Here is a 144179-nt window from a genome sequence, read left to right as displayed (position 1 = left end):
AGTTTAAAGGTAAGTATTTATGGTTAGGTATAGGTTTAGGGTTTAGGGTTAGGGTTTATGATGCATGGTTCTGCAGCTCCGGTGTCGTGGTTTAGGGGTTTAGAGGGGTTTAGGGCTCGAAGCCTCCCCAGTTTAGGGTTTAGGGTTTAGGGGAGCTACTTTTGCACCATTACACCTTGCACCACACTTTGACACATATCATAGGCCCACATGCAAGATTTGGTGGGGTTCCGGTGCTCCGGCGGTCGTTCTCCCCCTCCTCCCCCCAAAACAGCGAAACGTGTGCCCCGGCGGGTCTACCCCCCTAGATTTCTCCGCGCGAGGGTGCACCAATGTACTTTTTCATTCTTTTAGGTTTGTTTAGGACATATACACATGGAGAACCAAGATTGGGACCCTTTGGCACATACACCCGCAGCTCGAGTCATTATCACACGATCGACGGTGTGCCTGATCTACTGGTTAGGGTTAGGCGTAGGGTTAGGGCTAGGGTTTAGGGGGTAGGGCTAGGGTTTAGTTTAAAGGTAAGTATTTATGGTTAGGTATAGGTTTAGGGTTTAGGGTTAGGGTTAGGGTTTATGATGCATGGTTCTGCAGCTCCGGTGTCGTGGTTTAGGGGTTTAGAGGGGTTTAGGGCTCGAAGCCTCCCCAATTTAGGGTTTAGGGTTTAGGGGAGCTACTTTTGCACCATTACACCTTGCACCACACTTTGACACATATCATAGGCCCACATGCAAGATTTGGTGGGGTTCCGGTGCTCTGATGGTCGTTCTCCCCCTCCTCCCCCCAAAACAACGAAACGTGTGCCCCGGCGGATCTACCCCCGAGATTTCTCCGCGCGAGGGTGCACCAATGTACATTTTCATTCTTTTAGGTTTGTTTAGGACATATACACATGGAGAACCAAGATTGGGACCCTTTGGCACATACACCCGCAGCTCGAGCCATTATCACACGATCGACGGTGTGCCTGATCTACTGGTTAGGGTTCGACGCGGCGTAGGGTTAGGGCTAGGGTCTAGGGTTTAGGGGAGCTACTTTTGCACCATTACACCTTGCACCACACTTTTACACATAACATAGGCCCACATGCAAGATTTGGTGGGGTTCCAGGGCTCCGATGGTCGTTCTCCCCCTCCTCCCCCCAAAATAGCGGGATGCGTGCCCCGGCGGGTCTACCCCCCTAGATTTCTCCACGCGAGGGTGCACCAATGTACTTTTTCATTCTTTTAGGTTTGTTTAGGACATATACACATGGAGAACCAAGATTGGGACCCTTTGGCACATACACCCGCAGCTCGAGCCATTATCACACGATCGACGGTGTGCCTGATCTACTGGTTAGGGTTAGGCGTAGGGTTAGGGCTAGGGTTTAGGGGGTAGGGCTAGGGTTTAGTTTAAAGGTAAGTATTTATGGTTAGGTATAGGTTTAGGGTTTAGGGTTAGGGTTAGGGTTTATGATGCATGGTTCTCGACTCCGTGTCGTGGTTTAGGGGTTTAGAGGGGTTTAGGGCTCGAAGCCTCCCCAGTTTAGGGTTTAGGGGAGCTACTTTTGCACCATTACACCTTGCACCACACTTTGACACATATCATAGGCCCACATGCAAGATTTGGTGGGGTTCCGGTGCTCCGACGGTCGTTCTCCCCTCCTCCCCCCAAAACAATAAACGTGTGCCCTCCTGGCGGGTCTACCCCCCTAGATTTCTCCGCGCGAGGGTGCACCAATGTACTTTTTCATTCTTTTAGGTTTTTTTAGGACATATACACATGGAGAACCAAGATTGGGACCCTTTGGCACATACACCCGCAGCTCGAGTCATTATCACACGATCGACGGTGTGCCTGATCTACTGGTTAGGGTTAGGCGTAGGGTTAGGGCTAGGGTTTAGGGGGTAGGGATAGGGTTTAGTTTAAAGGTAAGTATTTATGGTTAGGTATAGGTTTAGGGTTTAGGGTTAGGGTTAGGGTTTATGATGCATGGTTCTGCAGCTCCGGTGTCGTGGTTTAGGGGTTTAGAGGGGTTTAGGGCTCGAAGCCTCCCCAGTTTGGGGTTTAGGGTTTAGGGGAGCTACTTTTGCACCATTACACCTTGCACCACACTTTGACACATATCATAGGCCCACATGCAAGATTTGGTGGGGTTCCGGTGCTCCGGCGGTCGTTCTCCCCCTCCTCCCCCCAAAACAGCGAAACGTGTGCCCCGGCGGGTCTACCCCCCGAGATTTCTCCGCGCGAGGGTGCACCAATGTACATTTTCATTCTTTTAGGTTTGTTTAGGACATATACACATGGATAACCAAGATTGGGACCCTTTGGCACATACACCCGCAGCTCGAGCCATTATCACACGATCGACGGTGTGCCTGATCTACTGGTTAGGGTTCGACGCGGCGTAGGGTTAGGGCTAGGGTCTAGGGTTTAGGGGAGCTACTTTTGCACCATTACACCTTGCACCACACTTTGACACATAGCATAGGCCCACATGCAAGATTTGGTGGGGTTCCGGTGCTCCGACGGTCGTTCTCCCCCTCCTCCCCCCAAAACAGCGGGATGCGTGCCCCGGCGGGTCTACCCCCCTAGATTTCTCCGCGCGAGGGTGCACCAATGTACTTTTTCATTCTTTTAGGTTTGTTTAGGACATATACACATGGAGAACCAAGATTGGGACCCTTTGGCACATACACCCGCAGCTCGAGCCATTATCACACGATCGACGGTGTGCCTGATCTACTGGTTAGGGTTAGGCGTAGGGTTAGGGCTAGGGTTTAGGGGGTGGGGCTAGGGTTTAGTTTAAAGGTAAGTATTTATGGTTAGGTATAGGTTTAGGGTTTAGGGTTAGGGTTAGGGTTTATGATGCATGGTTCTGCAGCTCCGGTGTCGTGGTTTAGGGGTTTAGAGGGGTTTAGGGCTCGAAGCCTCCCAGTTTAGGGTTTAGGGTTTAGGGGAGCTACTTTTCAAACATTACACCTTGCAACACACTTTGACACTTAGCATAGGCCCACATGCAAGATTTGGTGGGGTTCCGGTGCTCCGGCGGTCGTTCTCCCCCAAAATAGCGGTATGTGTGTGCACCGACAGTTAGGGTTAGGATTTAGGCGATCGAGTTTGCACCCCTATAGTTTTAACAAAACATGATAAGAACATTATTAAAAAGTACTCATGTTGGAAAAACAGGTTTAATTTAATTTGAAATAAAACTAAATTCTCATATATGACAATTGAAATGGTAAAATAATAAATAAATAAAACGTTGCCGTGCACTAGCGGACGGCAAAGCCAGAAACCGCACGGCAAAGAGCCTTTTCCGTACGGCAAAGCCGTGCCGCACGGCAAAGAGTTTTTGGCGCACGGCAAAGCTCTTGCCGCACGGCAACGAGCAATGCGCGCACGGCAAAGCTTGTTGCACGGCAAAGCTTGCGGATAAGGCAGCAAACGAGTGGCTCGACCCCCTCCCCATCCACAACGCTGTCCTGCCCCGCGCGACCTCCTCCCCACGACGCCGCCGCCGGACTCACCTCCACGCCGCCGACCACGCCACCGTCCACGCCGCCATCCACGCCCCGTCCATGCCGCCGAGCACGCCGCCGTCCACGCCGCTGCCGTCCACGCCCCGTCCACGCTGCTGCCGGTCGCCCCTTTCTCCTCCCCTACCGAGCAGCTCCGGCGGCCACCACCTACTCCCCACCTCACGCCACCGCCTCCTGCCGACGCTGCAGCCGCCCTCCTCCCTCCCCTAGCTGCTGCCTCGGCTGCTGGTGCTGCTGCTCGCGCCGCCCGAATGCGTCGCCGCGCAGCCGCTGCCACCGGGCCCTCCCCTAGCTAGGTGTTGCTGCTGCTGTGCCCGCGCCTCTCTCCGGCGCCCCGGTCCGGCGACCCTCCCTGCAGGTATGCCTCTCTTCCTCCTCCTCTCTCCGATTTCCCTATTGTGTAGGTTTTAGATGATTTTAGTGTACATTTAGATGATTTTAGTTTATAGATTGAGATGATTTATGTGTAGTTTAGGATTTTAGATGATTTATATGTATTTAGTGTATAAATTTAGATGCATTTAGTGTATAAATTTAGAGGATTTTAGTGTATAGATTTTAGTGTAGATGATTTTATTGTATAGATGATTTTAGTGTAGTATATGACTTAGGGAATTTAGTGTTCACTTGCATGACTATTTTATTTTCTCGCTATGTAGGTGATGCTTCGAGGTGGACACGGTGGACGGCGTCGCGGGGGTGTTTGACGGTGGACGGCGTCGCGGGGGTGTTTGACGGGGGGCAGCGCCGTGGGGGTGTTTGACGGGGGGCGGCGTCCCGGATCTTCTTCGGCGATTCTCTCACGCGTCTAGGGTATAAATCTCCCTCCCACCTTTACATGTACCTAGGTTTTTTTTTGTGTCTAGATCACCAAGTCTGTCGTGATACCTAGGCGTCTCTTCCCGACCGTAAGGGTTACGCGGATAAATATGCATTAGTGGTCTCGCATATTATGAACCGTAACTCTTACGGCATTTATCGGGACAGCCGGCGGATGCGTAGTTGGGTACGTTCTCCCTGCTCTACCCTGATCCGAGACAGGATTTCGGTAGCGCCTCCCCGTTGTTCTCCGGATGCACACCCCTCTCGGCTTTTTGCCGAGACGTGTATCGGGAGAGCAGCGGGGAGGTGCTACCGAAATTCTGTCTCGGATCGGGGTAGAGCTGGGAGAACGTACTCAATCTACGGATCCGGCGGCTGCTAGGAGCCCACCTAGTAGAGTTTCAGGTTGATGCACGCGTAAAAAAAAAGATATGATGCATTTATTTCCTATTTGATATATAAATGCTATGTTCGTCTGTTTTGTTGCTGATTAGAGGATGGATAATCGTGGTTGGATGTACGATGGCAGAATCGATCGGTGGAACTATCTTGATGAATGGGGAGAAAAGACCGAGCAGTTTGTGGATAGGGCGTTTGCCATCCCTAGCAGACCTATAAGAGTTTGGTGCCCTTGTAGTAAGTGCGCTAACCAAAAGGCACAGGACAAGGACACTATGAGTATGCACCTGATCAAGTTTGGGTTCACACCGTCCTACAAGATTTGGACTTACCATGGAGAAAAGGCAAAGAAACGTGCTAGGAAGGAGGTGCGGCAGATTCAACCAAGGGGGGAATATGACACTGGTTTTGATAGGTGCTTAGAAAACTTGGCTAATGGTAATGTGCCTGAAAGCTCTCATGTAGAGGTGGAGACACCTCAGGATGCAGAGACAAGTGAGGACCCGGAGGAAAATACAAAGGAGTATTATGAGGCTCTGTTTGCTTCGCAGAAACCCCTACATGAAAATACAGAGGTTACCCAACTAGATGCCATCGCTCGCCTTATGGCCTTGAAGTGCCATAGGAACTTGTGCAGAGATGGGTTCGATGAACTTCTGGTCATCGTAGGCAGCCTTCTGCCGAAAGGGCACCTCTTGCCGCAAAACTTCTACTATTCGACCAAATTGCTCAGCGACCTTAAGATGTCATCTCAGCAGATACAAGCATGTCCAAAGGGATGCATGCTATTCAGAGAGGAGCACGCTGACACAAATTATTGCATCAAATGCAATTCCTCTAGGTACTTTGAGGTAGACCGCAATGGTGATGGTCAGGAGAGGCAGACCACGATTGCCAAGAATATCCTCCGCTATCTTCCAGTTCTACCGAGGATCCAGCGGCTCTTCATGACCGAGGATACTGCCCAGCAGATGAGGTGGGCCGTGGAAGGAAACAGATACACCGACAAGATGATACATCCGTCGGATGGTACTACATGGAAGAACTTTGTCAAGAAATTTCCACTGAAAGCAGGTGACCCGAGGAGCGTAGCAGTTGCGATATCAACCGATGGGTTCAATCCATATGGTATGTTGGCTGCAGTATACAGTTGTTGGCCAGTGTTTGTTATTCCCATGAACCTCCCCCCTGGCATCTGCATGAGATCAGAGAACATGTTTGTGTCGATGATAATCCCAGGGCCCAAATACCCAGGTAAGAACATGAATGTGTACCTGGAACCGCTGGTGGATGACTTGGTTCGTGGCTGGGAAGGTCGCGGGATCCGAACATATGACGCATCAAAGAAGGAGTACTTCGATATGTATGTGTGGTACCACACGTCCACTGCATGACCTGCCAAAGACGTGCTTTGTTTTGCGGGTGGTGTACACATGGGAAGTGGCCTTGCCCACGCGTGCATGTGCCGTTACTTTCTTCTGGCTAAACAAGGGAGGCAAGTATTCATGCTTTGATGAAGCTCGACAGTTCCTTGAGCGGAGGCATGCATACAGGAGTGATGTAAAGAGTTTCAAGAAAGGCCGTGTTGTCCGTGGCCCGAAGCCAATTCTGAAGACCGGAACGGAAATCAAGGCCGAGTTAGATGCTCTTCAGCCTAGCCCTGATGGGAATGGTTTCTTGGGATATGGGGAGACACACCAATGGATTCACAAGCCGTGCTTATGGAAGCTCCCTTACTTTGAGTTTCTCGAGCTCCCGCATAACATTGATGTAATGCACACCGAGAAGAATATCAGTGAAGCCATTTGGAGCACGATTGTGGACACTGAGAAGACGAAGGATAACATAAAGGCTCGAATTGATCAAGAAATGTGGTGTGATAGGCCGGAGTTGAACATGCAGCCACCTAATGGTGCCAAAAAAAATTGGACTAAGCCACACGCTCCGTTCTGCCTCACAAAGGCCCAAAAAAGGGAGGTCTTCCAATGGATGAAGGACTCCTTGTTTTTCCCCGATGGGTTCGCAGCCAACTGGATGAGGGGCCTGAACATTGAAACGCTGCGAGTACAAGGACTGAAGAGTCATGACTACCACATATGGCTTGAGCGGATAATGCCGGTGATGATTCGAGGCTATGTCCCTGAGAAGACTTGGCGAGTGCTAGCGAGGTTGAGTTTTTCTTCCGCGCATTTGTGCTAGGGAGTTAGACACTAAAGTGATTGAGAAGCTGGATGAAGAGGCACCCGTGTTGCTTTGCGATCTAGAGAAGATCTTTCCTCCAGGGTTTTTTAATCCGATGCAACACATGATCCTGCACCTCGCGGAGGAGTGCTTAAAGGGGGGCCCGAATTGGGGCCGTTGGCAGTTTGGTCCCGAGAGAGAAACACAAAAGCTTCGTCAAATGACTGGCAATAAATGCAAGATCGAAGCATCCATAGCCGAGGCAGTCCTGAACGTGAAGGTGGCAAACTTCACCACTAAGCACTATGATCCCAACATTCCCACAAAGCACAACCCGGTCCTCTGTTACAATGCCGCCAACAATGAAGAAGTACCCAAGCTTAGCATCTTCGTGGGGCTTGGTGGCAAGTCAAGTGGCTCGAAGCCGTACAGAACGGACCTACATGAGCGGACCTTGATCCACTCGTATGTCTTAAACACCATGGTCGAAGTGAAGCCGTACATCGAGTAAGTGCGAACCATTTAATTATTCGCAAACATTCACTCGTATGTTCGTGGCTAACTCTTCCTCTTTTCATCGGTATAGGAAATTCAAGGCTATACATTGGAAGAATACCCACAGGGAGCCTACCCCGGAAGAATCTAAGCAAATTTTCGATAAGGGCGGCGGTTTCGGTTTCAGTAGCTGGTTTTGTAATTTGGTACTATTCTATCCAAATTAGCTAGCACTTCCGACATTTATCGGTCATTTCTCGTTCTAAACTTCTTGTGCTAAACTTGTAGGCAAGAACTGACAAAGAGATGAAGTCAGAGCTAAGAAAAATTGCTAGGGGCTTTGACCATTCCGTAGAAGCGTTCAACTCGTATGACGTGAACGGGTATCGCTTCCAGACCCATCAATACACAACAAGCCGGCCCAACGCGAAGACAATAAATAGCGGGGTGGTATGTCAAGGTGATGATGGGCTCCATTACTATGGAAGAGTCGAGGGTATATACGAGCTGAATTACGGGTTTCACAAAGGGCTAAATCCCGTCGTCTTCAAATGCCATTGGTTTGACCCACGTCGGGTGAGACGGGATCCTGAAATTGGGTTGGTTGAAGTTCAAAGGAACTCCGTTTATAAGGGAGAGGATGTGTACATCTTGGCTACCCAGGCCTTTCAAGTATTCTATCTCCCGTACGCGTGCAAAAACCCGACAAAACGTCTACATGGATGGGATGTTGTGATGACGGTGCCTTCACGCAATAGGCCGCCCCTGCCAAACAAGGACGATTACCGCCGCGTAGACCCCTCAGCAAGGAGTGACATAGGCATCCCAAATGGGCTTGCCGAAGATAGTACCCGGGGTTTACTGAAGGCCCACTACCCGAAGAATAAGAAGATTCGGGAGCCCAAGATATATCAAGGAAAGTCAAGAGTTGTAATAGGAAGTGTTATCTGTAATCAAGGGATGAGTTAGAAACCGTCCCGGACTCTGTAACTTGTATAGCACGAATCCCTCGGCTCCACCTCCTATATAAAGGGGGAGTCGAGGGACGAGGAGATCATCGAATCATTGTCTACAAACCCTAGTTTTCATAATCGTCGAGTACTTTTCGGCTGAAACCTTCGAGATCTACTTACCCTCTACTTCCAACTAAACCCTAGCCTACAATCCATAGGCATTGACAAGTTGATACCTTGTCAATTGGCGCCGTCTGTGGGAACTAGAGGCGTAAGGATCTGATCTCGATGGCACGCTCAAGATCTTCGACATCGTCAACCGCAAGCAACACAATGGATCGAGGTAAACAGATCGCTGCTGGTCTTGTCGATTTTGTTCCTCACCCACCCTCCCGTTTGGATGCATATGCGTATCTGGCGGAGCCCATGGAGATGACGTTCGGAAGGTTTCACTTTCGCGTCGAGAAGGAAGGATCGTATCGTGTCGAGATTCCGATTTCGTCGGGATCGTCGGTGGTCGATTCCGATTTTTCAAGCTATGCATCGTCAATCGAGTCAGGAGAAGAAGAAACCTCGGCGACACGTTACGTCAGCACCAGAACAAGAGAGAAACTCACCAAGATCTTCAACGACATGTCGTTTGAGTCATCTGCGGACTCATATATAAGCGATGGCTCAAGCGATGTCGACAGTTACGACTTCATCGACAAATCTATCACAGTGGGCAAGGTCTTCGTCAATCTCAACGATGATGTCACCAAACCCAACGTAGATCTGAGTACAAAGTATCATCAGATTTACGCCATTGAAGATCAAGAGGAGACATCTGAGGCTTTCGACGATGCGGGAAATCCATACGTCGATCCCTCCAATCTGCGACAAGGCACAGGCAACAAATACGTCGGGCCGAGCCGCGAGATAGAGTTCAACTTTCACAAGCAGCGTGGGACAGAGCCGCGAGAGCTATGAACGGCACAGAACCAATGGCTACCACAGCCACACCAGAAGAATTGCAAGCATATCAATATAGGCTCGCACGAGCTGCCAGGGAATTGGAAAAACAGACAGCTGAGTTGAATAGGAGAAAGGAGGCAGCTTCTGCATCCAGCAGGAGAAGGGCAGATCTAAGTCGACAATCTAGAACTACGGGTGATAGCCACCGGGAGGCGCGGAACAGAGCAAGATCAAGGCTGCAACACATACCCGAAGCAGAAAGAGAACACTTGGTCCAAAACCTCGACATGTCCTTCATATCCATAGATACAAGAGGAAACATCATCCCTAAGACACCAGAGGCTGGGTATATGGCGACACATGCTTTTATCCTTGCATCTAAACCACCTCCAGGTGATCCAAGGGAAACACTGTACAATATGGCGGTAGCAGGAGTTGGAGCTATGGGGACAGCGTTTGTATCAACGCCTCCCGAAGGAACGGCAAGGCAAAATAGTCCACGACTGCGGCAAGAACAGCGGCAGACTCGAAGGACCAAGTGGAGCAAGAGATACAAAGAAGACAAGCAAGGGTCGACGTAGCGCGGCAAAGCGAAGGGATCATCGGCAATCTCCGTAACTTAACGACGAAGATATGTGCGGCTTGCCATGCTTCACGAGGAGAGTCCGAAAAACTCGAGTCCCCTCAGGATTCAAGCTACCCGATAATTTCAAGAAGTTCGACGGCCTCCAAGATCCAGAGGATTGGCTAGTCGACTATCTGGAGACGGTGAAGCTGACAGGAGGAACCAGGGCAACAGCTATGCAAAGCATCCAGGTACATTTGAGTGGAGCCGCACGATCTTGGATAAAGAAACTCGCTCCAGGATCCATCGACAGCTGGGAAAGTTTCGAGGATGTGTTCGTCAAGAACTTCAGATCCACGTGCAAAAAACCCGCATCGTTAGAGGAGTTGAGAGCATGTCGACAAAAGCCAGATGAGCCAATGAGAAAGTACATCCAAAGGTGGAATATCATCAAAAACTCGGCAGAAAATATATCTGACGAGAGAGCGATAGATGCGTTTGTCGCAGGAGTCAGGCGTGGAGATTTTGTCGAGGATTTGGGAAGGACCAATCCAAAGACAGTATCCGCGTTAATGGAGATAGCAAATAAATGGGCAGATGGAGAAGACGCTGTCCACAACAAACGGCACAGTCGCCGAGAGGAGGACCGTGGTCGAAACTATCAACCGAGGCGAAGATTTCCTCGGCGATGCGTAACTACGACGCTCCAGACAAATTTCGGCAGGTTTTCGGACAAATACAGGAGGAAGCAACAGAGATGATTACCAGAGAAGCAATGAACAGCGAGGTGATAACGGGGATGATTCACGCAACAGGCAAAATAGCGGGCCTAGGTTCCCAAGGCCTTTCGTGTCCCCTGAAGAGATGATGAATGGACCGTGCCGGATGCACTTTTTCCTCGACAAAGAACGGTAAAAGACGGTCAGGGCACTTGCGTAAAGACTGTCGAAATTTTCAGGCAATGTTGCGGTATGCAGAAAACGCTAACGCGCGGGCAGCACAGAGAAATCCTCGAGAACCTAGAAGCGAGATTCACTTGCCGCCTCCTCCCGCGATCACAGACGACAATCGGCATCAGCTCAGAATAGCGGCAGCACCTGCACCATCACCTTATGTTGATCCTAACTCCAATGGAGCAAAGGTCGATGATTCGAAGGGAAGGCCGTCCAATAGAGCTCGTAAAGTAATCTCACGACAGTGTTTATGGCAGAGAAAATGCCTCCACCAATAGTTGAGTACCTTAATTGGTCGGGACAAGATATCGGCTTCACAATAGCAGATCATCCGCAGCAAGTTCCTCGACCAGGGCGATCGGCACTTATTCTCGCCGGTAGTTATCGCGGGATTTGACGTCTCTCGAGTGTTCATAGACGGCGGCGGTAGCTTAAACCTTATGTATGCAGATACATTGAGGAAGATGAACATATCCTTAGCACACTTGTAACCAACAGTCACAAGGTTCCCCGGCATCACACCGGAGAAACCAAGTTATCCATTGGGGACGAGCAATCTCGACGTTCAGTTTGGGACCCGCGAAAATTATAGAATCGAGAAGCTCGAATTTGAAGTCATAGATTTTCCGTCACAATACCACGCTCTGTTGGGACGACCAGCATATGCTAGATTTATGGCGGTGCCACACTATACATACCTGTTGTGAAGGTTGCCTGGGCCAAAGGGACCAATCACAGTCAAAGGAAGCTTTGCCTTAGCCGATAAATGCGACAAGGATTTTCACCGGCTGTCAGAAACTTTCGGGATGCAAGCTAAGTACTTGGCGTCAAAAAGCATGACTGATTACGACGTACTACCAGACGTTGGAAGGCCAAACAAAGAATCAACTTTCAGTACCGAGAAAAATTCAAAAGAAGTGCAGATTCACCCGACAGACCCGAAAAAGACGACATCTATCGCAAACGACATGGATATCGCATAGGAAAGCGCGCTCGTCGAGTTCCTCCGTGAGAACTGGAAAATCTTCGCATGGTGTCCAGCTGACATGCCAGGAGTACCCAGGGAACTTGCCGAGCACCACCTAAACTTGGATCCAGTAGCGAGACCAATCAAACAACCTTTGCGGCGTTTTTCGGAACCAAACCGCAAAGCCATGCTGTCAGAAATCAATCGACTATAAGAAGCTGGTTTTATCAAAGAGATATTCACAGAAGCCACATGGGTAGCAAATCCTGTGCTGGTGCCGAAGAATAACACTAAGGTCCTTCGCATGTGCGTCGACTTTACGTGTCTCAATAAACATTGTCCAAAGGATCACTTTCCCCTCCCGAGGATCGATCAAATTATCGACTCCACGGCTGGATGTGAACGTCTTTCCTTACTGGATGCATATTCTGTTTATAACCAGATCAGATTGAAAGAAGAAGATGAAGTAAAGACCGCGTTTATTACACCTTACGGCGTGTTTTGCTACAGAACAATGCCCTTCGGTCTAAAAAATGCGGGAGCAACATATCAGAGAATGATGCAGAAGTGTTTGGCGACACAGATCGGAAAAAAACGTACAAGTATACATCGACGATGTTGTCATAACGTCAAAAAAGGGGACAACACTGATCGAGGATCTCAAAGAAACTTTTGATAACCTCGACAAATTCTGCCTGAAGCTGAACCCGACGAAGTGTTCCTTTGGCGTCCCAGCAGGAGAACTTCTGGGGTTTCTAGTTTCAGCAAGAGGGATCGAAGCAAATCCCGATAAAATACAAGCTATCGTAACAATGAGGAAGCCAACAAAGTTGAAAGAAATACAACAGCTAATCAAGCTGAGTCGCAGCTTTGAGCAGATTCGTCGCTAGGCTGGGTGAAAAAGCGTTACCATTTTACGCTTTGATAAAGCAAGGAGATAAATTCCAGTGGAACGAAGAAGCCGACAGAGCTTTCGAGGATTTGAAGCGCACAATCTCGATACCACCAATTTTGGTGGCGCCAAAAGAAAGGGAACCTCTCCTGCTGTATATCGCAGCCACGCCCCAAGTGGTGAGCACGGTGCTAGTTGTTGAAAGGGAAGAAGAAGGAAAACTCCACGGCGTGCAGAGGCCAGTATACTTCGTCAGCGAAGTTTTATCACCCTCAAAACAAAGGTACCCTCAGTACCAAAAGATAGCATATGGAGTGTTCACAACAAAGACGAAAATTGCGCCACTATTTTTCGGCACACCCGATCATAGTGGTCAATGAAGCTCCCTTGTCAAATATATTGAACAATCCGAAGCTACGGGTCGTGTCTCCCTTTGGGGAATAGAACTTTCCCCCGGGACATCACGTATGAAAAGAAAAGCAATCAAGTCGCAAATACTGCCGGACTTCATTGCAGAGTGGATGGAGTTGCAAAATACGGGACCTCCGGACTTGTCGAGATACTGGACCTTGATCTTTGACCGGTCCAATAGTCTAGAAGGAGTGGCGCAGAGTAGTACTCATATCACCCGAAGGCGACAAGTTAAAGTACATCCTTCGGATGACGTTCCCTAACGCATCTAACAATGAAGCAGAATATGAGGCTCTCATACACGGGATGAAGATGGCGAAAGCTGCGGCGCAACTCGATTAAAATTTTTGGCGACTCACGGTTGGTGGCTCAAAGCAAGTTATGAACCAATGTGACGCGATCAATGATAGCATGATGGCATACAAGGAGGTGTACAACGAGCTCGAGAAGTTGTTCGATGGATGCGAAGTAAATCATATTAGTAGATTGAGCAACGACGAAGCCGACGTTCTTGCAAACATCGGGTCGCAATGCCTTGCAGTCCCGCCAGGTGTATTCTGGGAAGAGATAACAGAGAGATCCACCAAGTCGACAAAATCAAAAAAGAAGGAGAAGAAACCCCCGGGGGCTACCAAGGAAAAGCAAGAGGAAGAAGAAGAAGATCAGGACCTGGTCATGGTGATACAGATACCGTGGATGCAGCCGTACATATCATACATCCTCAGGAAAGAAATAACCGATGATCCAGCTTGAGGCAAGACGAGTAATTCGACGCTCCAAAGCTTTCACGGTGGTCAAAGGAGAATTGTATAAGCGAAGTATTTCAGGCGTCTTGCAAAGGTGTGTTACACCCGAAGAAGGAAGAATAATTCTGAAGGACGTACACGAAGGAATATGTGGCCACCACGCGAGTAGTCGAGCTATTGCAGCCAAGGTCTTTCGGGCAGGATTCTGCTGGTTGACAGCAATCGAGGACGCCAAGGACATAGTAAGAACTTGCGACGCGTGTCAAAGGTTTGCCGCAAAACCTCACTCTCCAAGAGAGCTAGCACCAATACCATTGTCATGGCCCTTTGCTCAATGGGGACTTGATATGGTGGGCAAGTTACACAAATCCTGGCCAGGAGGAAAGGAGTATATGCTAGTAGGCTGTCGACAAATTTACAAAGTGGATAGAAGCGAAGCCGATAAATTCACCAGACGGAGCATCCGCGATAAAATTCATAAAAGACCTCGTCTTCAGATTTGGAGTGCCCCACAAAGATCGTCACGCATACAACGGCAGTAACTTTACATCCCACGAATTCAAGGATTATTGCGAAGAGGTGGGCATCAAGTTGCACTTTGCGTCAGTTGCACATCCTCGAACCAATGGGCAAGTCGAGAAAGCCAATGGCATCATCTGCAATGGCATCAAGAAACGCTTGTTAGGACCACTGGAAAAAGCTCGGCATACCTGGCCAGAAGAACTACCAAGTGTGTTGTGGAGCATCCGAACAACACCAAACACAAGAACACAGAAACTCCGTTTTTCTTGGTTCATGGAGCGAAGCAGTACTACCAATCGAGATAGAGCACAACTCTCCACGTGTCATCGAATATGACGAAGAAGTGTCGAGAAAAGCACTAGAAGACGACGTGGACGCACTTGATGAAGCCCGAGACGAAGTATTGTCTCGGGTAACCAAATACCAACAGGACTTGAAGAATTACCACGATCGACGTTTGCGGCCAAGATCTTTTCAGGTGGGAGACCTAGTTCTTCGGCTCACGCAAAAAAGTCATGAAAAACTCGAGTCACCATGGCTTGGCCCTTACATTGTCACTAAGTAATCGGAGGAGGAGCATACGGGATAAAGGACAAGAAGACAGGGTGGATGAGCCAAACCCCTGGAACGTGGCGCAACTCGGGGCGGTTCTACGCCTAGAGTCGAAATATAGTCCTTGTAAAACTTCAATATACTGAAACGCCCGCGAGTTTTCAGACGCACTCTTTTCCTTTTTCGGGGCACCGAGTGGGGCCGGAGAAGGTTTTTAATGAGGCGGGCTCGCGGTGCTGCAATATAATAAAGATAGTGTCAATATACCTTTCTCTTTATCGACATGTTCAAAGTCTTCGCTCCGACGAATTTCAATATAGTCCATCAAAAAAGAAAAAACCTTGCCTTGGTATTAAAATACCTCGTGAGTCAGTAAAAATACAAAATAGTACTCAATAAAGAAGCTCGGGGGCTCATATTCGCCATAAACATATAAATGCCTTGGTTCAAAACCTCGCAATATATAAATACAGTAAAGAGTCACCGAAACACTCGGGGGCTAGACGAACAGAGAAATATAATGATTGCTTTACAATATAGTCATGGATTACAAAGAAGAAGTATCTACAAGAGGAAAATAACTAGTCTTGATTCAATATGTCATCAAGAGTAACTCTGTTTTCTTCAGGAGCAGCACCAAGAAAATCGGCATAATGGCCATCGGCAAAAAAGTCGGCGTCCATCCGAAGAAGGTCCTCAATCATTTCTTCGGCTATAGGCGTAACCTTCGTGTTAATCCCGTCAACACCAACTCTGCGACGTTTTACCTTTTGATGAACTTTCGCGACAACTTGGGTAAGGTCAAGATTCGAGTGGCAGATCTGGAGCATGATAAGAGCAAATCTGGCGCCAGCTACCAGTTGAGCTTTGACAAAATCATGGATACTGCGAGCATCCTTGAACCTTTCCATCAATTCAGAAAGAGTTTTTGGTTGGACGTTCCGAGGAAACATGGAGTTGTAAACCATGGATAAGGTCTTGGTACAGAAGTCAAGGAAATCGCGAGTTTGAGAGGTGCGATCTTGAAATCTGACAATTTGGCGGGTCCTCTCTGGGGTAGCCCAAAACAAAGAACCATGGTCCAGGGAAAGATTAACAAGGAGGTTTGTCCTAGCATTTACCCTCTCTTCCTCGGCAGCAGCATCAGTAAAGGCACCTATCAGAACAAAGAAGTGGAAACCGTTAAGAGACAATAGCATGAAGATGAAAGATATCAGAGGATGAAACAGGCATACCCGACATATCTGCACTGGCCTCATTCATTAATTCGAGCATGAAATTTTCTCGAGTAGTCGCCTTGTCAGCCTCGGAAGCAGCAATTTCCTTAGCAGCCACGGCCTCGCGAGCTTGCTGAAGAGCAACTTTTTCGGCTTCAGATGATTTACGAGATTGCTCCATCATCACAAGTGTTTGCTTCTTCGCATACTGAAGTTGCTGTCGAAGTTCATCCAGTTCTTGCGACAAGGTATCGTCGACAGGAGCCGTACCAGCAAAAGCTCTCCTCGCGCGAGAAGAAGAAGGCGAAACATTGGAAGGAGCGGAAGATGGAGTATAGTTATCAAATATCAACTGAAATTTAAACAAGACAACATCAAACAACAAGCAAAGATAGAAGTTTTTATTAATCTCTTGGAATAATTACAAAGGCATTACAGTGGAGCTAAGGAAGTACGTGTCGCCAAATGACTACTTTGGCGACAAGAGCAAAAGAAACAGAAGAAAAACGAGAGGCATGCAACTAGACCTCCGGCCTTGACGAGCTAGGAGTCGACGATGGCTTAATCCCGAGATAGGCCAAGATCTTCTTTGTGTTGGGCTTGGCTGCCTTAATCAGCGACTTCCACCTTGACTGCTCTATTTGCTCGGTGTCGCCAACTTTCATCCGATCAATAGTCTGTCGATCACGACAACCAACGCGATGTGTTCTCAACGGCAACCTTCATATTTTCTTGGCGCGTCTTCGGTCCAAGGTCTTCCGGTGTATTGAACATCTTGGCAAGGTTGAGGAAAGTCGCGAGCTCCTCTTTCTTCGGGAAGAAGTAGGGGAACAATGCCGACAACACTGCGCTAGCATTCGACACACCTTCACGAATCTCGGATCCATGAAGCTCCAGGATAGGAAAGTGCGTCAAGGACAGGGTCATTGACAGGATTCGTCGAGATCAAAATCCTGGTTTGTTTGGGCTGTCAAGGAAACAAAGCATTAGTGAAAAGACAAGAAACAACGATTCTCATAAAAATAGAAGGGATCAGCAAAATTACGAAAGTGCGGCGACTACGAGTTTTCAGGCGCTTGAGGATTCCTTCTTCACGAGAAGCTTGCGCAGCTTTGTGCTCATCCAAGGCAGCTGCGGCATCCTCAAGTTTTTCTCAGTTCCTCGACACCAGCAGCTTTCGCCTTGGCTTCATCAGCTTCGGCCTTGGCTTTGCTAGCAGCGAGTTCGGCTTTCTTGCGAGCCGCCTCACTTTGCTCAAGTTTTCGAGCAAGTGCGTCGGCGCGTTCGTTGGCCTCTGCAAGTTTCTCTGTCGAGATATGGAAAAGAGAGAGAAGAAAGATCAAAATCGCGAAAAGCAACAGGAGTAAAAAATCAAGGAAAAACAGCAAGTATAAAAGTCGTTACCTTCGGCTCTATTAGCATATTCACGGTATCCAATAAATTGGGAACCGATGCGGAGAAGATCTTTGGTCATAGGCTGTTCAAGGTGAACACAGCAAGAGAAACATCGGCATGAAAAAGAGAAAAGGTGTGAAAAAACAAAATAAGGAAAATATAGATGTCGACAAGCTTACATCATCTAAGAGCAGAGTCGACGAACTGCCCAACTGAGGGGCAGGTTCAACAATCTTTTCAACCCTTGTCCTTTTTGGTGAAGGAGCAAGGGGGCTTGATGGTGGAGTAGTGGTGACAATGTTTTGTTGAGGAGGCGGGGTTTCTTCTCCTTCAACTAGCGTGTCTGAAGCAAGTACAGTACGTGACGTGCTTGTCCGAGGAGCCACGTCAGTAGTTGGTACTTCTTCCTCGTCATCACTGTTGATCAAAAAATCGGCAGCATAAAAAGCAAGACAAGATAAATATTTCGAGTACAAAAAAAAAAAAGGGAGAAATAAAGACGACTTACGAGCTGACGAGGGATTCAACATAAGGATCGTAAGCTGCCTTCGGATGAGAAGGAACAACTTCTTCAGCCTTAGAGGTGCCAGAATCCTCGGCATCAGTCCTTTTCCTTTTGTTCCTTGGAGAAACAGGAGGAAGGGATTGCGTCGACTCACCGGCTTCGTACTCAACTTCTTTTTCGTGAGAAGCCGCAGATTTGTGAGAACCCGCGACTTCACTTTCAGGAATAGAAGAACCTTGAGTATCTTCGGCAACGATGGCCTGTTCTTCGACTTCTCCACCCTCCGGAAGAGGAGGAAGGGAGGTCATAGTAGGATGGTTCTGTAAAAAATAGTGACCAAAGGAAAATTAAAGAGATGACAATACAACGAGATGCAGAGAAAGTGCGGAACAAGATAAAAACTCGGGAAGACAAAATACCTCGGGGAGTGGATTGGCGGAGCTGTACGGCTCCACGCGACAAGAGGAAGGAATTGGATCTTTGCCCAGGCGAGAAAGTCTTCGAATCAACTTCTCCAAGTCCTTGGTGGAAAGATCACCAGAGATTCTGTTGGCGTCATTTTTACCAGAATACGTCCAAAGGGGATTTTTGCGAGCCTGAAGAGGCTGCACTCTAATCCTAAGGAAGTAGGCAGTGATTTGAACACCAGACAGCTCTTTGCCTCGAGTGTTTTGAAGCTGATAAATACGAGACATGAGTGCCTCTGTCGCCTTTTTCTCTTCCTCAGAAGCTTCGGCATCCCAGGAGCGGCGGCGCTGAATTCTGGCACTTCCGTCGAAAGGAACTATGTTGTGTTCAACGGAGTTGGCGCTTTCTTCGTGAATGTAGAGCCACTTTTTGCGCCATCCTTGGACAGAATCAGGAAATTTGACGTCGAAATAATCGACATCAGTACGAACACAGATAACAACGCCACCTATGTTATAAGTGACGTTGTGGGAGCCATTGCGGCGGAGGCAGAAAATGCGTTTCCACAGAGCCCAATTGGGAGGGATTCCGAGGAAGCATTCGCAAAGTGTGATGAAAATAGAAATGTGAAGGATGGAATTGGGGGTCAACTGGTGCAGTTGAATCCCATAAACGAAAAGAAGGCCGCGGAGGAAATCGTGAATTGGGGTCGAAAGACCACGGATAAGGTGATCAACAAAACTAACCCGATACTCCATTGGAGGCTTGGGGTAGCTTTCTTCGCTGGGAAAGCGGATGGCGTCCTCCTTCTTCATGAGGCCAAGCCTCTTCAGCATGTTGGTGTCTTGGTTGGAGATTTTGGATCTCTCCCACTCAAGATCCTCGGCGGCCATCTTGGATTCCGAGTACTTTGTGGCGAGTGAGTCGCGTGCGCGGTGGCATCAACGGCAATGGGCGAGCAATGCTCGTGGAGTGCGGATGATCGAGAGAGTTGGGCGCGGGGAAGCTTTTGCGAAGAGGAACAGATGAGCGGCGCAAGCGAGGGATGAACGGAGGTTGAAGAAAGGTTTATATAAGAATCGGGTGAAGCGGTGCGCCGTTGGATGAAGAAATCGTGTGGTGAAAAAAGATCTTCTAGATACAAGGGTAAAAAGGTATTTTTACCGAGATAGGCGTTGCGTACGTGCGCGAGAAAAAGCGGAGGACGTGTGTCCCCCACTTGCACGACGTGTCAACATGGTGGAAACAATGGACCCACAAGGCGAAAAATCAAGATTATAAACAGAGATGAAGCAATTTTGTTTAAGGGAAGCATGTCGACAAGAAAAATAAAAGAAGATTGGCGACGGAGGAATTATTAAATACTTCGGGAGCCTTTGAACAAAAACAAGTTTTTGCCCAAACGCTCGGGGGCTACTTCGATAAAAAGTAAAATTTCGAGTATGGCAATATAGAAATTGCGGGAGCATACAACCAAGCACAAGTCCTTGGCTGTAGACTCGGGGCTACTCCCATCGGGAGCTGTTCGCGCACCCGAGAGATAAAAAAGAAGAGAGAGATCATATTGGGAAATAACGACAATATAGCGACAAGGTGGACTAAAATGTCGAGCCTACAACCAAGCACAAGTTCTTGGTTGTAGCCTCGGGGGCTACTCCCATCGGGAACGCTGTTCGCGTACCCGATGAAGTTCAAAAATAAAAGATAGGAAAGCAAGAGAGTATATTTCGAGTTATAATTAACTCTACATATACTCCCATCGGGAGAACAATATAAGTCAAAATTGACTCGATAAAATGTGCCATTCCAACAGCCGGAAAAGCACTCGACAATATATTCTCAGAACGCCAAAGTTGCGATCAATTTCTGAATGCCGCAAAATTTGCGAAGGTAAGACCCCAGATCCGTTCTGCTGGGCGTGGCATCGCCAAAGACTGCGCTCTGTTGCTTTTATCCGTATCAACAGATACGAAGAAAAATCCTAACGGACGCGTTAGGTACCCGATAAATTTGACCGGGACTCGACGAATGGTAAGACCTTAAGCGGCTTTGTCGACGTTTACACCAGTATCCCGAGATCATGTCCAGGGACGTGATCTTGAAGTAGGTTTTTGCGGATTGCCACCAGAGCAGTTAACTAGTACCTGATCCGTCAGATGAACTAGCCCCAACTACCATTATCCCTGTACAATATAGAATTTTATATGAAGAAGTATAAAAAGGTTAAAGCTTTTGAATAAAAATGAACAGTGGAGATTTTCCCTGACTCTACGATTCAAGCAAAATCTCGGGGGCTACTGACATAGGCATCCCAAATGGGCTTGCCGAAGATAGTACCCGGGGTTTACTGAAGGCCCACTACCCGAAGAATAAGAAGATTCGGGAGCCCAAGATATATCAAGGAAAGTCAAGAGTTGTAATAGGAAGTGTTATCTGTAATCTGGCGGGATGAGTTAGAAACCGTCCCGGACTCTGTAACTTATATAGCACGAATCCCTCGGCTCCACCTCCTATATAAAGGGGGAGTCGAGGGACGAGGAGATCATCGAATCATTGTCTACAAACCCTAGTTTTCATAATCGTCGAGTACTTTTCGGCTGAAACCTTCGAGATCTACTTACCCTCTACTTCCAACTAAACCCTAGCCTACAATCCATAGGCATTGACAAGTTGATACCTTGTCAAGGAGTGTCGAGTTTTATCAGGAAGAAGGGCTCCCCGGCCATTTCACAATCGGCTTGCCGACTATCGATGACATGGTCGTAGACGATGAACAAGAAGACGCGGGCATGGATGGAGACAATGCAGAAGATGAAGCTGAGGATGTCTGTGCCCCGGAAGACCTGAGTCTGCTCGAGGCGTTCAAAGCAGGGATTGACCTCGATGCAGATGGACCACCTCCAGGTTTCATTGATGATTATTGGTTCGCCGAGCCTGATGATGATGAGGAGACACGCGGTCCAATCACGGATGGCGACACAAGCTACTGATCTATGTAGTAGTAATTTTGAGGCTAGCCTATTTGTAATAACTCTGTGTAACCGTGATTGTCTAGCTAGGTTATTTGTAAGAACTCCGTGCTATGTTTGAGAGAACTCTATGCTAGCTATTTGTTGCTTCCACTAATTAATGTTCATCTATTTGCATTATTGTTGCTTTCATTAATGTTCATCTACTTATATTTCTGTTGCTTTCACTAATATTTATCTCTTTACAATATTGCGTACTAATAAACCACTCTCTTCATTTGTGTTTGCAGGTGATTGAAGCATGCCGCCAAAAAAAAGAAGGGGTGGCGGTCTTACAAAGAAGCTCAAGGACTTGGTAGGTGTAGGGTCTTCGAGGCGGGGCCGAGCTACTACCCCCCTCCTAGCCCCCCTCCCGTCGCTCCCCCAGTGCACGTGTGACCGCGTAGGAAGAATGCGACGCGGGTACTCACTCCTAGTCCTAGCCCCCCTCCCGCAGCCGATGATGATGATGATGAGGTGGAGGACCAGGAGCACCACGGGGGTGGGGAGGACCAGGAGGAGGAGGAGGGGGTTGGGGAGGACCAGGAGGAGGAGGGGGGTGGGGAGGACCAGGAGGAGGAGGGGGGTGGGGAGGACCAGGAGGAGGAGGGGGACGAGGAGGACCTCTCAGAGGATGAGGGGTTGGGGAACTTACCGTTTGATCCTGATCCAAACCTAGTTTGGGATGCGCCGCCGGATTACGAGTACGTTCCAGCTTTGGAGAGGCTGAGGCCACGTGATAGGAGGCCATATCGGCGTGGGATAACAACGCTCCCCGCTGGCTAATCGGCGCTACAGCCATGTTGTTCTAGTGCCCTATGGAAGGAGGTACATGTTAATTTTTGGCATTTCGTTATCGCAATTTTGTCATTATCAAAATTATTATCACATACATATTGATGTTGTCGTTTCATGGTGCAGCTCGTTCACGTATGAAGACCCGTCGCAGAAGCCGCCACGTGGGTACTCGAACATCCTTGGGGGCCTACATAGAAGGCATTTCCCTGGGATAGTCAATCTCCCTAGTGGTGGCTGCGACGTAGCTTGGAGGTGGTGGCACTACAGCCTCGCGGAAGATTTTCTTGGCCGCGGCACCTTGGCGGACTGCGTTGTTCGCAAATTTTGGGTACGTGACTTTGGACTTCTTACCATTCATACACTCTCCTTGGTTGACAATAATTGCACTAATGCCCCTTGTTTTACCTATGTGCATGGTTGCAGAAATACTTCAAGAAGGCCGAGGGCAAGGAAAATGCGTGCGACGATGTCCTTCACCAGCTTGCAAGGAAGAGGGTGACTGGCATGCACTACGAGGCACGTATTCAGTGCGTCCGCGACTGGCATGCCGACCGCTTCGTCCACATGACGAAGGAGGACGCTCGCGACACGCTCATGCAGCCGTGGCAGTACTTGCAGGTATTTGCATTTGTGTGTTATTGATTTCTTTATCGTCATGTAGTTTATTTTACCATAATGAGTTTATCTTGTGCATGTAGAACCCTCCTCAGTACGTCGGCGAAGACGACAAGTGCTTCCTTGCGATGGTCATGTGGTGGACATGCCCCCAGTACCTCAAGAAGCACGAGGAGGGCAAGAAGAAGCGGGCAGAGATGCGAGGTGGATCGCATATCCAAGGCAGCCTCCCCATCTCTCTTCACCTGCAGAAGGAGGTGAGCAAATTAATGGTTCCTTCATTATTTGAATTCATGTTATATATTTGCTAACTCTGCAAGGGTGTGCCACTTCACTTTATTACATGTTCTCTTTTGCAGGAAGTGAGGACAGGAGCGAAGCCTAACGTCTTTGCCGTGCTGAAGAAGATGAAGCAAAGGAAGACGCCGCATCCTGAGACGGGGTCCGTGTGGGTTAACCCGCAATCCGAGACCCAGTGCACGTCCTATGTCTCCAAGTTCAAGCAGAAGTACGGCGAGGAGGCCAACACAGAGGCCGAGGACTTTGACCCTGAGGTTGCGGTGCTTGCGGGAGAAGGCTTGAAGCATGGCCGCCTATGGTTTGGTGACGGGGTTGTCGACCCAGCGACGGTTCCCTCTCTCCGCCAGATCCGCCGTGGTCGTAAGAGCGGCCAGCCTTAGGTAGAGCCCCGGCCACGGGCTTCGGATCTAGCTGTCGAGCGGTTACGGGTATGTTCTTCCTCCGGCCTCTACCTTTCCTTTACATGCACATGCTTTCCATTGAAATGTTAATGACATCGCGGACACATCGTAGGCGGAGATGGCAGAAAAGGAGCAGGCGGCCCAGGAGCACGCACGGAACTTGGAGCGGCAGGTTCTGGAGTATCGGCGGCGGAGCACGGATGATGCTGCGGATGCAACAACGACGAGATGATGCAGCGGCATCGAGCACGGATGAGCTGGCTGATGAGCCAGACGGCTCTGTCTTCTCCACCGGGGAGTATTCCTGCTCCTCCACCTTACTCCATGCCGTGGATGCCGCCACCGCCCACTCAGACCCCGGGGACACCTATCACCGTGAACAACATGAACATCATCCGGAGCATGAACCGCGGTGAGTCCTCCTACACTTGTGCCCAACCCGCTACTTGTGCTTGTTCAAGTGATCATTATGCAAATGACAAATGCCAATTCCATCAAACCTTGTAGATTATGTGTCACAAGGCAATGACGATGAGGCGGGCGCAAGCAATGGAGGAGGACAAGGTTGATGGCATGGTCTTCGTGCACTCGTTGTTGTAATGGATTGTTCGCACTTGTTATGGATGTTGCACTTGTTATGGATTGTAATAATGGACATTGCACTTTGTTATGCATGAATTATGTGTGCTCGATGTATTTGTGGTGTTGTTGATGTGTTTGGTGATGCTATGGTGAATATATATGTTGTATATGTTATATATATATATATGTGAAATGCAATTTTAAAATGCAGGGATTAATGAAAAGCAGCAAAAAAATGAAAAAACCAGGGGCCTTTGCCGTGTGTATGCACACGGCAAAGGACTTTTGGTCACTTTGCCGTGTGCATACACACGGCAAAGGCGCCACGTGGCGCAAGCCTGTGCTCCTGGGAGCTGTCTGGGGCGTGCATGTAGGGGCGTTTGCCGTGCGTGCTAGGGCTAGGCCGCACGGCAAAGGTGAGCAGACGGCACTGGCTGGGCGCACGGCATTGACAGGCGCACGGCAATGAGTGGTGGCGCACGGCAATGTCGGGGCGCACGGCAGCCTCCCAGGCGCACGGCAAAGAAGTGACGCACGACAGAGATGCTCACGCACGGCAGCGATGGCAACGCACGGCAAAGGCCTTTGCCGTGCATTCCTTGCACGCGCACGGCAAAGATGGCTTTGCCGTCGAAGACGTTGCCGGGCAACCTTTGCCGTGAGGGCACGCACGGCAAAGCCGTTGCCGTGCGTATAGGCCTCTTTGCCGTGCAAAGTGGAGCACGACAAAGGCTGGCTTTCCCGTAGTGGATGAATCTTAGGCCCTCTTCTCATCTTACCTCACAAATGAACGAAGGACAAATAAATTTGTGCCCAGGTGTGGAGTGTGGACAAATGGATGCTGAGATATATGCATCCCACTATTTAAAAAAATCAGATTAAATGTTTTTTAAAAAAAATTAAAATTTTGGATGTAATCAGTGATGTATATATCCTACAATCATACAAAATCTCAATTTGGAATTATTTATATTCTAGGCTCAATTTTGGTCCATTTTTTTTTTGTAGCCTACAATGCAAAGTATTTTATATTGAGATTTCCCATGTTTGTATTATACATGCTTGGCCAAATCAGTGGATTTTTTTAGAATTTTTGAGACTCTAGTTGAAGTTTTGAACATAAAGCACTACACTACATATAGCTCGACCTTCATTTCGAACTTGAGCTAAGGTGTGGTCGTAGTATCCAACCTAGTAAGCAAGTAGCAACTTCTTTTTCGGATATGCCGCAATCAGCATTTGTGATAAAGCATGCCAAAAAGACATACGGATGTATTAACCTGAAGAAGGTCGGGAAACCATCCTTCCGTAGCTTCTTCCCACTGTGAGGGATTGGGAGGGACTAGGGAGTGGTTGTGAGGAGAAAACATGGGCATCTGTCAGGTTGGGCTTTAGGTCGGGCCGAGAAAAGGCCATCATGCAAAATCTCGGTCCAGGCTCAGCCAGAAAATCTTGGAAGCCCATGCTGCTTCCCTATTTCATGTTCTTGGGCTACCCAAGGCCAGCCATTGGGCAAACTTTTTTAGGCCCATGCCTAGGAATTTTGGGTCAGGCCTCGGGCCTCGCTGCCCATGGCCATGTATAGTAAGGAGAAGCGGCCATTAATCGAGTTCTCTTCGGTTTTGGCTTTTGCCATATATTTGCATGATGGGTGCAATGGCACGTAGGTGCGACTAACCTAGGATTTATGTATTTTTTTCTCTCTTGTATTATAGGGTTAGTGGTTGACTGCCGAAGTTACCGACGAGAGGCACATGCTTTGAGTTTTTTTTTCGAAATCAAACTTGTTCCGCTATTAGATTTTGCACCATGAATAAAAAAAAGGTTATGTGCAATTGCTGCAGAGGCCAGGGCTCCGCTCCCCTTTTCAAAAAAAATTAAAAAAAGTACGACCCAACCTACTAAATAAACCCCACATTAGAAACATGTTCTAACACAATGAAATATATAGTATGCAACTTTCCTCATATATATGAGAAGCCGGATTTCTTGTCAAATCAACATGGCTACATTACTAATATAGTCACTGTTGATAATTACCTACTAGTCTCACTTCTAGCCGAATGTGGGTTATAAAAATTATTTTCCTAATTTTCCTACAAAACCTTTTTTTTTCGCTTCAGTGGTTTCAATGATATAATACGTCCCATGTGGCTCAACGGTGTTAACTCTGTCAGCATGTGAAATATCGACAATTAGGAGTTGATTCTTTTAGCTTCAGTGAGCAGTATATCAACTCATACCTGCCCAACGAAAAACACAGAAAAGGATAGCCACTTATTCTCATTCTTTAAGAAAACAAATCCCCACACTAGCTTTATGTACGATGCTGAAACATTGTAGTCTCTCATTAGTAGGAGGTTTGGTCGCCAACAATCAAGCAAGGCCCAAGAGAGCAACATCTCCTTTGCCTTTCGCGTCAATGCGCATCTCCGCGTGTACGTGTACCATGCTCATGATTTTCAGCAAGCTGCAAAACGGATCGTCCACATATAGCGTAGTGTCAGGGAATTTCAGTTCGCCTCGATGGAAGTTCCGAAAATTTGCCATTCATGTTTAGTTACTCGTTCTAGAAGAAACTACACTAGCATTGTACTAGGCTTATATTTTCGAATAGAGGTCAGACATTACTAATACATTACATCCACAATATTCGGAAAATGGCGGATGGTACTTGCGCAAATAAGAAGTTCTAAATTTATCATTATTATGGAGAAGGTTAGTCGAGTCGATCGAGTGAAGAGGGTATAATTAGATTTGACGTTTCATGGCATACTTCTATAGTTATTTCGTAGTATACTTAGAAGAAATGTGTCAAATTTGCACACCTATGTTGGCAGATCCAGATACGTTGGATAGACATCTTCTATTATAAACGATGGCCGTGCGGCCTTAACCTGCTTCTTGCGGTATCTCCTTGAGCGAGAACGGTTTCCATGTCAGAAACCGACTAATGTGATACTTTCTGTGAGCATGCACTCGCCGATAGCAGGCTGTACTATGGCAGACTGCCATCAACAATGCAAATGACTATGCACGTTCTTCGGACAAAAGTCCATGATCTAGCAACTCTAGTTGGATTAAGAATCATCGTGTATGTGTTGCCTACCCTTGTTGAATCAGGTGCTGCCTGAAAACTTCAATGTGGATGTGATACATCCAAGTTTGACTTCTTGATTAGATTCTAGATTTCTACATAATTTGTGCATCAGTGCATGGACCATGGCTGACAATTTTCGGTGTGATTGATTCACAGTCTACTAAGAACTAACTTTGTTCACAGTAGAATGATGTCATCGAATCTCAGTTGTAACTCATATTGCAATCCACCATTAGTCCGGATCACGAAGCAAATCTAATGGTTTGGAGACATTTTCCGTAGTTGCAACTGAAAATTTTCAGTTGTAACCGCATTTGCAAGTGAAAAAACTCAGTTGCAACCCAACGTGCAATTTAAGTGCATGAATCATGATGTAAATCTAACGTTGCAGAAATCTAGTGAGCACAAGCTTCGTTCTAGGCTAGTGAGAACTAGCAATTCCGGACATTTTTTCTTCAATGCAGTGTCTAAGTACCATCCTCGTCATTATGTATTGTTTTGTCCAACATGTGGATTTTGGTCCATTCCAAGACCATATGGTTGGTCTCGCTTTTTCTTATGTAGTTAATTCGGTATGGATGTTTGGCTTCTTTGTACTAATAAAATTACAAAATTATGATTCTGCATCTAATTAAGGCATGCTATATTTCTTTTTAAAATTGCATTATCAGTATTATTATTCTCAGCAACAAAATCATACTCTCCTAATGACCAGCTACTTCGAAAAAGCTGCATCACAGCGATTTTTGAAACGTAGGCCATGCCTCCATGCATGCAGCATGCATGTATGTGTACGAACATATTGGGTAATTCACAAGTCGACGGATGAGACGAATAAAAGCGTGTGCTTATGGATGCGCATATATAGATCGAGTATGTTATGTTACGAAGTCAGAGGAAATCAGTGATGAAGGGATCCTCGTCGGGGAAGAACTCCGGCCAGGGGAGGGGGCTGCTCACGCCGCCACCGAAGCTGGACGAGGCCGTCGCACTGCACCGGCCGTCCGCGGCGTCAGAGAGATCGGCGAGAGGAGGCAGCGAGCCACCGTGGCAATAATTATCGTAGTCACCGGCGGCGCCACAGCCGAGGAGGAGGTCGTCGCTGACGGTGACAGGCGCCTCGGAAAACGTGTACGACATCTGGTGATCGCCGGCCGTTGACGCTGAGGCAGCAGCAGTAGAAGCACCGGCCAACGTCGTCCCCTGCGGCGAGCATGCGGCGGCGCCAACAGGAGCCGCTTCGACGTCGGACGCCGAGACGGCACTGGAGCCCGCCGAGGCCGATGCGATTGTGGTGGCCGCGGACTGGAGGAGGCACTGCAGGTACTGGAGCTTGGCGGCCTGCAGGATGGGCGCCATATCGGCGCTGGCGCCCTGCATCTGCGCCGTCACGGAGGGGTCTACGGCGGAGGCGCCGCCGAGCTGGCCCCGGAGCGCCGCGAGCGCGACGAGCTGCGGCAGCGCGTCGAAGAAGTCGGTCCGCGGGCGGTGCGTCATGGGGTCGAAGCCCATCTGGATGAGCCGCTTCTTGAGGTGCGTGTTCCAGAAGTTCTTGATCTCGTTGTCCGTCCGCCCCGGCAGGTGCGTAGCGATCGCCGACCACCTGATCAGACAAATGGAGATCAATCCATGCGTTCAGACAAATGGACATCTAGGTATAGTGTAGTACGGGCTACTGCGACCTACTTGTTGCCGAGGAAGGAGTGGAGGTGGAGGATGGTTTGCTCTTCGTCCTGGGAGAACTTGCCCCTCTTGATGTCCGGCCTCAGGTAGTTGGTCCACCTCAGCCGGCAGCTCTTGCCACATCTGTTCAGCCCTGCAATTTCATTCACAAACACCAAGTGTTCAGTCAAGGGATTAGAAAACAAATTATACACACGCTAGCTAGGGATGTCCGTATACACATGCTCAATTTAAGGAAGGTAGACTGTACCAGCAAGCCTCGGGAGGTTCCTCCAGCTGCCATGGCCGTTTTTCTGGATGAACTCGAGAAGTTTCTCGTCCTCCTCGGGCGTCCATGGGCCCTTCTTGAGGAGGCCGCTCTCGTCGCAGCCAGGAGACCTCCCCATTTCTAACTGCTTGGGCTTCTTCCACCCTCTTCTTTTTAGTAGTGGTGGACGCCACCGGGAGGACAAGGCATCGCTTGCTTTTATAGTGCTTGATGTGTGTCTCCGTGCGTGTGATCTTTGTCCCCCTACTTGTGGGGTTTTGTCTCGTTATATGTGGATTGCTCTGCTTTTTCTAGTGAGAACTTGCAGCGGTTTCTGGTGCAGAAGAGGGATGTACGTGTCTTGGTGGTCTGCGCACGCAAGGAAATGCAAATTTTAGTTGGAGGCCGGAGGATAGCATGGTTCTTGTCCTGCTGGAAGGAATTGAGGGATAGGTATTGGTATTTGTCTACTTGGTCTAACTGACTATATATCACAGTTTACAATTGTTGTGACGTGCCTCTAACTGTAGTTTGCTCTGTGGAAATTTTAAGTTAGAAACTTACAATAAGTATATGCTGCCTGCTGATACATAGACCGAAGTATGATTTTATCCAATGATCATCCTTGGCTCCTTTCACCTTCAGTTTAGTGTATGTTCTGGAATGTAAAGATATATCACCTTTGACTCAAATAAGAAAAATAGGCACTCCTTCCCTTCAGTAAAACAAATGCATTTTTTCAATAGTCAAATCATATAAAGTTTCAACAAACTTTTAGGAAAAAACTATCAACCTCTATAATATCAAGTCAATCTTGTTAGATACATAATTAAATAGGATATTAACTTAGTGCTAAGTCAAGTCCAAAACCAACAAATTTACATCCCCATTGGTGTGTTCTATGAGTTGAAAGTGGAGTTGAAACTAAGATTTAGCTGCAGGTGGAGTTGCAACTTAGATTTTTGTAGTTGCAAGTCGAGTTGCAAGTGACATTTTATAGTTGCAAGTCCGATTGCAACTGAGATTTTTAAATGGCAAGTGTGTTATGACCGAAAATGGTTCATGCAGATATCAGTTGACTGAGAACTAAGTTAATTCTCAGTCTGTTGAGAATTAGTCACGACCAACTAAATATATTTCCATATCATATCTATGTATAGCATTATAATAGTCTATATTTTTCTTATAAACTTGCTAGAACTTTATATCATTTGACTTCAGAAAAAATTACACGTCCTTTTCTCAAGAATGAAGGTAGTAGTAAACAATGTAGTCATAAAACATTTGAAATTTGCAATGGGGAGTGACTGTTCATCCCCTGGCCTTAGGGCACCTCCAACAGGGCGACGCATTTCGGACACCCAAATTATCCGTGCGTGTTCGTTTGTGTCGCTTGGTGGCTGTGGAAATGACCGCTAGGCGCAAATTGTCCGTTTGCGTCGCGGGGGGGGGGGGGGGGGGGAACCCCAGCGGTCCGACGCATTTTGGAGAAACTTAGTAGAATCTATACATTGTTTGATCATGCCATGCTTTGTCGAATTGAACAAATTCAAACAAATTTAACATACAAACTAGGAGAACAAACGCGAGAACAGACAAATTTTAAACTAACTAATTCTTGGACTTCTTATTAGAAGGCCCCGCCTCGTTATCCTCACGGACGCGCCTCCTGCTCGTCACCTCCACCGAAGAGGTACTGTCGGTCTACGCATCCGATGAGCTTGAGTTCCCCTCCGACGAGTGGTCATTGGGGTCTTCCTCGTTGTCGGTGAACGAACGACGAGCCTCCGCCTGGGCCCTTGCCTCCTTCCTTGCCGCCGCCGCGTCGTCCGCCGCCTCCAGCGCCTCCAGCCGTTCCCACCTTGCGTCTGAATCCTCCTCCTCGTCCTGGCCGTCGAGGCCAACGACGCCCCCTCCTCTAATGCTGCCACCCCGGCGGCTTCCCCTCGCTGTCGTTTCCGATGGCAACGACAGGTTGCTCATGGTGGCTAGCCGGTGTTGGAGAAGAAGAAGAAGAATGGCAGCCGGTTGGACATGAATTAGAGCAGGCGCAGGGGTTTCATTGAGCGGGGATTAATGGCAGCGCGTATAACGAAGAGGTCTGCGGTTACTCTTCCGCGGTGGTTCGGCGCTCCATTCCGGCGGTTGGCGTGTCGATCGGCGCGGTTGCCACTCCGGCGGTTGCCCTCCCCAGCAGTTGCTCTGTTTAATTCGCGTTGGCTCGAGCCAGGGTCGCTGCTAGGCGGGACTGTGGGGGAAGCGAGCGGATGCTCGGCGCGACTGTGCAGCGTCCGCGGAGACCCTGTGTCGCATATTTGCGCCGCATTTGCGGTCTCCGCGGACGGCACTGACACGATGCGTCGCTCCACTGGAGCAGGGTGTTCAGGCGCATTTCCGATCTACGCGAACGCAAATGGTCGTGGCCCCATTGGAGATTCCCTTAGAGAGCGAACACATATTGCCCTCTCCTTTGTCTCATCTAGATCCTCACTACCACAACTTCCTCTCTCGCCCACTTATTCCTCCTCCTCAACGCAGTCCCTCAACCCCTCTTTCTCCCGCTCCATTGTTACCACTGTTGCTACCACACCAGGGACAATAGGTAGCCCACTGAAACTACCCTCTAAGACATGTAGCCCCACTGAAACCCGCAAGGTCTCGTTTGGAAACAGTGAATTTATGTATTTCAGAGTGATCCACCGTGTTTTGGGCGAATACCCTTTCGTCACCCGATCCCCTTCTCTCACCAAAGAAACACCTGTGTAAAAAACGCGGCATGTGCCTCGCGTCTGAAAATCTGGTCAGCCCGACGAGTTTCTGTAATTTTACTCGGCCTTACACTACCAAAAACAAAACTACCAAACGGGCTGAAGAGTGTATTTTTGAGAAATGGGTTGGGCTGGTAAAATACACCTGTATCCACTTAGAAACGAGGCTGCCAAACAAGGCCTAAGAGCATCCACTCGTTTGGGCTCCCCACGCCCAAATCCGGCGAAATTTTCGTCCGGATTGGAGGAAGATTTGGCGTGGGGAGGCCCATTTTCCCAGCCGCGAGCCCAGGATGGATGCAACGTAATACGACGAATTCAGACAAAATAGGCGAATTCGTTCAAACATAAGCGAAATTTAATGATATTTAACATATAGAGGCGAGTTCGTACATAAATAGGCCGAATTCGTACATATATTTGAATTCGGCGATTGGCAAACTAATACTAAAACTAAAAGCGGCCTCCTAAATGCCGAAATGGCGGTAGAAGGTCGTGTAGTCGCCGCCGTCGTCATCATCGTCAGCTGGAGCAGCCGTCGTCACAGAGGGCGGCGGCGCCTCGTACCAGCGGCTCGTGCCCTGGCGGCGTCGCCGGCGCGTGGAGGCGACGGCCGGTAGATGTCGTCGTCGCTGCTCTCCTCGAGCTTGATCACCTCCCTGGGCGCGGCGTTCCGCGAGGGCGACGGTGCGGCGGCGCGGCGGCGAGTTGTCGCGCGGCGGCCAGATCCAACATCCGCCGCCGCTGCTCCTCCTCTGGCGCTCCCGGCCGCGCCGGACCACTCAGCGCGGCGTCGATGGGGAGGCTGTTGTCGGCGGGCACCAGGTCCTTCAGCGACCTGGCGATCGCCTCCGCCACCGCGGCGTCCTCCGCGCGCTTCGCCTCCTCCTCGGCGAGCTGGTTGGCGGCGGCCGCGGCGGCCTGATTCTTCGCCGTCTTCCTCTTCCGCCCGCGTTGCGGCGAGGAGGGCTGGTCGCGGATGACGAGCGCGCCGCTGCTGCGCCCTCTGGTCGGCGGTGGAGACGCCGGCTCCTTCTTCACGGTGGCCGGAGACGGCCACTCCTTCTTGACGGTGGCCGGCGTCGACCCGCCGGACCTAGACGCCGATCTCGAGCCCGACGACGAAGAGGACGGCGCCATCCTCCTCGGTATCCAGGAACTACCGTGCCGGCGCGACACGGTAGCCGCCACCGGCGGCGGCATCCCCAGGACAGGGGAGTTCCCGTCCTCGATGTGCGCGAGCACATTCTCGAGGGTGCGGTTGGGCGCGCTCCACCATCGGCGGCGGCCGGCGGCGTTGTTCCTTGCCGGAGGAGGAGGAGGGCCGTCGTAAGCGGCGAGTTCGCGTTCGTACCTTCGCCGGAAGAACGCGATCCACGCTTCGTGGTTGTCGGGGAAGAAGCGCGGATCCGCGCGCTGCTCGTCACTGAGAGTGACGAGCACCTCCTCGATCGCCGTTTCGAGTGCGCCACCACCCGTTGGCGGCGGCGGGATCGGCACGCCGCCTGCGCTCAGCCTCCAGCCTCCCGGCGCGCGAAAGTCCGGCGGCGCAGGGTAGCCCGCCGCGTGCAGGAGTCGCCCCTCCCATTGGTGGAGAGAGCGGCGGCCGAAGCCGTTGTTGGCCGCACCGTCGTTCGCCATTGCTGGTTCCTTCGAGTTCGGGGATGATTTGGGGGAAGACGAGCGAGGAGGTGAATGCGGGGCAGCCGGGGTAGTTCGGCGATAAATAGCGGTAGGCGCGCATGAAACCGAGGCGACGGCATTAACTCGCCGCGTGGAAGCTACGCGTCCGGCGAATGCTGACCGGCGGCAGGCTTTTACAGCGCGCGGAAGACGATGCGATGAGGACGATGATCGGTGTCTCTCGCCGACAAGTTGGGGCCACCAGACGCGCGGGAACGTTTCGCGCGCTTTCGTTTCGTCCGGAGTCCCCGAGCGCGCCCCGGCGGGCCGGGGATGGCGTGGGCTCGCCGGATGGATGAAGGGCCAAATCCGGACGAAAACGAGGAACCGGGGGCGCGACTGGGCCGAATTACGCCGTCCGGATGGAAAAAACGCTCGCCGGGGGCCTCGACGGGGGCACGAGTGGAGATGCTCTAAGGAGACCACCGATGTGTCGATCCCCCCATGGTTTGTCACCATTGCCGTTAGGTTTCTTCGTTTGCTTCGCTCTCCACCTTCTACTTTCACCTAATGGAATGATAATGTTTGCTCTTCTGACTTGAGAGCGAATGGTTTCGCGTGACCAAATTAAACGGCTTAACCCATTAAGTTAGACTTCCTGTGCCTATGAGCAGCTTAACAATAATATTATGATGACAATACTCTTAGCGTAATGTAGCTAAAGCCTACAAAAAAATAAGCAGAATATTGTACGTGTACGTGCCATAGTTACCTCTTACCTGCATGCATGTTGGAGCTAATTAAGAAGAGGGTACACGTCGACTACGTGCATGGTTGTTTCATGGTTGATTAGGTGGTGTGACGCATTAGATGACACATTTCTCCTCGCACATATACATGCAGCACACACATATCTTAATTAATGGTTGGCTGAGTTCACGCAGGTTTGTCCTCCAGCCGTTTGGCCTCTGCCCGCAGAGACATATGCTTGGAGTCAAGGTGAAGGAACTGACTGCTGAACCGCTATTGTCAAGCGCCTTCAGAGGAACAGAGAAACTAACCAGAGAGAGACGGATCGATCAAAGGTCAGCAGCAGCGTCTCACATCAATTCTAAAAGATTATTTCCCCACCCGCTTTGTGAACGGCTACGTGCATGCGTCATTGTTGAATCGTTTCCATGCAGCTGGGGGTTGTTTAACTGGCGGCCCATGCACGCAACACATAAGATAGTCTCTCCGGATCACCTATCCCACCCTCCCCTCTAAAGACCTCAACTTTTTCGTTCCATCCACATTCCAAGGATTTTTTTGCCATTCCACCGATTGCCTCAATCTCTCTAAAGTCTTAACTGTGCTGATGTAAACAATCTTCTACAAGACATCTGGTGATCAAGTTGGGAGGGATAAAACCACTTTAGGTTTAGTTGTATAACTTCACATTGTCTTTTTTCTAAGGCGATCAAGTATGTGGGGTGGCCACTGTTTGGCGAGCACTTGCGTGTGAATGATCTTGAACAGTCTCGTGTCACCATTGGAAATGAGCCATGTGTTTGGTAGCATCATCAATGCCTTAGCCGCCACCTCGCTGCCCTGCTCCTCGACCCTGCCCATCCTTGTTCTTTCCTCTGCCGACATGCATATCGTAAATTATTTCATTTCATTTTTGGATTGTCGTATCACCTTGAATGTTGGTGATATTGGTGTAGCCTTAGGCAGTAATTCATTGAAAACTAGTGTGCCTATTCAAAAGTTAAAACATAGAGAAATAGACCATCTAATGGTTTGTTTTTTAAAAAAAATAGACAATTGAACGAGGCGGACTCAGTGAGCATTTCATGATGAACAACATGTTGTGGAATAGCAGAGGTCTTCAAGACTTGGCTAACTATAGACATATTGTTGATTGTGTAAGTGAGCATGGTTTCGATTTCATGGCATTTACTGAAATGGAAAAATATAATCTTATTTCTAGTGCATGTCTTTGATCATCTCTCGAGTGGTTCAGATTTTATTTGGCACTGTTTACAACCAGAGGAAGGTCAGGTAGCATCTTGCTTGGTGTACAGGTGGTGTCTATAGACTTCTTGGCCATTTTTTTATGGTGATTACTGATAGACTAGATTGATTTGCCACACAATGATGGGCTTCCTATTACCTCATATATATATATGCAATTACACAAGATATACATGGAATGAATCAATACAAATCCTAACCATAATGGCCTGATTATGGATAAATAGCAGGCACTAAGATCTGATTGATTATTGAGACATATTCGGTTGCCTAACACGCCTTGCAGTCAAAACAGGAGATTCTCAGACGATGAGACTGGATAGAAAGTCCAAGAATAATGGTGATGGTAGGCTTTGGTGAAGACATCCATGAATTGGCGAGACAAAGGCACATGAAGAACTCGAATGTGCCGAAGCGTCACACGATATTGAACAAAGTGTAGATCGATCTCGATGTGCTTCGTCCGCTGATGTTGAACCAGATTCTTGGACATGTAAAGGGTGCTAACATTGTCACATAAGACAACCGTGGCGCTGGGAAGAGGTAGATGAAGCTCATGCAGAAGTTGGTTGAGCCAACTAGATTTAGCGACGACATGTAGAGCGAGAGACGGTGTGTTGTCGCTTAGTGATGAGTGCAGATTGCACACCGTTGGGGAACCCAAAGAGTAAGGTATGATAAGTACAGTAGCAAGTTTTTTATCAGTAAGAAACCAAGGTTTAACCGACCAGTAGGAGAAAGGCGTGACTTCTGAAGGTGTTGCTAGCTGACTTGTGACAGGGCGCACTACCGGCGTCAGCAACAATGTGGAACGTAGCGTTGTCCTTCCTTCGCTTCTCCACCAGATCAGCCTTTTCTCTGATGAACTCGGAATTCTTCTCAGCTAGCTGATTCTCAGCAAGCTCTCGCTTTTCTTCCGCCTCCTTCAGCTTTGACTCTAGGTCCTTATGAGCGGAGCGCAGGTTCTCAAGCTCGGAGGATGCAATGACTAGAGAAGTAGATACACCTGTTCAAATAAAACAAAATTCTAAGTAAGTTCAAAGTCAGAAGATTGGAATAATGACAGATCGGTCGGAGACATACCTTGGGCTTCCACTAGCATTTTTTCCAGCTCTGCAATTCTCTCTTTGGCATCATGAATTTGATCCGCCTGGCCAAGGGTAACGCGGCGGTGCAAAGAGATATTCTTATGGATCTCATAGTGTAGCGCTTGTTGTTCCTACGGCAGTGAAAAATAAGGATAAGTTCTGATTGCATATAACTAAGTGTAGATCTTTTCGAAGCATCATTGCTGGAAAATTTTCCACCATGACGCTTGGGGCTACTACGACACTTTAAATTCCCCAGGTTAGTTTACTCAAAGTATCAAGGTGCAAACTACGCATAGTTTCCTCCTAGATACTTGGGGATACTGGGAAGATTGGTTTACCTTGCGCTTGCAGAGAAGTTGGTCGAATAACTCGCCGATCTTCCTTTTGTGATTTTGAATGTCGGAACATTCAACATCAGCTTTTACCCCATGCGTTGTTTAGCATGGAGTTCAGTAGATCTTGCTCGAGGTCCCATTTCTCCGCCTCTGTAAGCTTGCTGAAGAGCTTGGTGGAGTATGCCTTGGGCGTAGCATAAAGGTCAGAAGGATCGCCAAAGTTGGCCGGAAATACGATGGCATCATTAGCCGTAGCTTCAGCCTTATCTGCAGAAGTGACTTCCGCCTCCTCCGGACCCTTGTCTTGAGCTTCCTCAGGAGCAGCTCGCTTAGTGGTGGAGCAGCTTCCGCCTCCTTTCCCGCTGCTCACTAGAATTATTTCCACCTGAGTTTCGGCGGCGGGATCAGGAGTGGGGTGAGCTTCAGGTGGAGTAGGTTGGAGAGCTGTGTTGAAGGTACTTGGTGGAACTGGAGTGGCGGGGTCAACGGCTGGAGATGTCCGGAGGAAATTGGTGATGGGCTTTTTGGTAGTAACCCGCGAAGCGGTGATCTTCTGGTTCTTGAACCAAGTAAAGAAAAGACATAAGAGATAAGTTTTAGCTTCACAACTAAGAGTTTATATTTCGGAACACTTATGTGGCTCCGGGAAGTTGCGGGCGTGACCCTCTTACGGCTCTGGCCAGCAGCTTGATCCGGGCACGTTCTGCCTTCTTGTAGTCATGGCGTGGAGGATCGGTGGTCTTTGCCTTCTTGGCGGAGGCCTCGCTGCTAGTTCCGGCGTTAGTACCGAAAGCCTTGGCGCGAGAGCACGAGGGGCGGTCTTATTCTTGGGAATTTGCTCCTCCCCCTCGTCTTCGTCCTCCGGATCCTCCACCACCTTTCCGGTGTCAGTGGGAATGCGGAATATATCCCTGAAGTCATCCTCCGCCAAAGAGTTGAACTGAAAGAGGAAGCGTTGAAGAATTTAGAAAATTTCAAATATAAGAAGCAAAATGAGTAAGTGAGGAAGCGCACCGGAGGGCACTTGTTGTTGATCTACATATCCTTGTTCATCTCCGGGACCTCCTGGCCCCGGGTGAGCTTCACAAGTGTCCGTATCCTCTTGTTCAGAGAATCCGTCGGCAAATTGTCTTTGGTCGCCCGCAGCTGATCGTCGACCCTGGAGTATTCGCAGATCAATCGCTTGTTGAATTTTAGCGGCTGAATCTGACGGGTGAATGATAACGCGTGAAGCACACGTCCGTTGGGAACCCCAAGAGAAAGGTGTGATGCGTACAGCAGCAAGTTTTCCCTCAGTAAGAAACCAAGGTTATCGAACCAGTAGGAGATGAAGGCCACGTGAAGGTTGTTGGTGGAGGAGTGTAGTGCAGCGAAACACCAGGGATTCCAGCGCCAACGTGGAACCTGCACAACACAATCAAAAATACTTTGCCCCAACTTAACAGTGAGGTTGTCAATCTCACCGGCTTGCTGTAAACAAAGCATTAAACGTATGGTGTGGAAAATGATGTTTGTTTGCAATGAGCAGCAGAGAACAATGATTGCAGTAGATTGTATTCAGATGTAAAAGAATGGACCGGGATCCACAGTTCACTAGTGGTGTCTCTCCAATAATATAAATAGCATGTTGGGTGAACAAATTACAGTTGGGCAATTGACAAATAGATAGGGCATAACAATGCACATACATATCATGATGACTAATATGAGATTTACTTAGGGCATTACGACAAATTACATAGACCGCTATCCAGCATGCATCTATGCCTAAAAAGTCCACCTTCGGGTTAGCATCCGCACCCCTTCCAGTATTAAGTTGCAAACAACAGACAATTGCATTAAGTATGGTGCGTAATGTAATCAACATAAATATCCTTAGACAAAGCATTGATGTTTTATCCCTAGTAGCAACAGCACATCCACAACCTTAGAACTTTACATCCTTTGTCCCGATTCAATGGAGGCATGAACCCACTATCGAGCATAAATACTCCCTCTTGGAGTTACAAGTATCAACTTGGCCAGAGCCTCTACTAGCAACGGAGAGCATGCAAGATCATAAACAACACATATATGATAGATCAATAATCAACTTGACATAGTATTCCATATTCATCGGATCCCAACAAACACAACATGTAGCATTACAAATAGATGATCTTGATCATGATAGGCAGCTCACAAGATCTAACATGATAGCACAATTAGGAGAAGACAACCATCTAGCTACTACTATGGACCCATAGTCCAAGGATGAACTACTCACACATCAGTCCGGAGGCGATCATGGTGATGTAGAGTCCTCCGGGTGATGATTCCCCTCTCCGGCAGGGTGCCGGAGGCGATCTCCTGAATCCCCCGAGATGGGATTGGCGGCGGCGGGCGTCTCTGGAACTTTTTCCATATCGTGGCTCTCGGTAATAGGGTTTTCGCGACGGAGAGTATAAGTAGGTGGAAGGGCAGAGTCGGAGGAGGCACGGGGGCCCCACACCATAGGCCGGCGCGGCCCCCCTTGGTCGCGCCGCCTTGTGGTGTCGGCGCCTTGTGGCCCCACTTCGTATCCCCTTCGGTCTTCTGGAAGCTCCGTGAAAAAATAAGACCCTGGGCTTTCGTTTCGTCCAATTCCGAGAATATTTCCTATGTAGGATTTCTGAAACCAAAAACAGCACAAAACAGGAACTGGCGCTTCGGCATCTTGTTAATAGGTTAGTGCCGGAAAATGCGTATAAATGATATAAAGTGTATATAAAACATGTGAGTATTGTCATAAAACTAGCATGGAACATAAGAAATTATAGGTACGTTTGAGACGTATCAGTGAACCAGCTCAAGCCTCAAGGTCATGTCCATTTCGGTTAAACCGTCATGGACCAGCCAAGAGATCCTCTAGGCCATCTTGTCCAGTTGCGGATACTGAGCAACGGCAAGGATGAAGCTCCAGCTGGCGAGCTCTTCCGGAGGTTTGTTGACGAAGGCAGGGAGACCGTCGTGGATGCCCGGAGATAAGATGTTCTTGACGTGGAACCATCCGACGTTCCTGTACCGGACGGACTGGTGTGAAGCAAGAGTCGGAAAACTCCTTTTGGTGCGGAGCACGAAATTCATGCTGCCGCAATTCACCATGATCTTGTACTTGGTTTCCTTCTTGACTCTGTAGAAGAACTGCCAAAGGCGGACGTCCGGTCGGACTCCGAGGTAGCCTTCCACAGAGAGTTGCGAAGTTGGAAAAAGGAGAAAAGAGTTTGGGCAGATGTTGTGTGGCTGGAGACCATTGGTGCTAAGCACCGATAGAAAGAACTCGGAAGGTTGGAGAAAAAGACCTCGCTCCACCCAGGCTTTAGTGAAGACTCGCTCGTCGGGCTCCGGAGTCGGAGTGATGGAGTCTTTGTTGAAACTCTAGGTATCCGGAGCTATGAGTCCTTCCTGTTTGAAGGCTCTAAGCTCCGAATCAATGATTTTACTTGGCCACCATTGGCCCTTCTCCTTTTCACGGTTCCGAGCCTTTGATCCCTTCTTCTGTTCCGCCTCCTGAACTTTAGCAGCCATCCGAGCTTGCCCTTGTAGCTCCGCTTGGATTTCTTCAAGTGTTGGGATCCGACCGAGAATATTGCTGGAAGAGGCGGAGTAAGGTTGAGCTAGCCTAGTATCGGAAATATTTGGCGTAAGGAATGCTAAAGGCTCGATGAAGGTCGGTTCCGTTGAGTTTGGTGGTGGGCTATTCGGAGAGCTATCGGTGAACCTAGGTGAGCTAGTGGACATGTTTTCGGCTGCATGCATATGGTAAAAGCTTAGGAAGCCGGATCCCGCTAAGGTAAAATATTGACATCGGCTTTTGTTTCATCCAATTTCGAGAATATTTCCTGTACAACTTTTCTGAAATACAAAATAGCAGAAAATAGGGAACTAGCACTGTGGCATCTTGTTAGTAGGTTAATACCGGAAAATGTATAAAAGTGCAATGAAGCATGAGCAAAACATATATAAATTGGTGTAAAACAAGCATGGAGCATCAAAAATTATATATACATTTGAGAACAAGCATGGAGCATCAATAATAAGAACATTATCAACTCTCCCCAAATGTTTCTTTGCGGCAATATCATCCAAATAACATTGTTCCAACGATGGCAAATCAAGCATATCATAGATTTTTCTAGGCATGATAGAAATACTTGCACCAAGATCACATAAAGCATTGCAATCAAAGCCATATACTTTCATCTTAGTAATGGGCTCCCAGCCATCTTCTAACTTTTTAGGAATAGAAGCTTCACGCTTTAATTTCTCTTCTCTAATTTGCATAAGAGCATTTGTAATGTGCTTCGTGAAAGCCATATTTATAGCACTAGCATTAGGACTTCTAGCAAGCTTTTGTTAGAACTTAATTACTTCAGAGATATTGCAATCATCAAAATCAAAGTCATTATTATCAAACGTAAAAGGACTCTTGTCTCCCATACTCCGAAAAATTTCAGCACACTTATCAAAAACAATTTGAGTGGTTCTAAGCAATTTTGTAGAAGGAGCGGAGAATTTTCCTACACCAATTATTTTACCATTAATAGTAGGAGAGTGGCTAGCATTTGATACTTCATTGCTACAGGTGGTGGTGATGGTACAAATTTTAGTCAAATTATTATTTCTAGCAATTTCATCTTCTCTTTCCCACCTAGCATCAATTCCGCAAACATCCTAACATTTTCATTAATTCTAACTTGAATGGCATTCAAAGTTTTACTTTCTCTAACATCACGAGGCAACACTTTTAATTTAAGAAATTCAACATCATGAGCAAGGCTATCAACTTTAGACGCCAGATCATCAATTTTGCCAAGCTTTTCCTCAACAGTTTTATTGAAAGCAGTTTGTTTACTAATAAAATCCTTAAGCATGACTTCAAGATCATAGGGTACACTTTTATTGTTGCTGTAGGAATTACCATAAGAATTGACATAAGCATTACCACGATTAGAAGGATATGGCCTATAATTGTTGCTACCAAAATTATTCCTACAAGTATTTTTGTTGAAATTGTTGTTTTTAATGAAATTCACATCAACATGTGTTGTGGGCGTACTTTATGGGTATATCAACGATGTGGTCTAGATCCGGCAAGCCCGGGTGGCCCACAGATGGTGATGGTGACATATGGCCCGTCGGGCGGCCCAGTTGCTGTTGATAGAAGATGGATGCAGTCCAGTCCAGGAACATGAGCCGGATCTCAACCGACCTATGCAGGTAGTCAGATTCGTGAAGGTCCATGAAGTATCCAGATCCATTACGGCGTATAAGGAAAGGTGGATCCTTGACGTGCTCGACAATATAATATTCCGTAGTTAGGCATCTTGTATTTCGGCTAGGACTCTCCGTGTAAACCCTAGATCCTGATGCCTTTATAAGACGAATGCTGGGAGCCTAGAGGCAGAACCACAACTCATTGTAACAACGCGAAAGCTCCCAAATAATTCCAGACAAGCAGCAATATGCCCTGTCATCGTGCAGGTGTTCCGAAGCTGGGTAAATCGCGTACCACCGTCACGAGGTCTCTCCGCCCGATTGCCCCTACTTCTTCTTCCCTTCGTGAGGATCCCTCCTCCGAGGTACCGTCGAATAGACAACAATAACATGCTCTTCTTGAGCAACCAAAGAAGCTAACAGGATATTATTTGGATCAACATTTGCTTTACCATTAACCAGCATAGACATAATAGTATCAATCTTATCACTCAAGGAGGAGGTTTCTTCAATAGAATTTACCTTCTTACCTTGTGGAGCTCTCTCGGTGTGCCATTCAGAATAATTTATCATCATATAATCAAATAGTTTTGTTGCAGCCCCCAAAGTAATGGACATAAAGGTACCTCCACCAGCTGAATCCAAAAAACGGATACTTTCTTTAGGGAAAAACTAAATTTTGGGATCGGGCGACGACGAAGCTTGTGCACTATTTCCTTCTTAAAGACATCGTTTTTTGACAACTTCAACTTCAAATGGTGTCTTCCCGGTTTTGTGTTGCTTCTACAAGGATTTGAATACTATAGCAAAACTTTTGTTAGCGTCTTTTTTTTAGTTGTGTGTATTGGTAGTTTGGTACTACGATTAGGGTATTGGGTTGTTACATACGTTGAGTGTACTTGACATCTTCATGATATTAATATATTCACTTTATCACAAACTAGTACAAAACCCGTGTGTTGCTACGACGGCACAACAAATAAAATAAACTTCTATCATGAACACAGCTAGATTACAAATAAAATAACAAATGCAAATGGAATGCAACGCAACAACAAAGTAAAGCTTTATCGGGAAATTCAATTCGGCTCCCGGGTGTGTATGCTCCCTATACCAAAAAGAAATATTTTTAGTTCTTGATTTTTTTGAGAAAAAATTCTACATGTACATCTACATAATATATGTGCATTCATCAAGTTTCACGAAAAATAAATATTTTTTGTGGCCTATGCAAAAAATTGAAAATTTATCTTGTAAAAAGCATTATTTTTACACTGAGTTTTATCTTTTTACACACGTCACTTGAGAAGTTCATTTTTTATGAAACAACTTTGTGAGCGCGTAGCACGTGAATATGTACGTGCAAATTTTTCGTTTAATTTTTTTTGAAATTCAAAATATATATAAGATGAATTTTAAAATAGAGGGAGTATATGCTCTCATGTTCCAAAACACCACTCCCTTTACTATCTACATGAAGAAACTTGGTAATTAATCGGTGCAGAGTAACATGAAGGATACGGTCTGCAGAGTAAAAGGATACATTTAAACAATTGATCTAATAGCGAGCGTACCCACATATTTATCTCGTTGACAATTTCTGTATGTAGAATAATTCATGAAATATCGATCAGCAGCTAAGCGTTTGTATATATTCCGACTAAAAGAAAACTTGATATGCTCTAGGCACACACACAAATCAAATCCGTGCTCCGGCATCTGCAGCTAGCAATGGGCAATGGAAGTTCTGAATTTCGCGAAGAATGTGAGAGCATATTTGAGGTCAAATCAGTCAAGGCAGCACATGAAAGAGATTGAATTAAATATTCGCTGGTCCACGTCACCTCCACCTCAAGAAGTGCCTTCAGATTCTCCACCTGCAATGTATACAAAGTATGCAGGGCACACACTTTAACCAAAAACAGCAGATTTCACATACGTACATCGAAATAATAGTTCAGTTTAGATTTGGAGGCAGAACAGGATTAAGCCACCACACTGCCCCTGCCGCCGTGGCGCCGGCAGGGAGGATCCTCTCGTTCCTCACCTGCGCCTACTCCATCGTGCCCATCGTGCAGCACTGAAAAGACGCACTCAACAGGAAGAGAGACGCTCATGCTACCGTCTCGGCGTCATCGCGCCGTATGTTGTTGTTCATTGCAGCATACGGAGGTCACGAACAGGCTTCAGCCGTACTGCGGACATGCCTTTGTGTGGATGGCTCTGTACATGGCCGCCGCTCCTGGGGCGCCGTGGGTTCCGGACTGGACCACACGCGGGACGCACCTCCGCACGGAATTGCGGCGTCGCCGTGCAGGCTGATGGCGTAGCAGACCGGGGGAACGGCAGCCCGAGGATTCCGGCCTTCCGGGGAACCTGTGGTGGCGTTTTGCAGCTATCGGCCCACGTATCGGCCCAACTATCGAGAGGGGTCTCACGAGTCGCGAGCCAACGGAGATTTTTAACCGACGACGTATGCGTACGAACGACGGGTTTCAATTTAATAGTTAAGAAATTCAACATCATGAGCAAGGCTATCAACTTTAGACGCTAGATCATCAATTTTGCCAAGCTTTTCCTCAACAGTTTTATTGAAAGCAGTTTGTTTACTAATAAAATCCTTAAGCATGACTTCAAGATCATAGGGTGCACTTTTATTGTTGCTGTAGGAATTACCATAAGAATTGTCATAAGCATTACCACGATTAGAAGAATATGACCTATAATTGTTGCTACCAAAATTATTCCTATAAGTATTTTTGTTGAAATTGTTGTTTTTAATGAAATTCACATCAACATGTGTTGTGGGTATACTTTATGGGTATATCAACGATGTGGTCTAGATCCGGCAAACCCGGGTGGCCCACAGATGGTGATGGTGGCATATGGCCCGTCGGGCGGCCCAGTTGCTGTTGATAGAAGATGGATGCAGTCCAATCTAGGAACATGAGCCGGATCTCAACCGACCTATGCAGGTAGTCAGATCCGTGAAGGTCAATGAAGTATCCAGATCAATTACGGCGTATAAGGAAAGGTGGATCCTTGACGTGCACGACAATGTAATATTCCGTAGTTAGGCATCTTGTATTTCGGCTAGGACTCTCCGTGTAAACCCTAGATCATGATGCCTTTATAAGACGAATCCTGGGAGCCTAGAGGCAGAACCACAACTCATTGTAACAACGCGAAAGCTCCCAAATAATTCTAGACAAGCAGCAATATGCCCTGTCATCGTGCAGGTGTTCTGAAGCTGGGTAAATCGCGTACCACCGTCCCGAGGTCTCTCCGCCCGATGGCCCCTACTTCTTCTTCCCTTCGTGAGGATACCTCCTCCGAGGTACCGTCGAATAGACAACAATAACATGCTCTTCTTGAGCAACCAAAGAAGCTAACATAATATTATTTGGATCAACATTTGCTTTACCATTAACAAGCATAGACATAATAGTATCAATCTTATCACTCAAGGAGGAGGTTTCTGATACTCCATTTTGCATCACTATTTTATATCATAATTTACTGTTATTCATTGATATATTTCGTATTTGGAGATGATACTTATGTTATTTCATCTATTTTGCATGTTTCATGATTATTGGAGGATCGCGCACCGGAGTCAGGATTCTGCTGGAAAAAGCGCCGTCAGAAGGCAATATTTTGGAAGATCAACAATTGACGGAAATTATATGAAAAATCCTATTTTTCCAGAAGACGAAGGGAGCCAGAAGGGGGAGCCGAGGAGGGCCGCCATGGGCCCACCTCACATGCCGGCGCGGGCCAAGGCCTGGCCGCGCCGCCATGTGAGGAGGAGGCCCACAACCCCCTCTGGCCTCCTCTCCTTCGCGTACATCTTTGTCCCGAAAACCTAAGATCCAGAGGATAGTCGCGAAGAGTCACAGCCGCCTCTGCGGGGCGGAAAACACCAGAGAGAAAAGAGCTCTCCGGCAGGCTGAAATCTGTCGGGGAAATTCCCTCCCGGAGGGGGAAATCGACGCCATCGTCACCGTCATCGAGCTAGACATCATCTCCATCACCATCGTCATCATCTCCATCATCATCACCGCCGTCACCACCGCTGCACATCGTCACCGCTGTAACAATTTGGGTTGGATCTTGATTGTTTGATAGGGGGAACTCTCCCAGTATTGATTTCTACTTGTTATTGATGCTATTGAGTGAAACCATTGAACCAAGGTTTATGTTTAGATTGTTATTCATCATCATATCACCTCTGATCATGTTCCATATGATGTCTCGTGAGTAGTTCGTTTAGTTCTTGAGGACATGGGTGAAGTCTAAATGTTAGTAGTGAATTATGGTTGAGTAATATTCGATGTTATGATATTTAAGTTATGGTGTTATTCTTCTAGTGGTGTCATGTGAACGTCGACTACATGATACTTCACCTTTATGGGCCTAGCGGAATACATCTTGTACTCGTTTGCCAATTGCGGGGTTGCCGGAGTGACAGAAACCTAAACCCCCGTTGGTATATCGATGCAGGAGAGATAGCAGGATCTCAGGGTTTAAGGCTGTGGTTAGATTTATCTTAATTACTTTCTTGTAGTTGCGGATGCTTGCAAGGGGTATAATCACAAGTATGTATTAGTCCTAGGAAGGGTGGTGCATTAGCATAGGTTCACCCACACAACACTTATCAAAACAATGAAGATTAATTAGCTATATGAAGCGAAAGCACTAGACTAAACTCCCGTGTGTCCTCAAGAACGTTTGGTCATTATAAGTAAACAAACCGGCTTGTCCTTTGTGCTAAAAAGGATTGGGCCACACGCTGCAATTATTTCTCTTGCACTTTACTTACTCGTACTTTATTCAACTGCTACATCAAAACCCCCTGAATACTTGTCTGTGAGCATTTACAGTGATTCCTACATCGAAACTGCTTGTCAACACCTTCTGATCCTCGTTGGGTTCGACACTCTTACTTATCGAAAATACTGCGATACACCCCCTATACTTGTGGGTCATCAAGACTATTTTCTGGCGCCGTTGCCGGGGAGTAAAGCGCTATTGGTAAGTGGAATTGGTAAGGGAAACTTTTACTGTTAGTGCTGATTTTATTTCTGCCTGCTGCCATAATTCATTATGGAGAGATCTTCTCTTGAATTTTTATTTGAAAAATCTACTACTGCTGCAAAGGTAGTGGATGAGGCGCCAGGTGAGGAAGAAGTTCCATACAAAATACCTATGAAAATTATTGAACGTGTTGTGGATAACCGTTACACAGGGGATGGAACTGTCCATCCTGGAGATCATTTACTGTTCTTACATGAATTATGCGGTTTATTCAAGTGTGCAGGTATTGCTATGGATGAAGTGAGGAAGAAGCTATTCTCTATATCGCTGTCTGGTAAAGCGGCGCATTGGTATAAATTACTGAATAATGGGGATTCTCTTGAATGGAATGATATTGTGCCCCGATTTTATTCTAAATTCTATCCTCCAAGTGAAATTCACAAGGATCGGAACCGCATATATAATTTCTGGCCTCATGATGAAGAGAGTATTGCCCAAGCGTGGGGGAGATTGAAGTCTTTAATGCTCAAATGCCCCATTCATGAGCTTCCTGGTAATATTATTATTGATAATTTCTATGCAAGACTTTCTTTTCAAGACAAGACCTTGCTGGATACTTTTTGTTCTGGATCATTTACACGCAACAAAGAAGAGTTTAAAAGGGACCTTCTTGATCGGATCCAGGAGAATACTGAAGGATGGGAGAATGACAAAGATACAGAATCAGGTATAAACTATGATTATAAATGCATTGAAGCTTTTATGGATACTGATAAATTTCGTAATATGAGTGCTACTTATGGTCTTGATTCTCAAGTTGCTGCAAATCTTTATAAAGCTTTTGCTTCTCATTATGAATTGCCTAATAAGAAGAATTTTGATAAGTATCATGAACCGTATAAAGATAAAATTGATTCATCTATAAATAAATGTGTTGTAGTTGAAACTGTTGATCATGTTATTCCTAAAGCTTATATTGAGAAAACTCCTTTCCCTGCTAAAATGAAGGAGTATTCTGTTATAAATAGTGTGGTTAATAAAAGTGAAAAGAAACCTATAGAACCTGAAGAGCAAATAAAAGTTGAACCTGCTATTGCAATAGTTAAAGATCTTGTGACTGAAAATGTGGAAGATGGTCATATTATTTTCTGTGAAGATGCTTCTAATATTGTTTCACATCCTAATAAGTCTAGGGAAACTAGTGTTCCTATGCTATCTGTTAGAATCGGTGATCATTGTTATTATGGTTTATGCGATATTGGTGCAAGTATTAGTGCTATTCCTTATGAGCTTTACACGGAGATTATGCACGAAATTAGTTCTTGTGAACTTGAAGATATTGATGTGGTTATTCGGCTAGCTAATAGAGAAACTATCTCTCCAATTGGTATTGCTCGAGATGTGGAAGTTCTATGTGGTAAGATTAAATATCTTGCTGACTTTTTGGTACTTGGTTCTGCTGCTAGTAAGTATTGTCCTATCATTTTTGGTAGACCTTTTCTAAATACTTGTGGAGCTGTTATAGATTGCAAGAAAGAGAAAATTTTGACTAAATTTGCTGGTGAATCTTATGAGTTTAATTTCTCTAAATTTGCCAAAACTCCTTATAAAGCTGATTCGCCTAATAATGATTTTAGAGTTGAACAGTGTGCATCTATTGCTCTTGCTCCTAATAATCCTTTGCAGCAACATCTGGAGAATAGTGAGAGTGAAGTTTTTAGGGAAGAAAGAAATGAGCTTGATGAAATTTTCCTTCGTCAACCTATTCTTAAGCATGATTTACCGGTAGAAGATCTAGCTACAACACTGCCACCAAAATAAGATCCTATTTTTGATTTAAAACCATTGCCTGATAATCTTAAATATGCTCATATTGATGATAAGAAAATATATCCTGTTATTATTAGTTCTAAGCTTTCAGAGTTTGAGGAAGAAAGGTTATTGGAAATATTGAAGAAACACCGAGGAGCTGTTGGCTACACTCTTGATGACTTGAAGGGGGTTTCTCCCTCTATTTGCCAACATGCCATTAATATGGAAGATGATGCAAAGCCTGTTGTTGAACATCAGCGCCGTCTAATTCCTAAGATGAAGGATGTGGTAAGAAATGAGGTATTAAAACTTCTTGAAGCTGGTATTATATATCCTATTGCTGATAGTAAATGGGTTAGTCCTGTGCTTTGTGTTCCTAAGAAAGGAGGAATGACTGTTGTGCCCAATGATAATGATGAGCTCATCCCTCAAAGAGTAGTTGTAGGGTATAGAATGTGCATTGATTATCGAAAAGTTAATAAGGTTACTAAGAAAGATCATTACCCTTTACCTTTTATTGATCAAATGTTAGAAAGGTTGTCTAAAAATACTCATTTTTTGCTTTCTTGATGGTTATTCTAGGTTTTCACAAATTGCTGTTAAAACTAAGGATCAAGAGAAAACCACTTTCACTTGTCCCTATGGAACTTATGCTTATAGACGTATGCCTTTTGGTTTATGTAATGCTCCTGCTACTTTTCAAAGATGCATGTCTGCTATTTTTCATGGCTTTTGCGAGAATATTGTAGAGGTATTCATGGATGATTTTTCCGTTTATGGGAATTCTTTTGATAATTGCTTGCGGAACCTTGATAAAGTTTTGCAGAGATGTGAAGAAACTAACCTTGTTCTTAATTGGGAGAAATGCCACTTTATGGTTAATGAAGGAATTTTATTGGGACATAAAATTTCCGAGAGAGGTATTGAAGTTGATAGAGCTAAAGTTGAAGCAATTGAGAAGATGCCCTATCCCAGGGATGTTAAAGGTATTCGTAGTGTTCTTGGTCACGCTGGGTTTTATAGGAGATTTATTAAAGACTTTTCCAAGATCTCAAAAACTCTTACTAATCTTCTTCAAAAAGATGTACCTTTTGTTTTTGATGATGATTGTAAGGAAGCTTTTGAAACTCTAAAGAAAGCCTTAACAACTGCTCCTATTGTTGAACCTCCTGATTGGAACTTACCATTTGAAATTATGTGTGATGCTAGTGATTTCTTTGTCAGAGGCGCTGTTCTTGGGCAGCGAGTAGATAAAAAATTAAATGTTATTCATTATGCTAGTAAAACTCTTGATGCTGCTCAAAGAAATTATGCTACAACTGAAAAAGAATTGTTAGCTGTAGTCTTTGCTTGTGACAAGTTTAGATCCTATATTGTTGATTCAAAAGTTACAATTCATACTGATCATGCAGCAATTAGATACCTTATTCAAAAGAAAGATGCTAAGCCAAGGCTTATTAGACGGGTGCTTCTGTTGCAAGAATTTGATTTGCATATTATAGATAGGAAAGGTGCTGATAATCATGTTGCTGATAATTTGTCTAGATTGGAAAATATTGCTTATGATCCTGTTCCTGTTAATGATAGTTTTCCAAATGAACAATTGGCTGTAATAAAGGTGAGCTCGCGAGATAGCCCTTGGTATGCTGATTATGCTAACTTTATTGTTTCCAAGTACTTTCCTCCAACCTTTTCAGCTCAGCAAAGGAGGAAATTCTTTTATGACTTGAGGCATTATTTTTGGGATGACCCACACTTATATAAAGAAGGAGTGGATGGGATTCTGCGAAGATGTGTTCCCGAATATGAACAACAAGAGATATTGAATAAATGTCATGGTAGTGCTTATGGAGGACATCACGCCGGAGATAGAACCGCGCAAAAGGTTCTACAATCAGGTTTTTATTGGCCAACTCTCTTCAAAGATGCAAGGAAGTTTATTTTATCTTGTGATGAATGTCAAAGGGTTGGTAATATCTCCAGACGCAATGAAATGCCTATGAATTATACTCTTGTTATTGAACCATTCGATTGTTGGGGATTTGACTTCATGGGACCTTTCCCCTCTTCAGAAGGTAACACTCATATACTTGTTGCTGTTGATTATGTTACTAAATGGGTGGAAGCCATACCCACAAAAAGTGCTGATGGTGAGACTTCTTTAAGAATGCTTTTAGATATTATTTTTCCTAGATTTGGAGTTCCTAGATATCTTATGACTGATGGAGGTTCTCATTTTATTCATGGTGGTTTTAGAAAAACTCTTTCTAAATATGGTATTAATCATAGAATTGCTTCCGCTTATCATCCTCAAATTAGTGGGCAAGTAGAACTATCAAATAGAGAGATTAAATCTATCTTGCAAAAGACTGTTAATAAATCTAGAAAGAATTGGGCTAGTAAATTGAAGGAAGCACTATGGGCTTATAGAACTGCTTATAAAAATCCCATGGGTATGTCACCGTATAAAATGGTTTATGGAAAAGCTTGTCATTTACCTTTAGAACTAGAGCACAAAGCTTATTGGGCTGTAAGAGAACTAAATAAAGATCCTAAACTAGCCGGTAAGAAGAGATTGCTACAATTGAGTTCTCTAGATGAATGGAGAAGTGAAGCTTATGAGAATGCTAAACTCTTTAAAGAGAAAGTTAAGAAATGGCATGATAAAAGAATTATCAAAAGAGAATTTAGTATTGGGGATAAAGTCCTATTGTATCGGTCTCGTCTCAGATTCTTTGCAGGGAAATTACTCTCAAAATGGGAGGGACCATATGTCGTTGAGGAGGTGTATCGTTCAGGAGCGATTAAAATTAGTTCTCTCCAAGGCGATGCCACACAGGTGGTGAATGGACAAAGACTCAAGCATTATATCTCAGGTGATTCTTATAATGAAGATGTTGATGTTATTCGAGTGGAAACTCCGGAAGCTTTCATCAAAGGCCAAATTGACAGTCCGGCAGAATTCGACTTTGAATCGGTAACAAATCTTGGTAATAAAAAGTTCGCGTTTTACTTTCCGAACAATGTTTTTGTTGTTTTTGGAGAATATGAAAAATTACGAGATCGAAACGGAGTGGAGGAGACGCACGAGGGCGTTCCCCCATAGGCCTGCGCGGGCCCCAGCCTGGCCGCGCCGCCCTATGAGGTGAGTCCCTCGTTGCCCCTCTCCGACTCTGGTTCGACCTGGTACTTTCCTTTTGTCGTAAAAATTCCTGCTATATAATCCCCCGGACCCCTGGAGGTCCGTATATCGTTTTCTCGACGTGTTTTGTTTCGAGCTGTTTTCTGCTAGGATCTGTCTTTGATCTAGAAGCACCATGGCCTCCAATAACAAGGGCAAGGGGCTTTTGGAGGAAGAAGTGAAGAGGGTGTCGTCAAAACAAGAGCAACAAGCCGTTGGGAGTAAGCAAATCTTGGTGGGATCTGTTGACACTCGACGTTCTTTCTCTCATAACTTGCAGGGACCCTTACCACCTGCTCCTAGCCTCGACTCTTTCCCTGTGTTGGAAGAAGCTCTACGGGTTACCGATGAGTTTTGTGATCAATACCGTGCTTTGAGAAGGGAAGTGGAGATACTTCAGGAGGAGAATTACCGACTTCGAAGAATGCTAGAGCGGTTCCTCACTCCCATCAGGGTCGTTCCATCATCACCACCACCTCCGAAGGAGTAATTCATCATCGGTATTGGCATCCCCTTGGTTTGTTCCAAGCTTGGGGGAGTGTCGCGGTATCACATCATCACTATCTTTTACTTTTTACTATTAAGTAGCGTCATATCATGAGTAGGGAAGTTATCATATAAGATGGGTTGCAGTGTGGAAGTATCTCTCCTTTAGTTAGTTGTCTATGTATCCCTTGGTGTGAGTTATCGTTATGGAATATTAATGAGAAGTCTTATCATTTACATATTGCACATGTTATTTTAGTTTGCAATCTCTATTATATGATTGATCTTGTTATTAGTATTGGTATCACTTTGGGAGCATTGAATAAATCTATTTGGTTTTGGCAAACTTAGCATTGGTCAATAGCAACAACACCTTGAGATTTAAGTAGAAAGAGAAATACATGTAGTTGTTTCATTGTCTTCCTTTCTTGTTAGCTCTTAGCTTATTATTCTTAAGTTAAAATTGTTTGTGCTTACAAGGAAGATGCTTGATTGTTTCTATCACATGTATATTTGTTTGTTTCCCTCAACTCTTATGCTTGCTAATTAACCTTGCTAGCCAAAAACCTGTACTGAGAGGGAATGCTTCTCTTGCATCCAAACCTTAACCCAAACTTATGCCATTTGTGTCCACCATAACTACCTACTACATGGTATTTCTTGCCATTCCAAGTAAACACTTCGTGTGCTACCTTTAAACAATTCAAAATTTATCATCCCTTATTTGTGTCAATGTTTTATAGCTCATGAGGAAGTATGTGGTGTTTTATCTTTCAATCTTGTTGGGCAACTTTCACCAATGGACTAGTGGCTTCATCCGCTTATCCAATAATTTTGCAACAAGAGCTGGCAATGGGGTTCCCAGCCCCGATTAATTAACCTTCATAATTTTACAAATAGACACTCCTCCTGTTGGAGATATGCCCAAGAGGCAATAATAAAATGTTTATTATAATATATCTTTGTGTTTATGATAAATGTTTACATACCATGCTATAATTGTATTAACCGAAACATTGATATATGTGTGTTATGTGAACAACAAAGAGTCCCTAGTAAGCCTCTTGTATAACTAGCTTGTTGATTAATAGATAATCATGGTTTCGTGATCATTAACTTTGGATGTTATTAATAACAAGGTTATGTCATTATATGAATGATGTAATGGACACACCCAATTAAGCGTAGCATAAGATCATGTCATTAAGTTATTTGCTATAAGCTTTCGATACATAGTTACCTAGTCCTTATGACCATGAGATCATGTAAATCACTTATACCGGAAAGGTACTTTGATTACATCAAACGCCACTGCATAAATGGGTGGTTATAAAGGTGGGATTAAGTATCCGGAAAGTATGAGTTGAGGCATATGGATCAACAGTGGGATTTGTCCATCCCGATGACGGATAGATATACTCTGGGCCCTCTCGGTGGAATGTCGTCTAATGTCTTGCAAGCATATGAATAAGTTCATAAGAGACCACATACCACGGTACGAGTAAAGAGTACTTGTCAGGAGACGAGGTTGAACAAGGTATAGAGTGATACCGATGATCAAACCTCGGACAAGTAAAATATCGCGTGACAAAGGGAATTGGTATCATATGTGAATGGTTCATTCGATCACTAAAGTTATCGTTGAATATGTGGGAGCCATTATGGATCTCCAGATCCCGCTATTGGTTATTGGTCGGAGAGAGTTCTCACCCATGTCCACATAGTTCACGAACCGTAGGGTGACACACTTAAGGTTTGATGTTGTAATAGTAGAACTTGAATATGGAATGGAGTTCGAAGTATTGTTCGAAGTCTCGGATGGGATCCCGGACATCACGAGGAGTTCCGGAATGGTCCGGAGAATAAGATTCATATATAGGAAGTCATTTTATATGTTTGAAAATGATCCGGTGATTTTACGGAAGGTTCTAGAAAGTCCGGAAGGAATCACTAAGGAAGGAGGAGTCCCGGAGGGACTCCACCTCCCCATGGCCGGCCAACCCTAGAGGGGGGAGTCCAAGGTGGACTCCACCAAGGGGGCCGGCCACCCCCCTTCATGGAAGGGTGGGAATCCCACTTGGGTGGGAGTCCCACCTTGGGTAGGTTTCCCTACTACATGGAAGGTTCTTGTGTTGGGGTCTTATTCGAAGACTTGTAGTCCAACACTTGGGGTTCCACCTATATAATGAGGGGCATAGGGGAGGGGGCCGGCCACCACAAGCCATAGCTTGGCCGCACCCCCTTAGTGGCCGGCCACCCCTCTCCCAAACCCTAGCCGCCCCCCCTCTCCTCCACCTCTCATGCACGCTTAGCAAAGCTCCGCCGGAGTTCTCCATCGCCACCGCCACCACGCCGTCGTGCTGCCGGTTTCAAGGAGGAGCTACTACTTCCGCTGCCCGCTGGAACGGGGAGAAGGACGTCGTCTTCATCAACACCGAACGTGTGACCGAGTACGGAGGTGCTGCCCGATCGTGGCACCGTGATCAAGATCTTCTATGTGCTTTTGCAAGCGGCAAGTGATCGTCTACCATAGCAATAAGAGCCTACTCTTATAGGCTTTGGAAATCTTCAAGGGTGAGTCTTGATCATCCCCTCGTTGCTCCCGTCTTCTAGATTGCATCTTGGCTTGGATTGCGTTCTCGCGGTAGGAAATTTTTTGTTTTCTATGCAACGAATCCCTACAGTGGTATCAGAGCCGTGTCTATACATAGATGGTTGCACGAGTAGAACACAATGGTTTTGTGGGCGTTGATGCTCTTGTTGTCTTTAGTTTGAGTACTTTGCATCTTTGTGGCACAGTGGGATGAAGCGGCCCGGACTAACTTTACATGACCGCGTTCATGAGACTTGTTCTTCGTTCGACATGCAACTTGTATTGCATAAGAGGCTTTGCGGGTGTCTGTCTCTCCTACTATAGTGAAGATTCAATTTACTCTTCTATTGACAACATTAGTATCACCGTTGTGGTTCATGTTCGTAGGTAGATTAGATCTCTCTCGAAAACCCTAAACCACGTAAAATATGCAAACCAAATTAGAGACGTCTAACTTGTTTTTGCAGGGTTTGGTGATGTGATATGGCCATAATGTGATGATGAATATGTATGAGATGATCATTATTGTATTGTGGCAACCGGTAGGAGCCTTATGGTTGTCTTTAAATTTCATGTTGAGTAGTATTTCAAAGTAGTTGTAATAGTTGCTACATGAGGTGAACAACCATGAAGACGGCGCCATGAACCTTGACGCTACGCCGACGATGATGGAGATCATGCCCGTTGATGATGGAGATCATGTCCGTGCTTTGGAGATGAAGATCGAAGGCGCAAAGACAAAAGGGCCATATCATATCACATATGAATTGCATGTGATGTTAATCCTTTATGCATCTTATTTTGCTTAGATCGCGACGGTAGCATTATAAGATGATCCCTCACATTAATATCAAGATAATAAAGTGTTCTCCCCTCGTATGCACCGTTGCCAAAGTTCGTCGTTTCAAAGCATCTCGTGATGATCGGATGTGATAGATTCAACGTTCATATACAACGGGTGTAAGCCATGTTGCACACGTGGAATACTTGGGTTTGCTTGACGAGCCTAGCATGTACAGACATGGCCTCGGGACAACGGAAACCGAAAGGTTGAACACGAGTCATATGGATGATATGATCGACATGTTGATGTTCACCATTGAAGCTACATCATCTCACGTGATGATCGGTTTTTGTGTAGTGGATTTGGATCGTGTACCACTTAACAACTATGAGGGATGTTTTATTAAGTGGGAGTTCATTAGTAATTAGATTAAAACGTGAACTAATTATCATAAACATAGTCTGAGTAGTATTTTGAATTAATTTTGTAGTATTGGCACCCGTTTTCTACCATGCGCTAGTCTTATAATTGAGATAGAAATACTGTTAATATCTGATAAGAAACTTTACGGACTGGTACCGTATTGTTATAGAATCAAGAAATGATTAAGTCCTATTGCAAACTTTTAGTAAACCTCACATTGTTGATTCAAAGAGCTATGGTTTCAATTAGTACCTAAAGTTATCTTGTCTCCGTAAAACTTGAAGTTCAAATCTGTTTGAAAAGTAAGGAGCTGAAAATTTAGTTTTCAGAAATAATCAAGGTATGAGATATATGTGATATCTAAGACCTTATTGCAAGATGATAGAATATAATTTGGTGAGACTACATAAACTCATAAGTTTTATGGGAATGTACGAAGGTTGAAGACGCAAGGCGTTCCAATCCTCCAACTATTGGGGCACTAACAATATTCGCATATCCATGAAGTTATCATCCTTAGTATGCACCGTTGCTAAGACTCGTCGTATCGAAGCATCACGTGTTGATCGGGTGTTATAGATTCTACGTGTGCATACAACGGGTGCAAGCCAGATTTGCACATGCGAATACCAAGGTTAAAACTTTATGAGCCTAGCATGTACAGACATGGTCTCAGAAAGTCATCATGATACAGTGGATAAAATTATGAGTGAAATTGTTCATCATATTACAAGGTTACTAATAGTGAATTCCGGAACACTTGTCATATGATGATCAACTTCAAAGTAAGAACCTCAAGGTTATTGGTATTTGACCAACAAACCGAGAAGTTTTTGAAGTTGATGTGTTTTCTGAATAATGAGGAAAGCTAAAAGGGAAACTACAAAAGATTATTGGCAGAAAGAAAGAAAAGACTGGAATGTCTAGCTCAGGTGTATATAAATGATATACATGTTATGGTTATATTCCTAGTTAGGTCACACAATGAAATTCTTGGGTATTTGTACCATATTGGTTGGTATGAAGTGTCATACAAAACAACGCAATACAAGAATACAATGGCCTAAGTGACTGACAAGGAATATGATAGGAATGCACGACTGGAACAAAATAAATTGTTATTATGTTTGTCGTTAGCATTCTATCTAGCCCTTAGAATTTATAATAAAAGAACTTAATAATTGTTATTTTGCTCTGGTCAAATGAAAACAATGAGTTGTTCAAATTATGACATTACTCCATATACGATGGATAAGTTATTATAAATGGGGAAACACACATACATAACACTAACGCTAAAATGCCATAAGGCAAATGATTTGAATTCCACTTATTTGTGGAACCGCCATTTAGGTCATGTTGGAAAGGAACGCATGAAGGAACTCCATGCAAATGGATTTTTGGAGTCATTTGATTTTTTGAATCATTTGGCGCTTGCAAATCTTTTCTAAAGAGAATGACTAAAATACCGTTTATAGGCCAAGAGTTGAACGGGCAACTAACTTAGTGAAAACATACATGATGATGTATGTGGTTCACTGGACATAGTTGTGTGCGGGAGATTCTTCTACTTCATGAAAACTTCAAACAATGAATTGAATATATATATGTGGATATATTCGATAAGGAAGAAGTTTGAAACATTTGAATAGATTCAAATAAATTCAGCATGAAGTGGAAATCATCGTAATAGAAAAGTCAAATATCTATGATTGGATCATGGTGGAAATATTTGAATTACGAGTTTTAGCGAACATATAAGAGAGTTATGAAGTTGTTCTACAACTCACGTTTCTTGGAGTATCATAGTGATGATGAAGTATCCAAAAGACGTATCCAAACCTTGTTGGATTAATGATGAGATAAAATATTGATGCCATTATATTTTTGTGGATTATGCTTTAGAGACTACCGCTTTTACACTAAATAAGAGCATCATCATGATCCGTAGAAATGACACCATACGAGTTATGGCATGGGTATAAACCCTAATAGTCCTTTCTTTAAATTTTGGTTTAAAAGTTTACAACCGAAATCGGATAAATGTCTTTGTTGGTTATCCCAAAGAATTGATTGGGAATTCTTTCCACTATGAAGTAAAAGACAAAAGTGGTTGTTAATGTTACTAGCTTATTTCCAAGAAATTGTTTTCTAGCGAAGTATTTGAGTGGGAGGACAATAGAACTTGATAAGGTTTATGAACCTGGGCATAATGATCAGAGTAGCGCAGCATCGGAATTGGTTCCGGAAGCGGTCACGACGATCATGGTTCCCATGACTACAAATTGTTTTAGCCATGGAGATTGAAGTACATATTGAACCTTGTAGGTATGGTTTACTTTGTGATCAAATAAATGATTTGTGGACAAAGGATTGATTTTGAACAATGATAAACCAACTACAAACAAAGAAGTTATGATGGGCTCTGACTCCGTTAAAATGGCTATACGCCATGAAATCCAAGATAGATGAATACTTTTTGAAAGTAAATGGATCTATAAAATTTGATGAAGCTTGACTTGTTGAAAAGTTGTTTACGACAAAGTTCAAAGAGTTGACTACGATAAGATTAGATCTTCCGTAACAATGCTTATAGTCTTTGTGGATTATTCTAGTAATCACTACATATTTCTTTTATGAGATATGCTAGTAGGATGGCAAAATACATTACTTATAAGAAGTGTGTATTAAAGGTGTATACAAGATACAACCAAAAGTTTTGCTAGTCCGTGGAATACTAGATAGATATACAAACTTCAATTGGATGAAGTAAGTATCACGGAGTTGGAATCTTCACCAGATGAAATAGTCAAAGAGTTTTTGATTTCATCAGAGACGATGAAGAGGCTTGCATTTGCAAGAAATTAAGTGGGAGCGCTGAGACATATTTATAATACTTTATGTAGATGACATATAGTTGGTTATAGATGATGTAATTATATACTTGATTTAAAAGGTTTCATTGAGAATTAATTTCAATGAAAGGATATGGACTGAAACAAATTTAGTGTCAAGATCTATGAAGATAGATTGAAACACATAAATAAGTTTAAGTCAAAGTACATAGTATGGATATTGAAGTAGTTCAATATAGAAATATAAAGAAGGTGTTCTTTTCATGTGAAGGTTTAACAAGACTTGAGTGTTTTTTGACACTCGATGAGTAAAAACACATGAGTGATTTTAGATCACGAAGAATATGTACAAAATCAGATATCCTGTGCTCTAAAGAGTTAGGAGCATATACCAGAATAATTCATGTGATGATTATTGGACAAACAGTAGGAATATCCTTGAGTACTTTAGAAGAACCAAGGATATATATATAATTTTATATGGTGTAATCACAAACAAATCGATGTAATGTGTTGCACCGATATTAGTTTGGTCGCATATAAAAATAAATTTCAATCTCAATTAGGCTAAGTGTTGTCTAAAAGGTAGCACAATGAGATAGAAGTTGTCTATGCTAGATTTAGAAGAGTTCTAAATATTGTGACGGATTCTACAAAAGAAGGCAGAGTATGTCATTGTTTTGACAATGACAAAGGATGTTAAAGTCAAGATGTTCTTTGAGAACTTGGTGTAGTTCCGACAGAGTCAGAACTTTGAAGCTATATTGTGTGTGACAATATTAGTGACATATTTCAGACCGCGGAATTAAGGTTCCACCAGAAGACCAAACATATTTAATGCCGACTCATTTGGAAATGAGTGATGCGTTGAGACGCAAATGAATTACAAAATACATACGTTTCTGAGTGTGTCAGATCCGTTGACTAAAACCTCTCCCGTGAGCAAAACATGATAAAACACCGGAAGGCCAAGGTGTTATATCTTTACAAATGTAAACTAGATTATTGACTCTAGTGCAAGTGGGAGACTGTTGGAGATATGCCCAAGAGGCAATAATAAAATGGTTATTATAATATATCTTTGTGTTTATGATAAATGTTTACATACCATGCTATAATTGTATTAACCGAAACATTGATACATGTGTGTTATGTGAACAACAAAGAGTCCCTAGTAAGCCTCTTGTATAACTAGCTTGTTGATTAATAGATGATCATGGTTTCATGATCATTAACTTTGGATGTTATTAATAACAAGGTTATGTCATTATATGAATGATGTAATGGACACACCCAATTAAGCGTAGCATAAGATCATGTCATTAAGTTATTTGCTATAAGCTTTCGATACATAGTTACCTAGTCCTTATGACCATGAGATCATGTAAATCACTTATACCGGAAAGGTACTTTGATTACATCAAACGCCACTGCGTAAATGGGTGGTTATAAAGGTGGGATTAAGTATCCGGAAAGTATGAGTTGAGGCATATGGATCAACAGTGGGATTTGTCCATCCCGATGACGGATAGATATACTCTGGGCCCTCTCGGTGGAATGTCGTCTAATGTCTTGCAAGCATATGAATAAGTTCATAAGAGACCACATACCACGGTACGAGTAAAGAGTACTTGTCAGGAGACGAGGTTGAACAAGGTATAGAGTGATACCGATGATCAAACCTCGGACAAGTAAAATATCGCGTGACAAAGGGAATTGGTATCGTATGTGAATGGTTCATTCGATCACTAAAGTCATCGTTGAATATGTGGGAGCCATTATGGATCTCCAGATCCCGCTATTGGTTATTGGTCGGAGAGAGTTCTCACCCATGTCCACATAGTTCACGAACCGTAGGGTGACACACTTAAGGTTTGATGTTGCAATAGTAGAACTTGAATATGGAATGGAGTTCGAAGTATTGTTCGAAGTCTCGGATGGGATCCCGGACATCACGAGGAGTTTCGGAATGGTCCGGAGAATAAGATTCATATATAGGAAGTCATTTTATATGTTTGAAAATGATCCGGTGATTTTACGGAAGGTTCTAGAAGGTTCTAGAAAGTCCGGAAGGAATCACTAAGGAAGGAGGAGTCCCGGAGGGACTCCACCTCCCCATGGCCGGCCAACCCTAGAGGGGGGAGTCCAAGGTGGACTCCACCAAGGGGGCCGACCACCCCCCTTCATGGAAGGGTGGGAATCCCACTTGGGTGGGAGTCCCACCTTGGGTAGGTTTCCCTACTACATGGAAGGTTCTTGTGTTGGGGTCTTATTCGAAGACTTGTAGTCCAACACTTGGGGTTCCACCTATATAATGAGGGGCATAGGGGAGGGGGCCGGCCACCATGATACGTCCAAAACGTATCTACTTTCCCGAACACTTTTGCTATTGTTTTGCCTCTAATTTGTGTGTTTTGGATGCAACTAACACGGACTAACGCTGTTTTCAGCAGAACTGCTCTGGTGTCTCGTTTTTGTGCAGAAATCCAACTTTCGGGAAAATCCTCGGAATTTATGCAGAAGGCCCTATTTTCCCAGGAAACTAACGGAGCCAGAAGGACAATTGAAGTGGAGGCCCGAGGGCCCCACACCATAGGGCGGCGCGGCCCAGGGGGGCCCGCGCGGCCCTGTGGTGTGGCCCCCTCGGCCGGCCTCCGACGCCCTCCTTCGGACTATTTATCGGCCTCGACCTAAAAACGCACGGAGAGAAGTCGAAGTCGCCAGAAACCCTCCAGAACGCCGCCACATCGCGAAACTCCGTCGCGGGAGCCAGAAGTCTCCGTTACGGCACTCCGCCGGGACGGGGAATTGGAGGAGATCATCGCCGCCATCACCGCCAACGCCTCTACATCAACCAGCCATGTTTCCCCCATCCATGTGTGAGTAATTCCCCCGCTGTAGGCCGAAGGGGATGGTAGGGATTGGATGAGATTGGTCATGTAATAGCATAAGATTGTTAGGGCATAGTGCCTAGTGTCCGTAGTTGGTACTTTGATGATATTGTTGCAACTTGTTATGCTTAATGCTTGTCACTAGGGCCCGAGTGCCATGATCTCAGATCTGAACATGTTATTGTTTCATCAAGATAATCATTGTTTATGGTCTTACCTATAAGTTGTATACACATGTCGCTGTCCGGAACCGATGGCCCCGAAGTGACAGAAATCGGGACAACCGGAGGGAATGGTAGCGATGTGAGGATCACATGTGTTCACGGAGTGTTAATGCTTTGCTCCGGTACTCTATTAAAAGGAGTACCTTAATATCCAGTAGTTTCCCTTGAGGCCCGGCTGCCACCGGCTGGTAGGACAAAAGATGTTGTGCAAGTTTCTCATTGCGAGCACGCACGACTATATATGGAACACATGCCTATTGATTGCTTTGTACTTGGACACCGTTTTATTATTATCTGCAAATGCCCTGCTATGATTGTTACATGAGTTTCTCTCATCCATGCAACGCCCGTCATCCGTCCCCGTGCCTACAGTATTTTAATCCTGCTGTTTACTAAAATCACTATTGTTGTCTCTGTTACTCTGCTGCTGTTATTTCACTACATCTATCGCTATAAACCTGTTACTACTGATAAACCCTTGCGAGCAAGTCTGTTTCCAGGTGCAACTGAATTGACAACTCCGTTGTTAAGGCTTCCAAGTGTTCTTTGTCTCCCCTTGTGTCGAATCAATAAATTGGGTTTTACTTCCCTCGAAGACTGTTGCGATCCCCTTTACTTGTGGGTCATCAAGACTATTTTCTGGCGCCGTTGCCGGGGAGCATAGCTTTATTTGGAAGTTCACTTGGATTAATATTGTTCGCTGCAAATTCTCCATCATGGGTAAACCTCGCGATACTAAGATCGCCATATTACCATCCACTACAAGAAAAGGTACAATTCTGAATACCTCTGCTGCTCTTGATTCACCATCTGTGATTGATAAACTTGTTTCACCGCCACATGCTTCGCATGCGGGTACATCTGCTGAATCTGAACACTCTCATAATATTGATAATGTTTCTGCTGTGCTTGATGATAGTGGTTCATTGGGATCTTTTCTAGATGCTACAATTGCTAGGTCTAGACAAATTGAAAATACTGAAACTCCTAATGCTACTACACCTGTTAGTTCACCTGAACTTGGTTATTTTAGTGATGATCCTGAGGAAGATTATGTGGAGCTTAATGATGATTTTATTGAAAAATGCAATGCTACTACTGATGCAAGAAAAATTAAAAAGTTGCTTGCAGAACATGCTGTTAGATATAAACTGTCTCCTGATCCTAAGTTTGCCACATCTCCTATAAACATTAGGGATAAAGATTATGATTTTTCTCTTGATCTATCTCATATAGCTATTGTTGAGAAAACACCCTTTTGTGGTACTGAAAAAGAAAGTGCTGTTGAACACATGACTGAGCTATCTACTCTTAGTAGCTTGTTTTCTCGATGATGTTAAGATGCGTACTTACTTTGTTGCTAAAATATTTCCATTCTCATTAAAGGATGACGCTAAAACTTGGTATAATAATTTGCCACCTAATTCTATTAAAAGTCCGAAAGAATTGCTTGATGTTTTCTTCCGCAAATACTTTCCTGCTAGTGCTCAACATATTGCTTTGCAGAGAATTTATAATTTTAATCGGGGAGATGAAGAGAAATTGCCCGAGGCTTGGTCGAGATTCTGCTCTCTTATTAGAGCTCGACCTGAGCATGATTTGGAAAAGCATGATTTACTTGATATATCTTATAGTGGACTAACCATTGAGTCTAGGGCATACCTGGATAGTTGTGCTGGTTGTGTTTTCAGAAAAGAACTCAGACGCTGAAGAATTATTGGCTAAAATAAGCCGGAATCATGATGATTGGACTACGCCTGAACCGACTCCAACTCCAATATTGAAGAAGCGGGGTTTAATTAAATTGAATGATGAAGATATGAGGGAAGCCAAGAAGTCTCTCAAGGAGAAAGGTATTAAATCTGAAGATGTGAAGAATCTACCTCCTATTGAAGATATATGTGAGATAATTCCCCCTTCATCCATGATTGAGGTAAACTCCCTTCAACGCTTTACTAGGGAAGATATTCCGTATTCGAAACCTCCTGCACAATGCTTAGATGAGTTTGATAATTATATTGTTAAGCAAGAAAATTTTAATATGAGAGTAGAGAATCATTTAATGGAAAATTCTCAAGCTATTAGTGAATTGCATGATATTGTGGAGAGAACCTCCAATGATGTTAAGATGCTTGTTAAACATTTTCAAATGATTCAAACTCAAATTGATCAACTCACTAAAGTGCAAAATGACTTGTTAGGGAATAATTCTAAAGAGAAACATGCTTATGAAGTAACAACTAGAGGTGGTGTCTCTACCCAGATCCTCTATATCCTGAAGGGCATCCCAAAAGAGTTGAACAAGATTCTCAACGCATTGAACCTAGTGCTCATTCTAGGAAGAAAAAGAAGAAGAAACATAAAAATGTTGTAGAATCCTCTGAACCTGTTAATGATCCTAATAGTATTTCTATTTCTGATGCTGAAACTGAAAGTGGTAATGAACATGATAATGATAATGATAATGATAAGAATGATACTCCTGATAAAGAAGAGGTTGAAGAAGAACCTGAAAAGCATGCTAAAAATAAAAAGTACACTAAAGAAGATTTTATTGCTGAGAAACATGGTAATGAAAGAGAATCTTGGGTGCAAAAGCAAATGCCTTTTCCTGCTAAGAAATTAAAATCAAAGGAAGAAGAACACTATAATAAATTTTGCGATTGGATGAAACCTTTATTCTTGCAAATCCCTTTGACTGATGCTATTAAATTGCCACCTTATTCAAAGTATATGAAAGATATTGTTACTAACAAAAGGAAAATCCCCAATGAGGAAATTTCCACTATGCTTGCTAATTACTCTTTCAATGGCAAAGTTCCGAAGAAGTTGGGCGACCCAGGTATACCTACTATTCCTTGTTCTATCAAGAATAATTATGTTAAAACTGCTCTATGTGACTTGGGAGCCGGTGTTAGTGTTATGCCTTTTTCTCTTTATAAGAGACTTTACTTAGATAAGTTGATACCTACTGATATATCTTTGCAAATGGCTGATAAATCTACTGCTATTCCTGTTGGTATATGTGAGAATGTTCCTGTTCAAGTTACTACTAACTGCTTAATATTAACTGATTTTGTTGTGTTGGAAATGCCTGAAGATGATAATATGTCTATTATTCTTAGGAGACCTTTTCTTAACACCGCAGGGGCTGTTATTGATTGCAATAAAGGAAAGGTTACTTTCAATGTTGATGATAGGGAGCATACCGTTTATTTTCCTAAGAAGATTGAGAAAGCGTGTGGAGTTAATACTATTTCTAATGTGAGAACTATCAAAGTGGGAACTATTGATTGTCCTATATATGAGCCTATGGAAGAATATCAAATTCTCGTGATTGGATCCATATCAATACAATTCAAGGTAACATGATTGATTTGAGGTTTATTTCTTCTTATGCTATGTAAAATTTATTTGGTGACAAGACTTGATCAACCTTGTTAACGGATACTTTTTATATGCATAGAGGAGGTAAACAACATATCTTTCTTCCTCCACTTGCTCTAGTTGCTGTAGCACTTTTAATTTGCAAAGTTCTTTAGTTATTTGAAGATTTCGAAATTTTTCCTGGCCAGTAATAATAAACTAAATACCCAGAAATGTGCGTTTTTCAAAGTTTTCAAAAATTCACAAAAATTATACCGTTGGTCCTATTTTTCGACGAGGCACTGGGAACACCAGAGGATGACCTGTGGGGCACCGAGAGGGCGCCAGACCACAGCCGGCGCGGCCAAGGAGGTGGCCGCGCCACCATGTGGTGTGGGCCCCCTCTGCCCCACTTTGTCATCTCTTTCGCCCGTAACAGTCTCTCTCCCGAAAAACTCGTACCAAGTTCCTCTCACTCGCGTTTTTGCTCCAGAGCTCCGGATTTTTCGATCTCTTTGCTCAGCCCAGATTTCTGCGAAATTTGGCACATTTGCTCTTCGGTATGTGACTCCTCCACCCATCCAAGTAGAATTTCGTTTGGTTGAGTATATCTTGAATATTTTGCTGCTGTAGGTAACATGTTTAGTGAGCTTGCATGCTTGTTCTAAGTGGTAGAAACTAGTTTTGATGCATGATTAGTACCCTAGCAAGTTCCTATGGTAGTTTCCCTCAATTATATGTCACCAAATCAAAATTCTTATGTCATTTGTTGAAAATTTCAGAGAAGCTATGAAGAAGTTTAGCTTTGGAGAGTTGTTCAAGAAGGGGACAACCAGCACCGGGAGGCCTTCTAGGGCCGCCACCCGGATTAGGCAATCATATAATGAAGACATCCTCGCGCCTAGCTTCGCCGAAGAGGACAACGGTCCTCCTAATGCTTCTACTTTTCCATGTTATGATTTTCTAAGGAATGCAGGGATACTGGAGGATTTCTTAACCCTTGTCAACAGGGCAGGGTTAACCACTTATATGGGCGATGAAAGGGAGCAATACTACTTGCTCACCAAAATCTTCGTCGAGAGTTTCCAGTTCAACAACAAACACTATGAGCCAACAGTTGCGTTCAGGATTTATGGTAATACTGTGACTATGCCATTGAAGGATTTTTGTTGTGCCTTGGATATTGCCCCTGTAGGTACAGCAAGTAGGATTGATGACAACCCCCGGGACTTGCTGGAGCTCTACCGTGGGATCACCGACGATGATTGTCGCACCATTCAGCGGGGCAAGATAAGGAACATTCAACTCCCCGCCATTAAATATTTTGCATACTACATTGCTACTAGCATTCTTGGTAGGGAGAACACTAGTAATATCTCTAGCTACCATCTTGCTTTCCTGAATATTGCACTTACTGGTCAAACCTCCTATCACCTTGGTGCTCTTATTGCTCGCCGCCTGACTACCAGGGGGCCTATTTTTGGAGGAACCATTGCACTGCGCGTTTTAACATATCTTAATCTTCCTATTGATCCTAATGATGTGCCATTGGCCCCTAGGAGACTTGATATTACTGCTATGAAGAGTCATCATTTTGTTACTACTGACTCTACTTTAGATAGTATGGTGTATAAAATGTTGTTTTCTGACGGGGAGGAGAAGGAAATCCCTCTTCCCCAACCTAGTTTGTTGAGTATTGACAGGCAGTCATGGTCGTGCACTAAGGAGGAGGTGGATGAACATTTGAAGATAAGAGACTTCCACCAGCAACATGACTCCGAGGACGTCGGGACCTCCTACGACCACACCGTCACATATCCGGGTGCTTCTTCTAGCACATACCCGGAATACGACCCATCTTCATATTACGGAGACACTACTTCATGGGATCGATGGGATTGAACTCCACTTAGGCCAAAAGCCTAAGCTTGGGGGGAGGTATACCAGCATCACTCATTCTTTGCATATTATGGTTGCTGGATACTTGTACATACTTGTTTTGTTCGATTGAGTGGTTTTCTAATGAGAGGAAGATGATATTTGGGGAAGTGCTGCCTGAAAACAGATTCTGGAACGTTACCGTAAAAATTGTCAAAAATAGCCAGAACGTCATTTTGAGCTGCAAATTTTTGTGCAGGTTCCCCAGGTTGTTATCTAACTTTCATTAGTTGAACACTTTTCGATCTGAGCAACGTAAGATTTTTGTTAAAATCGATTTCTGTACTGCCGTCAGGTTTTGGCAGATTTCTGCCATCTCGCTTTTCTGTGTTTCTTTCAGTTTGCTATTTCTTGATTTCGCTTTGTTTCCTTCCCAAAACACAAAAAGACCAAAAATATTTCTGTTATTTCTCTTCACCATTTGTTTGCTTTAGTTTCTTGCATTTGTTTCACTTTATTTGCTATTGCTAGTTTGCTATAAGAAAACCCAAAAAGATTTTGCTTTGTTTGTTTGTTTCCTCTTGTTCTTATTTGCGATTTGAAAACACCAAAAATATTTGCTGTTCTTCTCTGGTTTGTAAAGTTCTTTATGAGTTCAATGGTCTTCAGTGGCTGGAGCGTGGTTTTCATTTCATATTATCCAAGCTGCACAAGTGAAAAGGCAATAATGACGATCTACGACAATCTGATTGTGGTGAGAGGCTGGTATGAACTCTATTTGTTTTCATTTTTGTACATATACTCATCCATGTGAGCATGCTTAGTTGGTTCATGTGAGGTATATGTTATTTGGGAAAGTCTAGTAGTTCATGATCTCTCATGTTTAGCTACAATTTATTAATATGAGTAGCATGTCATGTATGTTTGTTTGCATTGTTTTATTCATAAGTAAGTATGGCATTGTGGTATCCTCCTCTGAATAATTCATTTATATCGACTTGGCACATGCTCACGCATGCATATGACTGAACAAAAAGTCAATTAAGCCTCGATGATTTATATTGCTTCAGAGTTCTTGTATCACTTTTATGCCTCCGTTAATTTATTTTGCCGCAAGCATGATTATGACAGTTACTGCTCTCTTGATTTGTCGCTCCCTAGTCTATTGCTAGCCTTCACTTGTACTGAGCGGGAACGCTGCTCGTACTTCCAAACACATGAAAACCAAGTTATTCCAGAGTGTCCACCATAAATACCTATGCATGGCATTTCAAACCATTCCAAGTAAATTCTCATGCGCTACCTTTAAAACCTTCAAAATGCTTCTCAATTTGTGTTTATGTTTCATAGCTCATGAGGAAGTATGTGGTGTTTAGCTTTCGACCTTGTCATTTACTTTTGACGGACTCTCATATGGACTAGTGGCACATCCGCTTATCCAATAATTTTGCAAAAAGAGCTGGCAATGGGATTCCCAGTCCCGAATTAATTAACTTAAATAGACACTCCTCCATGGTTTGTGATTGTTGGACGGCACCCGAAGGATTCGGTTAGCCATGGCTTGTGTAAGCAAAGGTTGGGGGGAGTGTCATCATCATAATAAAACCAAAATAAAAAAGGCACTCCTTCATGGTATGAGATTGTCGGCAGGCACCCGAGGATTCGGTTAGCCATGGTTTGTGAAAGAAAGGTTGGAAGGAGTGCCAAATAAATATGCAATAATTCATGGGAGCCGCTCTTGAAAGTCCGGTTGGCGAGGTAGTTAGTGTACCCATTACCATTCGTTGACAACAACAAACACCTCTCAAAATAATTTTACTCCTGTCTTTATAAAAATGAAAAGCTCTAGCGCATGTTAATCCCTGCTTCCCTCTGCGAAGGGTCAATCTTTTACTTTTATGTTGTGTCTCCATTATTTCTTTGAGCACTATCTTGAGAGCACAACTGTCATTCTTAGTACAATATGCTTGTCTCAAAATATGATTGATTGTGGTATAACTTTGATGCATTTATCTTTTGACAATCACTACTTCTAGTCTTTCTATGAACTCCAGAGGTGCCCGGGCATTTATGTTTTGCCAACCAAATACAGGCCAGCGAGATACCACTTTATCATACTCTCTTATGAACATTGCAATCTTGCTTATACACATGATTCATGATGCTTCTTATTAATTGTTGGTACCTCTCCATGATTGACATAGCTGTTAGATGATCTTATTTGCATATCTCATTATGAACTGCTCGAGTATTAGCCATAGCATGAGAATATATACATCATATGAGCAAATGTGTTCGTGAAAGTTCTTTTATCGCTCAGTTGTTAACTGAATTGCTTGAGGACAAGCAATAAGCTAAGCTTGGGGGGAGTTGATACGTCCAAAACGTATCTACTTTCCCGAACACTTTTGCTATTGTTTTGCCTCTAATTTGTGTGTTTTGGATGCAACTAACACGGACTAACGCTGTTTTCAGCAGAACTGCTCAGTGTCTCGTTTTTGTGCAGAAATCCAACTTTCGGGAAAATCCTCGGAATTTATGCAGAAGGCCCTATTTTCCCAGGAAACTAACGGAGCCAGAAGGACAATTGAAGTGGAGGCCCGAGGGCCCCACACCATAGGGCGGCGCGGCCCAGGGGGGGCCCGCGCGGCCCTGTGGTGTGGCCCCCTCGGCCGGCCTCCGACGCCCTCCTTCGGACTATTTATTGGCCTCGACCTAAAAACGCACGGAGAGAAGTCGAAGTCGCCAGAAACCCTCCAGAACGCCGCCACATCGCGAAACTCCGTCGCGGGAGCCAGAAGTCTCCGTTCTGGCACTCCGCCGGGACGGGGAATTGGAGGAGATCATCGCCGCCATCACCGCCAACGCCTCTACATCAACCAGCCATGTTTCCCCCATCCATGTGTGAGTAATTCCCCCACTGTAGGCCGAAGGGGATGGTAGGGATTGGATGAGATTGGTCATGTAATAGCATAAGATTGTTAGGGCATAGTGCCTAGTGTCCGTAGTTGGTACTTTGATGATATTGTTGCAACTTGTTATGCTTAATGCTTGTCACTAGGGCCCGAGTGCCATGATCTCAGATCTGAACATGTTATTGTTTCATCAAGATAATCATTGTTTATGGTCTTACCTATAAGTTGTATACACATGTCGCTGTCCGGAACCGATGGCCCCGAAGTGACAGAAATCGGGACAACCGGAGGGAATGGTAGCGATGTGAGGATCACATGTGTTCACGGAGTGTTAATGCTTTGCTCCGGTACTCTATTAAAAGGAGTACCTTAATATCCAGTAGTTTCCCTTGAGGCCCGGCTGCCACCGGCTGGTAGGACAAAAGATGTTGTGCAAGTTTCTCATTGCGAGCACGCACGACTATATATGGAACACATGCCTATTGATTGCTTTGTACTTGGACACCGTTTTATTATTATCTGCAAATGCCCTGCTATGATTGTTACATGAGTTTCTCTCATCCATGCAACGCCCGTCATCCGTCCCCGTGCCTACAGTATTTTAATCCTGCTGTTTACTAAAATCACTACTGCTGTCTCTGTTACTCTGTCTTTGTTATTTCACTACTCGTTATCGCTATAAACCTGTTACTACTGATAAACCCTTGCGAGCAAGTCTGTTTCCAGGTGCAACTGAATTGACAACTCCGTTGTTAAGGCTTCCAAGTGTTCTTTGTCTCCCCTTGTGTCGAATCAATAAATTGGGTTTTACTTCCCTCGAAGACTGTTGCGATCCCCTTTACTTGTGGGTCATCACACCACAAGCCATAGCTTGGCCGCACCCCCTTAGTGGCCGGCCACCCCTCTCCCAAACCCTAGCCGACCCCTCTCCCTACTACATGGCAGGTTCTAGAAGGTTCTAGAAAAGTCCGAAAGAAATGCACTATGGAAGGTGGAGTCCCGGAGGGACTCCACTAGCATGGCCGGCCAAACCCTAAGGGGGAGGAGTCCCAGGTGGGCTCCACCTTGGTGGCCGGCCAGCCCCACCTCAAGGAAAGGTGGGAGCCCCACCTTGAGTAGGACTGCCCCCTTGAGTAGGTTTCCCACCTTTGGGAAGTTTTGGTGTTGGGGTCTTATTCGAAGACTTGGACTACAACTCTTGGGGCTTCCACCTATATAATGAGGGACAAGGGGAGGGTGGCCGGCCACTCAAGCCTCCACCATGGCCACACCCCCTCAAGGCTGCCCTAGCCGGCGCCCCTCTCCCCAAACCCTAGCACCCCTCCTCCACATACAACTCCCGCATACGCTTAGCGAAGCTCCGCCGGAGTTCTCCATCGCCACCGCCACCACGCCATCGTGCTGCCGGTTTCAAGGAGGAGCTACTACTTCTGCTGCCCGCTAGAACGGGGAGAAGGACGTCGTCTTCATCAACACCGAACGTGTGACCGAGTACGGAGGTGCTGCCCGATCGTGGCACCGTGATCAAGATCTTCTTCACGCTTTTGCAAGCGGCAAGTGATCGTCTACCGCAGCAATAAGAGCCTACTCTCATAGGATTTGGAAATCTTCAAGGGTGAGTCTTGATCATCCCCTCGTTGCTCCCGTCTTCTAGATTGCATCTTGGCTTGGATTGCGTTCTCGCGGTAGGATTTTTTTTGTTTTCTATGCAACGAATCCCTACACCTCCATGGTATGTGATTGTTGGAAGGCACCCGAGGATTCGGTTAGCCATGGCTTGAGAAAGCAAAGGTTGGGAGGAGTGTCATCTAAATAAAACTAAAATAAATAGACACTCCTTCATGGTATGAGAATGATTGGAAGGTACCCCAGGATTCGGTTAGCCGTGATTTGTGAAAGCAAAGGTTGGAAGGAGTGTCAACCAAAAATAAAACTTTATGGGAGCCACTCTTCGAGAGTTTGTCTGGCAAGGGGGTTAGAGAACCCGCTACTATTCGTTGACAACAATAAACACCTCTCAAAATGTTACTTTTATTCTCTTTATATGATTTCAAAACTGAAAAAGCTCTAGCACATGATTTAATCCCTGCTTCCCTCTGCGAAGGGCCTGTCTTTTACTTTATGTTGAGTCAGTAAACCTATTTCCCTCTATCTTAAGCAAGTATTTGAGTTGTTGTGATCAAACCATCTATATTGTGATTTACTTCATCATGTCTTTTACTCTTCCTTGTTTAGTACAAGTTTCATCTGAATGAATATAGCTTTGAAGGTTATCAATGATTATGAGGAGATTATTATGATTGAGTATGCAAGTTGTGCCATATAAGCTTTAACATAATCTGTTAATTGTTCTCTGACCAAGAACGAAGTTTGCCATCACCAATTATGATTTCTTATGCACCTTTATTTGTGATTACCCTCTACTTGTTTCAAGTGGAATTATATGAGGAAGTTGTTCGCTAGAATGTTTTGTGTAAATGAATATGATGCTTCTTGTCCGTATTTTATTTATCGACTCTTCACTCTATAAACATGTGGTCCTGTTTACCGAGTTCAGTTTCGCTTGGGGACAAGCGAAGTCTAAGCTTGGGGGGAGTTGATACGTCCATTTGTATCACTATTTTATATCATAATTTACTGTTATTCATTGATATATTTCGTATTTGGAGATGATACTTATGTTATTTCATCTATTTTGCATGTTTCATGATTATTGGAGGATCGCGCACCGGAGTCAGGATTCTGCTGGAAAAAGCGCCGTCAGAAGGCAATATTTCGGAAGATCAACAATTGACGGAAATTATATGAAAAATCCTATTTTTCCAGAAGACGAAGGGAGCCAGAAGGGGGAGCCGAGGAGGGCCGCCATGGGCCCACCTCACAGGCTGGCGCGGGCCAAGGCCAGGTCGCGCCGCCATGTGAGGAGGGGGCCCACAGCCCCCTCTGGCCTCCTCTCCTTCGCGTACATCTTCGTCCCGAAAACCTAAGCTCCAGAGGATAGTCGCGAAGAGTCACAGCCGCCTCTGCGGGGCGGAAAACACCAGAGAGAAAAGAGCTCTCCGGCAGGCTGAAATCTGCCGGGGAAATTCCCTCCCGGAGGGGGAAATCGACGCCATCGTCACTGTCATCGAGCTGGACATCATCTCCATCACCATCGTCATCATCTCCATCATCATCACCGCCGTCACCACCGCTGCACATCGTCACCGCTGTAACAATTTGGGTTGGATCTTGATTGTTTGATAGGGGAAACTCTCCCGGTATTGATTTTTACTTGTTATTGATGCTATTGAGTGAAACCATTGAACCAAGGTTTATGTTCAGATTGTTATTCATCATCATATCACCTCTGATCATGTTCCATATGATGTCTCGTGAGTAGTTCGTTTAGTTCTTGAGGACATGGGTGAAGTCTAAATGTTAGAAGTGAATTATGGTTGAGTAATATTCAATGTTATGATATTTAAGTAGTGGTGTTATTCTTCTAGTGGTGTCATATGAACGTCGACTACATGATACTTCACCTTTATGGGCCTAGGGGAATACATCTTGTACTCGTTTGCCAATTGCGGGGTTGCCGGAGTGACGAAACCTAAACCCCCGTTGGTATATCGATGCAGGAGGGATAGCAGGATCTCAGGGTTTAAGGCTGTGGTTAGATTTATCTTAATTACTTTCTTGTAGTTGCGGATGCTTGCAAGGGGTATAATCACAAGTATGTATTAGTCTTAGGAAGGGCGGTGCATTAGCATAGGTTCACCCATACAACACTTATCAAAACAATAAAGATTAATTAGCTATATGAAGCGAAAGCACTAGACTAAAATCCCGTGTGTCCTCAAGAACGTTTGGTCATTATAAGTAAACAAACCGGCTTGTCCTTTGTGCTAAAAAGGATTGGGACACTCGCTGCAATTATTTCTCTCGCACTTTACTTACTCGTACTTTATTCAACTGCTACATCAAAACCCTCTGAATACTTGTCTGTGAGCATTTACAGTGATTGCTACATCGAAACTGCTTGTCAACATCTTCTGCTCCTCGTTGGGTTCGACACTCTTACTTATCGAAAATACTGCGATACACCCCCTATACTTGTGGGTCATCAGTTTCTTCAACAGAATTTACCTTCTTACCTTGTGGAGCTCTCTCAGTGTGCCATTCAGAATAATTTATCATCATATAATCAAGTAGTTTTGTTGCAGGCCCAACGTAATGGACATAAAGGTACCTCCACCAGCTGAATCCAAAAAACGGAGACTTTCTTTAGGCTGAAAAACTAAATTTTGAGATCGGGCGACGATGAAGCTTATGCACTATTTCCTTCTTGAATACATCGTTTTTTGACAACTTCAACTTCAAATGGTGTCTTCCCGGTTTTGTGTTGCTTCTACAAGGATTTGAATACTATAGCGAAACTTTTGTTAGCGTCTATTTTTTAGTTGTGTGTATTGGTAGTTTGGTAATACGATTAGGGTATTGGGTTGTTACATACGTTGAGTGTACTTGACATCTTCATGATATTAATATATTCACTTTATCACAAACTAGTACAAAATCCGTGCGTTGCTACGACGGCACAACAAATAAAATAAACTTCTATCATGAACACAGCTAGATTACAAACTGGAAATACTAATGCAAATGGAATGCAACGCAACAACAAAGTAAAGCTTTATCGGGAAATTCAATTCGGCTCCCGGGTGTGTATGCTCCCTATACCAAAAAGAAATATTTTGAGTTGTTGAATTTTTTTGAGAAAAAAATTCTACATGTACATCTTCATAATATATGTGCATTCATCAAGTTTCACGAAAAATAAATATTTTTTGTGGCCTATGCAAAAAATTGAAAATTTATCTTGTAAAAAGCATTATTTTTACACTGAGTTTTATCTTTTTACACACATCAATTGAGTAGTTCATTTTTTAAGAAACAACTTTGTGAGCGCGTAGCACGTGAATATGTACGTGCAAATTTTTCGTTTAATTTTTTTAAAATTCAAAATATATATAAGATGAATTTTAAAATAGAGGGAGTATATGCTCTCATGTTCCAAAACACCACTCCCTTTACTATCTACATGAAGAAACTTGGTAATTAATCGGTGCAGAGTAACATGAAGGATACGGTCTGCAGAGTAAAAGGATACATTTAAACAATTGATCTAATAGCGAGCGTACCCACATATTTATCTCATTGACAATTTCTGTATGTAGAATAATTCATGAAATATCAATCTGGAGCTAAGCGTTTGTATATATTCTGACTAAAAGAAAACTTGGTATGCTCTAGGCACACACACAAATCAAATCCGTGCTCCGGCATCTGCGGCTAGCAATGGGCAATGGAAGTTGTGAATTTCGCGAAGAATGTGAGAGCATATTTGAGATCAAATCAGTCAAGGCAGCACATGAAAGAGATTGAATTAAATATTCGCTAGTCCAGGTCACCTCCACCTCAAGAAGTGCCTTCAGATTCTCCACCTGCAATGTATGCAAAGTATGCAGGGCACACACTTTAACCAAAAACAGCAGATTTCACATAGGTACATCGAAATAATAGTTCAGTTTAGATTTGGAGGCAGAACAGGATTAAGCCACCACACTGCCCCTGCCGCCGTGGCGCCGGCAGGGAGGATCCTCTCGTTCCTCACCTGCGCCTACTCCATCGTGCCCATCGTGCAGCACTGAAAAGACGCACTCAACAGGAAGAGAGACGCTCATGCTACCATCTCGGCGTCGTCGTGCCGTATGTTGTTGTTCATTGCAGCATACGGAGATCACGAACAGGCTTCAGCCGTACTGCGAACATGCCTTTGTGTGGATGGCTCTGTACATGGCCGCCGCTCCTTGGGCGCCGTGGGTTCCGGACTGGACCGCACGCGGGACGCACCTCCGCACGGAACTGTGGCGTCGCCGTGCGGGCTGATGGCGTAGCAAACCGGGGGAACGGCAGCCCGAGGATTCCGGCCTTCCGGGGAACCTGTGGTGGCGTTCTGCAGCTATCGGCCCACGTATCGGCCCAACTATCGAGAGGGGTCTCACGAGTCGTGAGCCAACGGAGATTTTTAACCGACGACGTACGCGTACGAACGACGGGTTTCAATTTAATAGTTAAGAAATTCAACATCATGAGCAAGGCTATCAACTTTAGACGCTAGATCATCAATTTTACCAAGCTTTTCCTCAACAGTTTTATTGAAAGCAGTTTGTTTACTAATAAAATCCTTAAGCATGACTTCAAGATCATAGGGTGCACTTTTATTGTTGCTGTAGGAATTACCATAAGAATTGCCATAAGCATTACCACGATTAGAAGGATATGGCCTATAATTGTTGCTACCAAAATTATTCCTATAAGTATTTTTGTTGATTTGTTGTTTTTAATGAAATTCACATCAACATGTGTTGTGGGTATACTTTATGGGTATATCAACGATGTGGTCTAGATCCGGCAAGCCCGGGTGGCCCACAGATGGTGATGGTGGCATATGGCCCGTCGGGCGGCCCAGTTGCTATTGATAGAAGATGGATACAGTCCAGTCTAGGAACATGAGTGATACGTCTCAAACGTATCTATAATTTCTTATGTTCCATGCTACTTTATGGATGATACTCACATGTTTTATACACACTTTATGTCATATTTATGCAATTTCCGGCACTAACCTATTGACAAGATGCCGAAGAGCCAGTTGCTGTTTTCTGCTGTTTTTGGTTTCAGAAATCCTACAAAGGAAATATTCTCGGAATTGGACGAAATCAACGCCCAGGGTCTTATTTTTCCACGAAGCTTCCAGAAGACTGAGGGGGATACGAAGCGGGGCGACGAGGCGCCGCCACACTAGGGCCGCGCGGCCAGGCTAGGGCCCGCGCCGCCCTAGCGTGTGGGGCCCACGTCAGCCCCCGACTCTGCCCTTCCGCCTACTTATAGCCTTCGTCGCGAAAACCCCAGTACCGAGAGCCACGATACGGAAAAACCTTCCAGAGACACCGCCGCTGCCAATCCCATCTCGGGGGATTCAGGAGATCGCCTCCGGCACCCTGCCGGAGAGGTGAATCATCTCCCGAGGACTCTTCATCGCCATGATCGCCTCCGGAGTGATGTGTGAGTAGTTCACCCCTGGACTATGGGTCCATAGCAGTAGCTAGATGGTTGTCTTCTCCTCATTGTGCTATCATTGTTAGATCTTGTGAGCTGCCTATGATGATCAAGATCATCTATTTGTAAATGCTACATGTTGCGTTTGTTGGGATCCGATGAATATGGAATGCTATGTTATGTTGATTATCAATCTATCATATATGTGTTGTTTATGATCTTGCATGCTCTCCGTTGCTAGTAGAGGCTCTGGCCAAGTTGATACTTGTAACTCCAAGAGGGAGTATTTATGCTCGATAGTGGGTTCATGCCTCCATTTAATCTGGGACAAATGATAGAAAGTTCTAAGGTTGTGGATGTGCTGTTGCCACTAGGGATAAAACATCAATGCTATGTCTAAGGATATTTGTGTTGATTACATTACGCACCATACTTAATGCAATTGTCTGTTGTTTGCAACTTAATACTGGAAGGGGTGCGGATGCTAACCCGAAGGTGGACTTTTTAGGCATAGATGCATGCTGGATAGCGGTCTATGTACTTTGTCGTAATGCCCAATTGAATTTCACACTACTCATCATAATATGTATGTGCATCGTCATGCCATCTTTATTTGTCAATTGCCCAACTGTAATTTGTTCACCCAACATGCTATTTCCTATTGGAGAGACACCACTAGTGAACTGTGGACCCCGGTCCATTCTTTTACATCGAATACAATCTACTGCAATACTTGTTCTTACTGTTCTTCGCAAACATCATCTTCCACACTATACATTTAATCCTTTGTTACATCAAGACGGTGAGATTGACAACCTCACTGTTACGTTGGGGCAAAGTATCTTGATTGTGTTGTGCAGGTTCCACGTTGGCGACGGAATCCCTGGTGTTGCGTCGCACTACACTCCGCCACCATCAACCTTCACGTGCTTCCTTGACTCCTACTGGTTCGATAACCTTGGTTTCTTACTGAGGGAAAACTTGCTGCTGTACGCATCACACCTTCCTCTTGGGGTTCCCAATGGACGCGTCTTTGTACGCGTATCAATGAGCCGGATCTCAACCGACCTATGTAGGTAGTCAGATCCGTGAAGGTCCATGAAGTATCCAGATCAATTACGACGTATAAGGAAAGGTGGATCCTTGACGTGCACGACAATGTAATATTCCGTAGTTAGGCATCTTGTATTTCGGCTAGGACTCTCCGTGTAAACCCAAGATCCTGATGCCTCTATAAGACGAATCCTGGGAGCCTAGAGGCAGAACCACAACTCATTGTAACAACGCGAAAGCTCCCAAATAATTCCAGACAAGCAGCAATATGCCCTGTCATCGTGCAGGTGTTCTGAAGCTGGGTAAATCGCGTACCACCGTCCCGAGGTCTCTCCGCCCGATGGCCCCTACTTCTTCTTCCCTTCGTGAGGATCCCTCCTCCGAGGTACCGTCGAATAGACAACAATAACATGCTCTTCTTGAGCAACCAAAGAAGCTAACAGGATATTATTTGGATCAACATTTGCTTTACCATTAACAAGCATAGACATAATAGTCTCAATCTTATCACTCAAGGAGGAGGTTTCTTCAACAGAATTTACCTTCTTACCTTGTGGAGCTCTCTCGGTGTGCCATTCATAATAATTTATCATCATATAATCAAGTAGTTTTGTTGCAGCCCCTAAAGTAATGAACATAAAGGTACCTCCACCAGCTGAATCCAAAAAACGGAGACTTTCTTTAGGCTGAAAAACTAAATTTTGGGATCGGGCGACGACGAAGCTTATGCACTATTTCCTTCTTGAAGACATCGTTTTTTGACAACTTCAACTTGAAATGGTGTCTTCCCGGTTTTGTGTTGCTTCTACAAGGATTTAAATACTATAGCGAAACTTTTGTTAGCGTCTTTTTTTTAGTTGTGTGTATTGGTAGTTAGGTACTACGATTAGGGTATTGGGTTGTTACATACATTGAGTGTACTTGACATCTTCATGATATTAATATATTCACTTTATCACAAACTAGTACAAAACCCGTGCGTTGCTATGACGGCACAACAAATAAAATAAACTTCTATCATGAACACAACTAGATTACAAACTGGAAATACTAATGCAAATGGAATGCAACGCAACAACAAAGTAAAGCTTTATCTGGACATTCAATTCGGCTCCCGGTGTATGCTCCCTATACCAAAAAAAAATATTTAGAGTTGTTGAATTTTTTTGAAAAAAATTTCTACATGTACATCTACATAATATATGTGCATTCATCAAGTTTCATGAAAAATAAATATTTTTTGTGGCCTATGCAAAAAATTGAAAATTTATCTTGTAAAAAGCATTATTTTTACACTGAGTTTTATATTTTTACACACGTTACTTGAGAAGTTCATTTTTTATGAAACAACTTTGTGAGCGCGTAACACGTGAATATGTACGTGCAAATTTTTCGTTTAATTTTTTTTGAAATTCAAAAAATATATATGATGAATTTTAAAATAGAGGGAGTATATGCTCTCATGTTCCAAAACACCACTCCCTTTACTATCTACATGAAGAAACTTGGTAATTAATCGGTGCAGAGTAACATGAAGGATACGGTCTGCAGAGTAAAAGGATACATTTAAACAATTGATCTAATAGCGAGCGTACCCACATATTTATCTCGTTGACAATTTCTGTATGTAGAATAATTCATGAAATATCGATCAGCAGCTAAGCGTTTGTATATATTCCGACTAAAAGAAAACTTGATATGCTCTAGGCACACACACAAATCAAATCCGTGCTCCGGCATCTGCAGCTAGCAATGGGCAATGGAAGTTGTGAATTTCACGAAGAATGTGAGAGCATATTTGAGATCAAATCAGTCAAGGCAGCACATGAAAGAGATTGATTAAATATTCGCTGGTCCAGGTCACCTCCACCTCAAGAAGTGCCTTCAGATTCTCCACCTGCAATGTATGCAAAGTATGCAGGGCACACACTTTAACCAAAAACAGCAGATTTCACATACGTACATCGAAATAATAGTTCAATTTAGATTTGGAGGCAGAACATGATTAAGCCACCACACTGCCCTTGCCGCCGTGGCGCCGGCAGGGAGGATCCTCTCGTTCCTCACCTGCGCCTACTCCATCGTGCCCATCGTGCAGCACTGAAAAGACGCACTCAACAGGAAGAGAGACGCTCATGCTACCGTCTCGGCGTCGTCGCGCCGTATGTTGTTGTTCATTGCAGCATACGGAGGTCACGAACAGGCTTCAGCCGTACTGCGGACATGCCTTTGTGTGGATGGCTCTGTACATGGCCGCCGCTCCTGGGGCGCCGTGGGTTCCGGACTGGATCGCACGCGGGACGCACCTCCGCACGGAACTGCAGCGTCGCCGTGCGGGCTGATGGCGTAGCAGACCGGGGGAACGGCAGCCCGAGGATTCCGGCCTTTCGGGGAACCTGTGGTGGCGTTCTGCAGCTATCGGCCCACGTATCGGCCCAACTATCGAGAGGGGTCTCGCGAGTCGCGAGCCAACGGAGATTTTTAACCGACGACGTACGCGTACCAACGATGGGTTTCAATTTAATAGTTAAGATAAGAAAAGTTGACCATACGAGTAAATAGCATCGCTATTTTTTTTTGCGAATCCCTATTATAGGTTGTGCATAAATACATCATTAGTAACTTGGCCGTTTCCAGCGCTAGCAAGAACGAATTTAATTTGAAATCACACGAGTATAATATTCAGCACACACAGCTGAATATTATACGGTACACTGAGTCATGTGCTACCTATTCTAGTGTAGCGACCATACGCGGCAGTCTCGTAGACCTGTGAGGCATCGCGTTCTAGATGTAGCCGGCATGTTGCTTTAGATCGGGTTGCCTCGTGTTGTTTCCAGGTACTTTTATATGACTTCTGTAACGAGTTTAATGGACAGTGGTAACTTTGACCGAAGTTGTTGAACGTGTCAATCATAATCACCGTCACGGCCACCTGCTTATTTGGTAGTAGTAACACAATGTTCCCTCGATCGGCCGAGTTGTTTGCCTCGTTGGCTTATTCAGTTCAACGGCGACGATGATCACTTGCCCGTCCTGCTCATGAAGAAGAATTGTGGGAGTGAAGTAGCCAACAAGGTCAAGTTTAAGGGGTTGTTTGATTTCCGACCACACTTTGCCAGGCCTAAATTTGGTAAAGTGGCAGCTACAAAGAATTTGTAAACTATAAAGTGTGGCAAAAGTTAGCACTAAATTCACTTAATAACAGTTGGGTCAAATAGATAGTAATTAAAGTGTGGCTATTTTAAAGTGTGGCAAAAATCAAACACATGTCTAGTTGCCAAACTTTGGCTTGCCAAAGTGTGGCTAAGAACAAAACACCCCTTAATACTCCCTTCGTACATAAAATAATGTCGAAGATTTATCTAAATTTTGGTGTATGTATACACCTCCAGATTTAGATTAACTTTTGACATCTTTTTATGGATAGAGATGGTAGTAAACTCAATCAAAAAAAAAAACAGAAAAAAAACATTCTTCTTATTTTCTCGAAAGTTTGGAACTAATTCAGTCTGTAAATTCATAAATTAAATGGACAAAATTATGTTGGGAAGATAATTCTAAATTTTCCTTAAGTAACAATCAGGGATACTTTCAGATAAGGATTTGTTACTTTTTTTCTATTAGTGTATATCAATTTTGTAATGTGGTAAAGGCACATTGTATCAATGCTGCAAAAAATTCAGAATGCTTGTGACCTTCGTGTAGACTAATCTTTTTTACATTGATTGGTAGCATGCGCTTGAAGGTATGTGATCACTAGATAGTTTCTCCAAATAAGAATGCAGCGGCAGAAAAACGAAACCTGGAATTATGAAATGTATAGTCTGCAACAGTCCATTACTAGTTTCGTCGTTCTGCTTTGTTGACTTCTTGTCCGCTCAAAAAGTAGTTCAGTTAGTTAGGAACTTAAACACGACTTTTGTAGAAGGACTCATCACCCATTGACCCCTGCCATAGCTGAAAAATAAGTTAAGAATAACTAACCTATGATATGCGATCCAAAAAGGAAAGAAATATCCTCTTTAGAAACTAAAGAATTATCTTAAAAAAAAACTCAAGTAACGGAAGAGTATACCTCCGGATATTTTTATCCAAAATAAACTCAAGTAATGGAAGAGTATATCTCCGGTTTTTGCATCTTGAGATTCACAAAACCCAAGTTTGTTGCCATGCTCATACAAAAAGGAGGACAAACAAATACATCAAAGTACATAATTTTAAAACAGTATTTTACAAAGCCTAGTGTGCAAACGCCACGTACTGAAAGTGAGAAATAAATCCACCGAAAATTGCAGTAATTTACCATCAACTCTTTGTCCTATTGTCTTTGAAGTAAAGACCAAGTTTTTTTTTTGATGGAACTTAAAGACCAAGTATAGCTGATCATGAAATGGATAACGCGCAAGATATGAGATAACTTTTGTCAAACACAAATACTTACCAGATATGCATAGCTAAATCCACCAAAATATGGCCGACGTCCATTTAAAAAAAGGCTAATATGTGAATCGATCTAAAACGCTTACGCCCATCAATTATTTCTTTACAATCAATACCATATATTTAGAAGAAATAATACATGGTAAAAATACTTGAGCTGATTTTAACTATTACAAAATAAAGTCTAAAAGAAAACGAGCAAATCTTGAAGGTCTTCAAACTCTTTCTTCTTCAATAACACAATTTTATATTTTTCTGAAAGCAGACGATGATGAACACCAAATCAAATACATGTAAATATAAATTAAAGGTTCTCCCACAATTTTAATTTAAGCCGCTACGTGAAGCGCATTAAAGTACTCAAACAACATCAGCAATAGTACTAACACCAATATGCCAGGAAAAAATAACCGAACAACTTGGTCTACGTCATTGGAGAGCCGAGAATACGAATAACCATTGTCGAGGACGTAGCGGCCGGGACAAATATTGCAAGAACATTTTTCCTCGCGGCAATCTTCAGAAAAGATCCAAAATTGATCCAGCGAAACAAGATCGAAGGCCCGTACCTAAAAAATTGTAATCTTCCAACACCACCATTGACGTCGGAAAGAAGATCTCGTCGTCGAACGAAGAGATGAAGATCACTTATTATAAACGATGTCATTTTCATTGGGTGGAGACCAAGAAGAAGACGACAATCAAACTCTAATCTAATCTATGAAAAAACTGCTTTAATCAAAAACTTCACGGATAGATCGGGTTTCCCACCCCTCCTGATGCAGGCGAGGCTGGCCGGTGGAGGGGGAACCAATCTACCGTGGATGCGGAGGTGAAGGAGAGGCTAGGGTTTCAGGAGGCGGCGCTGAGCTGAACCGAAAGGAGCGAGGTGATGAAATATTTTTAAATATATGTGGATCACATGCACGTGACGGGGTGAAGCTTTAACCAATGAAAAATAGTTGAATATCCTCGCAATAAAAACGACATTGTCTACTCCCTCAACTTAAATGCCATGGAAAATATTGATTGATGGATGAATTTGTAAGTCCCGCAAGTCAAGAAATATTTCCAGATATTCGCAACGTCTATTGTCAAATTAGCATATCATGAGGTAAACGATTACAAGTCATATCGAAAATACCATACCATGTTTTTTAAAACAAGGCAAAAGACTTGCCATTTTCATTGATTAAGGAGAACTTTTAGAAGTAGTATGTACAAACCAAGACTTGACAATAAATTGAAGCCCAAACAATAAACCTACTCTCACAACATTACAACACTCAAGGCCTTAGCCCCAGGTGACTCCATAGGGCGACTTCTTCTTTGAGTTTGGCCACCAACATACTCAAGGCAGAGGCATTGTTCCAAAAAACACGAGCATTTCTTCCCTTCCAAATTTCCCATGAAATAAACATTGCAAGTGACACCATGGCCTTCGTTGATTGTCCTTGCTTGCCAATCGCCGCATTCCACCACTCCTTCATGTTTCACATAGCATGCCAATTTGTTGGATCAACATCTTGGAGGCCTAGCTGATTCTTCACATTTAAGCACACATGAATTGTGAACCTACATTTGAAAAGAAGTTGAGCGGCGGATTCTTGTACTTGATTACAAAGCTTGCATCTTTGACAATTTGACCATCCACTCTTTTGGAGCCAATCTGACTTCCATACTCTATTTTGGGTGATCAACCATGGAAAGATTTTGCACTTAGGAGGAGCCAATGGCTTCCAAACCAAGGAAGGCATGCAAGATTTGGGATGTCCAAAGAAGTGCATGGTGTAGGCCGACTTTGAAGATTGGCAACCATCATTGGTTAGTTTCCAAAGGATTGAATCCTATGTGTTAGGGTCCAATTGTATCCCATGGGTCATCCCCCAAAGATTGACAAATTGCACAATGTGGTCTAGCCATAGACCATCTTGAGCGTTGACATGTGTGATCCAAAATTCATTATCTAAAGCTTTGTTGACGGTGCATTTTTTACTTTTCAATCCTTTATATATGAGAGGTGTGATGTCTTTGGTCCGCCTTCCATTTAGTCAAGGGGCCTCCCAAAGGATAGCTTTCTTCCCATCTTCTATGATGACCTTTGTAGCAGCCGCAAAATGATACTTCTCACGTGTAGTGCAAGGGGTGCCAAGGCCGACCCAAGGTTTTGTCTCGTCGTTTCATTCATGCCATAACCATCTCATACAAGGGCCGAAGAAAATTTTGTGAGGTTGAGAATCCCAAGTCCTCCATAATCTTTAGGCTTACACACCATTTCCCAATTAACTTTGCATTTCCCCTAGCATCCTTATCACAACCCGCCCAAAGGAAGGCCCTTCTAACGCTATCAATCTTCATGAACCTCTATTGGAGCGCTGAGAACGATGATGTAGTAGATGAGAATGCTAGTAAGAACTGACTTTACAAGTGTTGCACGCCCGGCCATGGTAACATGCTTCCCAAGCCAAGGGACAAGCTTGGCGGCAACTTTATCTTTCAAAGGTTGAAAGTGAATTCTCTTAAGCCTCGTGACATGAGAGTGGGAGCCAATACCATACTCTTGTGATTTTCCACATATTGCTGGTTGGCTGACTGAGATATCAACGAGGACATTTAAAGCTTAATACGTGCATGTAATGTACAATGGGATAAGGAAAACTTCAGCTTAGGTATAAAGGTGATTGTTATGAAGTTTTGTCTAAATTATTAATTAATTAAAGGCTAATTCATGCTTAGAGCAAGAACAATAGAAGAGTCAACAGTTGGCTATATGTTTTTGTCATGTCATCTATAGCCTACTTGTAGTCAGCCCATACAATAGTTAGATACAAGTATGAACTACTTTATATGCATATGGCCCACCTTGCAATTCACAAAGTGCCTAGAAGCATGTGTTGTTGTTAGATTATTAGACAATTTCCATGTGAGTTTAATTACCGAAAGCAACATTACAGATGCACAAGCATACTTAACCACACACATCAGACTAAGTAGCAGTGCAAGGTAGGAGAGGAAAAGCACGTACATCGCGACCAGGAAGGTCGCACCGATGCAAAGCACCACCACCACCATGGGAATTGTTGATGTCGCCCATGGTGTAGTCGGAGTCGTCGATGAAGCGGTCGAACCGGCGAAGAAGAGCACGAACAGCGACAAACGATCGCGCCGAGACGCTCCCCAAAACCTTGTCGCTCATCTCCCGGTGCAGGATCTCAACGGACGGGGTTTCGGAGGCCTGCTCTCCCGGACGGCTGTGCACGCAGTGGCCTGGATGGGGAAGACTAGAGAGTAGCGCAACAAAAGGAAATTCGTGAGAGAGACAGACTAGAGAGTTCTGAGAGCTATGGACTCAAGATCTGATCTGTCTCCTTGTATAGCCTCGGAGGTGAGCCGACCCGACCGCGTTGCCACGCGTAGGAAGCTAGGGACACGCGGCGAGCATGCACATGCAGGTCGACACGTACCCAACTTAGTTGGTACACCAAGCAAAAAAATTAGGCTTCCTTGAGTGTGTCTCGAACTCGAACTCGAGTCACGAAACATGACGTGACGTGCGTGCGTGACGAGCCGAGCCGAGCCGAGGCGGGCGGGCGGAGGAGGAGTGCGCGAGGGCTCCTTCTATTCTCACTCACTTGGAAGGACTAGAAGAGCAACCCTTATATACCACTCCAACTCACTTTCAACTAGCAATGTGAAACTAAACTTTGTCCCCCAAGACTGTCCCAAACTGCCAACGTGATGGGCCTTGAGATTTCAGGAATTGTAGACTACGTGGACTGCCTTATTGGGCTGCAGCCCATCTACATTCAACAACTGCAGCTGGCTATTATCTTGTAGCCTTTTCTCTTCTCTCTCCTCTTCTCTCACATCCAACTCAACAAAACTATATTATTTTAAATCTTATAACATGCTAATTATACATTATTGTACCTGCTCTTAGCCAACTGATCCGGCAACTACAAGAAGAATAGTATCTAGTTGGCGACATGATGGAATGATCATCAACCACTAAATAAGTCAATGCATGCAGGTAGTTCCTTTTTGCATGGCGAGCTGTGCATGGTTGTTGTCCACTTGTCCTGAACTTGAATCACTCATTGTCGGCAGCAGGCTAGGTACATTAGATAAACACACAAATCAGAGGTGTACGCGTGGCCTGTTAACCAGTTCCAGCCTTCCAGGCAGCTAGTGGCCTGTGATATTTGATATTTCTATATATCATCATCAGCTGGTTGCCTCCCTGGTGAAGTCTCCTTATCTGATGAGCTACCATCAGAAGAAAATCTTTAGCAAGCGGTGACTACTAGCTAGCCCAATAGTATTACGTCACTAACTTAATTTTATGGTGAGGGGGGACAGGAGCAATTGATTGATCTTACTTCACTGCTTCTTGGCTTGCAGATTTAGGTTTCTGACCATGCTACTGCAAGTTTGCAACTGCTAGAATGGATTGAGCGCTTGTGCTTTCATGCAGAGCATAAGTCAACAACGTTCAGTGAGAAAATAGCTGAAAAAATAGAAATCAAAATGATAATTAACAAAGATCAAACAAATTAAGGCCGGATTCTATCTAGCTATGTTGCGGTCTATAGACTATAGTTACAGTTAACCCAGGGGCAAAGCTAGAGTATATCGTCGTTAGGGTCAAAACAACTAGTAACACAAGCTTGAAGTTAATATTAATGGTGACATTTTTTTTACTTGCACACTGTAGCTATAAAGTATTCGATGTTAAGCGTCGGTGTCAATTGACACCAGTCAGTACACTGTAGCTCCACCCCTGAGTTAACCTCAATAGTCAGATCTCCAGATCATGCTACAGAGCTAAATGACAACCAGTATTTGCTGATGGAAACGTTTCGTCCTGGACTCCCACGAGTCCCAGGGCGAAACCCTAGTGCGCCGCCGCCGCCAACCCCCATCCTCCTCCTCTCCTGTCTCGCCGCCGCCAGGAGGTGCCAGCGGGCGAAGCTCGGGCGGCGTCGGCGGCGGGGGGCGTCCCCTCTCCTCCTCGCGGTGATGGCGGCGCGGGCAGCATCGGTGCTTGGAGGCGCGACGCTGGGTAGGGGCGTGGCAGCGCGGCCGCTCGACGGCGGCGTGTCGGCTCCGCGGGTTGTGCGTGCTCGGGGCGGCGACGGCTTCCTCGGGAGCTTCTGCTACGGTGGGCGACCGCTGCGGACAGATGGAGGCGGGCGGCGCAGCTCGAGGGTGGTCGACCACGGTGCCATGGCGGTCTGGCGGCGGCGCAACGCCCTGCAAGTGGAACCGGGCGGGCAGCGCGGCCAGCGTGACCGCTTCACGCTCGGGCCGGGGCAGGGGCCCCGGGCCCGGCCGAGCCCATCAAGTCCCTAGATCTGGTACCTCAGGCAGCCATGGGGCTGCAGGTGCCATTCTGGCCACTTCCTGGGTCGTGGTGATGTTGCTGGTCGTCGCGCGCTTACGGACGCGAATTGTAATATCCCAGGTATTGGGGTTACAAAAATAGAGGAAACAGATGTGTGCATTGCATTCATGCATAGAAAATCTGGGGAATTTTCGCGCTTTAAAGTAAAACAGTCACAGTAACTGAAGTTTCACTTGACCTTGGTGGAATTGAAGTAGCTCATCAAGTCAAGCGCTATAAACCTCAATGTGACTTTGTTAAAATTTTGTTTTGGGTAGAGGTGATTTGATCTAAGGGGTTAGATCAAATGGAATTGATATTCAACACAACAACACTTTACTCAATGATCAATTGCTTAATCATACAAAAGATTACAACATGGTAATCCTTGCCATAACATATGAACATCCATTTAATTGGAAATCAAGTAACAATAAATGGAGAAAACATTCTTTACTTATCTTCTCCATGTCTTAAAACTAATCCATGATCCTACCATGATAATCTCATGGTATTCACTCCACTTCAACATTGGAGTTATAACAAGAAGATCCGCTCCAGAAATAGATATTCTTCTCCATTCTAAGTTATTACACATCAAACTTAGAGAGGTGAGAGTTCTATAGTATTTATTAGAGAAGCAATAACAAACCTTGAGCTAAACCTTGGATATACAAACAAGTATTCAAATCATCATCTTTAGGAGAAACCCTAGGATATTATTGAAGACATTTCCTAGAGAGAGAACCCATTTATGTTAACCATAGATTTTGGTGACCACATCATTATCTTTGGAGAATAACCTTAGGTTAGCATTGAAGTCCTTTCCAAATGAGAGAGTCCATTCATATCAATCCTAGCTTTACCTAATTAAGAATAAAGGACAACCTGTGAACTAAAAGTATTAGGAGATTAACCATTACATCTTGGAGTGGTGAGACAACCTAGTATCACATGGAATAATAACATATCCATGAATTGATAAAGTAAGGAGGAGATTAATTCAACCAAGATAGCCAAGTGGAGTTTAGACTAGATACCTATTGAGATATGGTGAGTACACCATAAACTCTAGGATAAACCATTCCTTTATAAGAAAGCCCCAAGCTATGGTTTTACACTTAAGTAGTTAAGGAAACAATTGAATATGAGGGAGATAACTATCCATACACTTGAGGATTATATCATCATTGATTAAGTAGAACCCTAACATAATATCTCAGGCATTCTCCTGGGATATAAACTTAAGAGGCAACCTTAGTAGTCCCATTCAAGAAGATAAATTAGAAGTGCTATACTTAGTTGATCCAGACAATACTTAATATTGGGAGTGAGAAACTTAATTCTTGAGAGATAACTTAGGAAGCCAAACCTTGATCATTATAAATTGAGTGATGATCATAAACCCTAAGAACTTGTGGTAGAGATATTAAGAACAAGTTGATCATGCCTAATCCATGATCATGCTTTGGTGATATGTGAGGATAAGTTAAACCCTAAAAGGATAAGTAGATATTATTCATCACATGGAATCATAGGGAGGTATCTGGTAACCAACCCTAGTTTATGCATCACTATGGTGATAATAATATAAACCTAGGCCATAATTGAGATTCAAACCAATTGCCATTAGGTAAATATCATTAGAACCCCATTATGGCACATTAATAAAATCTTTAACTACAAATATTAAACCTGGGAAAACTCTTGTGATAAATCTTATAACTAAAACCATAAGTGAGATTATCAACCACTTATCTATACAATTAAGACCCAACCTTGAGGAGAGTAATATCTACTCAAGGTATTTCAAAGTGTTAATAGACCATAACACTAATGTTAATTTTGATATGGGGTTATAAACAAACCTACAAGACCTTAACAAATAAGTATTCACATACAATCATATGCAAGTAACCAAATTCTCAAATATGAGATCAAGTCCTTAGAAATAATTTAGCACAAGAAATCATGCCATTAAATCACTTCTTAATAGAAATTCATAAATAAATATTACTTTGAAATTGTTTCTTGTAAGATAATACCAAATAAAAATCTACATATCATTATGTAAGATCAACAATCATTTGTAAAGTAATTTGAATGTTTCCAAAGAAACTATCCAAATGAATGCATATATGGCTATTTAACTCAAATCCCCATATTAATTAATTAAACCAATGTTATAATACCCATATTCATCTTCTAATACACCACTAAAGTGTTTGAAGAATCTTGGGCTAAACCTTGTATAATTCAAATAAACAATACCTGTAAAATAGAAAAGCAGTCAAGATTTGAATTAAAACAGAATTCAAAATAGAAAAGTAAAACAGAAAAAGAAAATAGAAGAGGGAGAAGAGATGGACTTACCTACCGCAGCAGCCCAACCGGGAAAGCCTAGAAGCAGCCCAGAGTCAACCCAGCAGCTGGAGCCCAGCACAGCCCATGGCAGCCCAGCATACCTCTTCGCAAGGATAAGACCGAAGACGAGGTCATCGTCTTCGTCTTTGCCATCGGTGACGCGCGGGAGGGCGCCAGCGCGATGGAGGGGGACACGTCCCGGCCGCCGTTGCTGACCGAGCGCTCGACGACGACCGCCGGAGACCCTATAAATACCCCGCCACAGCCTCCGCCGATCGCGTTCTTCTTCTTTCCCCAATTTCCGAAACCCTAGCTCGACCCGGCCTCCGACCATAGCCGCCGATGAGGACCTCCTCGAGCCTCGCCGTGACCGCCATGAGGACCGCCGTCCTCGACTTGCTAAGCCTGCACCAGGAATCGAGCCGACGCGTCCTAAATCGACCTCACCAAGCCATCTTCTCCGCTCCCGGCCACCATCTTCGTCGACGGTGACGACGCCGTCCGACCACCTCAGCCTCTCCTGAGCATCTCGTCGCAACAAGGGTGAGCTCACGCATCTCCCAAGCTCCCTAATTGGTCCCAGCATGCATCGTAGCTCGTTCCCGCCGTAGTTCGCCGTGCACCGCCGCTGTTTGCGCTCGCCGGAGCAACTCCGGCGACCATCAGAGGGCGGCGCCGCCACCAAATAGTTCACCTCCGCGTGCTGAATCGAACGAGCGTAGTCGCTTGCCCTCTAGCGCCTCGAATCGCCGGCGACCATCGCCTCAGACCGCCGGTCACCGAGCTCCTGGCCACGTCGTGAATTTTGACCTGGTCTCCGTCCGCGTGGCAGCCGACGTGGACCGAGGCCCACCTGTCTGCGTCTGTAGGTAGTAGTAGCCCGGGTACGTTTAGTAGTTCCTGTTCTATTTCAAATTCCATAATTGCTGAAACTTTACAGATTTATAAGAAATTCGTTATAACTCAGAAAAATATAAACCAGATATCAAAATTCTTATAAAGATAAGCTCTATCCAATAAAAATATAAAATGAAATTTTTATTTTTAGTAAAAATTCAATTATTTAATAATGGTTAATTAAGCCTTTTCCTTTAATTCTAAATACAATTAAAAAAAATTCAGAAATTAAGAAACCATTTATAAATCAAATAAAACCATTAAGCAAATAAAGAAATCATGAAAACTAATTTTCTTTATTTGCTATCCTATTAAATCATTATCAGGGAAATTTAAACCCTAATTAATAATTACCTTAATTATTAAATTCAGTAAAAATAATAAAATGTCAAATCCAATATTATTCTTATTTCAAAGTTATTAATAACTTCAACCTTTCAAATGAAGTTATTAATCCAAGAACTAATTAATAATTAGGAAACCCTAAGTTCCATATTGAATTAAGAACACAAACCCATAATTTTATGTGGGATACTAAAACCCTAATGCCATTTAAAAACCCTAGCTCCATTACTTCATATGAACCTTAAATTGTTCTAAAACCTAAAACCAAGTTAACATGTGACCATGATACTTTCTTTTCAAATATAGAACAATAATAGCAACTAAATAATTGCCATGACCACATAAAATGTAGAAACCCTATCACTAGTTAATTGATATTCCCTGTTCTCATCCAAATGCAACTAGTTGATCAAATAGGATCAACCAAGTTTAAACCCTAGCCTCTACTGTCAAAACCATCATCCTTATTCATCCATGCTTAGCATCACACCATTGTGATGAACCCTAATAACAACTATACCAAATATTGTGCATTACCTAACCATATTCCACTAAACCCTACTAGTGTGAGATACTTATGAACCATCCTATTTAGGAACCAGCCATTATCTACTTAGAAACCCCATAGCTAATACAAGACAACCTCAACCTTAATTGTTATACTTCTTATTATCTAAGAAGTATGTTCTTCAAAGGTTATTCTTTTGAAGTAAACAGAGAACCATCATCAACCGTGCTTATAAGAACCTATAAGTCCTAGCCAGCTATCACTAGCAAGATAAACCAACCTTGACCACAACCATGTATAATGAATTGCTTAGGATGCCTAGGCTTATCTTAACCAATCAAGCCTAGTTGCTGATGAATCCAACTATGTTTTGATCCATCTACTACTTACTCCAGAAACCAATTAGAACCATAGAAAACCATAGAACCCCACAAACTTAATTATTATACTTGTTCTTCATTAAAGAACATGTTCTTTAAAAGTTATTCTTTTGAATTATATAATAAGTAATCATCAACCATGTATTATAGGACTTAAAATTGACAACTGCTCTTAATTATTATACAGCTACTATTCCTGATTGTGTATGATTGTTAATATTCATTTCACCATCTGCTTATAATTTTAAAACAACACAACCCTGAATAAGAACCTTGTTTGTGAACCACTTTAAAAGTGCAACACACCCTGAGCTAATCATTACAACTCACTGATCTTAAATCATCGGGGTTAGGTCACGCTTAGAGCGATTGCATCTCATTCTTATGCATTATTGCATCCTTGCCAATCTTTTAAACATCGTCCTTACCGGACGATGATGCTATTTCAGAATTTGGAGTTATCACGTATCGAAGACCTTGCCTGCATAATCTTGCAGTCAAGAAAGGCAAGTTCATCACTTGCTCATGTCATTTGAGTATTTCTATCAAATTACTTGCAAAGTATTATGGTTATCACTATTGCACAAAAATCAAAACCACTACTTTCATAACTATGAATATGACTATGTGGTGGGCAATGGAACCATGGATTGTGTTGATATGGTGGAGGTTCCATTGCACGGGCTTATATCCATCTAGGATTAAACAACAAATGTCGCCAGTGATTCTTGTGCCGTAATATCCGTGTTAACCATAAGATCCGGAGTGGGACGGAGTAGTCAAAAGTGTTTCCACCTCTCGTTCATCAACGGATGCGCTTTACCGTAGACACTTGTATCTGTCAGGGCAAGCGGTGGGCTGGGGAAGCCTTAAGTCCCCACGGCATAGTCCGTAGACACTTGTCGCTCGAAGTGCAAGCGGTGGGCTGGGGAAGCCTAAAGTCCCCACGGTATTGCGGTCTATGATGGGTTGCAGCTACCGGTGAAGGAGTTTGGTTAACGAGTCCCAAACTGTTGTCGTGGTCGGGGTCCATCCTTAAGTGGTATAAGAGGACCGACGAGGACCCAGGGTCGGGGTATGCAACAAAGGGTGGGTGTTCGAGGTAGCGGAGGAACATGATTGGCTAGACCTTATACCGGGCCTCACACCAAAGGAAGTGTGGACGAGAACTTAAGCTCGGTTGGCACCAAGGTTAAGATCTCTTATGGGTAAAGCAACACACCTCTGCAGAGTGTAAAGAACCGTGACCTGTCACTCCCTGTTCCGGGATATGGAATCGCTGACGCGGCCGGAAAGGAGCTCCATGAAGTTCTAGTAAACCGGTGAAGGCTGACGGACATAGTTCTTCTGAATAAAAGCAACCTTTTGAAGAAATGGTTATGAAAACCTGCATTGGTATTAGACTTTCTGGTCTAATGCCGTAGCTAGTGCATTAAACACCTCTTTCCTATAATGAACTTGTTGAGTACGCTCGTACTCATCCCACTCTTAAATCCCCTGCTTAGATATGGAGGCATCGAAGGAGGATCTACAGTGCAACTCGAAGACCGAGGGATCAACAAATACTTCAAGGGACAGGAACCTGACAGAAGAGTCAAACACTACCTCCAACAAGGATCAAACCTAGCTTAGCAATAGAAAGGAACTAGTTTCCTAAACCTAGCTCCTATTTAGCTAGAATCTATTCACAGCCTCTAGAGTTAGTTAAATACTCTACAAATAGAGTTCGTGATAAGACTAGACTACGAGTCGTTCTTCTGGAGTTTATTTGCAGTTTTACCTCATTGTAAAGTAGGAGGCTGTGATGATCTTATGTAACAGAGTCATTGTTGTAATTCTATAGACATGCCTTGGACCCGCATATGTTTCTGTTGTACCACTCTGAGCGATATAATACTAGTGGAACGGTGTTTCATTGGTGTTATATCAGACTTGCATACTACACCATGCAGTGGTATGACGGGTCACCACAGTTGGTATCAGAGCAAATGCTTTGACCTTAGGATTAAAACCCTTTAAAGGAGACCTATAGGATTGGTAGTGTCTATAGGAAGTTGTCCTAGGTAAACCAAATAATTCTTGTGACTTGAGATGGATATTCACTTGAGAATAATCCTGACACACTTGAGTCAACCTTGTTATCTAACTTTCCTAAGTAAAGTTAGCTAAGCCCGAACGTGTAGCACACCATTGAAGTCCTGAAAACAATAGATGAGTAGATCACAGTTGGTATACAATACATGGTAGTCCAAAGAGAGGATACAACCATAAGGAAAATATCCTATTGGAAGATGTGTACCAACTCAGGTTATAGTAAACAAGAATTACTCAGACCTGCACTAGAAGTTATATCAAGTGATGAAGATAATTAAGATATCTTAATAGAAGATGTAGACTAAGATAAGTAATGAGAAATTAAAAAAAAAGAAAAAAAAATTAATCTAGACATGTGAAACAACTGATAGCAAGTGATAAAAACAAGTAATATGAGGTAGTATAGACCATGACGGGTCAATCATGGGAAATAAGGAAGAGTGATAGGAAAAAAATATGCCTACTACAAGTTAGAGTTGCTAATCATATATGATTCACCTGAGAATCATTATGCGATGGAATAGAACATCATAAACATTTAGGAGGAGAACAATAAGAAGTCAGGTCTTCAACAACAAAGCAAGATTTGTGTTCCAAAACCATGGGAACTGTTGAGGAAGAAAGGTTATTGGAAATATTGAAGAAACACCGAGGAGCTGTTGGCTACACTCTTGATGACTTGAAGGGGGTTTCTCCCTCTATTTGCCAACATGCCATTAATATGGAAGATGATGCAAAGCCTGTTGTTGAACATCAGCGCCGTCTAATTCCTAAGATGAAGGATGTGGTAAGAAATGAGGTATTAAAACTTCTTGAAGCTGGTATTATATATCCTATTGCTGATAGTAAATGGGTTAGTCCTGTGCTTTGTGTTCCTAAGAAAGGAGGAATGACTGTTGTGCCCAATGATAATGATGAGCTCATCCCTCAAAGAGTAGTTGTAGGGTATAGAATGTGCATTGATTATCGAAAAGTTAATAAGGTTACTAAGAAAGATCATTACCCTTTACCTTTTATTGATCAAATGTTAGAAAGGTTGTCTAAAAATACTCATTTTTTGCTTTCTTGATGGTTATTCTAGGTTTTCACAAATTGCTGTTAAAACTAAGGATCAAGAGAAAACCACTTTCACTTGTCCCTATGGAACTTATGCTTATAGACGTATGCCTTTTGGTTTATGTAATGCTCCTGCTACTTTTCAAAGATGCATGTCTGCTATTTTTCATGGCTTTTGCGAGAATATTGTAGAGGTATTCATGGATGATTTTTCCGTTTATGGGAATTCTTTTGATAATTGCTTGCGGAACCTTGATAAAGTTTTGCAGAGATGTGAAGAAACTAACCTTGTTCTTAATTGGGAGAAATGCCACTTTATGGTTAATGAAGGAATTTTATTGGGACATAAAATTTCCGAGAGAGGTATTGAAGTTGATAGAGCTAAAGTTGAAGCAATTGAGAAGATGCCCTATCCCAGGGATGTTAAAGGTATTCGTAGTGTTCTTGGTCACGCTGGGTTTTATAGGAGATTTATTAAAGACTTTTCCAAGATCTCAAAAACTCTTACTAATCTTCTTCAAAAAGATGTACCTTTTGTTTTTGATGATGATTGTAAGGAAGCTTTTGAAACTCTAAAGAAAGCCTTAACAACTGCTCCTATTGTTGAACCTCCTGATTGGAACTTACCATTTGAAATTATGTGTGATGCTAGTGATTTTGCTGTAGGCGCTGTTCTTGGGCAGCGAGTAGATAAAAAATTAAATGTTATTCATTATGCTAGTAAAACTCTTGATGCTGCTCAAAGAAATTATGCTACAACTGAAAAAGAATTGTTAGCTGTAGTCTTTGCTTGTGACAAGTTTAGATCCTATATTGTTGATTCAAAAGTTACAATTCATACTGATCATGCAGCAATTAGATACCTTATTCAAAAGAAAGATGCTAAGCCAAGGCTTATTAGACGGGTGCTTCTGTTGCAAGAATTTGATTTGCATATTATAGATAGGAAAGGTGCTGATAATCATGTTGCTGATAATTTGTCTAGATTGGAAAATATTGCTTATGATCCTGTTCCTGTTAATGATAGTTTTCCAAATGAACAATTGGCTGTAATAAAGGTGAGCTCGCGAGATAGCCCTTGGTATGCTAATTATGCTAACTTTATTGTTTCCAAGTACTTTCCTCCAACCTTTTCAGCTCAGCAAAGGAGGAAATTCTTTTATGACTTGAGGCATTATTTTTGGGATGACCCACACTTATATAAAGAAGGAGTGGATGGGATTCTGCGAAGATGTGTTCCCGAATATGAACAACAAGAGATATTGAATAAATGTCATGGTAGTGCTTATGGAGGACATCACGCCGGAGATAGAACCGCGCAAAAGGTTCTACAATCAGGTTTTTATTGGCCAACTCTCTTCAAAGATGCAAGGAAGTTTATTTTATCTTGTGATGAATGTCAAAGGGTTGGTAATATCTCCAGACGCAATGAAATGCCTATGAATTATACTCTTGTTATTGAACCATTCGATTGTTGGGGATTTGACTTCATGGGACCTTTCCCCTCTTCAGAAGGTAACACTCATATACTTGTTGCTGTTGATTATGTTACTAAATGGGTGGAAGCCATACCCACAAAAAGTGCTGATGGTGAGACTTCTTTAAGAATGCTTTTAGATATTATTTTTCCTAGATTTGGAGTTCCTAGATATCTTATGACTGATGGAGGTTCTCATTTTATTCATGGTGGTTTTAGAAAAACTCTTTCTAAATATGGTATTAATCATAGAATTGCTTCCGCTTATCATCCTCAAATTAGTGGGCAAGTAGAACTATCAAATAGAGAGATTAAATCTATCTTGCAAAAGACTGTTAATAAATCTAGAAAGAATTGGGCTAGTAAATTGAAGGAAGCACTATGGGCTTATAGAACTGCTTATAAAAATCCCATGGGTATGTCACCGTATAAAATGGTTTATGGAAAAGCTTGTCATTTACCTTTAGAACTAGAGCACAAAGCTTATTGGGCTGTAAGAGAACTAAATAAAGATCCTAAACTAGCCGGTAAGAAGAGATTGCTACAATTGAGTTCTCTAGATGAATGGAGAAGTGAAGCTTATGAGAATGCTAAACTCTTTAAAGAGAAAGTTAAGAAATGGCATGATAAAAGAATTATCAAAAGAGAATTTAGTATTGGGGATAAAGTCCTATTGTATCGGTCTCGTCTCAGATTCTTTGCAGGGAAATTACTCTCAAAATGGGAGGGACCATATGTCGTTGAGGAGGTGTATCGTTCAGGAGCGATTAAAATTAGTTCTCTCCAAGGCGATGCCACACAGGTGGTGAATGGACAAAGACTCAAGCATTATATCTCAGGTGATTCTTATAATGAAGATGTTGATGTTATTCGAGTGGAAACTCCGGAAGCTTTCATCAAAGGCCAAATTGACAGTCCGGCAGAATTCGACTTTGAATAGGTAACAGTACTGGTAATAAAAAGTTCGCGTTTTACTTTCCGAACAATGTTTTTGTTGTTTTTGGAGAATATGAAAAATTACGAGATCGAAACGGAGTGGAGGAGACGCACGAGGGCGTTCCCCCATAGGCCTGCGCGGGCCCCAGCCTGGCCGCGCCGCCCTATGAGGTGAGTCCCTCGTTGCCCCTCTCCGACTCTGGTTCGACCTGGTACTTTCCTTTTGTCGTAAAAATTCCTGCTATATAATCCCCCGGACCCCTGGAGGTCCGTATATCGTTTTCTCGACGTGTTTTGTTTCGAGCTGTTTTCTGCTAGGATCTGTCTTTGATCTAGAAGCACCATGGCCTCCAATAACAAGGGCAAGGGGCTTTTGGAGGAAGAAGTGAAGAGGGTGTCGTCAAAACAAGAGCAACAAGCCGTTGGGAGTAAGCAAATCTTGGTGGGATCTGTTGACACTCGACGTTCTTTCTCTCATAACTTGCAGGGACCCTTACCACCTGCTCCTAGCCTCGACTCTTTCCCTGTGTTGGAAGAAGCTCTACGGGTTACCGATGAGTTTTGTGATCAATACCGTGCTTTGAGAAGGGAAGTGGAGATACTTCAGGAGGAGAATTACCGACTTCGAAGAATGCTAGAGCGGTTCCTCACTCCCATCAGGGTCGTTCCATCATCACCACCACCTCCGAAGGAGTAATTCATCATCGGTATTGGCATCCCCTTGGTTTGTTCCAAGCTTGGGGGAGTGTCGCGGTATCACATCATCACTATCTTTTACTTTTTACTATTAAGTAGCGTCATATCATGAGTAGGGAAGTTATCATATAAGATGGGTTGCAGTGTGGAAGTATCTCTCCTTTAGTTAGTTGTCTATGTATCCCTTGGTGTGAGTTATCGTTATGGAATATTAATGAGAAGTCTTATCATTTACATATTGCACATGTTATTTTAGTTTGCAATCTCTATTATATGATTGATCTTGTTATTAGTATTGGTATCACTTTGGGAGCATTGAATAAATCTATTTGGTTTTGGCAAACTTAGCATTGGTCAATAGCAACAACACCTTGAGATTTAAGTAGAAAGAGAAATACATGTAGTTGTTTCATTGTCTTCCTTTCTTGTTAGCTCTTAGCTTATTATTCTTAAGTTAAAATTGTTTGTGCTTACAAGGAAGATGCTTGATTGTTTCTATCACATGTATATTTGTTTGTTTCCCTCAACTCTTATGCTTGCTAATTAACCTTGCTAGCCAAAAACCTGTACTGAGAGGGAATGCTTCTCTTGCATCCAAACCTTAACCCAAACTTATGCCATTTGTGTCCACCATAACTACCTACTACATGGTATTTCTTGCCATTCCAAGTAAACACTTCGTGTGCTACCTTTAAACAATTCAAAATTTATCATCCCTTATTTGTGTCAATGTTTTATAGCTCATGAGGAAGTATGTGGTGTTTTATCTTTCAATCTTGTTGGGCAACTTTCACCAATGGACTAGTGGCTTCATCCGCTTATCCAATAATTTTGCAACAAGAGCTGGCAATGGGGTTCCCAGCCCCGATTAATTAACCTTCATAATTTTACAAATAGACACTCCTCCTGTTGGAGATATGCCCAAGAGGCAATAATAAAATGTTTATTATAATATATCTTTGTGTTTATGATAAATGTTTACATACCATGCTATAATTGTATTAACCGAAACATTGATATATGTGTGTTATGTGAACAACAAAGAGTCCCTAGTAAGCCTCTTGTATAACTAGCTTGTTGATTAATAGATAATCATGGTTTCGTGATCATTAACTTTGGATGTTATTAATAACAAGGTTATGTCATTATATGAATGATGTAATGGACACACCCAATTAAGCGTAGCATAAGATCATGTCATTAAGTTATTTGCTATAAGCTTTCGATACATAGTTACCTAGTCCTTATGACCATGAGATCATGTAAATCACTTATACCGGAAAGGTACTTTGATTACATCAAACGCCACTGCATAAATGGGTGGTTATAAAGGTGGGATTAAGTATCCGGAAAGTATGAGTTGAGGCATATGGATCAACAGTGGGATTTGTCCATCCCGATGACGGATAGATATACTCTGGGCCCTCTCGGTGGAATGTCGTCTAATGTCTTGCAAGCATATGAATAAGTTCATAAGAGACCACATACCACGGTACGAGTAAAGAGTACTTGTCAGGAGACGAGGTTGAACAAGGTATAGAGTGATACCGATGATCAAACCTCGGACAAGTAAAATATCGCGTGACAAAGGGAATTGGTATCATATGTGAATGGTTCATTCGATCACTAAAGTTATCGTTGAATATGTGGGAGCCATTATGGATCTCCAGATCCCGCTATTGGTTATTGGTCGGAGAGAGTTCTCACCCATGTCCACATAGTTCACGAACCGTAGGGTGACACACTTAAGGTTTGATGTTGTAATAGTAGAACTTGAATATGGAATGGAGTTCGAAGTATTGTTCGAAGTCTCGGATGGGATCCCGGACATCACGAGGAGTTCCGGAATGGTCCGGAGAATAAGATTCATATATAGGAAGTCATTTTATATGTTTGAAAATGATCCGGTGATTTTACGGAAGGTTCTAGAAAGTCCGGAAGGAATCACTAAGGAAGGAGGAGTCCCGGAGGGACTCCACCTCCCCATGGCCGGCCAACCCTAGAGGGGGGAGTCCAAGGTGGACTCCACCAAGGGGGCCGGCCACCCCCCTTCATGGAAGGGTGGGAATCCCACTTGGGTGGGAGTCCCACCTTGGGTAGGTTTCCCTACTACATGGAAGGTTCTTGTGTTGGGGTCTTATTCGAAGACTTGTAGTCCAACACTTGGGGTTCCACCTATATAATGAGGGGCATAGGGGAGGGGGCCGGCCACCACAAGCCATAGCTTGGCCGCACCCCCTTAGTGGCCGGCCACCCCTCTCCCAAACCCTAGCCGCCCCCCCTCTCCTCCACCTCTCATGCACGCTTAGCGAAGCTCCGCCGGAGTTCTCCATCGCCACCGCCACCACGCCATCGTGCTGCCGGTTTCAAGGAGGAGCTACTACTTCTGCTGCCCGCTAGAACGGGGAGAAGGACGTCGTCTTCATCAACACCGAACGTGTGACCGAGTACGGAGGTGCTGCCCGATCGTGGCACCGTGATCAAGATCTTCTTCACGCTTTTGCAAGCGGCAAGTGATCGTCTACCGCAGCAATAAGAGCCTACTCTCATAGGATTTGGAAATCTTCAAGGGTGAGTCTTGATCATCCCCTCGTTGCTCCCGTCTTCTAGATTGCATCTTGGCTTGGATTGCGTTCTCGCGGTAGGATTTTTTTTGTTTTCTATGCAACGAATCCCTACACCTCCATGGTATGTGATTGTTGGAAGGCACCCGAGGATTCGGTTAGCCATGGCTTGAGAAAGCAAAGGTTGGGAGGAGTGTCATCTAAATAAAACTAAAATAAATAGACACTCCTTCATGGTATGAGAATGATTGGAAGGTACCCCAGGATTCGGTTAGCCGTGATTTGTGAAAGCAAAGGTTGGAAGGAGTGTCAACCAAAAATAAAACTTTATGGGAGCCACTCTTCGAGAGTTTGTCTGGCAAGGGGGTTAGAGAACCCGCTACTATTCGTTGACAACAATAAACACCTCTCAAAATGTTACTTTTATTCTCTTTATATGATTTCAAAACTGAAAAAGCTCTAGCACATGATTTAATCCCTGCTTCCCTCTGCGAAGGGCCTGTCTTTTACTTTATGTTGAGTCAGTAAACCTATTTCCCTCTATCTTAAGCAAGTATTTGAGTTGTTGTGATCAAACCATCTATATTGTGATTTACTTCATCATGTCTTTTACTCTTCCTTGTTTAGTACAAGTTTCATCTGAATGAATATAGCTTTGAAGGTTATCAATGATTATGAGGAGATTATTATGATTGAGTATGCAAGTTGTGCCATATAAGCTTTAACATAATCATTAATTGTTCTCCGACCAAGAACGAAGTTTGCCATCACCAATTATGATTTCTTATGCACCTTTATTTGTGATTACCCTCTACTTGTTTCAAGTGGAATTATATGAGGAAGTTGTTCGCTAGAATGTTTTGTGTAAATGAATATGATGCTTCTTGTCCGTATTTTATTTATCGACTCTTCACTCTATAAACATGTGGTCCTGTTTACCGAGTTCAGTTTCGCTTGGGGACAAGCGAAGTCTAAGCTTGGGGGGAGTTGATACGTCCATTTGTATCACTATTTTATATCATAATTTACTGTTATTCATTGATATATTTCGTATTTGGAGATGATACTTATGTTATTTCATCTATTTTGCATGTTTCATGATTATTGGAGGATCGCGCACCGGAGTCAGGATTCTGCTGGAAAAAGCGCCGTCAGAAGGCAATATTTCGGAAGATCAACAATTGACGGAAATTATATGAAAAATCCTATTTTTCCAGAAGACGAAGGGAGCCAGAAGGGGGAGCCGAGGAGGGCCGCCATGGGCCCACCTCACAGGCTGGCGCGGGCCAAGGCCAGGTCGCGCCGCCATGTGAGGAGGGGGCCCACAGCCCCCTCTGGCCTCCTCTCCTTCGCGTACATCTTCGTCCCGAAAACCTAAGCTCCAGAGGATAGTCGCGAAGAGTCACAGCCGCCTCTGCGGGGCGGAAAACACCAGAGAGAAAAGAGCTCTCCGGCAGGCTGAAATCTGCCGGGGAAATTCCCTCCCGGAGGGGGAAATCGACGCCATCGTCACTGTCATCGAGCTGGACATCATCTCCATCACCATCGTCATCATCTCCATCATCATCACCGCCGTCACCACCGCTGCACATCGTCACCGCTGTAACAATTTGGGTTGGATCTTGATTGTTTGATAGGGGAAACTCTCCCGGTATTGATTTTTACTTGTTATTGATGCTATTGAGTGAAACCATTGAACCAAGGTTTATGTTCAGATTGTTATTCATCATCATATCACCTCTGATCATGTTCCATATGATGTCTCGTGAGTAGTTCGTTTAGTTCTTGAGGACATGGGTGAAGTCTAAATGTTAGAAGTGAATTATGGTTGAGTAATATTCAATGTTATGATATTTAAGTAGTGGTGTTATTCTTCTAGTGGTGTCATATGAACGTCGACTACATGATACTTCACCTTTATGGGCCTAGGGGAATACATCTTGTACTCGTTTGCCAATTGCGGGGTTGCCGGAGTGACAGAAACCTAAACCCCCGTTGGTATATCGATGCAGGAGGGATAGCAGGATCTCAGGGTTTAAGGCTGTGGTTAGATTTATCTTAATTACTTTCTTGTAGTTGCGGATGCTTGCAAGGGGTATAATCACAAGTATGTATTAGTCTTAGGAAGGGCGGTGCATTAGCATAGGTTCACCCATACAACACTTATCAAAACAATAAAGATTAATTAGCTATATGAAGCGAAAGCACTAGACTAAAATCCCGTGTGTCCTCAAGAACGTTTGGTCATTATAAGTAAACAAACCGGCTTGTCCTTTGTGCTAAAAAGGATTGGGACACTCGCTGCAATTATTTCTCTCGCACTTTACTTACTCGTACTTTATTCAACTGCTACATCAAAACCCTCTGAATACTTGTCTGTGAGCATTTACAGTGATTGCTACATCGAAACTGCTTGTCAACATCTTCTGCTCCTCGTTGGGTTCGACACTCTTACTTATCGAAAATACTGCGATACACCCCCTATACTTGTGGGTCATCAGTTTCTTCAACAGAATTTACCTTCTTACCTTGTGGAGCTCTCTCAGTGTGCCATTCAGAATAATTTATCATCATATAATCAAGTAGTTTTGTTGCAGGCCCAACGTAATGGACATAAAGGTACCTCCACCAGCTGAATCCAAAAAACGGAGACTTTCTTTAGGCTGAAAAACTAAATTTTGAGATCGGGCGACGATGAAGCTTATGCACTATTTCCTTCTTGAATACATCGTTTTTTGACAACTTCAACTTCAAATGGTGTCTTCCCGGTTTTGTGTTGCTTCTACAAGGATTTGAATACTATAGCGAAACTTTTGTTAGCGTCTATTTTTTAGTTGTGTGTATTGGTAGTTTGGTAATACGATTAGGGTATTGGGTTGTTACATACGTTGAGTGTACTTGACATCTTCATGATATTAATATATTCACTTTATCACAAACTAGTACAAAATCCGTGCGTTGCTACGACGGCACAACAAATAAAATAAACTTCTATCATGAACACAGCTAGATTACAAACTGGAAATACTAATGCAAATGGAATGCAACGCAACAACAAAGTAAAGCTTTATCGGGAAATTCAATTCGGCTCCCGGGTGTGTATGCTCCCTATACCAAAAAGAAATATTTTGAGTTGTTGAATTTTTTTGAGAAAAAAATTCTACATGTACATCTTCATAATATATGTGCATTCATCAAGTTTCACGAAAAATAAATATTTTTTGTGGCCTATGCAAAAAATTGAAAATTTATCTTGTAAAAAGCATTATTTTTACACTGAGTTTTATCTTTTTACACACATCAATTGAGTAGTTCATTTTTTAAGAAACAACTTTGTGAGCGCGTAGCACGTGAATATGTACGTGCAAATTTTTCGTTTAATTTTTTTAAAATTCAAAATATATATAAGATGAATTTTAAAATAGAGGGAGTATATGCTCTCATGTTCCAAAACACCACTCCCTTTACTATCTACATGAAGAAACTTGGTAATTAATCGGTGCAGAGTAACATGAAGGATACGGTCTGCAGAGTAAAAGGATACATTTAAACAATTGATCTAATAGCGAGCGTACCCACATATTTATCTCATTGACAATTTCTGTATGTAGAATAATTCATGAAATATCAATCTGGAGCTAAGCGTTTGTATATATTCTGACTAAAAGAAAACTTGGTATGCTCTAGGCACACACACAAATCAAATCCGTGCTCCGGCATCTGCGGCTAGCAATGGGCAATGGAAGTTGTGAATTTCGCGAAGAATGTGAGAGCATATTTGAGATCAAATCAGTCAAGGCAGCACATGAAAGAGATTGAATTAAATATTCGCTAGTCCAGGTCACCTCCACCTCAAGAAGTGCCTTCAGATTCTCCACCTGCAATGTATGCAAAGTATGCAGGGCACACACTTTAACCAAAAACAGCAGATTTCACATAGGTACATCGAAATAATAGTTCAGTTTAGATTTGGAGGCAGAACAGGATTAAGCCACCACACTGCCCCTGCCGCCGTGGCGCCGGCAGGGAGGATCCTCTCGTTCCTCACCTGCGCCTACTCCATCGTGCCCATCGTGCAGCACTGAAAAGACGCACTCAACAGGAAGAGAGACGCTCATGCTACCATCTCGGCGTCGTCGTGCCGTATGTTGTTGTTCATTGCAGCATACGGAGATCACGAACAGGCTTCAGCCGTACTGCGAACATGCCTTTGTGTGGATGGCTCTGTACATGGCCGCCGCTCCTTGGGCGCCGTGGGTTCCGGACTGGACCGCACGCGGGACGCACCTCCGCACGGAACTGTGGCGTCGCCGTGCGGGCTGATGGCGTAGCAAACCGGGGGAACGGCAGCCCGAGGATTCCGGCCTTCCGGGGAACCTGTGGTGGCGTTCTGCAGCTATCGGCCCACGTATCGGCCCAACTATCGAGAGGGGTCTCACGAGTCGTGAGCCAACGGAGATTTTTAACCGACGACGTACGCGTACGAACGACGGGTTTCAATTTAATAGTTAAGAAATTCAACATCATGAGCAAGGCTATCAACTTTAGACGCTAGATCATCAATTTTACCAAGCTTTTCCTCAACAGTTTTATTGAAAGCAGTTTGTTTACTAATAAAATCCTTAAGCATGACTTCAAGATCATAGGGTGCACTTTTATTGTTGCTGTAGGAATTACCATAAGAATTGCCATAAGCATTACCACGATTAGAAGGATATGGCCTATAATTGTTGCTACCAAAATTATTCCTATAAGTATTTTTGTTGATTTGTTGTTTTTAATGAAATTCACATCAACATGTGTTGTGGGTATACTTTATGGGTATATCAACGATGTGGTCTAGATCCGGCAAGCCCGGGTGGCCCACAGATGGTGATGGTGGCATATGGCCCGTCGGGCGGCCCAGTTGCTATTGATAGAAGATGGATACAGTCCAGTCTAGGAACATGAGTGATACGTCTCAAACGTATCTATAATTTCTTATGTTCCATGCTACTTTATGGATGATACTCACATGTTTTATACACACTTTATGTCATATTTATGCAATTTCCGGCACTAACCTATTGACAAGATGCCGAAGAGCCGATTCTTTGTTTTCTCATTGTTTTTGGTTTCAGAAATCCTACAAAGGAAATATTCTCGGAATTGGACGAAATCAACGCCCAGGGTCTTATTTTTCCACGAAGCTTCCAGAAGACTGAGGGGGATACGAAGCGGGGCGACGAGGCGCCGCCACACTAGGGCCGCGCGGCCAGGCTAGGGCCCGCGCCGCCCTAGCGTGTGGGGCCCACGTCAGCCCCCGACTCTGCCCTTCCGCCTACTTATAGCCTTCGTCGCGAAAACCCCAGTACCGAGAGCCACGATACGGAAAAACCTTCCAGAGACACCGCCGCTGCCAATCCCATCTCGGGGGATTCAGGAGATCGCCTCCGGCACCCTGCCGGAGAGGTGAATCATCTCCCGAGGACTCTTCATCGCCATGATCGCCTCCGGAGTGATGTGTGAGTAGTTCACCCCTGGACTATGGGTCCATAGCAGTAGCTAGATGGTTGTCTTCTCCTCATTGTGCTATCATTGTTAGATCTTGTGAGCTGCCTATGATGATCAAGATCATCTATTTGTAAATGCTACATGTTGCGTTTGTTGGGATCCGATGAATATGGAATGCTATGTTATGTTGATTATCAATCTATCATATATGTGTTGTTTATGATCTTGCATGCTCTCCGTTGCTAGTAGAGGCTCTGGCCAAGTTGATACTTGTAACTCCAAGAGGGAGTATTTATGCTCGATAGTGGGTTCATGCCTCCATTTAATCTGGGACAGTGACAGAAAGTTCTAAGGTTGTGGATGTGCTGTTGCCACTAGGGATAAAACATCAATGCTATGTCTAAGGATATTTGTGTTGATTACATTACGCACCATACTTAATGCAATTGTCTGTTGTTTGCAACTTAATACTGGAAGGGGTGCGGATGCTAACCCGAAGGTGGACTTTTTAGGCATAGATGCATGCTGGATAGCGGTCTATGTACTTTGTCATAATGCCCAATTGAATTTCACACTACTCATCATAATATGTATGTGCATCGTCATGCCATCTTTATTTGTCAATTGCCCAACTGTAATTTGTTCACCCAACATGCTATTTCCTATTGGAGAGACACCACTAGTGAACTGTGGACCCCGGTCCATTCTTTTACATCGAATACAATCTACTGCAATACTTGTTCTTACTGTTCTTCGCAAACATCATCTTCCACACTATACATTTAATCCTTTGTTACATCAAGACGGTGAGATTGACAACCTCACTGTTACGTTGGGGCAAAGTATCTTGATTGTGTTGTGCAGGTTCCACGTTGGCGACGGAATCCCTGGTGTTGCGTCGCACTACACTCCGCCACCATCAACCTTCACGTGCTTCCTTGACTCCTACTGGTTCGATAACCTTGGTTTCTTACTGAGGGAAAACTTGCTGCTGTACGCATCACACCTTCCTCTTGGGGTTCCCAATGGACGCGTGCTGTACGCGTATCAATGAGCCGGATCTCAACCGACCTATGTAGGTAGTCAGATCCGTGAAGGTCCATGAAGTATCCAGATCAATTACGACGTATAAGGAAAGGTGGATCCTTGACGTGCACGACAATGTAATATTCCGTAGTTAGGCATCTTGTATTTCGGCTAGGACTCTCCGTGTAAACCCAAGATCCTGATGCCTCTATAAGACGAATCCTGGGAGCCTAGAGGCAGAACCACAACTCATTGTAACAACGCGAAAGCTCCCAAATAATTCCAGACAAGCAGCAATATGCCCTGTCATCGTGCAGGTGTTCTGAAGCTGGGTAAATCGCGTACCACCGTCCCGAGGTCTCTCCGCCCGATGGCCCCTACTTCTTCTTCCCTTCGTGAGGATCCCTCCTCCGAGGTACCGTCGAATAGACAACAATAACATGCTCTTCTTGAGCAACCAAAGAAGCTAACAGGATATTATTTGGATCAACATTTGCTTTACCATTAACAAGCATAGACATAATAGTCTCAATCTTATCACTCAAGGAGGAGGTTTCTTCAACAGAATTTACCTTCTTACCTTGTGGAGCTCTCTCGGTGTGCCATTCATAATAATTTATCATCATATAATCAAGTAGTTTTGTTGCAGCCCCTAAAGTAATGAACATAAAGGTACCTCCACCAGCTGAATCCAAAAAACGGAGACTTTCTTTAGGCTGAAAAACTAAATTTTGGGATCGGGCGACGACGAAGCTTATGCACTATTTCCTTCTTGAAGACATCGTTTTTTGACAACTTCAACTTGAAATGGTGTCTTCCCGGTTTTGTGTTGCTTCTACAAGGATTTAAATACTATAGCGAAACTTTTGTTAGCGTCTTTTTTTTAGTTGTGTGTATTGGTAGTTAGGTACTACGATTAGGGTATTGGGTTGTTACATACATTGAGTGTACTTGACATCTTCATGATATTAATATATTCACTTTATCACAAACTAGTACAAAACCCGTGCGTTGCTATGACGGCACAACAAATAAAATAAACTTCTATCATGAACACAACTAGATTACAAACTGGAAATACTAATGCAAATGGAATGCAACGCAACAACAAAGTAAAGCTTTATCTGGAAATTCAATTCGGCTCCCGGGTGTGTATGCTCCCTATACCAAAAAAAAATATTTAGAGTTGTTGAATTTTTTTGAAAAAAATTTCTACATGTACATCTACATAATATATGTGCATTCATCAAGTTTCATGAAAAATAAATATTTTTTGTGGCCTATGCAAAAAATTGAAAATTTATCTTGTAAAAAGCATTATTTTTACACTGAGTTTTATATTTTTACACACGTTACTTGAGAAGTTCATTTTTTATGAAACAACTTTGTGAGCGCGTAACACGTGAATATGTACGTGCAAATTTTTCGTTTAATTTTTTTTGAAATTCAAAAAATATATATGATGAATTTTAAAATAGAGGGAGTATATGCTCTCATGTTCCAAAACACCACTCCCTTTACTATCTACATGAAGAAACTTGGTAATTAATCGGTGCAGAGTAACATGAAGGATACGGTCTGCAGAGTAAAAGGATACATTTAAACAATTGATCTAATAGCGAGCGTACCCACATATTTATCTCGTTGACAATTTCTGTATGTAGAATAATTCATGAAATATCGATCAGCAGCTAAGCGTTTGTATATATTCCGACTAAAAGAAAACTTGATATGCTCTAGGCACACACACAAATCAAATCCGTGCTCCGGCATCTGCAGCTAGCAATGGGCAATGGAAGTTGTGAATTTCACGAAGAATGTGAGAGCATATTTGAGATCAAATCAGTCAAGGCAGCACATGAAAGAGATTGATTAAATATTCGCTGGTCCAGGTCACCTCCACCTCAAGAAGTGCCTTCAGATTCTCCACCTGCAATGTATGCAAAGTATGCAGGGCACACACTTTAACCAAAAACAGCAGATTTCACATACGTACATCGAAATAATAGTTCAATTTAGATTTGGAGGCAGAACATGATTAAGCCACCACACTGCCCTTGCCGCCGTGGCGCCGGCAGGGGAGGATCCTCTCGTTCCTCACCTGCGCCTACTCCATCGTGCCCATCGTGCAGCACTGAAAAGACGCACTCAACAGGAAGAGAGACGCTCATGCTACCGTCTCGGCGTCGTCGCGCCGTATGTTGTTGTTCATTGCAGCATACGGAGGTCACGAACAGGCTTCAGCCGTCTTGCGGACATGCCTTTGTGTGGATGGCTCTGTACATGGCCGCCGCTCCTGGGGCGCCGTGGGTTCCGGACTGGATCGCACGCGGGACGCACCTCCGCACGGAACTGCAGCGTCGCCGTGCGGGCTGATGGCGTAGCAGACCGGGGGAACGGCAGCCCGAGGATTCCGGCCTTTCGGGAACCTGTGGTGGCGTTCTGCAGCTATCGGCCCACGTATCGGCCCAACTATCGAGAGGGTCTCGCGAGTCGCGAGCCAACGGAGATTTTTAACCGACGACGTACGCGTACCAACGATGGGTTTCAATTTAATAGTTAAGATAAGAAAAGTTGACCATACGAGTAAATAGCATCGCTATTTTTTTGCGAATCCCTATTATAGGTTGTGCATAAATACATCATTAGTAACTTGGCCGTTTCCAGCGCTAGCAAGAACGAATTTAATTTGAAATCACACGAGTATAATATTCAGCACACACAGCTGAATATTATACGGTACACTGAGTCATGTGCTACCTATTCTAGTGTAGCGACCATACGCGGCAGTCTCGTAGACCTGTGAGGCATCGCGTTCTAGATGTAGCCGGCATGTTGCTTTAGATCGGGTTGCCTCGTGTTGTTTCCAGGTACTTTTATATGACTTCTGTAACGAGTTTAATGGACAGTGGTAACTTTGACCGAAGTTGTTGAACGTGTCAATCATAATCACCGTCACGGCCACCTGCTTATTTGGTAGTAGTAACACAATGTTCCCTCGATCGGCCGAGTTGTTTGCCTCGTTGGCTTATTCAGTTCAACGGCGACGATGATCACTTGCCCGTCCTGCTCATGAAGAAGAATTGTGGGAGTGAAGTAGCCAACAAGGTCAAGTTTAAGGGGTTGTTTGATTTCCGACCACACTTTGCCAGGCCTAAATTTGGTAAAGTGGCAGCTACAAAGAATTTGTAAACTATAAAGTGTGGCAAAAGTTAGCACTAAATTCACTTAATAACAGTTGGGTCAAATAGATAGTAATTAAAGTGTGGCTATTTTAAAGTGTGGCAAAAATCAAACACATGTCTAGTTGCCAAACTTTGGCTTGCCAAAGTGTGGCTAAGAACAAAACACCCCTTAATACTCCCTTCGTACATAAAATAATGTCGAAGATTTATCTAAATTTTGGTGTATGTATACACCTCCAGATTTAGATTAACTTTTGACATCTTTTTATGGATAGAGATGGTAGTAAACTCAATCAAAAAAAAAAACAGAAAAAAAACATTCTTCTTATTTTCTCGAAAGTTTGGAACTAATTCAGTCTGTAAATTCATAAATTAAATGGACAAAATTATGTTGGGAAGATAATTCTAAATTTTCCTTAAGTAACAATCAGGGATACTTTCAGATAAGGATTTGTTACTTTTTTCTATTAGTGTATATCAATTTTGTAATGTGGTAAAGGCACATTGTATCAATGCTGCAAAAAATTCAGAATGCTTGTGACCTTCGTGTAGACTAATCTTTTTTACATTGATTGGTAGCATGCGCTTGAAGGTATGTGATCACTAGATAGTTTCTCCAAATAAGAATGCAGCGGCAGAAAAACGAAACCTGGAATTATGAAATGTATAGTCTGCAACAGTCCATTACTAGTTTCGTCGTTCTGCTTTGTTGACTTCTTGTCCGCTCAAAAAGTAGTTCAGTTAGTTAGGAACTTAAACACGACTTTTGTAGAAGGACTCATCACCCATTGACCCCTGCCATAGCTGAAAAATAAGTTAAGAATAACTAACCTATGATATGCGATCCAAAAAGGAAAGAAATATCCTCTTTAGAAACTAAAGAATTATCTTAAAAAAAAACTCAAGTAACGGAAGAGTATACCTCCGGATATTTTTATCCAAAATAAACTCAAGTAATGGAAGAGTATATCTCCGGTTTTTGCATCTTGAGATTCACAAAACCCAAGTTTGTTGCCATGCTCATACAAAAAGGAGGACAAACAAATACATCAAAGTACATAATTTTAAAACAGTATTTTACAAAGCCTAGTGTGCAAACGCCACGTACTGAAAGTGAGAAATAAATCCACCGAAAATTGCAGTAATTTACCATCAACTCTTTGTCCTATTGTCTTTGAAGTAAAGACCAAGTTTTTTTTTTGATGGAACTTAAAGACCAAGTATAGCTGATCATGAAATGGATAACGCGCAAGATATGAGATAACTTTTGTCAAACACAAATACTTACCAGATATGCATAGCTAAATCCACCAAAATATGGCCGACGTCCATTTAAAAAAAGGCTAATATGTGAATCGATCTAAAACGCTTACGCCCATCAATTATTTCTTTACAATCAATACCATATATTTAGAAGAAATAATACATGGTAAAAATACTTGAGCTGATTTTAACTATTACAAAATAAAGTCTAAAAGAAAACGAGCAAATCTTGAAGGTCTTCAAACTCTTTCTTCTTCAATAACACAATTTTATATTTTTCTGAAAGCAGACGATGATGAACACCAAATCAAATACATGTAAATATAAATTAAAGGTTCTCCCACAATTTTAATTTAAGCCGCTACGTGAAGCGCATTAAAGTACTCAAACAACATCAGCAATAGTACTAACACCAATATGCCAGGAAAAAATAACCGAACAACTTGGTCTACGTCATTGGAGAGCCGAGAATACGAATAACCATTGTCGAGGACGTAGCGGCCGGGACAAATATTGCAAGAACATTTTTCCTCGCGGCAATCTTCAGAAAAGATCCAAAATTGATCCAGCGAAACAAGATCGAAGGCCCGTACCTAAAAAATTGTAATCTTCCAACACCACCATTGACGTCGGAAAGAAGATCTCGTCGTCGAACGAAGAGATGAAGATCACTTATTATAAACGATGTCATTTTCATTGGGTGGAGACCAAGAAGAAGACGACAATCAAACTCTAATCTAATCTATGAAAAAACTGCTTTAATCAAAAACTTCACGGATAGATCGGGTTTCCCACCCCTCCTGATGCAGGCGAGGCTGGCCGGTGGAGGGGGAACCAATCTACCGTGGATGCGGAGGTGAAGGAGAGGCTAGGGTTTCAGGAGGCGGCGCTGAGCTGAACCGAAAGGAGCGAGGTGATGAAATATTTTTAAATATATGTGGATCACATGCACGTGACGGGGTGAAGCTTTAACCAATGAAAAATAGTTGAATATCCTCGCAATAAAAACGACATTGTCTACTCCCTCAACTTAAATGCCATGGAAAATATTGATTGATGGATGAATTTGTAAGTCCCGCAAGTCAAGAAATATTTCCAGATATTCGCAACGTCTATTGTCAAATTAGCATATCATGAGGTAAACGATTACAAGTCATATCGAAAATACCATACCATGTTTTTTAAAACAAGGCAAAAGACTTGCCATTTTCATTGATTAAGGAGAACTTTTAGAAGTAGTATGTACAAACCAAGACTTGACAATAAATTGAAGCCCAAACAATAAACCTACTCTCACAACATTACAACACTCAAGGCCTTAGCCCCAGGTGACTCCATAGGGCGACTTCTTCTTTGAGTTTGGCCACCAACATACTCAAGGCAGAGGCATTGTTCCAAAAAACACGAGCATTTCTTCCCTTCCAAATTTCCCATGAAATAAACATTGCAAGTGACACCATGGCCTTCGTTGATTGTCCTTGCTTGCCAATCGCCGCATTCCACCACTCCTTCATGTTTCACATAGCATGCCAATTTGTTGGATCAACATCTTGGAGGCCTAGCTGATTCTTCACATTTAAGCACACATGAATTGTGAACCTACATTTGAAAAGAAGTTGAGCGGCGGATTCTTGTACTTGATTACAAAGCTTGCATCTTTGACAATTTGACCATCCACTCTTTTGGAGCCAATCTGACTTCCATACTCTATTTTGGGTGATCAACCATGGAAAGATTTTGCACTTAGGAGGAGCCAATGGCTTCCAAACCAAGGAAGGCATGCAAGATTTGGGATGTCCAAAGAAGTGCATGGTGTAGGCCGACTTTGAAGATTGGCAACCATCATTGGTTAGTTTCCAAAGGATTGAATCCTATGTGTTAGGGTCCAATTGTATCCCATGGGTCATCCCCCAAAGATTGACAAATTGCACAATGTGGTCTAGCCATAGACCATCTTGAGCGTTGACATGTGTGATCCAAAATTCATTATCTAAAGCTTTGTTGACGGTGCATTTTTTACTTTTCAATCCTTTATATATGAGAGGTGTGATGTCTTTGGTCCGCCTTCCATTTAGTCAAGGGGCCTCCCAAAGGATAGCTTTCTTCCCATCTTCTATGATGACCTTTGTAGCAGCCGCAAAATGATACTTCTCACGTGTAGTGCAAGGGGTGCCAAGGCCGACCCAAGGTTTTGTCTCGTCGTTTCATTCATGCCATAACCATCTCATACAAGGGCCGAAGAAAATTTTGTGAGGTTGAGAATCCCAAGTCCTCCATAATCTTTAGGCTTACACACCATTTCCCAATTAACTTTGCATTTCCCCTAGCATCCTTATCACAACCCGCCCAAAGGAAGGCCCTTCTAACGCTATCAATCTTCATGAACCTCTATTGGAGCGCTGAGAACGATGATGTAGTAGATGAGAATGCTAGTAAGAACTGACTTTACAAGTGTTGCACGCCCGGCCATGGTAACATGCTTCCCAAGCCAAGGGACAAGCTTGGCGGCAACTTTATCTTTCAAAGGTTGAAAGTGAATTCTCTTAAGCCTCGTGACATGAGAGTGGGAGCCAATACCATACTCTTGTGATTTTCCACATATTGCTGGTTGGCTGACTGAGATATCAACGAGGACATTTAAAGCTTAATACGTGCATGTAATGTACAATGGGATAAGGAAAACTTCAGCTTAGGTATAAAGGTGATTGTTATGAAGTTTTGTCTAAATTATTAATTAATTAAAGGCTAATTCATGCTTAGAGCAAGAACAATAGAAGAGTCAACAGTTGGCTATATGTTTTTGTCATGTCATCTATAGCCTACTTGTAGTCAGCCCATACAATAGTTAGATACAAGTATGAACTACTTTATATGCATATGGCCCACCTTGCAATTCACAAAGTGCCTAGAAGCATGTGTTGTTGTTAGATTATTAGACAATTTCCATGTGAGTTTAATTACCGAAAGCAACATTACAGATGCACAAGCATACTTAACCACACACATCAGACTAAGTAGCAGTGCAAGGTAGGAGAGGAAAAGCACGTACATCGCGACCAGGAAGGTCGCACCAGTAGCAGCAGCACCACCACCACCATGGGAATTGTTGATGTCGCCCATGGTGTAGTCGGAGTCGTCGATGAAGCAGTCGAACCGGCGAAGAAGAGCACGAACAGCAGCAAACAGTCGCGCCGAGACGCTCCCCAAAAACCTTGTCGCTCATCTCCCGGTGCAGGATCTCAACGGACGGGGTTTCGGAGGCCTGCTCTCCCGGACGGCTGTGCACGCAGTGGCCTGGATGGGGAAGACTAGAGAGTAGCGCAACAAAAGGAAATTCGTGAGAGAGACAGACTAGAGAGTTCTGAGAGCTATGGACTCAAGATCTGATCTGTCTCCTTGTATAGCCTCGGAGGTGAGCCGACCCGACCGCGTTGCCACGCGTAGGAAGTTAGGGACACGCGGCGAGCATGCACATGCAGGTCGACACGTACCCAACTTAGTTGGTACACCAAGCAAAAAAATTAGGCTTCCTTGAGTGTGTCTCGAACTCGAACTCGAGTCACGAAACATGACGTGACGTGCGTGCGTGACGAGCCGAGCCGAGCCGAGGCGGGCGGGCGGAGGAGGAGTGCGCGAGGGCTCCTTCTATTCTCACTCACTTGGAAGGACTAGAAGAGCAACCCTTATATACCACTCCAACTCACTTTCAACTAGCAATGTGAAACTAAACTTTGTCCCCCAAGACTGTCCCAAACTGCCAACGTGATGGGCCTTGAGATTTCAGGAATTGTAGACTACGTGGACTGCCTTATTGGGCTGCAGCCCATCTACATTCAACAACTGCAGCTGGCTATTATCTTGTAGCCTTTTCTCTTCTCTCTCCTCTTCTCTCACATCCAACTCAACAAAACTATATTATTTTAAATCTTATAACATGCTAATTATACATTATTGTACCTGCTCTTAGCCAACTGATCCGGCAACTACAAGAAGAATAGTATCTAGTTGGCGACATGATGGAATGATCATCAACCACTAAATAAGTCAATGCATGCAGGTAGTTCCTTTTTGCATGGCGAGCTGTGCATGGTTGTTGTCCACTTGTCCTGAACTTGAATCACTCATTGTCGGCAGCAGGCTAGGTACATTAGATAAACACACAAATCAGAGGTGTACGCGTGGCCTGTTAACCAGTTCCAGCCTTCCAGGCAGCTAGTGGCCTGTGATATTTGATATTTCTATATATCATCATCAGCTGGTTGCCTCCCTGGTGAAGTCTCCTTATCTGATGAGCTACCATCAGAAGAAAATCTTTAGCAAGCGGTGACTACTAGCTAGCCCAATAGTATTACGTCACTAACTTAATTTTATGGTGAGGGGGGACAGGAGCAATTGATTGATCTTACTTCACTGCTTCTTGGCTTGCAGATTTAGGTTTCTGACCATGCTACTGCAAGTTTGCAACTGCTAGAATGGATTGAGCGCTTGTGCTTTCATGCAGAGCATAAGTCAACAACGTTCAGTGAGAAAATAGCTGAAAAAATAGAAATCAAAATGATAATTAACAAAGATCAAACAAATTAAGGCCGGATTCTATCTAGCTATGTTGCGGTCTATAGACTATAGTTACAGTTAACCCAGGGGCAAAGCTAGAGTATATCGTCGTTAGGGTCAAAACAACTAGTAACACAAGCTTGAAGTTAATATTAATGGTGACATTTTTTTTTACTTGCACACTGTAGCTATAAAGTATTCGATGTTAAGCGTCGGTGTCAATTGACACCAGTCAGTACACTGTAGCTCCACCCCTGAGTTAACCTCAATAGTCAGATCTCCAGATCATGCTACAGAGCTAAATGACAACCAGTATTTGCTGATGGAAACGTTTCGTCACGGACTCCCACGAGTCCCGTGGCGAAACCCTAGTGCGCCGCCGCCGCCAACCCCCATCCTCCTCCTCTCCTGTCTCGCCGCCGCCAGGAGGTGCCAGCGGGCGAAGCTCGGGCGGCGTCGGCGGCGGGGGGCGTCCCCTCTCCTCCTCGCGGTGATGGCGGCGCGGGCAGCATCGGTGCTTGGAGGCGCGACGCTGGGTAGGGGGCGTGGCAGCGCGGCCGCTCGACGGCGGCGTGTCGGCTCCGCGGGTTGTGCGTGCTCGGGGCGGCGACGGCTTCCTCGGGAGCTTCTGCTACGGTGGGCGACCGCTGCGGACAGATGGAGGCGGGCGGCGCAGCTCGAGGGTGGTCGACCACGGTGCCATGGCGGTCTGGCGGCGGCGCAACGCCCTGCAAGTGGAACCGGGCGGGCAGCGCGGCCAGCGTGACCGCTTCACGCTCGGGCCGGGGCAGGGGCCCCGGGCCCGGCCGAGCCCATCAAGTCCCTAGATCTGGTACCTCAGGCAGCCATGGGGCTGCAGGTGCCATTCTGGCCACTTCTGGGTCGTGGTGATGTTGCTGGTCGTCGCGCGCTTACGGACGCGAATTGTAATATCCCAGGTATTGGGGTTACAAAAATAGAGGAAACAGATGTGTGCATTGCATTCATGCATAGAAAATGCAGGGAATTTTCGCGCTTTAAAGTAAAACAAGTCCACGATGGCGAAGTTTCACTTGACCTTGGTGGAATTGAAGTAGCTCATCAAGTCAAGCGCTATAAACCTCAATGTGACTTTGTTAAAATTTTGTTTTGGGTAGAGGTGATTTGATCTAAGGGGTTAGATCAAATGGAATTGATATTCAACACAACAACACTTTACTCAATGATCAATTGCTTAATCATACAAAAGATTACAACATGGTAATCCTTGCCATAACATATGAACATCCATTTAATTGGAAATCAAGTAACAATAAATGGAGAAAACATTCTTTACTTATCTTCTCCATGTCTTAAAACTAATCCATGATCCTACCATGATAATCTCATGGTATTCACTCCACTTCAACATTGGAGTTATAACAAGAAGATCCGCTCCAGAAATAGATATTCTTCTCCATTCTAAGTTATTACACATCAAACTTAGAGAGGTGAGAGTTCTATAGTATTTATTAGAGAAGCAATAACAAACCTTGAGCTAAACCTTGGATATACAAACAAGTATTCAAATCATCATCTTTAGGAGAAACCCTAGGATATTATTGAAGACATTTCCTAGAGAGAGAACCCATTTATGTTAACCATAGATTTTGGTGACCACATCATTATCTTTGGAGAATAACCTTAGGTTAGCATTGAAGTCCTTTCCAAATGAGAGAGTCCATTCATATCAATCCTAGCTTTACCTAATTAAGAATAAAGGACAACCTGTGAACTAAAAGTATTAGGAGATTAACCATTACATCTTGGAGTGGTGAGACAACCTAGTATCACATGGAATAATAACATATCCATGAATTGATAAAGTAAGGAGGAGATTAATTCAACCAAGATAGCCAAGTGGAGTTTAGACTAGATACCTATTGAGATATGGTGAGTACACCATAAACTCTAGGATAAACCATTCCTTTATAAGAAAGCCCCAAGCTATGGTTTTACACTTAAGTAGTTAAGGAAACAATTGAATATGAGGGAGATAACTATCCATACACTTGAGGATTATATCATCATTGATTAAGTAGAACCCTAACATAATATCTCAGGCATTCTCCTGGGATATAAACTTAAGAGGCAACCTTAGTAGTCCCATTCAAGAAGATAAATTAGAAGTGCTATACTTAGTTGATCCAGACAATACTTAATATTGGGAGTGAGAAACTTAATTCTTGAGAGATAACTTAGGAAGCCAAACCTTGATCATTATAAATTGAGTGATGATCATAAACCCTAAGAACTTGTGGTAGAGATATTAAGAACAAGTTGATCATGCCTAATCCATGATCATGCTTTGGTGATATGTGAGGATAAGTTAAACCCTAAAAGGATAAGTAGATATTATTCATCACATGGAATCATAGGGAGGTATCTGGTAACCAACCCTAGTTTATGCATCACTATGGTGATAATAATATAAACCTAGGCCATAATTGAGATTCAAACCAATTGCCATTAGGTAAATATCATTAGAACCCCATTATGGCACATTAATAAAATCTTTAACTACAAATATTAAACCTGGGAAAACTCTTGTGATAAATCTTATAACTAAAACCATAAGTGAGATTATCAACCACTTATCTATACAATTAAGACCCAACCTTGAGGAGAGTAATATCTACTCAAGGTATTTCAAAGTGTTAATAGACCATAACACTAATGTTAATTTTGATATGGGGTTATAAACAAACCTACAAGACCTTAACAAATAAGTATTCACATACAATCATATGCAAGTAACCAAATTCTCAAATATGAGATCAAGTCCTTAGAAATAATTTAGCACAAGAAATCATGCCATTAAATCACTTCTTAATAGAAATTCATAAATAAATATTACTTTGAAATTGTTTCTTGTAAGATAATACCAAATAAAAATCTACATATCATTATGTAAGATCAACAATCATTTGTAAAGTAATTTGAATGTTTCCAAAGAAACTATCCAAATGAATGCATATATGGCTATTTAACTCAAATCCCCATATTAATTAATTAAACCAATGTTATAATACCCATATTCATCTTCTAATACACCACTAAAGTGTTTGAAGAATCTTGGGCTAAACCTTGTATAATTCAAATAAACAATACCTGTAAAATAGAAAAGCAGTCAAGATTTGAATTAAAACGAGAATTCAAAATAGAAAAGTAAAACGAGAAAAAGAAAATAGAAGAGGGAGAAGAGATGGACTTACCTACCGCGGCAGCCCAACCGGAAAGCCTAGAAGCAGCCCAGAGTCAACCCAGAAATGGAGCCCAGCCATGACCATGGCAGCCCAGCATACCTCTTCGCAAGGATAAGACCGAAGACGAGGTCATCGTCTTCGTCTTTGCCATCGATGACGCGGGAGGGCGCCGGCGCGATGGAGAGGGACACGTCCCGGCCGCCGTTGCTGACCGAGCGCTCGACGACGACCGCCGGAGACCCTATAAATACCCCGCCACAGCCTCCGCCGATCGCGTTCTTCTTCTTTCCCCAATTTCCGAAACCCTAGCTCGACCCGGCCTCCGACCATAGCCGCCGATGAGGACCTCCTCGAGCCTCGCCGTGACCGCCATGAGGACCGCCGTCCTCGACTTGCTAAGCCTGCACCAGGAATCGAGCCGACGCGTCCTAAATCGACCTCACCAAGCCATCTTCTCCGCTCCCGGCCACCATCTTCGTCGACGGTGACGACGCCGTCCGACCACCTCAGCCTCTCCTGAGCATCTCGTCGCAACAAGGGTGAGCTCACGCATCTCCCAAGCTCCCTAATTGGTCCCAGCATGCATCGTAGCTCGTTCCCGCCGTAGTTCGCCGTGCACCGCCGCTGTTTGCGCTCGCCGGAGCAACTCCGGCGACCATCAGAGGCGGCGCCGCCACCAAATAGTTCACCTCCGCGTGCTTTGGAATCGAACGAGCGTAGTCGCTTGCCCTCTAGCGCCTCGAATCGCCGGCGACCATCGCCTCAGACCGCCGGTCACCGAGCTCCTGGCCACGTCGTGAATTTTGACCTGGTCTCCGTCCGCGTGGCAGCCGACGTGGACCGAGGCCCACCTGTCTGCGTCTCGTAGGTAGTAGTAGCCCGGGTGCGTTTAGTAGTTCTGTTCTATTTCAAATTCCATAATTGTTGAAACTTTCTGATTTATAAGAAATTCGTTATAACTCAGAAAAATATAAACCAGATATCAAAATTCTTATAAAGATAAGCTCTATCCAATAAAAATATAAAATGAAATTTTTATTTTTAGTAAAAATTCAATTATTTAATAATGGTTAATTAAGCCTTTTCCTTTAATTCTAAATACAATTAAAAAAAATTCAGAAATTAAGAAACCATTTATAAATCAAATAAAACCATTAAGCAAATAAAGAAATCATGAAAACTAATTTTCTTTATTTGCTATCCTATTAAATCATTATCAGGGAAATTTAAACCCTAATTAATAATTACCTTAATTATTAAATTCAAGTAAAAATAATAAAATGTCAAATCCAATATTATTCTTATTTCAAAGTTATTAATAACTTCAACCTTTCAAATGAAGTTATTAATCCAAGAACTAATTAATAATTAGGAAACCCTAAGTTCCATATTGAATTAAGAACACAAACCCATAATTTTATGTGGGATACTAAAACCCTAATGCCATTTAAAAACCCTAGCTCCATTACTTCATATGAACCTTAAATTGTTCTAAAACCTAAAACCAAGTTAACATGTGACCATGATACTTTCTTTTCAAATATAGAACAATAATAGCAACTAAATAATTGCCATGACCACATAAAATGTAGAAACCCTATCACTAGTTAATTGATATTCCCTGTTCTCATCCAAATGCAACTAGTTGATCAAATAGGATCAACCAAGTTTAAACCCTAGCCTCTACTGTCAAAACCATCATCCTTATTCATCCATGCTTAGCATCACACCATTGTGATGAACCCTAATAACAACTATACCAAATATTGTGCATTACCTAACCATATTCCACTAAACCCTACTAGTGTGAGATACTTATGAACCATCCTATTTAGGAACCAGCCATTATCTACTTAGAAACCCCATAGCTAATACAAGACAACCTCAACCTTAATTGTTATACTTCTTATTATCTAAGAAGTATGTTCTTCAAAGGTTATTCTTTTGAAGTAAACAGAGAACCATCATCAACCGTGCTTATAAGAACCTATAAGTCCTAGCCAGCTATCACTAGCAAGATAAACCAACCTTGACCACAACCATGTATAATGAATTGCTTAGGATGCCTAGGCTTATCTTAACCAATCAAGCCTAGTTGCTTTGATGAATCCAACTATGTTTTGATCCATCTACTACTTACTCCAGAAACCAATTAGAACCATAGAAAACCATAGAACCCCACAAACTTAATTATTATACTTGTTCTTCATTAAAGAACATGTTCTTTAAAAGTTATTCTTTTGAATTATATAATAAGTAATCATCAACCATGTATTATAGGACTTAAAATTGACAACTGCTCTTAATTATTATACAGCTACTATTCCTGATTGTGTATGATTGTTAATATTCATTTCACCATCTGCTTATAATTTTAAAACAACACAACCCTGAATAAGAACCTTGTTTGTGAACCACTTTAAAAGTGCAACACACCCTGAGCTAATCATTACAACTCACTGATCTTAAATCATCGGGGTTAGGTCACGCTTAGAGCGATTGCATCTCATTCTTATGCATTATTGCATCCTTGCCAATCTTTTAAACATCGTCCTTACCGGACGATGATGCTATTTCAGAATTTGGAGTTACTGCGTATCGAAGACCTTGCCTGCATAATCTTGCAGTCAAGAAAGGCAAGTTCATCACTTGCTCATGTCATTTGAGTATTTCTATCAAATTACTTGCAAAGTATTATGGTTATCACTATTGCACAAAAATCAAAACCACTACTTTCATAACTATGAATATGACTATGTGGTGGGCAATGGAACCATGGATTGTGTTGATATGGTGGAGGTTCCATTGCACGGGCTTATATCCATCTAGGATTAAACAACAAATGTCATGATGATTCTTGTGCCGTAATATCCGTGTTAACCATAAGATCCGGAGTGGGACGGAGTAGTCAAAAGTGTTTCCACCTCTCGTTCATCAACGGATGCGCTTTACCGTAGACACTTGTATCTGTCAGGGCAAGCGGTGGGCTGGGGAAGCCTTAAGTCCCCACGGCATAGTCCGTAGACACTTGTCGCTCGAAGTGCAAGCGGTGGGCTGGGGAAGCCTAAAGTCCCCACGGTATTGCGGTCTATGATGGGTTGCAGCTACCGGTGAAGGAGTTTGGTTAACGAGTCCCAAACTGTTGTCGTGGTCGGGGTCCATCCTTAAGTGGTATAAGAGGACCGACGAGGACCCAGGGTCGGGGTATGCAACAAAGGGTGGGTGTTCGAGGTAGCGGAGGAACATGATTGGCTAGACCTTATACCGGGCCTCACACCAAAGGAAGTGTGGACGAGAACTTAAGCTCGGTTGGCACCAAGGTTAAGATCTCTTATGGGTAAAGCAACACACCTCTGCAGAGTGTAAAGAACCGTGACCTGTCACTCCCTGTTCCGGGATATGGAACTGCGAACGCGGCCGGAAAGGAGCTCCATGAAGTTCTAGTAAACCGGTGAAGGCTGACGGACATAGTTCTTCTGAATAAAAGCAACCTTTTGAAGAAATGGTTATGAAAACCTGCATTGGTATTAGACTTTCTGGTCTAATGCCGTAGCTAGTGCATTAAACACCTCTTTCCTATAATGAACTTGTTGAGTACGCTCGTACTCATCCCACTCTTAAATCCCCTGCTTAGATATGGAGGCATCGAAGGAGGATCTACAGTGCAACTCGAAGACCGAGGGATCAACAAATACTTCAAGGGACAGGAACTTTGTGGACAAGAGTCAAACACTACCTCCAACAAGGATCAAACCTAGCTTAGCAATAGAAAGGAACTAGTTTCCTAAACCTAGCTCCTATTTAGCTAGAATCTATTCACAGCCTCTAGAGTTAGTTAAATACTCTACAAATAGAGTTCGTGATAAGACTAGACTACGAGTCGTTCTTCTGGAGTTTATTTGCAGTTTTACCTCATTGTAAAGTAGGAGGCTGTGATGATCTTATGTAACAGAGTCATTGTTGTAATTCTATAGACATGCCTTGGACCCGCATATGTTTCTGTTGTACCACTCTGAGCGATATAATACTAGTGGAACGGTGTTTCATTGGTGTTATATCAGACTTGCATACTACACCATGCAGTGGTATGACGGGTCACCACAGTTGGTATCAGAGCAAATGCTTTGACCTTAGGATTAAAACCCTTTAAAGGAGACCTATAGGATTGGTAGTGTCTATAGGAAGTTGTCCTAGGTAAACCAAATAATTCTTGTGACTTGAGATGGATATTCACTTGAGAATAATCCTGACACACTTGAGTCAACCTTGTTATCTAACTTTCCTAAGTAAAGTTAGCTAAGCCCGAACGTGTAGCACACCATTGAAGTCCTGAAAACAATAGATGAGTAGATCACAGTTGGTATACAATACATGGTAGTCCAAAGAGAGGATACAACCATAAGGAAAATATCCTATTGGAAGATGTGTACCAACTCAGGTTATAGTAAACAAGAATTACTCAGACCTGCACTAGAAGTTATATCAAGTGATGAAGATAATTAAGATATCTTAATAGAAGATGTAGACTAAGATAAGTAATGAGAAATTAAAAAAAAAGAAAAAAAAATTAATCTAGACATGTGAAACAACTGATAGCAAGTGATAAAAACAAGTAATATGAGGTAGTATAGACCATGACGGGTCAATCATGGGAAATAAGGAAGAGTGATAGGAAAAAAATATGCCTACTACAAGTTAGAGTTGCTAATCATATATGATTCACCTGAGAATCATTATGCGATGGAATAGAACATCATAAACATTTAGGAGGAGAACAATAAGAAGTCAGGTCTTCAACAACAAAGCAAGATTTGTGTTCCAAAACCATGGGAACTGTGTCAAGCACATCAGAAACATAGCTTTATGGTACAATAACTTGGAAGTATAAGAGCTATATTTCCATAGTTATGTGTTTAGAGTAGCAATGTTAGAACCTAGACATATCATGGGAAATAGTCCTCAACAAAATGGAAGTTAAGTAGTACTTCCAGAGAAAATTAGGTTAACCATAAACATCCCAAACCACTTTGTTTCAAGCTTATCTCATTGCAAATGTGCAATTAAGGTAAATGTTGAGACAAATAGTAGAGTCTCCTATAGTCGTGTTATGTATCACAATATAAACCTATCTTATGTGGTGTTATATACTACACATCAGAGCCCGATGTTTAGAGATGTCATACTCAACTATTATATTCAGGCTTATGATGATGTGTATTTTATGCACAAAGCTGAATCTTCTTGGATTTTACTGGATTTTCATTGTTTGACTAGATCCATACATGAAGTTTGACTTCGATATGCAAATGCATGTTGCTATATCAAGTTCTTACTTGATGCTAAAGATCTAGAGGGTAATAGTATTCGTGTGAGGAAGCGACGAATTTTAAAAGATCTTAAAGACATGAGGAAGGTCCATCAGAAGAAAGGAGTAAAGTTGTGGGAAGCAACCACAATATTCAGAAGGAAGTACCAATCAAAACTCATGCTTTACCTCAACAGAGGAGTACTTTAGTACATAAGAAGCATGAAGGAGAGAAATCTGGTGATTATGGTGAAGCTGAAGCAGATCCATAATCCACATAGAAGAGGGAATGCATGGGAAATCACTTAGGATACTATAATCATAGTGTCAGCTAGTGGTTTTGTAGCAACAATAAACCCTGAAGAAAGGAAGATGACCTATGAACCCATAGCAGATATAAGAAGACCATAGTTGATATCAGAAGACCACAATTGATATAGGATCAATACTGCGAGATAAAGCAGAAGATATCTCGTCCAGTTGATCAGAACCTATAATAGAATCCATTTTTAGATATCAAATAGCCACAGTTGGTATAATAACCACAGCTGGTATCAGTTGGTATTACAAATAGTCCACAATTGAGTGGATGCACCACATATATTCTTTGCAAAACCTTAGAAGGAGCACAAACCATAAGTTTGACCCAGACCAATATTCCAACCATAAGTCCTATAGTTGGAAGAAAAGGAGTTGAAAACCATAGAAAACTCTAAGGGGTAGAGTAAAAAAAAAAAAAAATCAAGTTGGATGTACAATGACGCAATACTTGGAACAAAATAGAAGAAGAAGGTCTGAACTGAGAGGAAGTTTTATCTTATTTTCATAAGATTGTTGGACATTACTTTCAGAAGGATGTCAGACCAGCAGCCGAGGTTCATACCTCGAGGACGTAAGAAGTGGATTAAAACTTGAGCGAGTAAGAAATATCTACTCAGAAGTATTTAAGCTCAAGTAAGTCAAAGATAAAGAAGTCGGACGAAGAAAATACCATAGACCAAATACCGTTCAAAAAGGCCAAAAACCGAAGGATATTGATTATACCAAACCTAAAGACTAATAGAATGGTTCCTTTCATGGAACCTAAATAACCCAAAATAGTTTTAGGTATCAATTATAAACCCTGATTGGATGGACTAAATGAGTCTAATCCATTCCTAGGGAAATAAACCATCACAACCATTTTCATGGTAAGTGCCTTACCAAGTACCATTACTGCACTTTTAGTAGTAAGGGAAAAACAAAGACCTATTTTATCAAATAGGAGAATGTTATCCAATTAGTCCTCAATTAAGACTGTCAGTACAAGAAGAAATCCCAATCATTGAATATTCAATGAGAAAGGAAACAAGCTTATAATATTGGAGGAAATCATGGAAGTAAAGGAAGTAATGGTTGTTTGATGTCAAACACTAATGGATTCCAGGAAGAATCTGGACAAGGGATATATTCAATTATATCCAGTGAGATCACCACGGAGTTCTAGAAAAGTTTAAGTCTGCATAAGTCAGATCCACACTTCGGAAACGTGAGAGAGATCAAACTTCGAGGACGAAGTTTAGTTTAAGGGGTAGAGACTGTAATATCCCAGGTATTGGGGTTACAAAAATAGAGGAAACAGATGTGTGCATTGCATTCATGCATAGAAAATCTGGGGAATTTTCGCGCTTTAAAGTAAAACAGTCACAGTAACTGAAGTTTCACTTGACCTTGGTGGAATTGAAGTAGCTCATCAAGTCAAGCGCTATAAACCTCAATGTGACTTTGTTAAAATTTTGTTTTGGGTAGAGGTGATTTGATCTAAGGGGTTAGATCAAATGGAATTGATATTCAACACAACAACACTTTACTCAATGATCAATTGCTTAATCATACAAAAGATTACAACATGGTAATCCTTGCCATAACATATGAACATCCATTTAATTGGAAATCAAGTAACAATAAATGGAGAAAACATTCTTTACTTATCTTCTCCATGTCTTAAAACTAATCCATGATCCTACCATGATAATCTCATGGTATTCACTCCACTTCAACATTGGAGTTATAACAAGAAGATCCGCTCCAGAAATAGATATTCTTCTCCATTCTAAGTTATTACACATCAAACTTAGAGAGGTGAGAGTTCTATAGTATTTATTAGAGAAGCAATAACAAACCTTGAGCTAAACCTTGGATATACAAACAAGTATTCAAATCATCATCTTTAGGAGAAACCCTAGGATATTATTGAAGACATTTCCTAGAGAGAGAACCCATTTATGTTAACCATAGATTTTGGTGACCACATCATTATCTTTGGAGAATAACCTTAGGTTAGCATTGAAGTCCTTTCCAAATGAGAGAGTCCATTCATATCAATCCTAGCTTTACCTAATTAAGAATAAAGGACAACCTGTGAACTAAAAGTATTAGGAGATTAACCATTACATCTTGGAGTGGTGAGACAACCTAGTATCACATGGAATAATAACATATCCATGAATTGATAAAGTAAGGAGGAGATTAATTCAACCAAGATAGCCAAGTGGAGTTTAGACTAGATACCTATTGAGATATGGTGAGTACACCATAAACTCTAGGATAAACCATTCCTTTATAAGAAAGCCCCAAGCTATGGTTTTACACTTAAGTAGTTAAGGAAACAATTGAATATGAGGGAGATAACTATCCATACACTTGAGGATTATATCATCATTGATTAAGTAGAACCCTAACATAATATCTCAGGCATTCTCCTGGGATATAAACTTAAGAGGCAACCTTAGTAGTCCCATTCAAGAAGATAAATTAGAAGTGCTATACTTAGTTGATCCAGACAATACTTAATATTGGGAGTGAGAAACTTAATTCTTGAGAGATAACTTAGGAAGCCAAACCTTGATCATTATAAATTGAGTGATGATCATAAACCCTAAGAACTTGTGGTAGAGATATTAAGAACAAGTTGATCATGCCTAATCCATGATCATGCTTTGGTGATATGTGAGGATAAGTTAAACCCTAAAAGGATAAGTAGATATTATTCATCACATGGAATCATAGGGAGGTATCTGGTAACCAACCCTAGTTTATGCATCACTATGGTGATAATAATATAAACCTAGGCCATAATTGAGATTCAAACCAATTGCCATTAGGTAAATATCATTAGAACCCCATTATGGCACATTAATAAAATCTTTAACTACAAATATTAAACCTGGGAAAACTCTTGTGATAAATCTTATAACTAAAACCATAAGTGAGATTATCAACCACTTATCTATACAATTAAGACCCAACCTTGAGGAGAGTAATATCTACTCAAGGTATTTCAAAGTGTTAATAGACCATAACACTAATGTTAATTTTGATATGGGGTTATAAACAAACCTACAAGACCTTAACAAATAAGTATTCACATACAATCATATGCAAGTAACCAAATTCTCAAATATGAGATCAAGTCCTTAGAAATAATTTAGCACAAGAAATCATGCCATTAAATCACTTCTTAATAGAAATTCATAAATAAATATTACTTTGAAATTGTTTCTTGTAAGATAATACCAAATAAAAATCTACATATCATTATGTAAGATCAACAATCATTTGTAAAGTAATTTGAATGTTTCCAAAGAAACTATCCAAATGAATGCATATATGGCTATTTAACTCAAATCCCCATATTAATTAATTAAACCAATGTTATAATACCCATATTCATCTTCTAATACACCACTAAAGTGTTTGAAGAATCTTGGGCTAAACCTTGTATAATTCAAATAAACAATACCTGTAAAATAGAAAAGCAGTCAAGATTTGAATTAAAACAGAATTCAAAATAGAAAAGTAAAACAGAAAAAGAAAATAGAAGAGGGAGAAGAGATGGACTTACCTACCGCAGCAGCCCAACCGGGAAAGCCTAGAAGCAGCCCAGAGTCAACCCAAGAATGGAGCCCAGCACAGCCCATGGCAGCCCAGCATACCTCTTCGCAAGGATAAGACCGAAGACGAGGTCATCGTCTTCGTCTTTGCCATCGGTGACGCGCGGGAGGGCGCCAGCGCGATGGAGGGGGACACGTCCCGGCCGCCGTTGCTGACCGAGCGCTCGACGACGACCGCCGGAGACCCTATAAATACCCCGCCACAGCCTCCGCCGATCGCGTTCTTCTTCTTTCCCCAATTTCCGAAACCCTAGCTCGACCCGGCCTCCGACCATAGCCGCCGATGAGGACCTCCTCGAGCCTCGCCGTGACCGCCATGAGGACCGCCGTCCTCGACTTGCTAAGCCTGCACCAGGAATCGAGCCGACGCGTCCTAAATCGACCTCACCAAGCCATCTTCTCCGCTCCCGGCCACCATCTTCGTCGACGGTGACGACGCCGTCCGACCACCTCAGCCTCTCCTGAGCATCTCGTCGCAACAAGGGTGAGCTCACGCATCTCCCAAGCTCCCTAATTGGTCCCAGCATGCATCGTAGCTCGTTCCCGCCGTAGTTCGCCGTGCACCGCCGCTGTTTGCGCTCGCCGGAGCAACTCCGGCGACCATCAGAGGGCGGCGCCGCCACCAAATAGTTCACCTCCGCGTGCTGAATCGAACGAGCGTAGTCGCTTGCCCTCTAGCGCCTCGAATCGCCGGCGACCATCGCCTCAGACCGCCGGTCACCGAGCTCCTGGCCACGTCGTGAATTTTGACCTGGTCTCCGTCCGCGTGGCAGCCGACGTGGACCGAGGCCTACCTGTCTGCGTCTGTAGGTAGTAGTAGCCCGGGTACGTTTAGTAGTTCCTGTTCTATTTCAAATTCCATAATTGCTGAAACTTTACAGATTTATAAGAAATTCGTTATAACTCAGAAAAATATAAACCAGATATCAAAATTCTTATAAAGATAAGCTCTATCCAATAAAAATATAAAATGAAATTTTTATTTTTAGTAAAAATTCAATTATTTAATAATGGTTAATTAAGCCTTTTCCTTTAATTCTAAATACAATTAAAAAAAATTCAGAAATTAAGAAACCATTTATAAATCAAATAAAACCATTAAGCAAATAAAGAAATCATGAAAACTAATTTTCTTTATTTGCTATCCTATTAAATCATTATCAGGGAAATTTAAACCCTAATTAATAATTACCTTAATTATTAAATTCAGTAAAAATAATAAAATGTCAAATCCAATATTATTCTTATTTCAAAGTTATTAATAACTTCAACCTTTCAAATGAAGTTATTAATCCAAGAACTAATTAATAATTAGGAAACCCTAAGTTCCATATTGAATTAAGAACACAAACCCATAATTTTATGTGGGATACTAAAACCCTAATGCCATTTAAAAACCCTAGCTCCATTACTTCATATGAACCTTAAATTGTTCTAAAACCTAAAACCAAGTTAACATGTGACCATGATACTTTCTTTTCAAATATAGAACAATAATAGCAACTAAATAATTGCCATGACCACATAAAATGTAGAAACCCTATCACTAGTTAATTGATATTCCCTGTTCTCATCCAAATGCAACTAGTTGATCAAATAGGATCAACCAAGTTTAAACCCTAGCCTCTACTGTCAAAACCATCATCCTTATTCATCCATGCTTAGCATCACACCATTGTGATGAACCCTAATAACAACTATACCAAATATTGTGCATTACCTAACCATATTCCACTAAACCCTACTAGTGTGAGATACTTATGAACCATCCTATTTAGGAACCAGCCATTATCTACTTAGAAACCCCATAGCTAATACAAGACAACCTCAACCTTAATTGTTATACTTCTTATTATCTAAGAAGTATGTTCTTCAAAGGTTATTCTTTTGAAGTAAACAGAGAACCATCATCAACCGTGCTTATAAGAACCTATAAGTCCTAGCCAGCTATCACTAGCAAGATAAACCAACCTTGACCACAACCATGTATAATGAATTGCTTAGGATGCCTAGGCTTATCTTAACCAATCAAGCCTAGTTGCTGATGAATCCAACTATGTTTTGATCCATCTACTACTTACTCCAGAAACCAATTAGAACCATAGAAAACCATAGAACCCCACAAACTTAATTATTATACTTGTTCTTCATTAAAGAACATGTTCTTTAAAAGTTATTCTTTTGAATTATATAATAAGTAATCATCAACCATGTATTATAGGACTTAAAATTGACAACTGCTCTTAATTATTATACAGCTACTATTCCTGATTGTGTATGATTGTTAATATTCATTTCACCATCTGCTTATAATTTTAAAACAACACAACCCTGAATAAGAACCTTGTTTGTGAACCACTTTAAAAGTGCAACACACCCTGAGCTAATCATTACAACTCACTGATCTTAAATCATCGGGGTTAGGTCACGCTTAGAGCGATTGCATCTCATTCTTATGCATTATTGCATCCTTGCCAATCTTTTAAACATCGTCCTTACCGGACGATGATGCTATTTCAGAATTTGGAGTTACTGCGTATCGAAGACCTTGCCTGCATAATCTTGCAGTCAAGAAAGGCAAGTTCATCACTTGCTCATGTCATTTGAGTATTTCTATCAAATTACTTGCAAAGTATTATGGTTATCACTATTGCACAAAAATCAAAACCACTACTTTCATAACTATGAATATGACTATGTGGTGGGCAATGGAACCATGGATTGTGTTGATATGGTGGAGGTTCCATTGCACGGGCTTATATCCATCTAGGATTAAACAACAAATGTCGCCAGTGATTCTTGTGCCGTAATATCCGTGTTAACCATAAGATCCGGAGTGGGACGGAGTAGTCAAAAGTGTTTCCACCTCTCGTTCATCAACGGATGCGCTTTACCGTAGACACTTGTATCTGTCAGGGCAAGCGGTGGGCTGGGGAAGCCTTAAGTCCCCACGGCATAGTCCGTAGACACTTGTCGCTCGAAGTGCAAGCGGTGGGCTGGGGAAGCCTAAAGTCCCCACGGTATTGCGGTCTATGATGGGTTGCAGCTACCGGCGAAGGAGTTTGGTTAACGAGTCCCAAACTGTTGTCGTGGTCGGGGTCCATCCTTAAGTGGTATAAGAGGACCGACGAGGACCCAGGGTCGGGGTATGCAACAAAGGGTGGGTGTTCGAGGTAGCGGAGGAACATGATTGGCTAGACCTTATACCGGGCCTCACACCAAAGGAAGTGTGGACGAGAACTTAAGCTCGGTTGGCACCAAGGTTAAGATCTCTTATGGGTAAAGCAACACACCTCTGCAGAGTGTAAAGAACCGTGACCTGTCACTCCCTGTTCCGGGATATGGAACTGCGAACGCGGCCGGAAAGGAGCTCCATGAAGTTCTAGTAAACCGGTGAAGGCTGACGGACATAGTTCTTCTGAATAAAAGCAACCTTTTGAAGAAATGGTTATGAAAACCTGCATTGGTATTAGACTTTCTGGTCTAATGCCATAGCTAGTGCATTAAACACCTCTTTCCTATAATGAACTTGTTGAGTACGCTCGTACTCATCCCACTCTTAAATCCCCTGCTTAGATATGGAGGCATCGAAGGAGGATCTACAGTGCAACTCGAAGACCGAGGGATCAACAAATACTTCAAGGGACAGGAACCTGACAGAAGAGTCAAACACTACCTCCAACAAGGATCAAACCTAGCTTAGCAATAGAAAGGAACTAGTTTCCTAAACCTAGCTCCTATTTAGCTAGAATCTATTCACAGCCTCTAGAGTTAGTTAAATACTCTACAAATAGAGTTCGTGATAAGACTAGACTACGAGTCGTTCTTCTGGAGTTTATTTGCAGTTTTACCTCATTGTAAAGTAGGAGATTTGTGATGATCTTATGTAACAGAGTCATTGTTGTAATTCTATAGACATGCCTTGGACCCGCATATGTTTCTGTTGTACCACTCTGAGCGATATAATACTAGTGGAACGGTGTTTCATTGGTGTTATATCAGACTTGCATACTACACCATGCAGTGGTATGTCGGGTCACCACACGAATCCCCAGTTTTGTTGTCCACCGTGTTCCCTCGGATCTTCGGTGGGCTGAGTTTGGACGCCGGGGCGGCGACCCTGGACGGTGGGTGGCGACGTTGACCGAAAGGCAGGCTGCGTTCGCTGGTGTTGGCCGGTATTCTTGGCTGTGTGCATGGTGAGGAGCCGCCGGAAGGCTGGTTGCGGAGTAGTAGCGGCGCATTCTTCGTTTGTTCATTGGGGTCTCCATGGTTCGGTCTCTCTGCGCCAGATATGGCATGGTTGGTCCTCGGACTACCCGTTATGCGTCTGTGCGAGTTCTGTGGGGAGTTGCCGGGGGAAACTCTTGGCTGGCTCTGTGTCAGCCACATCGGCAACGACGATACTATCGCCGTTCTCCTTCTTGAAGGGCTGGTGAGGTAACCCTCCCCCTATTCCTCTTCTTCCCGGGTGCAAACTCAGGCTACGGCCGGGCGACGATGGCGCAATGCGTCGTTCTCCTCCTTGGAGGTGCCGCTTTGGGTCGAGGGGACAAAGGGCTATCGGTGTGGTGACAATGACGGTGGTGCGGTTTGGGTGTGGCTATGGTGAGGCTTGTGGCAGCAGTCAGCAAGTTCAAGGATTTTTTGAGCGCTCAACCACCTCTATGTTCTTTGGTGGCCGGTGGTTCGACACCCTCTGTTGGAGATATGCCCAAGAGGCAATAATAAAATGGTTATTATAATATATCTTTGTGTTTATGATAATGTTTACATACCATGCTATAATTGTATTAACCGAAACATTGATATATGTGTGTTATGTGAACAACAAAGAGTCCCTAGTAAGCCTCTTGTATAACTAGCTTGTTGATTAATAGATGATCATGGTTTCGTGATCATGAACATTGGATGTTATTAATAACAAGGTTATGTCATTATATGAATGATGTAATGGACACACCCAATTAAGCGTAGCATAAGATCACGTCATTAAGTTATTTGCTATAAGCTTTCGATACATAGTTACCTAGTCCTTATGACCATGAGATCATGTAAATCACTTATACCGGAAAGGTACTTTGATTACATCAAACGCCACTGCGTAAATGGGTGGTTATAAAGGTGGGATTAAGTATCCGGAAAGTATGAGTTGAGGCATATGGATCAACAGTGGGATTTGTCCATCCCGATGACGGATAGATATACTCTGGGCCCTCTCGGTGGAATGTCGTCTAATGTCTTGCAAGCATATGAATAAGTTCATAAGAGACCACATACCACGGTACGAGTAAAGAGTACTTGTCAGGAGACGAGGTTGAACAAGGTATAGAGTGATACCGATGATCAAACATCGGACAAGTAAAATATCGCGTGACAAAGGGAATTGGTATCGTATGTGAATGGTTCATTCGATCACTAAAGTCATCGTTGAATATGTGGGAGCCATTATGGATCTCCAGATCCCGCTATTGGTTATTGGTCGGAGAGAAGTCTCAACCATGTCTACATAGTTCGCGAACCGTAGGGTGACACACTTAAGGTTTGATGTCATTTAAGTAGATATGGAATATGGAATGGAGTTCGAAGTTTTGTTCGGAGTCTCGGATGGGATCCAGGACATCACGAGGAGTTCCGGAATGGTCCGGAGAATAAGATTCATATATAGGAAGTCATATTCCAAGTTTGGAAATGATCCGGTGCATTTATGGCAGGTTCTAGAAGGTTCTAGAAAAGTCCGGAAGAAAGGCACTATGGAAGGTGGAGTCCCGGAGGGACTCCACTAGCATGGCCGGCCAAACCCTAAGGGGGAGGAGTCCCAGGTGGGCTCCACCTTGGTGGCCGGCCAGCCCCACCTCAAGGAAAGGTGGGAGTCCCACCTTGAGTAGGACTCCCCCCTTGAGTAGGTTTCCCACCTTTGGGAAGTTTTGGTGTTGGGGTCTTATTCGAAGACTTGGACTACAACTCTTGGGGCTTCCACCTATATAATGAGGGACAAGGGGAGGGTGGCCGGCCACTCAAGCCTCCACCATGGCCGCACCCCCTCAAGGCTGCCCTAGCCGGCGCCCCTCTCCCCAAACCCTAGCACCCCTCCTCCACATACAACTCCCGCATACGCTTAGCGAAGCTCCGCCGGAGTTCTCCATCGACACCGCCACCACGCCGTCGTGCTGCCGGGATTCCAAGGAGGATCTACTACTTCCGCTGCCCGCTGGAATGGGGAGAAGGACGTCGTCTTCATCAACACCGAACGTGTGACCGAGTACGGAGGTGCTGCCCGATCGTGGCACCGTGATCAAGATCTTCTACGCGCTTTTGCAAGCGGCAAGTGATCGTCTACCGCAGCAATAAGAGCCTACTCTTATAGGCTTTGGAAATCTTCAAGGGTGAGTCTCGATCATCCCCTCGTTGCTCCCGTCTTCTAGATTGCATATTGGCTTGGATTGCGTTCTCGCGGTAGGAAATTTTTTGTTTTCTATGCAACGAATCCCTACACCCTCGAGCTTGGGTCAGGAGGGAAGGGTCCCTCCTTCGGCAACAGCACGACGAGGCGGTCTCGGAGCCGGATCTTCATCTCTTTGACGCTGGTGCTTCTCCTCTTCGCTTGCCACGTCTCTTTCCGTCCGCGGCAATTCTTTGTAGCTTGTTAACTGAGTTTCACCACGAATGCCAGTGACACACCGAGAAACTTATCTCGCCAGATCTGAAGAACGACGAGGAGACCAAGCTGTCGATCTGAAGGACCAAACAGTACACGTTGTCATCAACTTCGAGAAGCCACCCAGAAGGTCGTCGCCAGTGTGGGAGTAGGGTTGAGGCAGATTTATTAGCATGTACGCTGCTCCCACCACCCCAACGACGCACCAAAGGAAACGAAACCTAACCCTAGCTACTAGGCCAGAACAGAGGAACGAGTACCCCCCTCCCCCAAGCCGCTACCGGAGTAGCGATCAGAGGGAGAGGGGACCTGGGCCAACGCCCAGGCCGAACGAGATTGGGAGGAAACTGGCCGCAGCCTCTCCCGAGAGGAAGAGCGGAAAAATGGTTCGCTGTTGAATCGTATGTTAACTGAGTTTCGCTTGCTTCGGTAGGCGAGATAAAGAGGACTTATTCAATGCCAACGGTCCTATCCAACCCCGTCCTATTTCCCTATCATGTGCGGTCACACCGGGCTGCACCGTGAGGCCACTGTCTGCCCTCCTCTCGTCACCCCCTCCTCCATTTATTTTCGGGAAAAAGTTAGGGCGACGCAACGACGGATCATCCTCGGCTGCAATCTGGAGTGTGGTGGCCGTCAGAAATACCTCCACAATAGTGCAGCCGGTGGCCGATGGTTAGCGGGGCTCTATGAGCTGCGTCGGCAGGTGGCGCTAGTGGTGGTGTAGATGTGCCCGTTCTGGGCCTCGATGGGCTCAGATGGGCCACGAACTACACATCGTCCCTACCCGCATCGTCTCTGGCCGATGGCAGTTGGTAAGGTGCTCCGCGGTCTGCTATTCAGCAACAGGAAGGCTACGGAACTGACCCTAGGCATGACGATGTGGGCCTAATCCTAGGACGGTGACGGTCAGACTACTTGGTTGTGGTGTTTTGATCTCACATCTAGCATCGACATCGAGTTGAGGAGGCGTGGCTGCTCGTGAAAACCAAGTTCCGACTTTGGTCATGGCGGGCAATGTTGGCGTCCGCACATGCTAACTTGTTGAAGCCATTGCTGGCGCAAAGTTGACGTGGGAGTTAGAGATCCCTGTGATGTAACTTTTCTTCAGGTCCCCGGCAACGGCGCCAGAAAACAGTCTTGATACGCGTACAGCACGCGACCGTTGGGAACCCCAAGAGGAAGGTGTGATGCGTACAGCGGCAAGTTTTCCCTCAATAAGAAACCAAGGTTTATCGAACCAGTAGGAGCCAAGAAGCACGTTGAAGGTTGATGGCGGTGAAGTGTAGTGCGGCGCAACACCAGGGATTCCGGCGCCAACAATCACATACCATGGAGGAGTGTCTATTTAGGTTAATTAATTTGGGACTGGGAATCCCATTGCCAGCTCTTTTTGCAAAATTATTGGATAAGCGGATGAAGCCACTAGTCCATTGGTGAAACTTGCCCAACAAGATTGAAAGATAAACACCACATACTTCCTCATGAGCTATAAAACATTGACACAAATCAGAGGTGATAAATTTTGAATTGTTTAAAGGTAGCACCCAAGCAATTTACTTTGGAATGGCGGAGAAATACCATGTAGTAGGTAGGTATGGTGGACACAAATGGCATAGTGTTTGGCTCAAGGATTTTGGATGCATGAGAAGTATTCCCTCTCGATACAAGGCTTAGGCTAGCAAGGTTATTTAAAACAAACACAAGTATGAAGCGGTACAGCAAAACTTACATAAAAGACATATTGTAAACATTATAAGACTCTACACCGTCTTCCTCGTTGTTCAAACTCTTACTAGAAATTATCTAGACCTTAGAGAGACCAATTATGCAAACCAAATTTTAGCAAGCTCTATGTATTTCTTCATTAATGGGTGCAAAGTATATGATGCAAGAGCTTAAACATGAGCACAACAATTGCCAAGTATCACATTATCCAAGACATTTTACCAAATACTACATGTAGCATTTCCCGTTTCCAACCATATAACAATTTAACGAAGAAGATTCAACCTTCGCCATGAATATTATGAGTAAAGCCTAAGGACATATTTGTCCATATGCAACAGCGGAGCGTGTCTCTCTCCCACACAATGAATGCTAGGATCCATTTTATTCAAACAAAACAAAAACAAAAACAAACAGACGCTCCAAGCAAAGTACATAAGATGTGATGGAATAAAAATATAGTTTCACTAGAGGAACCTGATAATGTTGTCGATGAAGAAGGGGATGCCTTGGGCATCCCCAAGCTTAGACGCTTGAGTCTTCTTGAAATATGCAGGGGTGAACCACCGGGGCATCCCCAAGCTTAGAGCTTTCACTCTCCTTGATCATATTGTATCATCTCCCTCTCTTGATCCTTGAAAACTTCCTCCACACCAAACTCAAAACAACTCATTAGAGGGTTAGTGCACAATCAAAATTCACATGTTCAGAGGTGACTAATCATTCTTAACACTTCTGGACATTGCACAAAGCTACTGAAAGTTAATGGAATCGAAAAATCCATCAAGCATAGCAAAACAGGCAATGCGAAATAAAAGGCAGAATCTGTCAAAACAGAACAGTTCGTAAAGATGAATTTTATTGAGGCACCAGACTTGCTCAAATGAAAATGCTCAAATTTAATGAAATTTGCGTACATATCTGAGGATCACTCACGTAAATTGGCATAATTTTCTGAGTTACCTACAGATAATTAGGCCCAGATTCGTGACAGCAAAGAAATCTGTTTCTGCGCAGTAATCCAAATCTAGTATGAACCTTACTATCAACGACTTTACTTGGCACAACAATGCAACAAAACTAAGATAAGGAGAGGTTGCTACAGTAGTAACAACTTCCAAAACTCAAATATAAAATAAAAGTGCAGTAGTAAAATCATGGGTTGTCTCCCATAAGCGCTTTTCTTTAACGCCTTTCAGCTAGGCGCAGAAAGTGTATATCAAGTGTTATCAAGAGACGAAGCATCAACATCATAATTTTCACAATTTGTCCCATTAGGTATCTTAGATTCTCCCTTATCTATAGTGGTTTTAAGAGCTTTATCAATTTTAGGCCTATAATAGCTTTTTGGTTTAGGCACCTTAGAGACATACATGAACTTTTGCTCCTTACCCACATAAGCTTTCTCTCTAAGCTTAATAGATGAAAAAGTTGAACCTAAGGTTCCCATAGCTTCTTCAAGTTCACTAATCCTTTGGGTTTGATTATCATGAATAGCACAAGCTTCTAAGATGGCAATTCTCTCATTAACTCCACCTAGAGATTTATCAAGTTTATCAGTGCTATCAAGTAATGCTCCCAAATTAGTCTCAATACTTGGAAGGTTTTGCTCTATGGTTTCCAACTTTTTCATGACATCTTCAAGAGAGATTTCAATTTTAACTTCATTAACAGGTGGTATTCCAAATAGACTCTCAATAATGCAACTAGCTTCTAAGGCAGGAGTACCTAGGAAGTTACCTCCCGCGAGACAATCAAGAACATACCTATTCCAGCTAGAGATACCAACATAAAAATTCCTGAGTAGGGTAGTGGTGGAGTATTTCTTAGTGCACCTATTATGGGCATCACTAATTCTATACCAAGCATCTTTTAAACATTCTCCCCTTTGTTGCTTAAACGAACGAACTTCAACTTCAGGATTACTCATTTTACCAAATAGTAAATAAAACAAACTAGATAAAGTAAATGCAAGTAACTAATTTTTTTGTGTTTTTAATATGGAGATTGCAAACAAGACAGTAAATAAAGTAAAACTAGCAACTAATTTTTTTGTATTTTGATATAATGCAGCAAACAAAGTACTAAATATAATAAAGCAAGACAAAAAACAAAGTAAAGAGATTGGAAGTGGAGACTCCCCTTGCAGCGTGTCTTGATCTCCCCGGCAACGGCGCCAGAAAACAGTTGCTGGCGCAAAGTTGACGTGGGAGTTAGAGATCCCTGTGATGTAACTATTCTTCAGGTCCCCGGCAACGGCGCCAGAAAACAGTCTTGATACGCGTACAACACGCGACCGTTGGGAACCCCAAGAGGAAGGTGTGATGCGTACAGCGGCAAGTTTTCCCTCAGTAAGAAACCAAGGTTTATCGAACCAGTAGGAGCCAAGAAGCACGTTGAAGGTTGATGGCGGCGAAGTGTAGTGCGGGGCAACACCAGGGATTCCGGCGCCAACGTGGAACCTGCACAACACAACCAAAGTACTTTATCCCAACGTAACAGCGAGGTTGTCACTCTCACCAGCTTGCTGTAACAAATGATTAGATGTATAGTGTGGATGGTGATTGTTTGCAGAAAACAGTAGAACAAGTATTGCAGTAAATTGTATTCGATTAAAAAGAATGGACCGGGATCCACAGTTCACTAGAGGCGTCTCTCCGATAAGAATAAGCATGTTGGGTGAACAAATTACAGTTGGGCAATTGACAAATAAAGAGGGCATGACCATGCACATACATGATATGATGAGTATAGTGAGATTTAATTGGCATTACGACAAAGTACATAGACCGCTATCCAGCATGCATCTATGCCTAAAAAGTCCACCTTCAGGTTATCATCCGAACCCCTTCCAGTATTAAATTGCAAACAACAGACAATTGCATTAAGTATGGTGCGTAATGTAATCAACAAATACATCCTTAGACATAGCATCGATGTTTTATCCCTAGTGGCAACAACACATCCACAACCTTAGAACTTTCTCACATCGTCCTGCATTTAATGGAGGCATGAACCCACTATCGAGCATAAATACTCCCTCTTGGAGTTACTAGCAAAAACTTGGCCAGAGCCTCTACTAATAACGGAGAGCATGCAAGATCATAAACAACACATAGGTAATAGATTGATAATCAACATAACATAGTATTCTCTATTCATCGGATCCCAACAAACACAACATGTAGCATTACAGATAGATGATCTTGATCATGTTAGGCAGCTCACAAGACCCGACAATGAAGCACAATTAGGAGAAGACGACCATCTAGCTACTGCTATGGACCCATAGTCCAGGGGTGAACTACTAACTCATCACTCCGGAGGCGACCTAAGTTGCATGCAATTCATTTATTTTTTCAGTTCACCGGTTGTTTAGTGAACATTTTTTCTTTCCGGTTTAGTAGCGTGCTAAACCTACCGGAGTCTTCGACTCTGCTGCTGTCCGCAAACCGGCTTCATGGCAAGCAAGATAAACCGGTAGCAACTAAGCACGTGAACTGCGAAAAGAGAGAGTGGAACAAACAACCCGGAAAAGTTAACTAACCCCGGTTAAACCGGTTTTTTGCAAAATTTCGAAGTTATTTCTAAGTTCAAGAAAATGCTTGTTTGGTGAAAGAACCTTGTGCTCATACGCTAAAGAACGCCCAGAGAAGGCAGGCAGAGCCAAGGCAAAAGAACCAAGTATGCATCGAATTGGATGCGGAAACAATTTGGAAATCTTTGCAGTGCAGGATAAAATCAAAACCATGAGCAAATATGCTAAGGCAAACTTAAGATAATTAACTACCGGTATAACTTACCGGCATAAATTGTTGTACGGCAACCAAAAGCAAACTTAGAGTTTTACATCATAAACCCCGGCATACCGGGGTAGAATTTAACGAGACATTGTTTTGAGGCAAACAGGACCGAAGGGCATATCACAGGCAAACATTAAACAGTAGATGATCAGGCGGCGGGGGCTTCTGCAGGAGCATCGCCAGCACCAGCATCGCCCAGAGGCTCCTCCTCGGCTTCATCCTCCTCCTCGTCGAGATAGTCTTGGACGTCAGGAGGGGGAGGGATGAAGGTGCGCATATCGGCGTACTCCGCGATGTGGTACGCATGATCCTGCCGCTTAGCGGTGAGGATCGGGTCCAAATCGGTTTCCGCTCCTTCGCGCACTCCGGTGAGGGCGTCCAAGTTCAGCTCCGGATACCATGAACAGGCGACGCGGAGTGCAGAGTCTGCTCCAGCGCGGGCAGCGGAGCACTGCCACTCGCGGATCCTCCTGCCGGCACCCTTGAGGCGGTCGCTGATCAGCGAGAAAGTATCCGGCACCTCCTCGCCAGGCCACAGAGTCCTGAAGAGCTGGGTAGCTACATCAGGAATATCAGAGAGGTTACGATCTATGGCGCGCATGTGAGACACCCGCGCGTTCAGCGCAACCAGATGGTCATAGGGGGTCCACGGCACGCCAAGATTCTCCTGGGCCTGGGCAACGCGGTGCTCATCAACCTTCTTGATGGAAAACCTCTGAGAGTCTGGGAAGAGGCCTGTGCAAAGAAAGAAAGAGGCTAAGGAAAGGCTTCCGGAAGAAAATGTAACCGGAAGGAAAGATAACGGGAAGAAAATGCAATCGGGAGAAAAAAGCTTATAAGCAGAAATTGGAAAAGGGAAAAGGAAGAAACTTACGGTAGGCATGTGCATCAGTTTGCACGACCAGCCGGTCGTACTCCTTCTGCTCCGCCTCAAGCCGCGCGACCTTCTCCTCGGCAGCTTTCCGCACCTTGGCCAGCTCCTCCAGCTCAGCCTGCAACACCATGTTGGAGTTGCCGGCATCCTCAAGAGCCTCATGCATCTTGGCCGCTGCGTCAGCTTCAGCAGCTTTCAGAGCCTTAGCATGGTCAAAGCCCAGCTGGATGAACTGGGACTTGAGCTCCTGGTAGCTGGTCTTTTGGGCGCTCAGCTCCTCCTGATGCTGCCGGATGAGCTGGTCCTTCTCCCCTGGAACCCGGAAAAGAAGGTGTTAACAAAGTTGTACTATTAAGATGAAAAGAAAACCAAGCCAACAGGAAAAGAGGGAAAGTTGTACGTTGGGCGGCGGCGAGCTGCTCCTTGAGAGCCTCAATGGAAGCCTCCGGAATCACTGTTAAACAAAAGTCATGAGTGTTAGGAGGAAGAAAGATTTCCGGTAAAAAGATGCCGGTGGTACAAAAACTTACCTTGGCACTTGTCGTGTGCCTCAGCGAGATCCCGATGCTCCCATAGAAGCTCCTCAAAGAGGACCTTCCGAGCGTCAGCCGTGAGCTGTTCAAGACAAAGAGTTTAGTTAAAGTTTAGCGCTAAGAACAAGGTTCTTAACCCGAAACTCGGGGACTGGCAGTGTCGGTTTCGCGCGTTTCTAGATAAGTTTAGCGCTAAGAACAAGGTTCTTAACCCGAAACTCGGGGACTGGCAGTGCTGGTTTCGTGCGTTTCTAGATAAGTTTAGCGCTAAGAACAAGGTTCTTAACCCGAAACTCGGGGACTGGCAGTGCCGGTTTCGCGCGTTTCTAGATAAGTTTAGCGCTAAGAACAAGGTTCTTAACCCCAAACTCGGGGACTGGCAGTGCCGGTTTCGCGCGTTTCTAGATAAGTTTAGCGCTAAGAACAAGGTTCTTAACCCCAAACTCGGGGACTGGCAGTGCCGGTTTCGCGCTAAGTTTTTAAGTTAAAGTTTTGTGCTAAGAGCTGCGCTCACACCACAAAACTCGGGGACTGGGAAGATAGACAAGAATCAATAGAAAAAGAGAAACCGGCATGAAGTTAAGGGAAAC

General features: G+C 43.5%; 1 protein-coding gene across 1 annotated transcript; it reads right to left on the bottom strand.

Annotated features, from left to right (window-relative positions):
- Positions 1-27987: 27987 nt before the first annotated feature.
- LOC127323957 (transcription factor MYB93) lies at positions 27988-29382 on the bottom strand. The gene is made up of 3 exons (XM_051352073.2): positions 29202-29382; positions 28955-29084; positions 27988-28871 (listed from the first exon to the last, which is right to left on the bottom strand). Exons 1-3 carry the CDS (start codon positions 29335-29337, stop codon positions 28160-28162), a joined length of 978 nt encoding a protein of 325 aa, XP_051208033.1. The 5' UTR covers positions 29338-29382; the 3' UTR covers positions 27988-28159.
- Positions 29383-144179: the final 114797 nt, after the last annotated feature.

Source organism: Lolium perenne, chromosome 7, assembly GCF_019359855.2.
Source record: "Lolium perenne isolate Kyuss_39 chromosome 7, Kyuss_2.0, whole genome shotgun sequence".
Classification (NCBI taxonomy): Eukaryota; Viridiplantae; Streptophyta; class Magnoliopsida; order Poales; family Poaceae; genus Lolium; species Lolium perenne.
This window is presented reverse-complemented; position numbering and strand designations above follow the sequence as displayed.

Excerpts from the sequence above, each read along its gene's own strand:
- LOC127323957 (XM_051352073.2), bottom strand. The coding sequence starts at position 29,337 with ATGGGGAGGTCTCCTGGCTGCGACGAGAGCGGCCTCCTCAAGAAGGGC. Across the intron at positions 29,085-29,201 it reads GAACCTCCCGAGGCTTGCTG|GGCTGAACAGATGTGGCAAG; the intron begins GTACAGTCTACC and ends ATGAAATTGCAG. Across the intron at positions 28,872-28,954 it reads CACTCCTTCCTCGGCAACAA|GTGGTCGGCGATCGCTACGC; the intron begins GTAGGTCGCAGT and ends TTGTCTGATCAG.